Source organism: Megalobrama amblycephala, linkage group LG14, assembly GCF_018812025.1.
Source record: "Megalobrama amblycephala isolate DHTTF-2021 linkage group LG14, ASM1881202v1, whole genome shotgun sequence".
Classification (NCBI taxonomy): Eukaryota; Metazoa; Chordata; class Actinopteri; order Cypriniformes; family Xenocyprididae; genus Megalobrama; species Megalobrama amblycephala.
In genome coordinates this window covers 35698478-35842656 of record NC_063057.1, presented here as the reverse complement: position 1 = coordinate 35842656, position 144179 = coordinate 35698478, and the positions used below count along the sequence as shown (strand labels likewise).

At 39.2% G+C, this 144179-nt stretch overlaps 3 protein-coding genes and 1 long non-coding RNA gene across 7 annotated transcripts; all 4 read left to right on the top strand.

The window, feature by feature from the left end:
• Window positions 1–5556: 5556 nt before the first annotated feature.
• LOC125245015 (heavy metal-binding protein HIP-like) lies at window positions 5557–19146 on the top strand. Of its 2 annotated transcripts, none has more exons than XM_048155439.1 (4): window positions 5557–6033; window positions 6208–6258; window positions 6352–6483; window positions 18851–19146. In XM_048155439.1, the coding sequence occupies exons 1-4, from the start codon at window positions 5619–5621 to the stop codon at window positions 19129–19131; spliced, it is 879 nt and encodes a 292-aa protein (XP_048011396.1). In that variant the 5' UTR covers window positions 5557–5618; the 3' UTR covers window positions 19132–19146. The 2 variants fall into 2 exon arrangements, with proteins under 2 accessions (XP_048011396.1, XP_048011395.1); XM_048155438.1 differs by lacking the exon at window positions 18851–19146 and adding an exon at window positions 6663–7198.
• A 27690-nt stretch (window positions 19147–46836) lies between these two features.
• Window positions 46837–62756, top strand: LOC125245022 (tripartite motif-containing protein 16-like protein). Its single transcript, XM_048155452.1, has 4 exons — window positions 46837–46892; window positions 60544–60703; window positions 60857–60904; window positions 61079–62756. Exons 2-4 carry the CDS (start codon window positions 60592–60594, stop codon window positions 61609–61611), a joined length of 693 nt encoding a protein of 230 aa, XP_048011409.1. The 5' UTR covers window positions 46837–46892; window positions 60544–60591; the 3' UTR covers window positions 61612–62756.
• Window positions 62757–73430: 10674 nt separating this feature from the next.
• On the top strand, window positions 73431–117013 carry LOC125244986 (B-cell receptor CD22-like). 3 transcript variants are annotated; one of them, XM_048155392.1, is made up of 12 exons: window positions 73431–74118; window positions 81944–82006; window positions 82156–82452; window positions 83955–84005; window positions 86134–86385; window positions 92865–93122; window positions 93211–93468; window positions 93560–93814; window positions 93905–94162; window positions 94253–94516; window positions 94595–94673; window positions 101733–101862. In XM_048155392.1, exons 1-12 carry the CDS (start codon window positions 74106–74108, stop codon window positions 101812–101814), a joined length of 2130 nt encoding a protein of 709 aa, XP_048011349.1. In that variant the 5' UTR covers window positions 73431–74105; the 3' UTR covers window positions 101815–101862. The 3 variants fall into 3 exon arrangements, with proteins under 3 accessions (XP_048011349.1, XP_048011351.1, XP_048011350.1); XM_048155394.1 differs by lacking the exon at window positions 101733–101862 and adding an exon at window positions 116444–117013 and having other exon boundaries at window positions 73432–74118; XM_048155393.1 differs by having other exon boundaries at window positions 73432–74118; window positions 81930–82006.
• A 13077-nt stretch (window positions 117014–130090) lies between these two features.
• On the top strand, window positions 130091–131567 carry LOC125245037. The gene is made up of 3 exons (XR_007179428.1): window positions 130091–130170; window positions 130834–130967; window positions 131079–131567. It is a non-coding gene; the product is annotated as an uncharacterized LOC125245037 (long non-coding RNA).
• The last annotated feature ends 12612 nt before the right edge of the window (window positions 131568–144179 follow it).

Genomic DNA, 144179 nt, shown 5'->3' with positions numbered 1-144179 from the left:
CAATTCATCAGACACTACTGACGTACGTCAAACGTGACCGACTTAAAGGGAAGCCAAGGCCTCTGGAAAGAGTTTTGGTCAAGGGATATTTACGTTCCACGTGGTTGAGACGTCTTCCACTGGTTGTGCTGGGTGACGATGCAGAGGGAGAGGAGCCGGAATCTGTTTCAACAGCCTTGAACATGAAGTGGGATGCTGATCTCCTGGGGCACAAAGGGACCTATAATCTGGAACACGTAGATGAGGCCCTGACGTAGGTGCTGGAGGTCCTTAACAATCTGGAACACGCAGACGAAGATACCTTGAAGAGAAGGTTTGCTCTCCTGAGTTTAACCTTGTTGCAAATATCTCTGTGTGTCTTCTGTCTCTCTGGGCCAGACACTCGGTCAGTCCACTCTTGTCTCTCTGTAATTGTTACACCTTCGCAGGCCTGAGTCTCAGAACGGTGAATGTATCTGTTAATGTCTCACTCTTGAACCGAGGACTCAGAACAAGGATGTATATCAATGTCTATCCCCTTACAGGACAGACTCAGAACGATGTTGTATCTGTTAGTGTCTCAGCTTTGCAAGCTGGCACTCAGAATGGTTAGTGTCCATTGAAAGGGTACCTTTACCGCTTTCCGATAAGGCACTTCTCCATTCCAGTGTTGTGATTGGCTGCTGGCATCAGAGGACACACACAGTTAGAAGTCTTTTAAAATGTCTTTAAGTTTACCAGTGCATTTCTCACTTTCCAAACCACCACCAAGATACCCCTGGCAATATTCTAAACAATTAGAGACTAAACATGATGGGAAAAGATTGAACAGTAATGCATTCATTCATTCATTTGTACATTCACAGCTGAATTTGACTAAGATGTTGCATTACAAATAATGTTTTATTAATAAAATTTGGGAGGAGCAGCGTTCAAATAATCTGACTAATCATCATGTCATTTCAGCCAGCTGTTAGCAATCAGTAATCAACATATCTACCCAATCTGCATGAGTAAAGTATATATATATATATATATATATATATATATATATATAGACACAGTCGACTCACCCGTATCCCTTGTTAGTTTTACAGCATTCCTCTACCACCCCATCTCCTCACACTTGTCTGGTTACTTCCTAACCAGAAATATGGGGGGAGTACTCTGGGTTTGGGCCAAATACCAAGCTCGGAGCCCTCTCCTCAGACAGCACGCCAAATACGCATAATATTACTATCAGATTATTTGTAAGTGTGAACTCCTGAAATGGCTGTCACTGAGAATATTTCTCTGAATAAGTATGAAATGGATGTGTGTATGCAGGGCCGCTGCTGGGCACCGGTGTTGCAATGGAGTTCTATTGAGTGGCGCTTCTTGTTATTGTATATTCTTTGTAGAAACGAAGCAGAGACCCCTAAGTGTGCGGTGGGTTTAGTGGGGGGTAATTGAGAATGCGGGAAAGTCACTAGAGAGGAGGCAGTGCCTCAATTGCACTATGATTGGATATGATCGGTTACAATTAGACATGATTGGTTTGTGCGATAAATCCCGCCTCTTCTTTTCGTGCGCGTTCTCGTCGAATCGATCTGAATGAAGACAGTGATGGAGTTAATGGAAGACTAATTAAAAAGTAAGTAAACAACTGTCACTTAGATCACTGCTTTATTTCATGTCAAAACAAACTCGAAATGGCCTGAAAACATGATGACTGGGGTTTTGTTTTTAGTAAGCAATCAGCGTGGTGAAATTAAAAGGTACATCTTCATGTGACCACTGACCAGTGTGTACAAGATTGATGACTGCTGAAAATAAATCGACTATTAAAAAGAAAAGCTGAATATTACTTTATAAACCATAATGGTAGCACTTTATTTTACAGTACGTGTACTTTCCTGGTACATATATAGTAATTATGTTGTACATACAGGTAAAAGAGTGGTAACACAAGGTACTTACCTGACATGTATGTACATGGGAACTAATAAGAAACACTGCTGTACTTTCCAATGGTACATACATGGTAACTACTTTGTACCTATAGACAATTGTCGGGTAATAACAGGTGCTTACTTATAGTGTCCGTATATGGTAACTAACAGACACATTACTGTACTTACTAATGGTATGTACATGGTAAATATTTTGTACTTACAGACAAGTGTGGGTAATAACAGGCACTTATGTGTGATAACTAGTAAGACACATTACTGTACTTACTAGTGGTATATACATGGTAACTATGTTGTACTTATGGACAATTGTCGGTAATAACAGGCACTTACTAGTGGTATATACATGGTAACTATGTTGTACTCACGGACAAGTGTGGACACAAATAACAGACACTTACTTAACTACTGTGAAACAAATGTGCTTACCAAAGTGATACACTGCAGTAACTATACAGCACTTCATAGTGTTAATACTTATCAAGTAGTCCTTTTAAGCAAGGCTTTTGACACATGACTGAGTATACCAAGTACAGTAGTGTTACTGATCTGTATGTATGTCATCAAAATACCCCTATTAAGTGAATTATTGTCCTGTAAAGATTAGGCAAGTTGAACCGCAAAAGTATATCATCCAGTACTCAAGAAGTATCTTGTACCATGCTTATACCTCACCCTAAGCAATGTGTAATTTACGCATTAACTAACTGGTATATTCACTAGTACGTTCATAATAAGTACATGGAAATAGGACTGTAAAATAAAGTGAACCCTTGTACATAAACATTACATAGGAATTACCAGCTCTTACCAGGTGTAACTTACACATTAACTAACTGGTATAGTCACTAGTACATTCAGAGTAAGTACATGGAAATAGGACTGTAAAATAAAGTGAACCCTTGTACATAAACATTACATAGGAATTACCAGCTCTTACCAGGTGTAACTTATGCATTAACTAACTGGTATAGTCATTAGTACGTTCATAATAAGTACATGGAAATAGGACTGTAAAATAAAGTGAACCCTTGTACATAAACATTACATAGGAATTACCGTGATCTCATGAGAATACGTGTGTATTTTTACATAAAATGTGGTTTAACCACACGTACGTTTTCATACACACAAAAACATACAACACTGACGTATTTAGAGGACTAAAACGTAAAAATACTTACATATTAAAGCAGAACTCAGTAAGATTTGCGAAGCTCCCCCTACAGTTTCCTTCAGTGAATCACACTATCGTAAATACTCCAAGTGCAGCTCTGGACTACAACGACTACAACGCTCCCCAGCGCAGTAGTTTTGCAAATACAGTACAAGAAATCTTGATGGAGGTGGGTAATTTTCGAAATTGTCTTATAAAGTCATAATATATACATTGTTTTTGAATTACCGTAAAGCATTTTGTCACTCTCGCGTGAACGTGAACATGAGGCGAGATTGTTTCGGGTCGGTGCAGCTCAACTTGCAAGTGCTGTATTCTGGCGTAGACGTGCCAGAGGGGGTTAGTGCACGCCTCAAACACACCACAAGTCAATTAACCATCGTAAGGACTTAGAAAACTATCTATGAAGGTAAAAAAAGTTACTTAGTTCTGCTTTAACAGCAATAATAAATCATGTAAGGTAAAGTTTGAATGTAAATGAATTCCCCTGTAATAAAATCATGGGATTAATGTTTTAAATCTGTTGTATGTATTCAATTGTCATATCAATACATGTTTTCAGTCACGTTTTTTGAATACAGTTTACTCATCTACTTAATATGAAATAACATTTCTGTTCGTGACTTGTAATATTTAGTTTGTTTGCTGTGAGACACAAAAGATGTTTTCTCCTATGCAGCGACTGACAATACAACCATAAGATACATCAAATCACAACATACATTCACAAATCACACCCATTTTATTTGTTTGCTGTACTCCATATCTTTAGAATCCATATGTTTGTAAGGAACAGATCCAAATTCAGCCCTTTATCCATCAATCTTAATCTTCATTCTCAGCAGCAGCGACCGTCACAGTCAAAGCTCGTGCTCGTTATAATTTAAATTTGAAAGTAGCGCCACCCTCGAGAAGCGTTACGACATACGGCACTGATATCGAACGCTCATTGGCTCTCACCTGCTTCGTCACAGATTGCGACATGCCGTGTTTCAGTGGATTGACATTTGAATGAGTGCGCGCCTTCACGTAGAGAAGCCGGATTCATCATATTCTGCTCTGTAAAAAACTATTATTTACCGCCAGAGAGGACTGCGAGTGCAACTCATCATCATTTGAACTACTTTTGGTACGACATTTTCGCAATAAATAAATTGTTGTGATTACGCTTGTTTGTCTGTCATTCTTTTATTTAAAACAGTACAGAGTTTTAATAAATGTTTATGGGTTACTTAGGTTTAAAGGTAGGTGTAGGATTAGCAGCTCAAAATATCGTTTTGATGTTATATTTTTAATAAAATTATCATTTTCATTTACAAAAATGTAAGTTTTCTGTCTTTGAAAGTTACGTATGCTCTTACCAGGTGTAACTTGCACATTATTAACTGGTATACTGGTAATTAACTAGTACGTTCAGAGTAAGTACATGGAAATAGGACTGTAAAATAAAGTGAACCCTTGTACATAAACATTACATAGGAATTACCAGCTCTTACCAGGTGTAACTTAGACATTAACTAACTGGTATATTCACTAGTACGTTCATACTAAGTACATGGAAATAGGACTGTAAAATAAAGTGCATCCTTGTACATAAACATTACATAGGAATTACCAGCTCTTTAACCTTTGCAATAATAAGCTTAAGCATTTTAGACAATTAGTAAGTACAGTAATGTGTCTTACAAGTTACCATAAATAAGTGCCTGTTATTACCCACACTTGTCTGTAAGAACAAAATATTTACCATGCACGTACTATTAGTAAGTACAGTAATGTGTCTGTTAGTTACCATATACGGACACTATAAGTAATAAAACAAAGTAGTTACCATGTATGTACCATTGGAAAGTACAACAGTGTTTCTTATTAGTTCCCATGTACATACATGTCAGGTAAGTACCTTGTGTTACCACTCTTTTACCTGTATGTACAACATAATTACTATATATGTACCAGGAAAGTACACGTACTGTAAAATAAAGTGCTACCATAATATATATTGTTTAAATTGTTACTGCCTTTAGTCATTATTTTGGAATAAATGTAAAAATGAGTAAAAACACTAACTTGATGAAATTTATACTTGGTTTTAGTAAATAGAACATTACATAGTGTAAAAACAACAAAATTGAATGTATTTGGTCTCTCTTTTTATGTAATGTTAACTTAAAATTGTGTAACAGGGACATAAATGAGGACTTTGCCTTCTCATTTTAAAACACCACCACACACCACTGATATATAAACTAAAAAAAAACAAAAAAAACAACCTGAGAGTCATAGTTATTTTCTTTTGAGATCAACATAGTGCCACAAATGTTGTAAATAGAGATAAACATCTACTAAGCCCGGAACACCCCACTAATTATGATTAATAATTAACTTGAACTACTTATTTATCTGAAGCAGAAATCAAGTACAAAAGACAGTGAATCAGGACACTATAAAAGAACATGAGTCGATGTGAGGATGACAGAGAAAGAGCTGGAAACAAACATCAGTGAAGAATGAAGGCTTTAGTATGTATACTGCTGCTGTTGGAAACCTTTGTGTTTGTCGTCCAGCAGCAGGTAGATGGAGGACTCAATGAGAATGAGATCAGTCAACAGATCAGCTCTGAGGACGGAAGACAGAATCCACCTAAAACAGACACTTTGAGAGCTGAAGCTTCAACTGACAGACAACAATACTGTGATCTGGGCATCCCTGACATCCATGCAGCACTGAGAGAACTGACCGCCACCGTTACAGAGCAGAAAGAAAACATCAGAGAACTGACCACCACCGTTACAGAGCAGAAAGGAAACATCAGAGAACTGACCGCCACCGTTACAGAGCAGAAAGAAAACATCAGAGCTTTAGAGACGCAACTGAGGGAACAACAGATGTTTATCCTGGAAGAGATGAACAAGAAAGATGAAGGTACTTCACCAAAACATTCACTCTTTTATCAATGATCCTCAAAGTAAAACACCAATGCAATACATTGTATAGTGTAAATGTTAGTGTAAAGTTGAGTGTATACTGTGTAAATTGTGTTATCTATTACAGTAATCAGTGTAAATGTCATTTAACAGAATCTTTATTCCTTCACAGAAATTTCAAATCTTACTCTGAGTCAAGTGGAGTTGAGAAAGGAAAATAGAGGTGAAAGTGTGCTTGAATGATGTTAAATTCAGTGTATACATTCTCAGTGTAATACAGTAATATATCACAATATTGCTTGTTTTTCAATAACAGACAGAGAAATAGCTTTTTCAGCTTCACTTATGGAATCTGGCAGTGGATATATTGGTCCTTTTACCACTGAAATCACACTAACCTACAGGAACGTCTTCACAAACATAGGGAACGCCTACAACCCAATTACAGGTAATTATCAATGAAATGGAGTCATAAAACTCAGTTTATAGTAATGAAAACCTGCTCCATTCAGACCTCTCTGCAGTTGTGTAATGTGTATAAGAGAATTAAACAATCTGCCGTCTTTCAAAACTATTACAGTGTGTAAATGAAACAGCTGATTCTGTATCTCTTGTTATTTGATTTAGGTATTTTCACAGCCCCACTGAAAGGAGCGTACATGTTCAGAGTCTCTGTATATGGTCATGCCGGAACTGCAGCAAGTGTATACATTATTAAGAATGGAGAGAAGGTTGTTTCAGCACATGATCATCAGGCTCAGAATCCGGATGCATTAAACTCCTCAAATGGAGTTGTGTTGATCCTGGAGGTCGGAGATGTTGTATATGTGAGACTTTGGTCTGGCAGGAGGATATATGAAAACCAGAATATACACAACACTTTCAGTGGTTTCCTATTGTTCCCCTTAAGAGAACAGGAGCTTTGCAGAATGTGATTCCAATAATTCTGAATCTTCTATGTAAAATCAGTAAACCTGAAATGTTAAATAATACCTTTTTAAGTGTATCTTGTCGCTGATCCTTGATCTGTATCTCTTTATCCTACATACATAAGAGAAAAAAAAGACATTGTGGCATTTTCTTTTACTCACATTTTCATAAATATTCCCCGAACAATGCTTGCTTTGAAGCCCTCATGATATCATATTTTTCAGTCCCACCTGGATTTTGCCAAAAAAAAAAAAAAAGTGTTTGTTTTGTTTTGTCTGTGTGTGTGATTTTTTTTTTTTTTTTTTTTTTTTTGCTTTCAAAATGATTGATTTTGTGGTGGCAATTTCCAGAAATGTATGAAATTGTAAATTGTAAAATGAAATTGTAATATAAATTACTTTGGATTAAATCATCTGTCAAAATGTGAAATTTTTTGCACTCTCAGACAGAACCTATGAGTAAGTAATAATTAACAAATGTAAAAACACAGTTCATATTATGGTACTGTAAAACAAGTCAATGTCAACGTTATCATGGTGGATAACCACTTACCCATAATCTAGGGCATTCTTGCTTGTGAAAAGTTGTAAATCAGGTTAATAATTACATTACATTATACCCCACAAGAGCTGCAATTACAGAAAATAACATTTAAAGGAATTTTTAAACTCCATCAGCATCAGCTCTTGCCAGCAGCCATATCACCCTGTAGCCCAAGACCGGTTCCTCACTGAAGCTAAGCAGGGTTGAGCCTGGTCAGTACCTGGATGGGAATGTCCTGGAAAAACTAGGGCATGGTTTCATAAACGGGTTAGAATAAGCCAGGATTAGGCCTTAGTTCAATTAGGAGATTCAAGTAGCATCTATATTGCCTTAGAAAAAAAAAACATTATCTTGAGACAAAACAATGGCACGGACATATTTTAAGATATATCAGTACAAGTTGCTTTCAGTTAAAACAGCTCAAACATGCATTTTAGTCTAGGACTAGCCTAAGCCTTTTCTGCGAAACCGGGCCTAGGTTGTTTCTGGAAGGGGTGTAAGTGAGACAAGCAGGTGCTCACCCTGTGGTCCGTGTGGGTCATAACACCCCAGTATAATGATGGGGACACTATGCTGTCAAAAAGCACCACCTTTCAGATGAGACGTTGAACCGAAGTCCTGTGGTCATTAAAAATCCCAGGATGGCCTTTGAAAAAAAGAGTACGGGTTTAACCCCAGCATCCTGGCCAAATTTGCCCATTGGCTTTTGTCCATCATCATGGGCTCCTAATCATCCCCATATATTGTTAGTCGGTGTGACCATTTATAGTACACCTTTTAATCCTAGATTATTCAGGTAGGGTAAGGAAAGTCAAATCTAGTCTAAACCATAAGATACTCACCCGCCGGCAGGTTGAAGTCCTTCAGGAATGATGCAGAAGACTACCTTGTGGTTGTTCTTTATCAAGGCTCAGTTTGTAGTTATAAGTAAAGTCTCATTTACTGTTGAATTTTATTGGTTACAATACGAAGCAGTTAATGCAAAATAAAACTTAAATCAACTTAATCTAAAAAGCTCTATATCCTAGCTTTATCCAGCATTATTGGAGATGCTGTTAAGCGCCCCTCGTTAGGGTATCAGGTGTCCTTCTACGCTTAATGCAGGCAGCATCTGTGGAGGCCTTTTACTCCTCAGACTTTTATACTAATTTTTGGGACATTCTATGTATCTCTTGTTCTTTGAAACCACACTAATGGGGAAGACTGCTGACTTGGCAATGGTCCAGGAGACAATCATTGACACCCTCCACAAAGAGAGTAAGTCACAGAAGGTCATTACTGAATGTGGTGGCTGTTTACAGAGTGATGTATCAAAGCATATTAAATGCAAAGTTGACTAGAAGGAAGAAATTGGGTAGGCAAAGGTGCACAAGCAACAGGGATGACCACAAGCTTGAGAATACTGTCAAGTAAAGCCGATTCAGACACTTGGGAGAGCTTCACAATGAGTCAAATGAAGCCGGAGTCAGCGCATCAAGAGTCACCACACTCAGACATCTTCAGGAAAAGGACTACCAAGCCACTTTTGAAACAGAAACAACGTCAGAAGCATCTTACCTGGGCTAAGGAGAAAAAGAACTGGACAGTGAACAGTGGTCGAAAGTCCTCTTTTCAGATAAAAGTAAATTTTGCATTTCATGTTGAAATCATGGTCCCAGAGTCTGAAGGAAGACTGGAGAGGCACAGAATCCAAGCTGCTTGAAGTTAGTAATGATTTGGGGGGTTGTGACATCTGCTGGTGTTGGTCCATTGTGTTTTATCAAGTGCAAAGTCAATGCAGCCATCTTCCAGGAGATTTTGGAGCACTTTATGCTTCCATCTGCTGACAAGCTTTATGGAGATGCTGATTTCCATTTCCAGCAGGACTTTAGCAACTGCCCACAGTGCAAAAACCACTTCCAAGTGGTTTGCTGACCATGATATTACTGTGTTTTATTGGCCAGCCAACATGCCTGACCCCTGAATCTATGGGATATTTTCAAGAGAAAGATGAGAAACAGTCGATCCAACAATATACAGATGAAGGCTCAATAGTGCCTCAGCAGTGCCACAGGCTAATCACTTCCATGCCACACTTCACTGATGCTGTAATTTGTGCTAGAGCAAGTCATTTGCTGTAATATGTGCTGCCGACCAAGTATTGAGTGTACAAATGAACATACTTTAAAGAACTTGAACTTTTCTGTTTTGAAAATCCATTTTTTGATTGATCTTAGGAAATATTCTAATATTTTGAGATACTGGATTTTGGACTTTCATGAGCTGTACGCTCTAACCATCAAAATTTAAAAAACAAAAAACAACTTTTGAAATGTTTTACTTTACATGTAGGGAATCTAGAATATATGAAAGTTTAATTTTTAAAAATAATTTACAATAAAAAAATGAACTTTTTTATGATATTCTAATTATATGACCAGCACCTGTATCCTGATTGGTTTCATCACTCTGTCTCCTCTCCACCAAAAAGCTGGTGTGTGGTGGGCGTCCTTGTACAATATGGCTGCCGTCGCATTATCCAAGTGGATGTTGCACATCGAGGGTGGTTGAGGAGATTCCCCCTTCCATGTGCAGTCTTTAGAGTGCTGAGAATAGCTGCAATATGTGTATTATAGCTATATAATAGCTATAAATGTAACATTATTATTATCTACTATTTTTTGTGGCATGATCAGTCACATGGTCAGTCACAACAGAAATAAATGTTAAATTGTTCAAAAAAAATGTCAGGCACTTACAATCGATGTAAAAGGGCCAAGCAGTAAAGATTAAAATACACACTGTTTCAAAAGTATAGCCACAAGACTTAGGCCCCGTTTACACGTACATGGTTATTTTGAAAGACGGAAACATTTCCCTTCGTTTGCGCCGTTCGTTTACACGCAAACGTAGAATTCGCCTCTGAAAACGAGTCTTTCTAAAAACTCCGGCCAGAGTGGAGATTTTGAAAATCTTCGTTTGCGCGTTTGTATGTAAACTGAGAAAAACGAGTGTTTAGGCACCCAACGTCACAGTATGCGCCAGAGCTCGCACCTACGTCAAAAGTGCGACCTATGTTTACATTTGATCATGGAAGCGTTCAGAGTAACATTCGCATTTATGTTGGTGCAAACCCTTCTCCTGTGTTTGCATTTGCAAATACAGCTGATTCATTATATCGAGGAGCAGAGACGAATGAGTGCTCGGAGGTCAGCAATTTCGCAACAACTTCTCCCTCCAACACAAAGAACCAGTCCGCGTCACCGCCAGCGCCGCCGGTTTTGGGTCCGACCTGGGCGAACTGCTGTCTGGTGGGAGAACTTCGAAAATGAAGTGGTTGTCCCGGATGAGTGGCGTGAAAATTTTAGGATGTCAAGGTCATCGCTGCTGTCACTCTCCGAATTGCTACGTCCCTACATCGAGGCTGAGACGACCGTCATGCGGTCCCCTGTCGGTGTCATAAAAAAAGTTGCCTGCACCTTATATTACCTGTCCGACGAGGGTAGACTGCGCAAGACAGCCAACGCTTTCGGTCTTTCTCGATCGACCGTGTCAATAATAGTAAGGCAAGTGTGTAAGGCAATAGCTGTCCACTTAGGTCCTATGTACATACAACTGCCCACATCCGAAAATTCTGTGCAGAAACTAGTGCAGAAATTTGAAGAGGTGCATGGCCTCCCTCAATGCATAGGTGCTGTGGATGGCACACATGTGGAAATAAAGCAGCCATCTGTAAATTCCACAGACTATGTCAATAGAAAAGAGAGGTTCAGTTTGAACGTGCAGGCTACCTGCGACTATAAATATTGTTTCATTGATGTGGTAGTTAAATGGCCTGGGAGTGTTCACGACGCCCGCATTTTTGCAAATTCCACACTCAACGGCCATCTGAAAGATGGAAAGATCCCACCATGTCCCAAGAAAATACTTGAGGATGAAGAGGCCATACCAGTGTACTTACTTGGAGATCCTGCATATCCTCTGCTCCCATATCTAATGAAAGAGTATGCGAATGGGGGGACCAGTGCTCAGGAGCAGTACTTTGGACTGTCTTTGTGCCGTGCACGGATGGTTATCGAGTGCGCGTTTGGGAGGCTGAAAGGCCGGTTTGGAGCCCTGAGAAGAGCAATGGACATTAACCTTAATGACCTTCCCTTCGTCGTATATGCATGCTTCGTCCTGCATAATTACTGCGAGGCTGCTATGGACACTCTGGATGACACCAGGGTTACAGAGGCTATTCAATATGACCGGGACAACCAACCTGATAATCCACCAACTGTCAGAGAGGGAATGTCAGCTGAAGGGAAGAGGGTCAGGAGAGTCCTGACACAGTTTCTTGACCCATAAATGGGCCTCAAGCTTGTTTGTTAAACTGGTTTAACACATGTTGAAGTAGCCTACTCTGTTTAAATTTATACATTTTAGTACAGGCTAATATTTGTGTTTAAGCATTTTTCTTTACAATTTTGTTCTTTGTATTTGATACTCAAGTTTTGTGGGACAGGTTTACAGTAACAAATGGTTAGTGTTTTTATAGTTGCCCCAGCATACTTCACTCTGTGCATCTTACACAATTACAGACACAAGTCTGAATGCTTTGCAACCAGTTTAATTCTGATCAGACACAAGAATGGTTTGTCATTACGGCATTAAAGAGAACAAACACTGTACAAATAAAATGCCTCTGTACTGCTTACTGCTTATAACAAACATACATTACAAAACATTAAATGGAACCGCATTAAAGTGACATTTCCAAGAGGCTTCAAGAAGTGTGTTTGAGCTTATTTTTATTTGGTTAGGACAATGCACATTACATAAATGCGCTAGTGTTAGCCAGTTGGCTTGCAACTCTAGTTCTAGTTACCTAGCACATTACAATAAACAAATTGTATAACTGTTCAAAAATAGGGCATACGAACAGGGTTCAAATGAACTCAATTCAATTGACCTCAATGGTAAAACAAAACATTCCAAAGGTACATTTAACATTAATCAATCCAAAAAGTGCAATTTTTGTAAACTCTTATTGCAGCTAACAAAGACATCGGATAAGGTACATTTAACACTAAACAACCAAAAAGTGCAATTTCTGTAAACTTATTGCAGCTGCCAAGACAAACAAGCCTTTATACTTTCCTTTAAAAGTGCAATTTGTGTAAAGTATTATTGCATCTGCTGAAACATTAGACAAGCTATTATACTTGCCTTTTTACAATCAAAAAGTAGCCGTAACCAGCAGAAACAATCGAAACAATTTTCATTCTTTCTTGAAAAGTGCATGGGTGTACGAGAACTGCCCTGAGCCCTCAACAGGTATGAAGGACAAATCTGCAGTGTTAATAGTAATAGGCATTACATTGTGTGTGTGTGTTCTATTGCCTGAGGAGTTTTGTGGGAATACCTGATGTATTTGATTTGGCAGATATGAGTGTTGTGATGGCATATGACCTTGCTGGGCTATTGTTGTGGGGTAGTGTGGGGGTGGCGCCTGTGCTAGTGGTGGTGTATGGAGTGTTTCCCGCAGGAAAGAAAACCCATCAACAATTGAGGTTGTAAGCCTATCCAGTGTATTGGAAACTTTAGAAAAGTTGTCAGCAGCTCTTTTTTCTGAGGCCTCAGTGATGTTAAGGAGTTGTCTTTTAATACGCTGGTCTTCTTCAACAGCATGTTGTTGCAGAGCCTCTGCTGAAAGCCGTTTATTCAGACGTGTCTGGCGGTGTCCTCTTAGTTTGGCCTTTACAAAGTAGATCAGAACAAAATTAATTACAACAGCATAATTTGCAGTAAAAAAATCCAGTGTTACAAACATTACTTTCTAGTATTCACTTAAAAAAAAAAAAGTGTCAGCAATTGCCATAAGAGTAGCAGCTTAGTAATATAACTAGGAGCTGTAGAATTTCTCTAGAATGTTTTGTATGGTGCCATGGCAATGGTAGAGTTCTAAATTCTAGCTTTCATTGACATTTACCTTTGTCTAGGGGCAAGCCAAGATAGGCTACAAGATGTCTCTATCTCACTCAGTCTCTCTCTCTCTTACATACACACACACACACACACACATTTCAATAATGGTTACTAGGTTTGTAGGTTTGCATAATCAACCATGTTCTAACAATAAAACATCAACAAACCTTTACAATAAATTAATGTAGAAATAAGTGTATGCCACAATTACACAAACTTGTCACACCACATCACAAACGTATCCGTCTGATGAGGTCAGACATAACTTTACAGGTAACTAGGCTACTAACGACAATTGTATACATACGTTTAGAAGATCTCTCCTCTCCTTCACTGGTTGTGCTGATGGTGCCACGCTGCCGTCATCAGGAAGTCCATCAACTTCTACACTGGAATCAATGACATCTAATGTTGACGAGCCTTGAGGCGAGGGCTCCAGGTCATTTGTTTCGACACCGGTGGGCAAAGTGGTGGTGGCCGGCGAACCACCCCATACCTGCTCGCACTTTTCAAAATACAGGAGGACTACTCTTCCATGCCCAGACCTACGGCCTGTGTCCACAGCACCTCTGTATTTCATCCGAACTGCCTTAAGCTTGGTTGTGAGGACGGCGCGAGTAATGTCCTCCTTTTGATGAGGAAAATCATCGGTAGATGCGTTGGGGTAGTGCTCTAAAAAGAGGGTCAGTATGTCGGCATATTTACTTTGGCACGTCTCCCAGTCGATGTTCTCCTGTAATTTTGTGGTTTTGTAATCTAAAGTTACATTTAACAGGAGCTCTACCTCCTGGTCAGTCCACACGAATGATGATCCTGGTGCCATCCTTGTTCCAAAGAGGAAGAGGAAGTGATTCGTTGCTATTTTCGGGATTCTGATTGGCTTACATGGGCTTCAGCTTCTCGTTACACCACCACCTACAGGTTTGGCATGCTCTTGACTGCATATATACACGGGCATGTGTAAACACTTTTCTGAAAACTCACATGTGTGCACGATGTTATTTTTGAAACCGGAGAGGTTGAAATGTCCGTTTATGAAAATAGCCGCCCACGTGTAAACTAGGGGTGTAACGGTTCACAAAATTCACGGTTCGGTTCGATACGATACACTGGTGTCACGGTTCGGTTCGGTACGGTTCGGTACGTTTTAGATACAGCAAAAAGAAAAAATTGGCAGATAAATTTCCTTGATTTTTTAAAAATGTTTTATTTATTAAAACTAACAAAGTATGATTTTTTTTTTTACATTGAACAATGATGGAGCTATACTTTACCCATCTTCTATGGTGTTTTTGTAGCAGCATACTGTATAACCCTTTGAGCGGTACGGTCCCACATATGGGATTTTTATTTCTGTGCCCCTGGGCGTACGGTCCCCACATAAGGGATTTCGAACGTTCAGCGACTTCTCATAACTGCCAGATTCAAACTGTGCTTTCGCGCTCTGGCTGCGAGACGGACGAGCGCAGCTCTTGTCATATATCACAGCTATGCAGTGTTTTTAGGCACATAACGTTTCTTTTAAGATTTCAGACATTTATATACGTATAAGCACCATTAAAACAATATATTTAGAGTTTATAAAATGCACACTGATGTCAGACATCAGTGGAAGGAGCAATAACAATCCATTCATATACAATTTGCCGATATTTATTCATATCAGACACACATAATGGGCCCAAGTAACTGCAAAGTTTACTCTATTATTCTTCCAGTTCACCAGCCACTTACTTGCATATATTTCGGGAGAAAATGATGAATTCACCTGCTGTAAATCCGACTGACAGGACTCTGTGAACTGCGGGGCAAACTAAGATGGCGGCGCCCATCTCGCGTTATAGATCATGATAAAGATCATTTATAAAGGCTTTTAAACGACAAAACACACTCACTTACACATATTTGAGGATCGGAATATCAGATAGTTGATAACATGGTAAGCAAGTTTGTGAATATTTTAAATAAACAAGGAAAAACAAAATAATAGCGATCCATCTGTCATACAGTGTTATTGTTGCTGCGCTCAGCGCTAGTGACACGCAAGACGCGTCGCTATGGAAACATTAAAGGCAAACGTTCTAAAATAACGGTTGCATTAAAAAAAAAAACTCACTCTGGGGGGGAGAGTTAGAATATTTTAAACTCACGCTCGAAAGGGATAAAACAAAAACAGCTCCTTATAAAAAAAATGAAAATGTTATATAGCTTACAGGGAATCCAAAGTGCACCCAAACACCAGACCTGTTGGTTATTGGACGATCTTCTATTTCTGGTCTGTTAAACGCATTAGCCATTTTGCAAAGAGCCTTCAGCGCATACTGAGTGAGTGAGCGCCTGCCTGAGTTGCCACATGTAAATCAGACGCCCCATACGCGTTCGGTGTGAACGCAGCATAACATAAACATATAAAATTGGTGTTTTTTTTTTCTTCGGGGGTGTCAGGGGCGTTGCCTGTTACGTCGTTTGGGTTATTGGGCTACCTTGTTGAACGCATAACATTATATTTCACAAACTTTTATTTTCCAAATGTAATTAATTAGTCCAACGAACCATTCGGTACATAATGCGTACCGCGTACCGAACCGAAAGCCGCACGAAGTACCATCTCCATTAACCTTTGAAAATTTGCTGGAGCTTTTGTCAGACCCATGGGCATAACTTTAAAATAGTACAGCCCACTACCTGTGGTGAAAGCAGTTTTCTTACGATCCTCTTTTGCCAACTCCACTTGCCAATAGCCATGCTGCAGGTCTATTGTGGAGAACTAAGCAGATCCTGATAATGCATCTAATGCATCATCGACTCTTGGAAGGGGATGAGAGTCTTTTATTGTTACAGCATTGAGTTTTCTGTAATCCAGGCAGAATCGCCATGTGTCATCCCGCTTATGCACTAAAACTATGGGCGCTGCCCAGGGACTATAACTCTCTTCAATGACATCTGCTTTTAAGAATTTTGTCACTTGCTGCTGTATTTCTTGTCTTTGTTCAGGTGTCACACTATAGGGCCTTTGTTTGATTAGCATGGCCTCACCTGAGTTCGATGTCTTCTTCTGTGGTGTTCAGAACTTGTACTACAGTCAGGCCATTTTGAACCTCACTGAGGGTGTGCGCAATGGCCACATTTCTAGCTCGGTTGGGCTCCAGGACACCTATGCGGTCAGTTGGCACAGGAGATACAGCCGTCGCTCCTGCCACACATGAAGTGATAATCGTTTCACTCCATGCCAGTAATTTGGTAGATGTAAGCACAGAAACATTACAACAGGCTGCAGCTTTATGTCCTGTTGGGTGCAGAGGGAGCTCAACATTCCATAAGGACAATTTCTGATTTACTACATCAAGGACAGCATGGTGTTTTGTAGGAAGTCCCACCCAAAGATGATTAGATGGTGTGCACCTCTAACCACCCGGAAATCATAAATCATGATGCAGCAATTCTTTCCAAGTCTCATACCTAGAACTAAGACACCTAAGGTGTCCAGACATTGCCCAGTGACAGAACGTGCAAGTACCATTGAAGTTTTCATAGGCCGCTTTTTAACATTGGTTGAGAATGTCGAAAATCTTCCCCCACAATGGAGATAGTAGAGCCCGTGTCCACCAGAGCAGAAACTTCCACTCCTTCCACAATTGCCAAAACATTTGCTGACACCTTGTTAGGGGGTTGTGTGTGCTCCTCATTTGTATTAAATACTGTAAAATCAGTGTGGGGGCCGGGAGGCTGAAGCTGATGTTTGCCCCTCAACATCAGCTAATGGAAGTTTCCCTGTTGTTTGAATGACTGTTGGCTGTCAGGGGGACCTAAAGAATACACTGCGTCGGCTCTGAGGGCTGTTGTCTCTACTTCACTGCCGGACAGGACTAGGGCTGAGGGGCTGTCTGTAGTCATCAGTATGATACCTACGGTCTTGAGAGTGGAGGATAGTAGGGCCCAGCTCTGTCACCTCCCTGTGTGTTATTGCTGTCACGTGGCATTGTGCGCTGCCAGTCATGCAACACTGTAACATCCTTGTGCCGTCTGTTAGGTATATGGGTACAGTCAGGCTGATATTGTGAACTGTGGTATGTTGGAGAAGAGCTATATGCCATCCTGGTCTGCTCTTTAACTAAAGAATTTCTGTTCCTTTCCCAGAACTCCAAACATTCTGTAAGATGAGCATTTTTGTCTTGTAGCTGGCGGACATCATTTTTCAGCTCGTTCACAGTCGACATTAACCGCTCCACTGCCTGAAGTAATTTCTCATCAGTGTGATCAGAATGCACCATAGCCACTTGATTTTGGGTTTGGTGCACTTCAGTTGAACCCCCGTGAAGTTGCATAGCTGCACGGGCCCTTTCACACAACAATAAGAGTGTAATGTCCAAATGGCGCCACTATCGCGTGCCGAAAAAGTTCATAAAACTCTACAAAAAGCGCCACAAATGCAAAATAATGACCCAGCTGCCACCAAATGTAAAGTAGGGTTCGTAAACTTTGCGTGACACACACTCAAAATAATAAAATAAATCACAGAAGAGAAGCAGCTCGTGAACAGTCATCTGTTTACTCACTCACATGCTCAGCGCTGAGAAACACAACACCAACTTGCAATCCAGCCAATCAGGATACACAACGATGAACACTGAAGTAAATCAAGTTTATAAACAAGAACACAGATTCCAGACTTTAACCCACTATCTCCCATTTATATAATTATATGTATATTTAACCTTACAACAGGACAACAGCGTTTTGGGGACCTGAAAATGCAAACTTTTGAAAAAGCTAATTTACAAAAACTTTCAAAGTGCAAGTTTTTGGTGGCAATACTGTTATTAGCATCCTCTCAGCCTCGACTGCAAACATACTACTGTTCTCAACTAATGCAGCATCTAGTCAACAAACTAATTACATTAATATGTAAATATCCATGGATTAGGTTTTTTTGATATGTTATAAGGAACACTTTTGAGCCCAACCTTTAGTGTAATCGTTTGTTTTACTCGCGTTTTCACAGTTTCCCCTATTAAATCCAGTCATGCAGCAGCTTCTTTTACCACTCAGTCCACTTTCCCGGCATTCTGGCGGGAAAGTGACGTTGATGCATACCCTCTATAGGTGTGTAGTGTTTCTTTAAAAAGTGACATCGCCAACTACTGGCCTGGCAGCAGAATACAGTGTTTTTAAGTTGTTTCCACGGATCTGTGTGAACGGGGATCAATTTGACAAGATTGTTGTCTTTACGCGAAAAACGCAAAGAAAAAAACATGTCTGTTTTAGGAAATTGTTGTCGTGTAAATGTAGCCTGAAATAATCTGCCATCATTCAAAACTATAACACAGTGTGTTTGGTAATTAAGCAATCATAAATTAATCAGCTGATTCTGTATCTCTTGTTATTTGATTTAGGTATTTTCACAGCCCCACTGAAAGGAGCGTACATGTTCAGAATCTCTGTATTTAGTCATGCCCCAACTGCATCAGGTGCCACCATTTATAAGAATGGAGAGAAGGTGGTTATAGCATATGATAATCGGCCTCAGAGTGAGTTAAACTCCTCGAATGGAGTTGTGTTGATCCTGGAGGTTGGAGATGTTGTCTATGTGAGACTTTACCCAAACTCGAGGATACATGATAGCTATAATAACCACAGCACTTTCAGTGGTTTCCTACTGTTTCCCTTAAAATAACAGGAGCTTTGAAGAATGTGATTCCAATAATTCTGAACCTTCAGCGTATGATTTAAGATGAAAATAATTAAGAATTAACAAATAAATCTGTTTTAATGAGGACTAATGTGTGTTTGAAATTTGCAATAGATTACTGTATAAAAGTCTGAGCTGTACATGTAACATTGTATGAAGAGTTTCAGCATAGAGACAGACAGGACATGAATATCAGGTGATTCAAAAGTAGGGCTATCATGATTCCTCTATTAAATAGAAAAATCCTCTATTTAAAAAAAAAAAAAATCCTCAATCACTGTTCTTTTCACACTGCACCACTATCTGGGACAGCATTCAGTCACTGCTGTGTGCACATTGCTCAATGGATCGGCGACAGGGGGTTACATATTGCATGACTTTACAATAGGAAGAATTGCCGACAACTCTGTCCAGTCCTCAAACTATGCTTCACATCCAAACACACACGAGCAGTGATAAGGTAACAACACAAGGACACGTGTAAGAATGGAATTGTTATTAAAAATGTTAGCCCGCAAGAAGCTTGTGATCCAAATTGTCTCCAAATATTTTTATTATTTATAAAAAAATAATTAGATTTTTTTTTAAATGAAAGAAAAAAAGATTATGGAGGAGGAAATGTTTGGCAAGACATAGGGCTGTGACCGTATGGGTTTTTTTCTTATCGCGGTGATAAGCAACAAATCCCGCGGTTTGGCGGTAAAACAACTAATTTCAGCAAGAGATCGCCTCTTATTTAACACAGACCAACAAATTTCTTATCGAATTAAGATGTTTCTTTCTTTAGGTACATCCGTGTGTGTGCTGCAAAAAGTGGTAGGGTCATGGGGACATGTCCCACCCCAACAAATTATGTAAATCATGTGTATATACTATAGTACTTTGAGGGATCTATTAAAAATATTCCACAGAATGAATAGTATTGTTTTATTTTTTATATGTCATTTGTAAGATTTTTTTGAAAAGATTGAAAAAAATAGAAAGATTGCATACATTGGTCAGAAGAGAGAAATATGCCAAATTTACTGTCACTCCCTCACAGCATTATCATTCGCAACATGTCAGTCAGGAGAAATTGTCCAGCTCTTTAGTTTCATACAGATTATATTGCAGGAAAATATTTGTTTTAAATGTGAATTGTTTTATTTAAAAGTAGACATTTCTTTAGATGTAAGTTTCATGTTTGTGTGATAATTATTCTTAGAAGTTTGTTCATTTTTGAGACGTTTCAGAAAGATTCAGAGACAGATGAAAGCGCATTCTGCTTTTTTTATTTTACAAAAGCAGAAGGTTTTGTTTTTATTGTGAGTGTACACAAATAAAAGTAGATCATTTGTAGTTTGTAATGATGTCTTGCAAATAATCTGTATCACCAAAAATGGCGGAGTAGGCCTATTTTAAGTTGTTTCAGCTGTCATGAGGAAAAATCCATCAGAACGCGCCGGCGCCTTTGTCGTAGCCTAATTAGTTTCATATTTTTGTTTAAATATTACACTATAGCCTAATATTAGTTTTTAAATTTCATTTATGTTGATTATGAAAAGTGAACAGCATGACTAAGAGATGCGCAATATGTCGGGTCAGACATGATTTTGACCACTTCATTAAGTTTTGTTTTGTAGAAACCCTTTCTTTAAAGTGAATTTCGTTTTGTAAAAATTGTATCTTAATTAGGCCCCAAGCGAAAATTCGCGCAGCGCCCTCTTGTTCTTCTAAGGATTTTTTTTTTTTTTTTTTTCCCGTCTTCCGGGGCTTTTTGGGGGCCTTAACATGCTCAAAAACTCTTGAAAATTGGCACACACATTGGAATCCGTGGCCATTAGGACGCCGGAGAGGCTGGTACCCGGGCGTGGCAGGGGGGCTCGACAGCGCCCCCTTGAAAAAAATCTGAAAATTTGGTCCATATATTAAACACGCTTGCACGTATTAGTATGAAACTCAGTACACATATAGACCTCATCGGGCCGAACAACTTTCGTGCTCTAAGTTAAACGCCACCCCAACAGGAAGTCAGCTATTAAGGGTTGTTTGAAAAACGCATGCTCTGGAATTTGATATACTCCTCCTAGACGATTAATCCGATCGCCACCAAACTCGGTCAGCATGAAGTCAAGACACTGATGATGAAAAATTGCCAGGGGATTTTTGATATCTCGAACGGTTTGGCCGTGGCGAGGCAACGAATTTATGGCGAGAAAAAGGAAACAGGAAATGTGTTATAACGTCTGCATACATATATTGATCTTTATGAAACTTCACGAGTGTGTTCGTTATAGGAGTCTGATCACATGGATGTGACTATTGTGAGTCAAAGTTATAGCGCCACCAACTGGCAGCAGGAAGTGTATCACTTTTTGAAATGTTTTGAGATCACCCTCTTATTTTTACCTGATTTGCTTCAAACTTCATCAGTGTAATGTCAATACACAGCAGATGTAGACCTATGACAGGATTTTTGATATTTGAAATATTGTTGCCATGGCAACAGGTCAAACTGTAATAATATTCTTGAGTGTTTTTGAGGCTCTTAACATGCTTCAAATTGCATGAAACTCGACACACACATCAATATTGTCAACCAGTAGACATGGACAAAGCCATAGAAATGGGCGTGGTGGAGGGGCTCAGTAGCGCCACCTTTTGACAAAAGTGGGGGGGTTAGTTTTTCCTACAGTCACCAAACTCGGTACACATATTGTTCTCATCAAGCCGGACAATTTTCTAATTTACATTCATTAGCTCCGACCAACAGGAAGTCAGCTATTTTGGTTTGAATGTTAATTTTTTGAAAAAACAGGCTATGAATTTTATACTACTACTCCTACAGGGTTTATCCAATTTACACCAAGCTTTTTTTAACTTGTTGCTAACACATTGAAGTTGTTTAATTGCAAACGGATTTTGGATATCTCAAACGGTTTGGCCGTGGCGAGGCAACGAATTTATGGCAAGAAAAGGGAAACAAAGTGTTTTAACTCCTGCATACATTAATTGATTTTGATGAAACTTCGGCTTAGTCTTCGTTGTACAAGGCTGATCACATGGATGTGACTATTGTGATTCAAAGTCATAGCGCCACCAACTGGAAGCAGAAAATGTGTCACTTTCAGCATACATTGAGATCACCCTCTTATTTTTACCTGATTTGCTTCAAAATTCATCAGAATAATGTTAAAACTTGGCACATGTAATCCTTTGAAAATGGGCAGGGAGGAGGGGCTCTATAGTGGCACCTTGTAGTGCAGTAAATGTGGAGTGAATTTGACATAGTCCTTTGATGTTTAACCGTTTTAAGTGCCTATTGCCCGCTGTGCACAGTTGCCCTGAAGCCACCGGGGTGGCGGTGCCACCGGGCTTGGGCCCGCCATCGCTGCTCGCAGCTATATTTTTAATTAATGTTTTATCAACCAATAGCCTGGATTTTATAAATAGGAAGAAAACCAAGAACGTTGGGTGTGAACATCATAATTAATTAATATTGATATTTAATTACATAAATAAAAGATATTGTTGGTTCAACAGTATATTTTAGTTGAACATTATCTGTAGAAATCACAAGCAGGAACCTAGCAGTTAATTAATTATAATCAGACACAAGCACAAAATAAATCCTGCATATATTTGGACTGTCCCTCCCCCTGCGCGAAGCTGTTTTTTTGTTCTCCAGAAGCACTTGAAAGTAGGACAGAAGACAGGGAATTATGATAAACAATGATTATTGTGTTTATAGTTCATATCACACACCATATGGACTCCTGTAACTTTTACCAGCATAAATAAATAAAATACAAAACAAAGTGCAGTGATGACGGTGATTACCTCAGCACCGCGGTAGGCACCTCATTACTGCGGTGACGCGGTTATTGTCACAGCCCTAGCAAGGGTCTATAACTCCTCCCCGAACTTCCTGCTGCCCTGTATCTTGCTCTCTCATTGGCTGTAGGTCATCGCTGATGTCATTTTCAGTAAGAACTCATTTCACACAGCAGGATTTTGAATCGCAGAAAGGTCCAGATATTTAACATGCCAAATATCTCACGACCGTCAGCAATGCATTGTCGATTCTCTTAGATCGCGTCTTTGATAATTCACACTGCGTTACTGTCACACACATGAACAAGCACCGATTTACCTCTATTTTTGCTAAATCTGTTGAAGATTTGTCTGTCAAGGGAAATGGGGCCTAAAATCGTTAGCATTCCACAGATGAGAATCCATGAACCACATTATTAGACTGTTTTCTAAGGCTGTCTCAGATCTCTCTAGATTATTTGTTCACAATGTACACGTTTATTGTGATTTTAACTGTGTAATAGAGACGCGGCTGCATGCCTTGCCAGTTAATTTTTTTTATATACGGATTTATGAGATTTATATGTAGCGCATTAATGCGTTGTGTCAAATTCTCTTGGTTCACATAAACAGGTTTTGTCTTAAATGAATGAATCTGGGAAAGAAATTGTGTATGTTAATCAGTATATTGGATCCATGCATTACTGTAGTTCTTAAAGTGACAGCCTAATAAAACAAGTCAGTTTAGTATATGAAGTTTTATTTTTTCATTTGATTATTCAATTTCTTACTCGCTGTACATGAAAAATTTTAAAGCAGGTTATTTCATTTGCATCTTTCTTTGTTTTTTTCTATGCTGATGTTATCATGCCTTCTGTAATAAAAACCATGATTCAAGGAAAACAATTCAAAATAAATGTTATTTACAAAGATGGATGTGTGATATAGTGCAAGAATACGGATGTAATATTGCAACAAAATTTATATTTTTGTGCAAAAGAAACAACTTACACTTATTCAAGAGCATTTGTAGCAATGTTGTTTTACAAAATAATAATAATCTTTTACAAACAAATTTCTTGATTATTAAGGCACATACAATGTAAGTGAATGGGATCAAATGTTGAAGGCCATAGGGTCAGTCATCAAACACTGAACTGGACTAGATCCAAAAAGCAACAGTATGAACACAAAGAGGTCTGAGACCACATTCCTACTTAACTCATTCACTCACTCTTCACTGTGTGGCCAATATGTAGGTATGATTTAGACATCAGTGTATGTGTTTAAATGTCCTGAAAAGTGATGAAATTAATATTTGTCCTCAAATGTATGTAAAAAATTAGGTTGTGCAAAAATATGCTTTAAATGAAAATCTCAACAGATGACTGTCATAACAAGGCCATTGGCAACCTAAAACTGTTTTCAGCTTGGCTGTAGCAGCTTTAGAAAGGCATGTCCCCATATGTGACATATTTTTCATACGTACAAAAACGTGTTTGTGTGTGTGTGTGATAGTGCGTGAAACTGTGAATGAGTGTTGGCGCGAGACTGCGTGCGGCGTCGGGGCACACTGACCAATTTGGCGTGACTGGAGAGTTTAGTGGGACTTCGTCAGGCTCCAGGATGGATGGTAACAGGCCTTGAACTCCTCTCGTGAACAGCTCACCAAGAGTAGCCGCCTTAGAAGTGCGTCGATATAGAATCGCCAGACTCCGCGTCACAGAGAAAGCATTAGATGAACGTCTTTCCCCTTCACACAGTAACCAAATCCTTCACTCTCCAACTTTCTTATAAACCAAGCCAACATACATTGATGACGTGTCCTCTTTTTGCCTCACAGGTGAAATAGTCCTCGCCCCTATTTCCATTTCCGCTGTTAATTGATTCACACCACCCTTTGCAACACAGAATAAAGTTTTTACAATATGATGAAAAAGATGACATTCAAATATAATTAAAGTCTTCCACAAATTCTCATTTTGTGTTCTATGGAAATAAATTCAAACAATTTTGAAACCACATTAGGTGAGTAAATGATTACAGAATTGTCATTTCAGATTTTACTGAAACTTATAAAATGTCACTGTATATTTACATTTTTATACGTTTAATGGCAGTTCCATTGTTACAATGTCAATGTATTTAAACTTTACAACAACTGACACCATAAATGTTATACAATTAAATTATCAACAATACTCATGAAATTGACTGGATGTAGTCCTAGTAGATTAAAAAAAAAGTGTTATCTTCTTGTGTTCTAATATAGTTTTTTTTAACGTATATTGAAAAAGCTGATCTTCTGCAGTCGAATCACAGTGTTGCTGTAATCAATAATGTAAATCTAACTCAGAGATTGGGCTCTAAATGAGTTTAGTGATTCAGGTCAAATAATAATGTTAAAACATAACCAACACCACCTGATCATCTTTTCTCTTTGCTTATTTGGCTGTTACAACTCAGTTACAACAGCCAAACAAAATGAACTAAAGCAAAACCCGATCTCCATAATGGTGACTTAAAATGTTCTTCTTGATTCCTTGATGATTCTCCTTATTAACATCAGGTGTCTTCAATAACGGTCAATCATCACTCAATTAATCACTTAATTAACTCATTAACTTTAACACTGCTTCAGTGTTCATTTAACACTCTTATTTTAACATTTTAATTCTCCTGTGAGTATATGTGAGACCATACTCCAGAGTGTTCATTTAACACTGTTTTTTTTGCTGTGTACCTCCTGGTTGGAAAACTGTGCTAATTAGCAAATCCAGGAGACTGGAACAAATTACAGAGGAGGACTTTCACTTTCTGAACCTGGACTTTACACCTCTGACATTAGTACCTTTTTGGAGTAAAAAAAGTTACAAAAATGTCCCTTTAAAGGTACTCCCCCTGCGACAAGCTGTTGTACCACTAAAGGTACAATTTTAAACCCTTTTTTTCTGTGTGTAGGGAAATAGTGGAGCTCTGCAGCCATCTACTGGATAAAGTGATTTTTTTTACTTATAAAACTTTTACTTATAAAAGATGGGCAAAAATCTTAAACTAAACCAAGTCAGATTATCCATGTTATCCCCATGAATGAAAGTTAGAAATGTGGGTCTTTTATAAAGTGATTTTTACATAAATATATATATTAAAATTATTTATATAAATTAAAAAAAAATTAACAAAACTGCACAAATGTGGAGTAAAAACATTGATAAACTGTGTAAAATTACATTTGTAAAATTATATATATATATATATATATATATATATATATATATATATATATATATATAGTTACATTACATTTTGTTGCCCAAACGAACAGCGCCAAAGAGTTAACCATTCGCTGGGCAAAACCAGCACGAGTCAGGGGCAGCGTTCGGGACAGTGTCCAACTGTGGAACAAGACATGGCCAGGTTTCAGTTTGCAGACATGACAAAAACAATGATACTTCCTGTTTGCAATACAAGTTTTTCACATTTATGTCTTTAACAGATACTTTAATCCAAAGTGACTTACAATAGAGTTGCTTAAGCACTCTGTCACAGTAATAGTCAGAGAAAATTATGAGGTTTACAGAGTTTCTGATAAATACTGCAATGTCTTTCCCAGGAGTTTTTATTTTTTTATTGTTTTTTTTATTGTTTTTTTTGTATGTGTCCAAAAGATGTGTATTAAACCAGCAAAGTTCATCAATGTATCATCATCTTTTTGTATCCTGCATATTAAACAGATGGGTAGAGGTTATGGCAGTGTGGAGGGAGAATAAGAGGTCAAGACATTGCGTTCTCTCAACAGCTTACTGCTCCATTTGGGTTGAAATAGCTGCAGTACTCTTCTCTCACTTGTTTTGCTTGTAAAGATGAATTTCTTTCTGCGGGAGTTAAAGATTCTTCTGTTGTTATCCAATTGTGTCCTTGGGTATGGTCTCATCATCCATGGCTTCATCTGCCACGACAACATAAGGGACAGGGGTTTGACGTCCAGGCAGGTCTTCCGGTGGTGGTATGTTCAGTGTGCTGTCCTCCATTGTCCGGCTCAGCCCGCACTTGGCCCAAACTCCCCCGTCGCTATCTTTGTCATTTGTCCCTACATCGATGTAAATAAATTTCAGGTCCACATCTACTAGAGCCATGAGAACTATTGAATTGAAACCTTTGTAGTTATAGAAATGGGACCCTGAATTTGGTGGAGGATAGATGTTGACATGCTTTCCATCGAAGGCACTGATGTAATGTGGGAAGTTCCACCTCTCCTCGAATCTACTGGAGATGTGCTTCCACTTCTCTTCAGTGGATGGAGGTAATGCTGTTGTAATGCCTTGTATAAAGCATCGCTAGCCTCCACTACAATCCTAGAAATGCTGTGCCTACTAACCCGGAATGTGTAGAGAGAAGAAGGTCTCTCCCGTGGCCAAGTACCTCAATGTTATTGCCAGTCTCTCCCCAACAGGTAATGCCTTCCTCATCACTGGGTCTTTCCTTCTTAATGATGGTTCCACCAGATGATGTGTTAAATGTGTTTTGCCCCATTCTAAACCAGTTTCTGTAGCCAGGAGGATCTTCATCAGCCAGCTCCCTCAGTAGTTGGCTGTAACACCCCCTCTTCCTCCTCAGCAGCCATTTTCTGGTCTGTCCTTTTGCTGAGATTAATTAAATAAAACGGTTACCTGATTATTTTGATAACATGTTATGGCACAGTTACATGCATAAATGCATATCATTTTTTTATTTTAGATATGTCGCTTTCAGAATGCTTATAGAATGCACATTGAAACAATTGTTCTCGTACAACACCGAGCTCTCCGCATAACATGCAGAAAAATATAGTGTCCATGAATTGAGAAATTGTTGATCATATTTGTTAACAAAGGGGTTCACAACTTAATACTAAATCGCCGTTTAGTGTTCAAATGTACGATACTTGCAAATGCCTTAGCGTTTGAAGACCGTCCAGATATGCAGTCTCAGGAGAAATTCTTGATTCGGTCCAAGCTCAACACACTCTCATGACATTTCACACTCCCGGGAGAATGGAGACTCCATCCCCAGGAGGTCCAGTGGATCTGGAGTCAGTTTGGGGATGCACAGACCTCCCACTGCCAGCTCTTTTACTAACAAAGTCTTCATTCGTCTTTTTTTTTAAATATCGCAATAGATATTGTACCGTGGATTTTTTTTACCGAGGTATTATCATATTGTGATATTATGATATCGTTACATCCCTAATAACGAGTGTGTCATATTTAAGTGCGGCGTTTCGTTTTTCACAAGATGTATATTACGTTATTTATGTATATATGCAATCTATTTGCAGTTTATGCCATTAAATTAACATGAATGAATAGTTAGGTGATGATACACGAAGCAACTTTTTGAGCAATGTTGCTTGGGCATTTTCCCTTTGAGAATGGACAACAGATTTCTTTCTGTATACTTCATCAAAATTTGTTGCCCATTCTCAATGGGAAAGTGCCCAAGCAACATCGCTCGGCAACATTGCTGTTACCCCATTATCACCTTTAGGGTGGTACAATTCACGGTTGTCTGTGCAACTCAAGTTTGCGCAAACGCTTATGTAATATGATATATGCGTTTGAGTAGTGATTTAACAGACATGGTGGATTGTAAGATTCATTTGAAAACTTTTATCGGAAAGTTTGTTAATGATTTTACTGAATTTAAAAATGTGTTTAGATAGGCTTATCATTCTTTCATTTCCAGTTAATGCGGCTTTGATGAACCCCGTGTTTGTTTGTTTGTTTGTTTATGCATGCATGCCTGAGTGAGTGATCAGTGTTGTGGACAAAATTTACCATAACTATCCATTATATTGCCTGGATCCAGCAACATTTGTTCAGATGTTGCTGAAAGTTTTCTGGAAGCCATGGTCCGATTGAATTGGTCCCTCACACCTTTGCGATTGTAACTCCAGGTGACCCACAGCCAGTGACGGTTTTTGTCGGTATCTTCTCCAAATAAAGCAATGGAGCAAATTGGTGATGCAACATTTTAATATTTCAGCTTTTAGCAGTTCTTGCACTATACGCTCTTCTTTTCCCCCTGCCTGTGCCCAGACATCTTTCATTGCCTGTTTATGTCCCTTTTTAAACCTACCCATGATGATATGTGAATGTTTCTTCAGTCTGTGCACTCTTTTATAAGGTTTGTAAACTAACACACCTGTCTTACCAATTCATGAGGACATTGGTAGAATCAGGAACTTGTCATGCTAGATTAATTAATGTTAATGTGAAAGTTTCCAAAATGAGAAAATCACTAATTCTACCCAGGTGCAGATTGTAGAAATGGTTTAGGATAAACCATGCTCTTACATTGACAAATGTCTTTCAGGCACTTGAACTATATTAAATAGCCTACACATTCTATATTGTTAATTTGACCAAATAATATAAATATTCACACACAAATTCATAATGCACTTAAAAGGTGTAGTCTAAATTGTGTAAATTACTGAAAAATAAGGCATGTCTTTTAACATCTTAAAATCCAACACCGCACTTTTCGCTGTAGCATATTCAGTTAGCTTAAAGAAAGTAATTGTAAACTATTTTAAAATAACATGTACCATGTAAGATTTATTGATCACAACAAAACCAGCAGCAGTTGTGGCGCGGAGGGGTCAAAAATAAACAAAAAACTATGAAACTGGAACTATGTATCAACTTTATTTTGCCAACACATTTCGGCACACAGGCCTTCGTCAGGGCTAAAAGGTTTCAGGTGTGTGTAGGTTCCTTTGAGTACAAACAGAAACAGAATTCAAACTTACAATCAACCAATGAAAAAATTGCATAAAATAACATCCACCAATCACAAAGCTTATAATAGTCGTGTATCAACCAATGATCATCAAAGAGAAAGATAAAAAGGGAGAAAAAAAAATTACTACAAGTAAAAAAAAACAAAAAAAAACGATAAATTAATTAAATTCACATATTGAGATTTGCTGCCACCTACTGATGGATTAAGTAATTTCATGTATATAATTGTACAATTTAATTGACCCCAAATATTTCTTTATTTAAAATGTTATTTGTGATGCGATCTGGGAAAACTCGTCGGATGTCGCGATGAAACGTTTTCAGTAAAATAAAAAAATAGGTCATCAAATTATCATTCTTGTCTATCATTTCTGAAAATATCTTGGCAAAATTCACCTGTTAAATGCAATAAAATAGCGATTTATAGTGGCAAGGATGTCTCTCTCTAACGTTAGCCTAGGCTACTGTTTAACCCTCTATGGCATGGTGTTGCCCTCAGGCAACAAACTACCTTTTTGGACCTCACACTGCCCCTTTAATTTTTTTTAATTAAAAAAAAATGTATAATATCACCTGACATGTCTGTCCAATCAAATAAGGGACTAAAGTGGTTGTAGCCTTTTGTTTGGGGGTGGGGCAGTCCTTTCCGGAAGCAAAGTCGCATGGGACACAGTGCCACCAATTGGTAAGTTCAATTTCACTTTTTAACATGTTTAAAATTAAATAACTTTATATAAAAAAAATATATGTATGTGCATCAGTATGTAAAGAAGTATGTTTGATTGTTTAAAGACACATTTTGATTTTATTTATATACTAAAACTGTGTTTTTTTGTTTGTTGCCTCAGGGCAACACTGTGCAGTTAGACCACTTTTTTTTTGGGCAATATGCTAAATTGGGGAGATGTGATCGGATGCAAAATTAGGACCACATGGTGCATTCAAGTCCTCCTGGGAAGCTCTGTGAATGCATCATATATGTGCAATTTGTTATTATTATTATTATTATGTTGCCACAGAGATGATGGTGCCTATCATCTCATAATCTGGCTAAATGAGTAGTGTTTTCTGGCAAACTTTATCTCTCTTCTTTATTAACAGTACACATACAGGTCCTTCTCAAAAAATTAGCATATTGTGATAAAGTTCATTATTTTCCATAATGTAATGATAAAAATTAAACTTTCATATATTTTAGATTCATTGCACACCAACTGAAATATTTCAGGTCTTTTATTGTTTTAATACTGATGATTTTGGCATACAGCTCATGAAAACCTCAAAAAATTAGCATATTTCATCCGACCAATAAAAGAAAAGTGTTTTTAATACAAAAAAAGTCAACCTTCAAATAATTATGTTCAGTTATGCACTCAATACTTGGTCGGGAATCCTTTTGCAGAAATGACTGCTTCAATGCGGCGTGGCATGGAGGCAATCAGCCTGTGGCACTGCTGAGGTGTTATGGAGGCCCAGGATGCTTCGATAGCGGCCTTAAGCTCATCCAGAGTGTTGGGTCTTGCGTCTCTCAACTTTCTCTTCACAATATCCCACAGATTCTCTATGGGGTTCAGGTCAGGAGAGTTGGCAGGCCAATTGAGCACAGTAATACCATGGTCAGTAAACCATTTACCAGTGGTTTTGGCACTGTGAGCAGGTGCCAGGTCGTGCTGAAAAACGAAATCTTCATCTCCATAAAGCTTTTCAGCAGATGGAAGCATGAAGTGCTCCAAAATCTCCTGATAGCTAGCTGCATTGACCCTGCCCTTGATAAAACACAGTGGACCAACACCAGCAGCTGACATGGCACCCCAGACCATCACTGACTGTGGGTACTTGACACTGGACTTCAGGCATTTTGGCATTTCCTTCTCCCCAGTCTTCCTCCAGACTCTGGCACCTTGATTTCCGAATGACATGCAAAACTGAGCAACAGTCCAGTGCTGCTTCTCTGTAGCCCAGGTCAGGCGCTTCTGCCGCTGTTTCTGGTTCAAAAGTGGCTTGACCTGGGGAATGCGGCACCTGTAGCCCATTTCCTGCACACGCCTGTGCACGGTGGCTCTGGATGTTTCTACTCCAGACTCAGTCCACTGCTTCCGCAGGTCCCCCAAGGTCTGGAATCGGTCCTTCTCCACAATCTTCCTCAGGGTCCGGTCACCTCTTCTCGTTGTGCAGCGTTTTTTGCCACACTTTTTCCTTCCCACTGAGGTGCCTTGATACAGCACTCTGGGAACAGCCTATTCGTTCAGAAATTTCTTTCTGTGTCTTACCCTCTCGCTTGAGGGTGTCAATGATGGCCTTCTGGTCGGCAGTCTTACCCATGATTGCGGTTTTGAGTAATGAACCAGGCTGGGAGTTTTTAAAAGCCTCAGGAATCTTTTGCAGGTGTTTAGAGTTAATTAGTTGATTCAGATGATTAGGTTAATAGCTCATTTAGAGAACCTTTTCATGATATGCTAATTTTTTGAGATAGGAATTTTGGGTTTTCATGAGCTGTATGCCAAAATCAAAAGTATTAAAACAATAAAAGACCTGAATATTTCAGTTGGTGTGCAATGAATCTAAAATATATGAAAGTTTAATTTTTATCATTACATTATGGAAAATAATGAACTTTTATCACAATATGCTAATTTTTTGAGAAGGACCTGTAATGTGTACAAATTACATTGAACAGTCAGCATTAAGATATGCATTTTTCATGATCAATGTTTTTACTTTCTACTGATACTTACAGGAAATGGACACAAGACAATTTTTCGGGCGGAAGGAACATGATCGAGCAGTTAGGGTCATTCCTTCTGACAGTGAGGACAGTGAGCTTGAGGAGAGTCATGAAGACTGGATCCCTGAATCAGGTTTGAGAGACAGTTTGGAGGTCAGGGGTCAGTTAGGGGTCAGTCAGCAAAGTATCATGTGTGTGTGTGCGTACGTGTGTGTGTTTGTTTGCATGCATGTCATTGTATGATGAAGGGTATATGACAAACATGCTTCCTACTGTCTTTTTTAGGAGAATGCCTAAAGTATGCTTTGTCAAAAAGAGAAGCTCTGATTCAAACAATATCCAAAAAACCACACAAACACACATTCACACACACATACACACAGTCATTCGGATGTTGGTTAATATATAAGTGTTACAATATGTTTATATGAAATGTCAGAAACATTTGGTGTTGTAATTAGTAGTAGTTTGTTTATTTGATTGTTCATTGTTTTTTTTTTATTGGTTGGAACCATTTGTTACTGATGTTTGTCAAAATAAAACATGTTCTAATGAATATATTACATGTTTTCCTTATTCCACTTATATAGAAAACCTTGCTGTTTTAGTACCCTCGTAGCACATTGTTGCCCTGAGGCAACGAACCAATATTTTGTTCAGGGGTGGGGGGGGGGGACACATTTTATGATGGATATATTATCAGGGACCCCCAAGCTCCCAAAAAATGGGGTAACATATTTTTTCCCCCCCAAAATAAAAAGTCATGCCATAGAGGGTTAAGAACACACCCAGCGGAGGAAAAACGCCATAGCTTTCCCTCTCTTAACACTACAAAGACAGTTCACCTATCAAAATAAGTCATATAACATATAAAATGAAGGTGTATTAATGCACATTTCCCGCCAGTCCTGTATAAACTACGGCACGCAAAGATTTTTTTTTTTTCTAATACAACGTTATTGTGAGAACAAGAGAACAACGGAGCTATAATGAACACACGTTCTAATTATGAATTGAATTCTAATCAAATACTGCCAAACTGCCCATACTACTTCTGAGTAGGATGTCTACTTCATAAAATGTATGAAAATATAGAAATCTATGGTTCAGGTCACTCAAACCATAAATGGAGGCACCCTTAAATGGTCAGATATGGAGCTTGGGTGTCATCTAGTGAAAAAGTTTGGTACTGCGCCCAAACAAAATCTTACTGAAATCTCATTTTTTAAATATTTCAACCTACAATGTGGAATGTTGACATTTTTGGCTTTTATTTTCTTGCAGTTTAAGAGTAAAACATGCTTTGTGATATTATCAAATATAAACAATTAAACTTCTATAACTTTTTTTTTTCACTTTCATAATTTATTTCACCTCGACAATAATCTGACAAGTGTCTTCTTTAAAACAAGACCAACCGTAGGTCTATTCCAAAGCATTCTTGAATTACAACCATTAAAGTTTGGATAGTGCATTTTCATGTCTATGCGAAAAAGCGGTGACAGTTATTTAAACCAAAAAATTCCATTCCTGAAAATCAGAGTGATCAGCCGAATTCAGATAACCATAACGTTTGTTACCGACAAGCTATGAAAGACGTAAGATTTGGAAAAGATCTCGAATCCAGCTTTCATATGGTATTGAAACCTGCGATAGGTAAAATTTCACCATGTGATGGGTTTTTGCAAATCACATCACATATTTAGAACAATAATAACATTATTTTGCTATTTTAATTGTTTTCAGAAAGCCCTATGAAATAGCATGATCAAACAAAAGAGGGCAGGATGTGCTATGAATAGTAAAGCTGCTATGTGTGAGATATTTAATTATGTAAATTATGTTTGGTGCAAATTAATTTATATATATATATATATATATATATATATATATATATATATATATATATATTAGATAGATAGATAGATACAAAATAAGTTTAAAAGGTTCTATCTATCTGTCTAAACTCAAAACAGCAGTTCAAGATCAGTGATTTTCTTTGACTCAGCAATGATGGACAAGGACAAATGTGTGTTTGTCTTTTTTATTTTTGTCTTAACTTCTTTTGTAAAGTTTCTGTGTCGTGTGAAATACAGATATTCAGTTCTGAATCCTGAAACATCATGCCATGCAGATGTATGATGAATTCGATAAAACATCCTATCATGTAATTTGTAGACTGTCCCTTGGAAATCGCTGACGTCGTCGCCACCCATAGAAAGCAATGTTTTTTTTTCCGCATTTGAAAGACATCGACTCTATAAAAAAACACAAACACACAGAATATATGATAGTTACACATGGAGGTAATATTAATAATAATAATAATAATCTCATATTTTTGCGCACGCCGTAAGGAAGTTATTGAGGGCATGAAGACCAGCGTTACTGCAGTCAGAAGGAGCGGATAGAACTTTTCTACACACAAGTAAGCTTACATAATCTAAACTTACTATTTTATTTGTTCATTAGCAGCATAGGCTTCGTTTTGAGTGAAAACATGGCAAAACAAGGGAAATATTATGAATTATATGAATGCTTCTCTGAAGGGAACTGACTGCCTTGAGAAAAGTTTTGATGGCATTTTCACACTTCCCTCTGCGTAATGCCTTATAAACAACATTATAATATGGTTATTTTTAAGATAATACAACATAAACACAGTTACAATACAATTATAATACTTATTTGTGGTTATAACTTGCATTATAACATCAGGTGAAGTCTGCATAAATTTATAACGCATTATTTCTAAATGCGTTATAATACACGTCTTATAAACAACATTATAATATGATTATTTTTAAGATAATACAACATAACAACAGTTACAATACAATTATAATACCTATTTGTGGTTATAACTTGATAACATATTATTTCTAAATGCGTTATACACGCATAATGTCTTAAACAACATTATAATGTGTTGTATCATCTCATTAAATGACAGAAACTTTAAAAAAAAACTTTATGATGTTTTTCATTATATTTATAAGTGTTTTTTTGTCTGCTTTAAGTAAAATAACAAAAGTTCTTTTAAACAGCTATAAGATATCATGAAGTGATTATAAGACATTTGATTTAAACATTTTTATTGCAATAGCCTACTTAGAAAATAAAATGTGTTCCATATGTGCAAATCAACTTAAACAATATTGTATTGTTTCAAACGTAAAAGAGTTTTTGAGTTTTAAGGGATAGTTCACCCAAATATGCAAATTCTGTCATCATTTACTCACCCTCAAGTTGATCCAAACCTGTATGAATTTCTTTCTTCTACTGAACACAGAATAAGACATTTTAAAGAATGTTGGTAACCAAACAGTTAACGGTAGCCATTGACTTCCATAGTATATTTTTGTCTTACTATAGGTGTTTGATTATCAGCTTTCAATAAAATATCTTCTTCTGTGTTAAACAGAATAAAGAAACTATTTTGGCCTCATAGGAAACACTTAAATATGAACAAAATAACAGTGAACCATTGAAAGTTATTTTTTCGTTTTACACATGACATGATTTGTATTGTGAATATATTGTTCCTTTGTACTTTTCTTCACAACTTTGATTTTACTTTAAGGGAAATGTCATATAAACACTTCATGATATCTTATGGATGTTTAAAAGAAGAGTTAACTTACTTAAAGCAGACAAAGACCACATAAATATTATGACCACATTATAACGTTTTTTAGAGGTTTAAAATACTTTGTTTTCATCACTTTACTTTACATAATTAAAGACCACTCATAAGTAGTAAGATATTGCGATTTTTTTTTTTTTTTAAATCATTCAAATTTGGCTGGGTGGTTAATAACACATTTTTCTGCAGTGTGACAAACTCAGAACACATACTTTAAAATGACTTTACATGGACTTTAATATAATCTTAATATTACTGATTCATCCCGTCAAAGAAAGGGGCAGCAGAATCCCAAATATTGTATCTTTTCTGTAGTAACTTTAAAAGGAATCGAATTATGTGTGGCAGCTGTATTGATTGGCATTAGCTCACTTTTTTAGCCAGATATTTTACCAAATCTTTCCAATATATATTTAATGATTTAAGGAGAACTGGATCTCATAAATACAGTAACAAATCGTCTGCATAAAGCGAGCCTTCACACTCTATTGAATTTTGATCTAAAATTATGGTCAAACCCAAATTTTCCTTGAGTGTAAAAAAGTTAGTCCCACTTCATCCAATCAAAGGCCTTTTCAGTAGCGAGCGATATTAAAATCTCTGGTGTGTTGGGTGGGGAGGGACTAGAAAGAATATTTAAAAGGCATCTATCATCTAGGGCTGGGCGATATGGCAAAAAAATAAAATCTCGATTTTTCAGAACGATTGACCGATTCACGATTTCGATTTCGATTTTTTTTTTTTTTTTTCTCGGTTTAACTAGTCATCTTAAAACAGTCACCTACAATATGATTTAAGTAACATTCTCTTTATTAACAATCTGGTTAAAAAAAGTTCAGTTCCAAGTGCACCACCCAGGTGAAAAAAAAGTACATTTCTATAATATACTTAATGTGCTCTATTTTCGTGCACTAATTTTGTACTTAATATACTAAAATGTACTTAATCTTCATCTTTAGTACTTCTTAAGATCATCTTAAGAACATCTAAGTGTACTCAACTGTGCTATTTTGAGAGAGCATGACATATGAACTAAAATGTGCTTTTAAAGGTGCCCTCGAATGAAAAATTGAATTTATCTTGGCATAGTCAAATAACAAGAGTTCAGTACATGGAAATGACATACAGTGAGTCTCAAACTCCATTGTTTCCTCCTTCTTATATAAATCTCATTTGTTTAAAAGACCTCCGAAGAATCTCAACATAACACCGACTGTTGCGTAACAGTCTGGATCATTAATATGTACGCCCCCAATATTTGCATATGCCAGCCCATGTTCCCAACATTATGAAAGGCATTAGACAAGGGCAGCCAGTAACGTCTGGATCTGCACAGGTGAATCAACAGACTAGGTAAGCAAGCAAGAACAACAGCGAAAAATGGCAGATGGAGCAATAATAACTGACATGATCCATGATATCATGATATTTGTAAATTGTCTTTCTAAATGTTTCTTTAGCATGTTGCTAATGTACTGTTAAATGTGGTTAAAAGTTACCATCCTTTCTTACTGTATTCACGGAGACAAGAGCCGTCGTTATTTTCATTATTAAACACTTGCAGTCTGTATAATTCATAAACACAACTTCATTCTTTATAAATCTCTCCAACAGTGTAGCATTAGCCTGTTAGCCACGGAGCACAGCCTCAAATTCATTCAGAATCAAATGTAAACAATATAACAGTAAACAATACTCACATAATCCGACGCATGCATGACGAACACTTTGTAAAGATCCATTTGAGGGTTATATTAGCTGTGTAAACTTTGTTTATGCACTGTTTAAGGCAAGCGTGAGCTCCGTGGGCGTGGAGCACGAGAATTAAAGGACCAGTAGCCCTGAATCGGCTCATTTATAATGATGCCCCAAAATAGGCAGTTAAAAAAATTAATTAAAAAAAAATCTATGGGGTATTTTGAGTTGAAACGTCACAGACACATTCAGGGGACACCTTAGACTTATATTACATCTTTTAAAAAAAGTTCTAGGGCACCTTTAATATACTATCTCTGCATTTAAAAAAAATATATTTAGCTACCACTTGTAGCATGCTATGAGTTCAAATGTACTATAAGTGGTATCTAAATACATTTTTTAAATACAGAGATAGTATATTATTAGTATATTTTAGTTCATATTTCAAAGTAGCAATCAATGTCTCAACATAGCACAGTTGAGTACACTTAGATGTTCTTAAGATTATCTTAAGAAGTACTAAATTAGAATTCTTAGTATATTAAGTACAAAATTAGTGCATGAAAATAGAGCACTTTAAGTACATTATAGAAATATACTCTTTCTTTTCACCTGGGACATGAAGTGATTAAAATGGTGTAAATGTAAAACAATTTGTTAAATATCTTTGCAGAAATATGCTGAAATATGAAGACAAATGTTGTACAAACTTATCTTAAACACATCCTACTCAGAAATAATATAAGAAAACGCTAAATATTTCTTAGCCAAAAATAGAAATAAATAACACCAGTAATAGGCTATTATTAACAGCACATGCTTTGTAAAACAGAAAACAACAGCAGCTTTCAACCTGTCACCATCATGCAAACACGAAATATCAAACAGGTTTACAAGTTTTTGCATTTCATTGCGCTATTTGTCCTATTGTTTTTATGTTTGGCGGACATGTTTAGGTGTTGCACTTGTCTCTTGTCTTTTGCAGCGTCTCATGTCATGAAACGGCATAAACACGGCGGTCAGGTAAAAAAAAAAAAAAATCAACTTGCGTTTAATAACTTTGCCTTTTTCCACTGCCTGCGTCTCATTTTTATAACGCAATAACGGATTTCTGAATGAACAGTGATGTGTACAGTCTATGGTTTTACATTCATAGCGTCGCATGAGAGCGGTTAATCAGGCGCGCCGGCGCCATCATGAGGTCGGATCATTTTCTTCTCCTAATGCGGTTATCATTGCTGTATTGTCAACATGTCTAATTGAACGCTTGCTAACATTTTTATTCAAAATCGCGATTTCTCGATTCCAAAAAATAAAATCGAGGCAAAACAAAAATTCGAATTAATCGAAAAAATCGGAAAAAACGCCCAGCCCTACTAACATCTAAAAAAGATTACCAATTCTTCATGGAGCCTAGCTGGTCTGATGAAATTAAGGAGAGTATGAGCACATCAAGATCTCAAAACGTTTTGCCAAAATCTTAAAGGTGCTAAAGAGGATCTTTTCGTCGACTGAGAAACCAAAGACTATTTTTTTAAATGAGCGCATGCGTAAGAATTTCGAGGGAACGCCTCCCAAAACTCGTGCACGAGTATTGGAAAACGAGTGTTTACCACCGGCATTGGCTGTGTTGTGTTAGTGGATTCATTATGTCGGACTCACCGCAGGTAACTCATAATCTGCAGTTGTTACTCCTGTCTCCTGACAAAAACATTGCATGCGGCGCCTGTATAGTGTGGAAACTTACTTGAGCGCGCAGCCGCGCTTCTCTCACAAGGAACGTCATGGCAGTGATTGACAAGATTGGCTGATGTTTTTAAGGCCCTACCTCGTGCACAGATGATGTATATTAATATTATTCCTTTCAGTGCACATAATAAATAGTCTTTTATCAGTTAGTAAAGATAGTTTCAAGTAATATTGCAAAAATGTATAAAACAAAACATCCTCTTTAGCACCTTTAACATCTGTGTTTAGGAGAGAGACTAGTTGATATGAGCTGCACTGTGAGGGACTCTTATCTTTCTTCAAAATAAGAGAGATGGTCACTTCACTAGGGTTGCAAAGGGGCGGAAAGTTTCTGGTAAATTTCCGGAAACTTTCCGCGGGAACTTAACCTGGGGAGTTTTGGAAAATTCCAATTTGGAAACTTGACAGGAATTTATGGGTATTTACAGGAATTAACTGGAAATTTTGGGAAATTTATACAGATTTATAATATTTATATAAAATGTATCATATAAAAACAAATATAAACATTTTGTTTGGTCATAACATGAAATAACAGTTATTTGTTTTTCGCATTCAATTAATTCTAATTTAGTAAATATGTAAATTAAAAATATTTTTATTGCAGCAATTATGTATTTATTTCAGTATCACATGATCCTTCAGAAATCAGTCTAATTTTGCTGATTTGATACTTATTTGTTATTATCATTGTTGGAAACAGTTGTGTTAGCATGTTAGAATGATATCTGAAGAATCATGTGACACTGAAGACTGGAGAAATGATGCTGAAAATTCAGCTTTGATCACAGGAATAAATTATATTTTTATGTATATCAATTATTATACCATTATTTTAAATTGTAGTTATGTTTCACAATATTGCAGTTTTTTCTGTATTTTTGATCAAATGTGCATGTTATGGACTGGGGGAATGCACAGTGCATGCAGGGGTTGTGGCCTCAAAGTAGTGTGCTGAGTGAGGAATGTGCAGGGTAAAAATTAAAGGTGCCATCGAATGTTTTTTTTTACAACGTGAATGTGAGCAACTGAAGATACAACTGAATGTGTCTGTGAAGTTTCAGCTCAAAATACCCCATAGATTTTTTTAAATTAATTTTTTTAACTGCCTATTTTGGGGCATAATTAGAAATGCACCGATTCAGGGCTGCTGGCCCTTTAATTGCTCGTGCTCTCGGCCCACAGAGCTTGCGCTTGCCTTTAACAGTGCATAAACAAAGTTTACACAGCTAATATAACCCTCAAAATGGATCTTTACAAAGTGTTCGTCATGCATACTGCATGCATATGTCGGATTATGTGAGTATAGTATTTATTTGGATGTTTACATTTGATTCTGAATGAATTTGAGGCTGTGATCTGTGGCTAACGGCTAATGCTACACTGTTGGAGAGATTTATAAAGAATGAAGTTGTGTTTATGAATTATACAGACAGCAAGTGTTTAATAATGAAAATAGCGACGGCTCTTGTCTCTGTGAATAAAGTAATAAAGGATGGTAACTTTAACCACATTTAACAGTACATTAGCAACATGCTAACGAAACATTTAGAAAGACAGTTTACAAATATCACTAAAAATATCATGTAATCATGGATCATGTCAGTTATTATTGCTCCATCTGCCATTTTTCACTGTTGTTCTTGCTTGGGGGCGTAACAGTCGGTGTTATGTTGAGATTCGTCTTTTAAACAAATGAGATTTATATAAGAAGGAGGAAACAATGGAGTTTGAGACTCACTGTATGTCATTTCCATGTACTGAACTCTTGTTATTCAACTATGCTGACGTAAATTCAATTTTTGAATCTAGGGCACCTTTAAACTAAAATTGCATTAAATATGGTTGTTTTAACCAAAATTATGTTGCAAGATGTTTTTTTCAACTACATTTAAGTACCCTGTTATAGGCTAACCTGCAATTTTGCAAATTCCCTGTTTATTCCCATTAATTCCCATATATTCCAGTTAATTCCCATGGAAAGTTTCCAGCTTTGAAAATTTTTGCAACCCTACATTTCATGCATAGTTGAGGAAAGAGAATTTGAGGAAAGTGATTCTTTGAATACAGTGAGGAGCAAAGATACAAGAATATCTCAATTATTATTATTATTATTATTATTTTTTAAATAACTTTGATGGAAAGCCATCTGGCCCTGGTGACTTGCCACATTTCATACTTATACTTGCTTCTCTTCTCTTCTAACTAAATATTCTCTAGTTAGGCAGCCAGTTCTGGGTCTAACCTGGAGATATCCAAACTATGAAAAAAATAATCTAGGACAGATTTATTATCTAGTGGCTCTGAGGTGTAAAGGGCAGCATAGTATCGATGAAAGCATGAATTTATTTCCATATGATCTGTGTGTTTTAGACCTTGCTCATCACTAACCTTCAAAATGTACTGATTGGCAGCCATCTGAAGCAACTGATGTGCTAAAAAATTTTCCAGCCCTCTCCCCGTATTCCTAAGAGATGTGTCTAGATTTTAGTATAAGCTTTTCTACTTGATGTGTCAAGAGAAGATCAAACCCCATTTTATAATAGAATGAGAGTGGCTGTATCTAATATCTCATTTCATAATATCATCTGTCAGACTTACAAACCTATTTTGCATTCAGACAGAAGCAGGAAACTTCTCAGTGAAACTGAAACTAAGTATAATTGAGCTGTTTGTGTCTCTTTCTGTTTTTGTGCAGTAAAATGGCAGAAGCCAGAATTTATCAGGATGAGTTGAGGTGTTCAGTGTGTATGGATCTCCTGAAGGATCCAGTGACCATTCCCTGTGGACACAGTTACTGTAAGAGCTGTATTACAGTCTGCTGGGATGAGGAGGATCAGAAAAGAGTCTACAGCTGCCCTCAGTGCAGACAGACCTTCAGTCCAAGACCTGCTTTAGCTAAAAACACCATTCTGGATGAAATGGTGGAGAAACTGAAGAAGATTAAACTTCCTGCTGACTGTTACGCTGGAACTGGAGATGTGCAGTGTGATGTCTGTACTGGAAGAAAACACAAAGCCATCAAGTCCTGTCTGGTGTGTCTGAACTCTTACTGTCAAACTCATTTTGACCATCATGAGGAATTTCACTCACGTAAGCCACATAAAGTGACTGAAGCCACTGGACGACTGCAGGAGATGATCTGCCCGAAACACGACAAGATCCTTGAGGTTTTCTGCCGCACTGATCAGAAGTGTATATGTGTGCTGTGTATGGATGAACATAAAAACCACGACACTGTATCAGCTGCAGCACAGAGGACAGAGAATCAGGTATGAACTTTACTACAGAGGATTTTTGTGCTTAAAATGAAAGAAATTCCATTATTGTGTAGGAATGTTAATTTATTGTCATTTCTGATTGGTTGTTCATGAAAACATGTGAACACTCCAGTTTTCTTTATTGTGTCCTGTTTTTGTGATAGACAGGGTTGCTGCACATTTTTTAAAGTCAAATTTAAGGCTTTTTAAGACCTGAAGAAATAAAAATTAATACTATACATTAGGGTTATGCAATACTGACAAAAAATTTTATCTCTATTTTTAAAGTCATTTCAAAAGCAATATTTGCCACCTTAAACCGATTTCCAGGGGCATTTTTACCTACATAATGGCATTTTTTAAAACTCATTAGATGTATGCATCACCTTTTAGTAGGGCTGGGCGATATATCGCATGCAATTGTCACGCGCATTTCGTCAGTAAAGCCGGCTCCCTGATTACCGCTAAATCGCCATCACCTGCTTTCAAATGGAGCGGCATTTAATAGCCAGAGCCGTAGATCACTGACAAGCTACGCAATATCGCGTTCATTATCGAAGGCGATTCATCTGCGATAATGAACGCGATATTGCGTAGCTTATCAGTGATCTACGGCTCTGTCTATTAAATGCCGCTCCATTTGAAAGCAGGTGATGGCCTTCCCATGCCACTTCTCCATCTTTGGAGAAGTGGCATGGGAAGTGGCAGGTATTTACATACCTGCCAACTTTTCAAAAAACCTTGGAGTGAGATAATTTAATTTACTCACCCCCATGTCATCCAAGATGTTCATGTCTTTCTTTCTTCAGTCGAAAAGAAATAAAGGTTTTTGATGAAAACATTCCGGAATATTTCTTCATATAGTGGACTTCAATGGAGTCCAAACAGTTGAAGGTCAAAATTACAGTTTACAGCGATCCCAGATGAGAAAAAAGGGTCTTATCTAGAGAAACCATCACTCATTTTCTAAAAAAAAATAAAATAAAAAATTGTGTATGTTTTAACCATAAATGCTCATCTTGAACTAGCTCTCTTCTTCTCTATTTGAATTCCAGCAGTGTAGACGCTGTTAAGTGTATTACTGCCCTCCACAGGTCAAAGTTTGAAATAATTGTCATACACAATATTCTAGTGCAAGTGTATATAACAATTAGTTAAAACTTTGACCATGTACTGAACTCTTGCTATTCAACTATGCCAAGGTAAATTCAATTTTTGATTCTAGGGCACCTTTAAATTCTGTGGAATACCTCTTACCTGTTTGAAGTACTGTTTGGTCCTACAGAAAAAGTCTTCATCCACAGTGAGTCCTTTTCTTTGGCCTGTTAATAAAAAGATAAATGCCATGTGAGTAAATAAACAATGCTATGAGCTGATGTTTTGAGCATGCAGTATACCACCAAGTTAAAAAGGTGCTCTTCTGCTGCTTGTTATGACAGCTGAGTTTACATTCACCACACTAAATCATGTTCACAGGCACGCGCACAAACACAAACAAATAAAAAATTCTTTCAAGATTTAAAGTTTAAGAGAGTGAATATTCAATTGGATGACATTTCATTGTTACATACCTAGTCTCAGCTCAGATTCTCATCATCAGACTTCTCGAGGTGGTAGTTTCTCTCGTTGTCTTTCGCACCGCGGTATCTCTTTTTCTGTCACTAACATCGGGGTGCAGCCAGCCATAGACGCCATCAGCGCCATCTACCGTCGAGAAGTTTGAAAAGGAACGAACGAGTCTCGGCCCAAGATCAGATTTTTTTTGCGCGTGTAATTTGATGTGTGGCGTGAGTGCGTGTGAAAACAGGCAAAACCGTGCGTCACGGCGAAAGTGTGAGAGTTGGCAGCTCTGTATTTACACAGCATTTACAACGTGTACATAAATTTTATTCAATATTTAAATATTTAAACTTTTTAAAGGAACACTCCACTTTTTTTGAAAATAGGCTCATTTTCCAACTTCCCTAGAGTTAAACAGTTGAGTTTTACCGTTTTTGAATCCATTCAGCCGATCTCCGTAGGCGCAATGATATTACGCAGAGGCTGTGACCCCGTTTGCACAGGGAGCGTGCCTTGCAACCATGGAGACATTTGTGAGAGGCGCTGCGTTATATCATTGCACCTGCTGCACTCATGGTACGGCAGAAAAGTTCCTTGATTATTACGCCGGAATGAGATTATAGTTCCTAGGCATATCGGCCTAGAAAATCGAAACTTTTCATTTTCTGTCGGTCTTAGTACACAATGTAACTACAGAAGAGTCAAGTTTTAAATAGGAAAAATATGGTAATTTTTGAGCAAGATGCTAGCGGTCTCATCAGATTCAATGATCTATGCTCAGCTATGCTAAAAGTGGTACCGCCAGACCGGAGATCTGCTGAATGGATTCGAAAACGGTAAAACTTAACTGTTTAACTCTAGGGGAGTTGGAAAATGAGCCTATTTTCAAAAAAGTGGAGTGTTCCTTTAAAGGGTTAATTCACCCAAAAATGAAAATTCTGTCATTTATTACTTACCCTCATGTCGTTTCACACCCGTAAGACCTTTGTTAATCTTTGGAACACAAATTAAGATATTTTAGTTGAAATCCGATGGCTCTGTTAGGCCTTCATAGGGAGCAATGACATTTCCTCTCTCAAGATCCATTAATGTACTAAAAACATATTTAAATCGGTTCATGTGAGTACAGTGGCTCAATATTAATATTATAAAGTGACGAGAATATTTTTGGTGCGCCAAAAATAACAAAATAACGACTTATAAAGTGATGGCCGATTTCAAAACACTGCTTCAGGAAGCATTGGAGCATAATGAATCAGTGTGTTGAATCTGCTGTTTGGAGCACCAAAGTCACGTGATTTCAGCCGTTGGCAGTTTGACACGCGATCTGAATCACGATTCGATACACTGATTCAAAACGCTCCGAAGCTTCATGTGTTTAAATAAATAAAAGTAAATGATCTCAGTTCATTGAAAAGTAAAGGGTATCATCTAGAATGTAAACGGCTATACATAAAGTGAAAATCAATAAATATCAGTGCCAAAGGCAATAATTTGTATTATATACATATGTAATAAATATAGTGGGACATTATACACTGTGTTGTGATGGGTTACTATGTCAATCACACTATGATTTTTGACAGTTTTATGTGAGATTTACTGTTATTCATTTGTTCTCTAGAAAGGGTTAAAGGCTACGCAAAGGATGCTTCAGCAGAGAGAGAAAGATCTTCAGCAGCTGAGAGAGGCTTTGGAGTCTCATAAGGTGAGTTTCAGGAGTCTCACACTGTAGACTGTGAGGGACCAGTAAGAGCTGTAGCTCCCCTCAGTAATTTCACGAGCACGAAGACTGTCTGATGACTGTCAGTTTATTGAATGGTTCACCATCAGGATAACCATCCAACTTAAAATGCAGTGAGAACTAAATACAAAGAATATAAACAAACAAATAAGAATAAATATTGTTTTTGTAACTTATCAAATAATTTTCACAGAGTTAAATTCACTTTAACAGCAAAACTAGTCTTCAGATATTGCTCCTTTCCACACAATAGAATCCATATCATTCACATCTGAAACAAATGCAAAAACTTACTTCATTGGCTAATTATTAATAAAGGAGAACTTAATTTTGTAATATCTTCTGTAACTGCAGATGAGTAGATTAACTTCAATAATCATCAGAAATGTAGAACACTCTTTAACTCCAAATGTGGTGCAGACATCTTCCTTGCGAGTCGCACTGTTTTCTTTTCATAATAAAAGAAGCAGCTCTTTTAATAAGTTTCTTATTAAAGGTATTTAATGACTTCTATGTCAGTTACAAGAGCTGCTTTTGATGTGTGTCCTAACAGAGCTCCGCGCAGACAGCAGTGGAGGACAGTGAGAGGATCTTCACTGAGCTCATCCGCTCCATTGAGAGAAGCCACTCTGAGGCCACACAGCGGATCAGAGATCAGGAAAAGACTGCAGTGAGTCGAGCTGAAGGACGACTGGAGCGACTGGAGCAGGAGATCAATGATCTGAGGAGGAGAGATGCTGAGCTGGAGCAGCTTTCACACACACAGGATCACACCCATTTATTGCAGGTAACTGTAATATAGAAGAACAGTATAGTGGACTTGAGCAAGATCCTCACTGTAAAAAATAATTTTCTGGATTTACTTAAAAAAATATTGTGTATTATTTTTTTGTGAGCCACTTCTTAAGCATATTTCATGTGGAATTTTAAGCAATGTCAACTAAGAAACATTACCTGGCTATACCCAATGTCTGAGGTTCACCGGCAACACATAGCATTTACCCTGAAGGCTGTCAAGGTGAAGGAATTTCCCTTGCAGTAATTTTGAGTGTCTCAATAGCACGATATGCATATCATGTTATTGAGCCACTCAAAATTACTGCAAGGGAAATTATATTTCCCTTTCAAGGGAACTCGCGCTGCATAGTCGCTATGGGAATGCCTCTGCGTGATGTCGTCATGAAGCACGTATGAAATCTGTCCAATCAGGGGACGGTATGTCACAGGCGGGTGACGTCACTGACCAGGAACTATAAAGCCGGCCCAAACACACTCGCATTCAGATTCTGTGTCTTCAGCAAGCGCTACGTGTGATCTTGTCTGTCCTATTTATTGTTGTTTGTCTACCATCTTTCATTTTTGAGAGTTATTATGGCGAGTGAACAGCAGCAGCAGCAGTTTAGGAAGTGTGTGCATCCCTTCCCTCGCTTCATTTCGAGCAGGGACACACATGACCTTTGTGTTGTCTGTTTGGGAGTGCAGCATGCCCAGGCAGCTCTCGAGGGGGCTGCCTGTGTGCATTGTGATCAGTTCCCGCTGAGGAAGCTGCGCTCCCGCTGAGCCCTCTTCGAGGAGGGCGGCTCGGTTCGCACGCCTCAGGGCTTGGGCCCTGCTTCTGCCGAGGCAGGGCGGCGTCTTATGTCCTGGGGCTCGCAGATGGATGTAGCAGAGGGGTTAGAGTCGGGCCCAGCCTTATCTCTGCCCTCACCTGCTGCATCTGTTGTGTCAATTCAGAGGCAGGAAGCATGCTTTGCAGTTTCTTCCGCTCCGGTTGACACTGTCACATTAATGGCGTCTAGTTCTGAGGAATTAGACGTTGTTAGTGTGACAACGGGAGAGACTGAATACACGCCACTTCCCTCTCCCACGAGCGAGGAGCTCATGGAGGTGCTTACTCGCGCTGTTTACCAAATTAAACATCGACTGGCCAGCCGAGAAGCAAGAGCAGCAGACCCGCAGTAAGCTTGATGAACGCTTCCTACCATCAAGGTCTGCTCAGCCTCCACGTTGCCTGGCCCAGCCTTATCTTTGCCCTCACCTGCTGCATCCGTTGTGTCAATTCGTAGGCAGGAAGCACGCGTTGCAGTTTCTTCCGCTCCGGTTGACACTGTCACATTAATGGCATCTAGTTCTGAGGAATTAGATGTTTTTAGTGTGACATCGGGAGAGACTGAAGACTCGCCACTTCCCTCTCCCACGAGCGAGGAGCTCATGGAGGTGCTTACTCGCGCTGTTGCCAAACTAAACATCGACTGGCTAGCCGAGAAGCAAGAGCAGCAGACCCGCAGTAAGCTTGATGAATGCTTCCTACCAATCAAGGTCTGCTCAGCCTCCACGTCGGGCGCTACCGTTTTTTTGTGGAAGAGACCGGTATCTTCCCGTGTTTTCACTCCTCAAACCTCCACATTCAGTAACGTGATTGGCCATCTCTCTCCGCAGGCGGCGTCGTCCCTTAAAGCCCCGACGTTGTCCGCTAGTGGGCAAAGCGTACTCAGCAGGTCAGGCTGCGGCATGCTTACATACGATGGCCATCATACAAGCATACCAAGCCGACCTGCTGAAAGACTTGGGCAACAGTGATGAGGTGGGGGCGGAGTTCATCCAAGAGCTCCGTCAGTCAGCAGATTTAACTCTCCATGCCACTAAGGAGACGGCCAAATCCATCTGCCGCTCTATGGCAGCCCTAGTGGCCACGGAGCGTCATCTGTGGCTAAATCTGTCTGACATCAAGGACAGAGATAAGTCCTTTCTGTTGGATGCCCCACTAAATCCGTCTGGCCTTTTCGGTGACGCCATCAACACCGTCACTGAGAGGTTTCAGGAGGCGAGGAAGCAGGCTGCTGCTATGCAGAAGTTTCTTCCTCACCATGCCCAAGTCCCTTGGGTGGGAGCAGCCGAAGCCAAGTACGAGCTCCTCGCCCCAACACAGGCCACAGCAGAAGCAGAGCGTTGCTACCCGTACTCCCCCTCCGAGGAGCTGGGAGGCGGAGCAACGCTCTCAGCCGAAGCTCCCTAAGGGCAAGACAGACCTGAGGGCTGTCATTGCAGCTAAGAGGACTTTGACAAAGAAATCCAAGAGCGTCAGGATCCTGAGGGTGGTCCCCTACGGAGACAAACGGTGTTCACCTCTTCCATCGGTGCCCATGAATCTCCAGTGCCCTCAGGGAGGCGCTCTGCTAACCCCGCTGTCAAACCGGGGCGCAGTAGTTCCCTTTCTCTGCAGTCAGCTCAGTTGTTCCCTGCTGGGGTTGTGCTTCAGGGCACTGTGCTGGCTGCCCATATTCCACCAGAGGCCAGCCTCTCGAGGCTGGTTCCCTTGGTAGATTTTTTGTCAGAGTGGAAAAATCTGTCAAAAATATCTCAGTGGGTTCTGCACACGATAGAAAGAGGGTATGCGATTCAGTTTCGAACACGCCCACCTCAGTTCAATGGGGTCCTACCCACAGTGGTGAACTCAGAGCAGGCTCTGGTGATGGCACAAGAAGTAGAGACACTCTTGCGAAAGGAGGCTATAGAAAGGGTTCCTCCTCCCAGCAGGGAGTCAGGATTTTACAGCCGCTAGTTCATTGTGCCAAAGAAAGATGGAGGGTTGCATCCAATTTTAGATTTTTGTCAGCTGAATAAGACAGTAGCAAAACTCAAGTTCAAAATGCTGACAGTCAAACACATTGTGTCACAAATCAGATCCGAGGACTGGTTTGTCACGATAGATCTAAAGGATGCATACTTTCATGTATCAATCCTTCTGCAACACAGGAAGTTCCTAAGGTTTGCTTTTGGGGGCGAAGCTTACCAATACAGGGTTCTTCCCTTTGGCCTAGCACTGTCACCTCGAACCTTCACAAAATGTGTAGATGCGGCTCTGGCGCCCTTGCGTATGCAGGGCATCCGCATACTAAACTACATAGACGATTGGTTGATTCTGGCTCAATCGGAACAGATGGCGGTTCAACATCGAGATGTTGTTCTCGCTCATATGAGGAGGTTGGGGTTGAGACTAAACGCGAAGAAAAGTGCGCTTTCTCCAGCTCAGAGAACCACCTATCTAGGTGTGGTATGGGATTCGGTGATTATGCGGGCCCATCTATCTCCGGCGCGCATGATATCAATCCTATCGACTGTCTCACACATAAAGCTAGGCCAGTCACTCAGTGTCAGGTCCAGAGACTGTTATGTCTTATGGCAGCAGCGTCCAACGTAATACCTTTTGGCCTGCTGAACATGAGACCACTACAGTGGTGGCTTAAAACCAAGGGGTTCTCACCAAGGGGGAATCTATTTCGTATGATCAGAGTCACGCGGCGATGCTTACGTGCTCTAGACATAAGAAATCAACCTTGGTTTCTGTCCCAGGGACCTGTGTTGGGGGCTATCAGTCATCAAGTCACTCTGACGACAGATGCATCCCTCACGGGCTGGCGATCATGAGTGGTCTCTCGACTCAGGGTCTGTGGCAGGACCATCATCTTTCATGGCACATAAATTGCTTGGAGATGATGGCGGTATTTCTGGCCTTGAAATACTTCCTCCCAGACCTCAGAGATCGACATGTTAGTTTGATCAGACAACATAGGAGTGATCTCATATATAAATCATCAAGGGAGTCTGAGATCACACCCACTTTACAAGTTGGCGAATCAGATCCTCCTGTGGTCCCAAGGTAAACTGCTCTCACTCAGAGCAGTTTACATCCCAGGTACCTGAATGTGGGAGCAGACATCCTGTCGAGGCAGGGGCCGAGGCCCAGGGAATGGAGACTTCATCCCGAGGTGGTGAAGCTCTTATGGGAGTACTACGGCAAAGCCCAAGTGGATCTGTTTGCGTCTCGAGAGACGACTCACTGTCCACTGTGGTTCTCAATGACATGCCCAGCACCTCTTGAGCTGGATGCTATGGTACAGCCGTGGCCAAGGCTACCGCTGTACGCATTTCCCCCGATTGCGCTGCTCCTGGGAGTTCTGGAGAGAGTACGCCGGGACGGGGCCCGTCTGTTATTAATAGCCCCGTTCTGGCTGGCCCGAGTGTGGTTCTTGGACCTGATATCCCTTCTCGACGGGTCTCCAATGGAGATTCCGATCAGGAGGGACCTTCTCTCTCAGGCAGGTGGTCTGATTCTGCACCCCCACCCGGAGTCATGGATGCTGTGGGCATGGCCTCTGAGGGGACACAGCTCATAGATTCCGGTCTCTCAACTGAGGTTGTTGAGACCATACTCCAGTCCAGAGCTCCCTCCACGAGGAAACTGTACGCCTTGAAGTGGAAATTATTCACTTCTTGGTGTGAGAATCTGTTAACTGCCAAGTCAGCGCAGTTCTGGACTTCCTGCAGGAAAGATTCTCTTCAGGGTTATCCCCCTCCACACTAAAGGTGTATGTGGTGGCCTTAGCTGCTTACCACGCTCCTTTCAGTGGAGTCTCTCTGGGGAGACACCCACATATAACTCGTTTCCTTCATGGCACTTTGAGGCTCAGACCTGCAGTATGCACGAGAGTACCGGCTTGGGATTTGGCCGTTGTGTTACAAGGCCTGTCTATGGCACCCTTCAAGCCCCTCGAAGAGGTGCCAGAAAAGTTTCTAACACTTAAAACAGTGTTTCTTTTAACTATTTCGTCTCTCAAGAGAATTGGAGACATTCAAGCCCTGTTGGTTTCTCCATCGGGCTTAGAATTTGTGCCTGGGAATGTAAAAGCATTTTTACATCCCAGGATAGGGTATATCTCTAAGGCCCTCTCTAATCCTGTGAGACCTATTGTGCTGCAGGCATTCTGTCTGCCTCCGTTTACATCACCGGACCAGGAAAAACTTAATCTGCTGTGCCCAGTTCGTGCACTGGATGCTTATGTCCACAGAGCTGCCATGTAGAGAAAATGTGATCAACTATTTGTGTGTTTTGGAGCACCAAGGAAAGGGCTCCCTGCGTCCAAGCAGAGATTGAGCAAGTGGGTGATTGAGGCCATCTCACTTGTCTATGAGTCAACTGGACAGCCTTCACGATTGGCTATTAGGGCTCACTCTACGAGGAGTATGGCTGCCTCTAATGCCTCGTTTCCACTGAGCGGTATGGTTTGGTTCAGTACAGTTCGGTACGGTTCAGAATGGTACACCCTGATCAGGCTTGCATTTTCCCCGCCAACAGTACCCTTACTTGATAGGCGTAGTGTAGCCGGAAAATAGTGATCGACGTCATTCTCGCGCGAAGAAGAAAACGATATAGTAAACTGGCTGTCTGAGCTTTGCTTGCTGCACGCCAACATTTGGCATTTCAGAATACCAAATACGCAAAGTTCAGACGTCCATGCAGCACCTACCAGCAAGCGGAGGAGAAAACCTGCATAATTTAAAAACTATTTTATTGTGTCATGAAATGTAGTTTTAAAAGTTTTTCAGACGAGAATGCAGTTGTTTAAAGCTCAAATCTGTGGTTTATTTATAAAGATAGCACCTATTTGAAAATTTGATCTGATGTTGTCGGAGTTGTGAGATCCAGGCGATCACCGGGCGCTCAGTGCTAATGTACCCAGCCAAGAGCAGCTGTACCTTGGCTAACCCTTCTGACATACGCCGCTGGCTCAGATGTCTCTGTAGTGGTTAAAAACAAGATATCATTCATCTTGTGTATAACGGGCAATCTTTGGTTGCATGAATTTATAATTTGTTCCCGGGCAAATGAGGGCAAAGTGAAGTTTTATAACTTTATATATTTATTTAACTTTACCGTTGTAGTGCGCTGTACGTTTGACTGAATTGTTTGCTTGTCTTTATTTCTTATTGCATAGCTTCTCATATTTTATACTTATACTTTTATAATGGTTATTATTGATAATTAAAACTGACTTTTAACAAAAAGAGAAGGTTGTTTTGCCTCATTTCATTTTATTATAAGCCACATACAGTGAAGATAATCATGGTACATATGCACATATTGCCTGAACCACACATTAATAGGTTTCATATTTTTTAAATTAAAACGAAAAGAGGCAGGGTTGTGTTTTATATTTTGTTTTGTTATATAGCCTACATGAATGCACGCGTTGCCTGGACCACATTTGTGTGGCGTCTCCTGTGTTGTCATTCCCCTTGTAGCACGTGCAAGTGACGATTCTCTGTCAACCAATCAACGTTCTACAGAGTGTAGCTCCACCCTTTTGGTACGGTACTGTTGTGCTTGGTACCCCAAAGAAAGGGTCCCAAAAAAGTGGTACGGTACGGTTCGGAATTAGGGTACCATTCACAACTTTTGACAATGGAAACGGCAAAAATTGCCGAACCGAACCGTACCGCTCAGTGGAAACGAGCCATAAGGCTTTTATCTCTGGGGTTTCCCTATCTGACATTTGTGATGCAGCAGGATGGTCATCACCACGTTCATGAGGTTCTATGAACTAGACCTCGGCTCCACTCCAGGGGCGCAGGTGCTTCTGTGATGTGTGCGCCTCGGCTTCACACGTACGGTCACTTGCTCATATGGCGAAGTTTGTATTGTCGTTCCCTTAGCAACTACGCAGCGTGAGTTCCCGTCTTGGTTATGTATATAACCTTAGTTCCCTGAATAGGGAACGAGACGCTGCGTTGCCATGCCATACTCCCATCATGCCCGTAAGCGACTTGCTTCAGTATTTCAGAAGCTGAATGTGAGTGTGTTTGGGCCGGCTTTATAGTTCCTGGTCAGTGACGTCACCCGCCTGTGAAGTACCGTCCCCTGATTGGACAGATTTCATACGTGCTTCATGACGACATCACGCAGAGGCGTTCCCATAGCGACTACGCAGTGCGAGTTCCCTTGAAAGGGAACTAAGGTTATATACATAACCGAGATTATATGTGATGTGATTTGCAAAATCCCATCACATGGTGAAATTTTTACCCATCACAAGTTTCAATACCATATGAAAGCTGGATTCGAGATCTTTTCCAAATTTGTTTTTACTTCTTTCATAACTTGTCGGTAACAAACGTTATGGTTATCTGAATTCGGCTGATCGCTCTGATTTTCAGGAATGGAATTTTGAGAAAAACAGGTTTAAATAACTGTCACCGCTTTTTCGCATAGACATGAAAATGCACTATCCAAACATAAATGGTTGTAATTCAAGAATGCTTTGGAATATAGACCCTACGGTTGGTCTTGTTTTAAAGAAGACACTTGTCAGATTATTGTGAAAGTGAAATAAAAAAAAGTTATAGAAGTTTAATTGTTTATATTTTATAATAATATATCACAAAGCATGTTTTACTCCTAAACTGCAAGAAAATAAAAGCCAAAAATCTCAACATTCCAAATTTTAGGTTTAAAGGGGTGGTTCAATGCGATTTCACTTTTTTAACTTTAGTTAGTGTGTCAATGGCAATTTATTGCCTACAAGTTGTTTACACCGAACGCGAGCGGCGCGACGCGACGCATCAAAAGATATATAACCCATTATAATCTATGATATTTTCTACACTGGATGTGGCGCTGTAGCTTCCAGAATCTACACGAGTTCAATGCTGGATTTGCACAAAGGCTTTTACTGAAAGATGAAGCAGTTCCCACTTTAAAAGCAGAAGCTGCTGTTTATTGGCTTCACACTGTAAGTACGTTTTATTGTTTGTCTTTTAAACGTAATGTTATAGTTCTGTTGCTATTTTTAATGCATCAAGGACATATACAAAGAGCAACTCGTTTTTGCTAGCCAGTTAGCTAAGTTCTAGTGCAACAAACACCAACAAACGTCTATGTTCATAGACAAACAGTTGTTCATGCTATAAATTAAACGCTACCTTTACAAAAATGCAACTACTCAGTCATGTATTCAGCTACAGTAAAGCTTTAATCAGGATAAAAATGTATATTGAAAGCTAACAAACAGCAGTGACAGCATCTAAACTCTTTGACACAAATACTAAATGAAATACCATGCATAAACTTCCCTTAAAAGACGCGATTGCAGAGGTTCTGCTTTTTCCTCTTCATCTGGGTCTGATTCGGGCTCAATTTGATACAGCAATATAGGCGCTATTATTTACATTTCGACCTAAGCGCGTAACAATGGATGGTAAGGGCCGTGGCATTTCCGGATGCTTCAGCGAATCACGATAGACTGGATCAGCTACAACCTGCTAACCAATCTGAGCACACTGTATTTTGGAGGGAGCGGCTTCATAGAAGCAGGAAGTCAAACAAGCCGTTCATATGACAGTGGAAACAGAGGTGTAGAATAAAGATAAAATATATGAAAAATACAGCGTTTTCAAAAAAACGAAGCATTAAGACATGTTAAACTGTGCCCCCAAAACACAATCAAGCCTAGAAAAAAAACACTGAACCACCCCTTTAAATATTTCAAAAATGAGCTTTCAGTAAGATTTTGTTTGGGCGCAGTACCAAACTTTTTCACTAGATGACACCCAAGCTCCATGTCTGACCATTTAAGGGCGCCTCCATTTATTTTTTGAGTGACCTAAACCATAGATTTCTATATTGTCATAAATTGTATGAAGTAGACATCCTATTCAGAAGTAGTATGGGCAGTTTGGCAGTATCTGATTTGAATTCAACCTCTCATAATCACATAATTAGAACATGTGTGTTCATTTTAGCTCCGTTGTTATTACGATAACGTATTAGAAAAAAAAAATCTTTGCATGCCGTAGTTTATACAGGACTGGTGGGAAATTTGCATTAATACACCTTCATTCTACGTTATGTGGTTTGTTTTGAAAGGTGAACTATCTTTGTAGTGTTAAGAGAGGGAATGCTATGGCCAAGTATTTTATTTCGCTGGGTATGTTCTTAAACAGTAACGTTAGAGAAAGACAGTCTTTTCAGCTTGCCACTATAAATCACTATTTTTCTGCACTTAACAGGCAAATTTTGCCAAGATATTTTCAGAGATAATAGACAAGATGTTATAAAATAATTTAATGAAAACCTAATTTTGTTAAAAAAAATAATAATTCAACCTATTTTTTGAAATGTTCCATTGCGACATCCGACGGGTTTTCCCAGATCGCATCACATACATACACTGCCCTCCAAAAGTTTGGAAACGCCCTAGAAAAGTGGGGTTTTGGACAATATTGGCATGAATCCTTTTTTAATTTGTGATAATTTTGCACTGATATGGGACAACACAAACTACGGAAACATATTTTATTACATAAACAGTTTATACATTGAAAAAAATAATAATTTTAGATTTATTAAAATATCTACCATTAGCAGCTATTACAGCTCTGCATAATCTGGGCTTCCAAGCTATCAGTTTATTCAAACATTGACTTGATATATTACTCCAAGCCTCCTGAAGTCTCCAAAAATCTTTTACAAACCTGGGCCAAGTTTAACACTCTGAGGTCTAAAAACGCGCCGGCGCGTTTTGCAGGTTTTTTTTCACATTGCAGCAAAACAGACTTAAAATACTCTGTCATTTTTTGTCATAGAGACATAAGTAATACATCAATTGAAACTATAGAATATCTCCTTTTATTTGTATACACTCAGAGTAAAAACAAAATGTTGTGCTTTTTGTAAAATAAAGAAAACTAACATGATGCGTGATCTCTCATCTCCCTCTGAACGAAGTCCAATCTGATAGTTCTCAGAAAATGAAGTGTAACTTAGTGAATACTAATCACAAAAAATTCATACTTATGTCTAACAAAACGTTGAAATGTCAGGTTTTAAATCGTGCAAGTCAAATCGAAAACAAACATTCTGTGTTTATGTAATCTGTATGAAAAGAGAGCCATGTCAGAAGTCCGTGATTCAGCTCATTACCCACTAATGCGGCCACACCCACGGAGCCAGCGCTATTCAGACGCAAATTCAGAGACAACACATGCATTCATCATCTCAATCGTGTATTTATTGCCTTGAAAATTGTTTATCTGGATGAAAAAGCCATGGTTAGCGATCTCTGGAAGACATGCAGTAAATTCCTGTTTGTTTTCTTCTATTGATAAGTTTTAAGTGAGTTTTTGTTTCTTTAGCGCCCTCCGGCTGTAGTATGAATTGGTAAACACCATTCATGGAATATCGTCTTCTTAGGCGAATTTGTGGACTAAAATGCACAGAGCGCCCTCCGGCTGCAGTATGAATTGCAAACACCAGCGCTCATAGAGATAACAATGAATATTAAATAAAAAATAACTCATAGACATAAACATATGAGAATCCTATATTTCTCCAAATGTGCATGCTTTTAAACTAAAAGCCTATATTCAGACTCTTTGCATCACAGAAATACATTATATTTTAAAGTATAATATAAACCATTATTTTATATTGTAATAAAATTTTTCTGTATGTTTCATATACCATGATGAGCTTGAGACATCACAGAAGTTTTTTTTCACAGCCTACCTGACTGAAATGCCTCATTAATATGCAAGTCTTTTCAGGTCATTACTATTCAATTCTTTTGTCTTCTCAGGTGAGAATGAGCCATTATTCATGGAGATTCACGCCTCCTCGCATACTGTGTTTCTTGGCAAAAAGTGTCTTACAAAAACTAAATCAGTATATTGTTATAAATGAAAGAGTACTCAGCATAATTTTTACATAATTTTGAAGCAAAAACTCTAGTCTACAACCTTCAATACCCAAAAGTCTTGTGAACACAGATTTAATATACTTTTATTGGCCTTATATCAGTGACTTAAGTTTTTTGTTTTTTCAGTAACCACGCATAAACGTTATTCCTTCAAAAACACAAACATGTACACACATGTTCCTCACATATTATTGTAGCCTAGTTTGTGCTGAATACAGTGTAATGACATTTGTGTCATTAATATGTTTATGAACAACTGAAAAAAGCACAAATGTCAGGGCATGTCAAAACTTCTCCAGGCCCCAAATCAGCCTCAGACTCCAGAGGGTTAAACCAGTAACCAGGCATCACAGCTGGCAAAGTGGCATGTCTGATGTATATATTGCCATTATTATGTAATCAAAATGAAAATTATTATTGTTGGTCTTCAATGATAATGTCAAGTTACTGTAATGTATTTGCACCAAAAAATTATAAGGGATTTATGCTGATATCGTCCAAAACCAAACTTTGCCAGGGGTGTTTCCAAACTTTTGGAGGGCAGTGTATATCCCTCAAAGATCCCTAAAGCATCACTTCAAAGCATCATCAGCTGCGCTCAAGGTATCTGCCCTTATGTTGTTAAAGTTTGGTTATTTAAGAAAATCACAATAAATATTAATAATGCAAAATGGCCCATTGAAATACATGAGATGTAAAGTTTATTTAAACTGCAAAAGTAAAGAATACATTTAAATTATTGTGACATATATCAATGGGGAGGACAATGTATACATGCGTCAAGTTTTTCAACGAGAAAGACTTTCGCAAAGGATACACCTGTGGATCCTCGCTCATAGCTCATCTGAAAGCTTCCTTACTCCTCGTTCCTTGCCTCCTTGTGGTGCAATTAGAGAATTGAGATGTCCTTCAAGATGGCTGAGTTCGGTTGGTTTCCGGGTCACAGGCTGGAGGATGTAGGGGCAAGGACACGAGGAAGCTTCGATTTTTGAGTATTGAGAAGCACCCCTAGTCATTACCATCAAAACGAGTGTGCCAATTTTTCTTCATTTTCCTATGGTCTGTTCATATGTCTGCTATAGATTCCCGATCTTTGGACTGAGCCACGCAGAAATGTCTGAACAGAAAATTCATCATTGTTCAAAAGTTATGATGACACAAAGTTAAAAAAGGTCCAAAGGATGGAAGAAGTTTGGAACCACCAGGACTCTTCCTAGAGCAGGTCGTCCAGCCAAACTGAGCTATCAGGGGAAAAGGGCCTTAGTAAAGGAGGTGACCAAAAACCCGATGGTCACTCTGACAGAGCTCCAGCATTTCTCTGTGGAGAGAGGAGAACCTTCCAGAAGAACAACCATCTCTGCAGCACTCCACCAATCAGGCCTGTATGGTAGAGTGGCCAGACGGAAGCCACTCATGAGTAAAAGGCACATGAAGGACTCTCAGACCATGAGAAACAAAATTCTCTGGTCTGATGAAACAAAGATAGAACTCTTTGGCCTGAATAGCCAGCGTCATGTCTGGAGGAAACAAGGCACCTCTCATCACCTGACCAATCCCATCCCTACAGTGAAGCATGGTGGTGGCAGCATCATCCTGTGGGGATGTTTTTTCAGAAGCAGGAACTGGGAAATTAGTCTGGATCGAGGGAAAGAAGAATGCAGCAAAGTACAGAGATATCCTTGATGAAAACCTGCTCCAGAGCGCTCTGGACTACAAAATGTGGCGAAGGATCATCTTCCAACAGGACAACGACCCTAACCACACAGCCAAGATAACAAAGGAGTGGCTACGGGACAACTCTGTGAATGTCCTCGAGTGGCCCAGCCAGAGCCCAGACTTGAACCTGATTGAATATCTCTGGAGAGATCTGAAAATGGCTGTGCACTGACACTCCCCATCCAACCTGATGGAGCTTGAGAGGTCTTGCAAAGAAGAATGGGAGAAACTGCCCAAAAATAGGTGTGCTCAACCTATCCTGTAGCATCATACTAAAAAAGACTTGAGGCTGTAATTGGTGCCAAAGGTGCTTTAACAAAGTATTGAGCAAAGGCTGTGATTTTTTTTATTTTTTTATTTCGTTTGTTATTTTTAATAAATTTGCAAAGACTTCAAACAAACTTCTTTCACATTGTCATTATGGGGTATTGTTTGTAGAATTTTGAGGAAAATAATGAATTTAATCCCTTTTGGAATAAAACTGTAACAAAGCAAAATGTGGAAAAAAGTGAGCCGCTGTGTACACTTTCCAGATGCACTGTACATGTACTCAACAATTTGTAAATAAAACACTTGCTTGCAGTTCAGTTCAGCCTTGTATATCTGCTTTTTTGCCTCAAGTAGGGTGTTATTGTGTTGTGAACACACATTTGCAGACACATAACATGCTAGGTAGATGTAGTTAAAAATTATTATAATATTAATAAGTTGCATAGGTATCAACATATAACATAAATGATCATTCAGATAATTAAAAAAGAAATTCATAGATACCAAAACATGGTATATGTGCGATCTTGATTAGGTAATACTAAAACATTAATTCAGAGCGTTTAGATTAATACATAGACAAGACACTAAAAAAAGACATTAGAATGATAGGAAAAGGGTACATTTGTTTGTTTTTGTGAATTAAACCAGTCTTACTGTGATGATTTGTCTTCATTACCCTGGTAACCAGAGTCCTGTTCTGCCCTTTTTGGGGGGTTGTCACAGACATCTTGGCACCTATTTGGTTGTTACGTGGGAGGTTGAGTTTGCTGGATTATTCATTAAATATAATGAATAACTGTGTGTCAGACTGGTCCAGAGGCTACAAAAATGAATTAATTTTACAGAATTTTTCACAACTTTATGACAAAATGTCAATGTTCAAAGGGGTTACACTACTGTTTTTTTTTTCTGTAGAGTTTCCAGTCTCTCACAGCATTTCCTGAATGCACATCCATACCAAACATGCCCTTCGGTTCTCTCTGCTCTTTTGCTGTTGTGAGAGAATCTGTCCTTCAGCTGAGAGACAAACTGGATGATTTCTGCAAAGAGGAGCTGAAGAAGATCTCTGACAGAGGTGAAGTCCTGGAGATTCATCTGCTCTCAGAAATGATCCTCCATCATCTCATATCATGTAGAAGATCATATTAGAAATGTCTTAGGAACGGATGCAGGGATCATTTTCTCTTGACATGATAATCACACTCTTCATGTCTGTTGATTTCCACAGTCACTTCCACCAACATTGTTCCCAAGACCAGGAACGACTTCCTAAAACGTAAGTCACTAATCAATCAACCAACAAAGAACATTTTAGAAACATGATAAAAGAGATTTATAATTGATCATGTGACACTGAACACAAAGACATGAAGAGTTCAGCAACATTAAAAGAGCAAACAGATTCATAATTCATGATTTCATAATTCCTGACGTGTTTTATCTCCATCAGATTCCCATCGGCTCACTCTGGATCTGAACACAGTGAATAAACGCCTCCGTCTGTCTGAGAGGAACAGAGTGATTACTAACGATAACATAGTCCAGCCGTATCCTGATCATCCAGACAGATTTGATTATTGGCTTCAGGTGTTGTGTAGAGAGAGTGTGTGTGATCAACGCTGTTACTGGGAGATTGAGTGGAGTGGGCTCCTTGGTCTGTATATATCAGTGTCATATAAGAGCATCGGCAGGAAGAGTGAGGGTTATGAGGGTTGGTTTGGACATAATGATCAGTCCTGGAGCTTGTTCTGCTGTCCCTTCAGATTCTCATTCATTCACAATAAGATAGAGAGTGATCTCCCTATAGTGCCCAGCAGTAGAATAGGAGTGTATGTGGATCACAGTGCAGGAATTTTGTCCTTCTACAGCATCTCTGGAGACACAATGAGCCTCATCCACACAGTCCAGACCACATTCACTCAACCGCTCTATCCTGGGTTTTGGGTTTATCATCATGGATCAAGAGTGAAACTGTGTCAGTGAATCAGAGTCGATTGAAGAGAGATTCTACACATAATATTTAAAATAACATTCATTTACATAGCCTTGAGAAAGTCCTGTTTTGTTGCATTACAACTTATAAATAAAAAAAAAATAACTGGATTTTAGGTAATGGACTTTAGTGCTAGTGGTTCAAATTGTTGATGAAGAATGGGATAATATGAATTATAAAACAAAAATAAAAACTGAAAAGTTATGAGTGCATGTGTATTCACAGCATATCAATGCTATAAAATCCCTAAAAGGGTAACATTTTTAATTGGTTCAACCAAATTATGCTGCCTTCACATGCACAGTTTCCACGGTATAAATTGCACATAAATGCCCTCCTATTTCGAAACTTGAGTGCAATGACCTCATAATCGCGACTTCAGGAGTGGGACCTATCACATTTCTGATAGCATCTAATAGCATTAACCCTTAATTGTACTACGTTTTAGTCCTTTGGGGTCAGATAGATCCCAAACATTTACAGAGCGATTGCATAAGGAAATATGCATTTTTTATATGATAAACTATATATCATTTTTTTTATTTACTTCTCAACTATGCATTTATGCTGTTTTTGTGGAAATTTTGAAGTTTTTTTTTTTTAACCTATTTACTGCACAATTATTTAACCACACCACAAATTGGCTTTTTAATGAAAAAATCACTTTAATGATGAACTTAATTAAATCTGAATTGTATTTGGACATTGCTCTATGTGTTAGGGATAGAATACTGCCATCTACAGGTTTGTGGAAAAACTACAGTTAAAGAAAGAATGTGCAATGACCACATATATCTAATAGAGGTCAATAGGGACTCATTTTCACTTCATTTTTATTGATGCTTCAACTTATGATATATATTTTATGATATATATTTTGTAAACATGCTTGTTCCATGTTGCCTTTGTGCTCTAGTATCAGTACTCCTTTTATGTATGGACATTTTTCAGATTTATGCCAGTTTTGATGATTTTATTTGCCAATTTCTACAAAAATGTCCTCTGTTTCAGTCACACATGTGTGTTCCACTTTGTGTTTATGGTCTAGGACCAGACCTTTATTTAAATGTAGAAATGTTCAGATTTAGGCCAGTTTTGATTTTATTTGCAAATTTCTATAAAAAGGTCCCCAACAGTGTTTTTTTTTTTTTTAACACACCTTTAGAACAACCAAATCAAGCCCAGATTTTTTGTGCATGTTTAGATAGATTATTTAGGAAAAGTCACAGAGTCTCATGCCCCTGAGATGAAGGAATCTTTCAATGGGTTCAGCTGGACCCCAAGGACTGATTAAGGGTTAAGGTGCATTCACGTCATATCGTAATTACTGTAACTACGAGATTCTGGCTTGTAAAAAGAGTTCACGTCCTTGTAAATCTCGTAATTACAGCTTGTAAGCTGGGAGTTTTCTGAAAGCTCCCACATGTACCACCTGACCGCTGTAGATTCACTTAGGCGTTGATAGAACAGCCCCAAATAGAACATTACGTGTTGTCATCTCAAGATTCCGGTAAATACGAGGTGCTGTGAATGCAGCATTACTTCAGAAGTCACATAATTAGTTAATTAATGTTCACCTGTGTGCAATCAAAGTGTTGCATGATCTGTCACATTGTATCAGTATTATGCTGTTCACGCCACCTCGTATTAACCGAAATCTTGAGATGACAACACGTGACGTTGTATTCGGAGCTGTTCACGTCCTTTGACTGGGAATTATGCGTTTCTATGGCACCACTATCAATGCCTAATGAATCTACAGCGGTCAGGTATAGCAGCCATGTGGTACATCTGGGAGCTTTCAGAAAACTCCCAGCTTACAAGCTGTAATTACGAGCTCTACGAGGACGTGAACGCTTTTTACAAGCAGGAATCTCGTAACTACAACAATTACGAGGCCGCGTGAACGCACCTTTAGTATACCTGTCACATGTGCTCTATGTCTGTGCTTTATGTTGTAGTTCTTTGTAGTTTTTCATGTTGATTTGTCTCCCAAGGTGTTTCTTGTTTCCTTGTTAAGCCTGTTTGCCCTTGTGTATATATAGCCCTTGTGTTTCCTTGTTTTTGGCTAGGCGTTCTGTAATGATCATTGAGAGACGAAGCAGAGAGAGAATCCAATAGGTTGTTTGCAATCATGTGGTTCTGGTGATGCTCAATTCCCGTAGAGGGCAAGCAGTGAAAATTAGAATGGAAGAGATGGAGAAAAGTCCTTTCTGTGCTGATTTAGAGAGGTATAAACAGAAAATCACAACATATGTTGGACGTGATCTTTATGTTATGAAGATGAGCGACTTTTCCACTGAATTGAAAGACTTGATTGCCATCGAGGAGGAAAATATAGAGGATGTGAAGCTGCCGTCACGCCATGTTCAGTTCTAGTCTGGTTTGTTTGTTTATTGCGCTGCCTTATAGTGAAGTTAGGGCAGAATTTTTGATTTGTCGCGATTGAAAAAAATGTCACCATTGTAGGTAATTTATGCTGAATCGAGAATTGCAACAGGAGCTCACATGATCGTTCAAAGAAAAAACTGGACTGTGTAATACAATTGTTGCCTTTTATACGTGTAAAAACACACTAAGGGAAGCGGGTTGAGGAGGTGACAGGAAGACATTGTATATCAAATCTAATAATGTCACTGATTTAATCCACTCCCTATTACTCAATAAAATAATCACATTGCTGAGTGTTTTTGAAAGTGTTGTCTTTGTTGTTGAATCGACTTCTGTCAGCTTGTTAAACATTTATTTATTCAGACATTTTGTACCATATGATGGCTGAAGTAGCAGCGCGTGACACTGTTCTCATGGTAACCAGATCAACATTGTGAACGGAATACTACAAAACTGAAGTGAAAACACCAAATTATCATTCAGTGGGATAAAATAGCTTCTCTTCCCTGCAAACGATACCATGAAGAATGTGGATATTTAACCAAGTCAAAAACAAGGTAAGCGGGTATCCATATTCATTTAAGTATCAGCAGACGCAAAACTCTATAAAAGGTGACAACTTTTAAAGTTAAAAAAATGTTATCAAAAATGGTATAAGTTTTGTAAACGATATAAACACCTTCTGGGTTCTCGATTTTATCGATGTGAGCAACCATAAATGACGCAAAACATACGAATTTTGAGTTTTTGTTAGGATTCCTATATAGAAAAATCACTCCCTACACTTTTAATAACAAAACTCCACACGAATAGACTGGAACCTTAGACCCAAGACATGAACACGATCCGTCACAACACATAAAACAATGACTAGCAAAAAACAAGGAAACACAAGGGCAAATGGGCTTAACAAGATAACAAGGACACAAGAAACACATGGGGAGACAAATCAACATGAAAAACTACAAAGAACTACAACATAAAGCACAGGAAACACTTCAACTTAAAAGTCCAAGGACAGACACAGATCATGTGACAATACAGAGTTCAAAACCACTAATCATGTAGACCAAGGAACTCTCCACACACATCAGAGACAAAAATTTGGAGGAGTGTAGATCAGGTTTGATTAAAAAAAAAAAAAAAAATCACCATTAACGAGAAGGTCGGCAATCAAAACTCATAAACAGAGCAATGAGGGCATTAATAAGAGATTCAACAAAGATATCAAAGATAATACTGAAGGAGCTAGAAAGATCCACTTTAGAAATGAAAACATCTGTCCATAGGACCACTTTAAGTCGAACAAAGAGGGGTTTATGGAAGAGTGGGTAGAAAGAAGCCATTGCTTAAAGAAATAAGAAAACATGTTTGAAGTTTACCAAACAGCATGTGGAAGACTCCTCAACCACATGGGAAAAGGTTCTCTGGTCAGATGAGACAGAAATGTAAAGGCCTTTGCACACTGAGTCCGAATTTTTCGTATTCGTGATCCTAAAAATTTGTCACGCACAGAGATCTTGCACACTAAGTCCGATGCGTATTAATGAATCCGTTGCGAAAAAATACACAAAACAATACAAAATCAGTGAGCATAATTTAGTTGTCCCCTCTCTTCTTAAAAAGACAAAAAAGAAAGAGGAAATATTGGGTAGCCTACATCCAATCGCGAAATTGCGTAGAAAGGAAGGAGAGTTCCGCCTCATCAAGGAGCTGCGTGATTATCCCGAGCGTTTTAAAGTTTACTTCAGGATGTCAGTGCCTCGGTTTGATGCTTTGCTAGGCATACTGACACACTCTATCTTTATATTCTGTCTCTCTCCGCACTTTGTTTGTCATACAGTGCCACTCCTTTGTGCTGTAGAAGACGTGGATCAACTCGTCAGATGGCATTAGGGATTTTGGCGTTTGCTATGGTAGCTCTGAACTGTCAAAACGTCTCTCAAAATGTGTGGCATGGATGCGAAAAACGGATGAAAGTTATGACGGATGAAAGTTTCGGAGACAGTGTGAAAACGTGTTTGACACAACGTGAAGTCGTATTTATTTTTTAACGTGCAAACATTTTGGACGCGAATTTCGGACTCAGTGTGCAAAGGCCTTAACTTTTTGGCCATCGTGGTATAAGGTGGTTTAGTTTCCTGATAGGATACAATAGGCTTGTTTGAAATGCTTCGGTGCTGCGCAGACTGATCAGCATATGACATCAAAGACTACAAGGGTGATTCAAAAGCACAAGGAGTCATTTGTAACACTTTAGAATAATGGTACACCATTACTAAGTAACTATGCATGATTAATGAGTAGCTACTTCTATTAACTAATATGGAAACAAGCTTAACTAATCAGTAAGTAATATCGAATTTAGGACCAAGATAGTTCCTTATTAGGTAATCAATAATTACTGAATGAGATAGGCATCATTAAAAACTAATAGGCAATTATGACAAATTATAAATAATTACTAATGAATTATTAATCACAACATTAATGTGTCTGAGATGTGAGCAAATGTCTTTTTTTACTTAGAACATGGTCGTAAAAAATGCATCACTATTTACTCAAGTGTTACCAAAGCCTCGTTCAGACTGTCAGTCCAAATCCGATTTTTGTGCATATCTGATTGAAATCCGATCAGGTTTAGCAAGTCTGAATGGCCAAAAATCAGATGAAATCCCTCAAACTCCACTATTAGGTACATACATTTATTTTGTTAATTTTTTTATTTTATTTTATTTTTTGAAAAGCTTCAAGCCAGAAACACATATTGTTTATTAAATTTGTTGTAAACGTGTTTATGAATTTTCAACTATGTAACAAAATGCACATTTATAGAACTACTCCATATGTAAAAGAGGAAATGAGACAAAAGAACTGTAAAATAAATATTTTGCTCTCTATTTTCTAAAACTTTAAGAAATAGACTGTTTTTGAGATGTTGTCAACTAAATGAATGCCAGATTATGTTAGGAGATAGTCAAAAAACTATTCCTAGCGGTTGAAGGTACTGTAAGCTACATAAATCTCACTGAATGAAATGATGTTCTGCAGTTTAGCAACTTTACTGTCAATGCACACATGACTGTTTTTGCCTGGTCCAGTTTGAGAGTGTATTATTTTTTATTTATTTATATTTTTGCAGCTTTGCATTTAAGAGAATCTTGTTACTATTTGACTCAGTGGGCATGTTGGTTTCCTCAGTCTTTTCAGTTTGTTCAGGTGATTCTTGTACCTGAAAGTGCTAAAGTTGTAAAGGACACCATCATCTGCATCATCTGCAAGATGTACAAGGCAGTGTGCATTATAGGACAAGAATTGTGCCCCGTACAGTTGACAAAGAGAGTGACAAATAGAGCCAGTATGTCATTGGTGTAATCATTGTAATCTTCTATCAAACTGTTGATGTACAGGATGAAAATTGCCACAAAAAGCAGCATAATTTCTTTATTTTACACCTCCGTGCTGAGGAGATCTTTTATCATGACAGGTCCGGGATACAATAAAAACTGCCTGAACTCTGTTGCCTTCCACCTGTCAATTTCCCTCAGTTCCCTTGGTTTCCTTGCAAACTCCATGGGCACACTTCTCTGAGCATTCAGAGAAAAGCGTCAAAGCTTTCTGTCAATGTCTGGACTTGAAATCCTGACAGCCTGCAAGTGAGAGGACCCATCTTCAGCCACAAGTGGAGAAGCCTTCTCATGATTCCAAAGCACACAAGGTGCATCTAATCGAGGGGGAAGCCAGAGACCATATCCAGGGAAGTTTCTTTAAGGGGTGAGGTACCATGATGATGATCAGAGTCTTTCTTGTTTTTGAAGCTCTTATTCATTTTCAGAGGAATGTAATTTCTGTTTTCCTGGTACACTCCATCCTGTGTGCATTGTTCACATCCATGATAGCCTGTGTGACCTTTAACATTTTTCAGAAATGCACGTGCAGGTGCATCGCAAACCCTCAAAGACCACTCCTTCAAATTCAAATCTATTAGCCAATTCATTAACTTCAGGAATGAAGTCTTCAAGATATCCAGTTAGTGAGGTAGGTTTATAAGTGCTACAAAATCCAATGTTGACCATTGGATGTTGCTCAGAATGTAGATGTTCTGATGTAGCACCTCTGTAATTGACTTCAGCACACTGAAATGGTAATACTGGCCACCAGCCTTGTCTTGTATTTCTGTGTTGAAGCGCACGGTTCCTTAACAATGTCCTTGAGTCTTTTGGATGATTTAAACTGTTGATGTAGTACGTTGAGCAGTGAATTCAATGCCACATATGTGATTTTGTGTTTAGTAGCTCAGGTTGCCAAATCGTCTTCCAGAGAAGTTGGATCAGATTCTGATTCACTGTCATCAAAAACACTTTCCTTATTGACACCTTCAGACTTATCAATATGAGACACAGTCTATAAACGCGTCATCATCGTCAATAGGCGTTACTTTTGTCACTGTGCAAACTCTCTCCCTGAAACTGTTACTGTATTGACTGCAGTTGTTGATCCACCTCGTCTTTTGCTTTTCTTCTCAGTGTCCAATAAGAGTTCATTGCAAGCCATACTATTAAGACTTTTTTCTTTTTCTTTTGGATTTCGACTTGTGTGCATTCTATGATTATGTATATGTATGATTAAAATCAAATTAAAATCAATCTATGACACTGAGGGTGCGTTCACACTTGTAGTTCGGTTCGTTTAGTTCATTTGGTCTGGACCAAAGAAGAAAAAAAAACATTTAGTCCTGGTCCGATTAGCGTTCAGATTGGCAATTTTATCACCGAACCAAAAGATACCGAACCTTAAGGCATAGGGATACATTCACAACGGATTTTCGGATTTTATGACGTATTGCCTATTTTGAGATGGAACTTACCAAACATCTAAAACAATGCTGTTTTCTGAGGTAAATGCGCTCGTTGTGTGTGCGTAGCGCTGCGTAGCCTGCATGTGATGGTATTTTGGCCAGCTGGGAACTCGTGAAGAGCTTATAAAATGTGTAAAGTAGTCAAAACAGCGGAGGGAATCCATCCGTCACACACACAAATGATCTGCTGCATGGAGACACGCGTCTGATGCCTGTGATGGGCAAACTCGCGACTATGACAAGAAAAGCCGACATGCATGAGGATTCTGTCCTTTTTAGGGTCTCGTCTTCCTGTTTTTGGTTCGTTTACATGTCTTTGGTCCGTGTTGCGTTCATATATCATTCGAACCGCACCAGAGTTTGTTTGGAAGCGGACAGAGACCCATCTTTCCAGCGGTCTCGGTCCGCTTGTTTGGTGCGCACCAGGGTTCGGATGGCAGCATTCACATATGTTCACATGAACCACACTAACCGAACAATCGCACCAGGGTTCGTTTTAATCGAACCAAACATGACAAGTGTGAACGCACCCTGAATCTTCCATAATACAGATTTAATATGATAGATAAGAGGACCCTCCTCTCTTATTTTGTCACATCCTACGTTACTCTTGTGTATTTCATTCTTGGTCACTCAAGCGCCACTTAAAAGCATCCTCAGTTGCGCTCAAAGGATCTGCTCTGTTGTAGTTAAAAATGTTAAAAGTATGACAAATGTTGAAGTATTGACAAAATTATCAACAAATAATGCATTTTTTCACTCAAAAACTTAGGTACATAAGCTCAGATAAATAAGGCCTATGATCGATCAGATCAAAAAAGAAATGGTAAAACTGTCCCAATTGAATGTTTAGATTCTGCTGACAGTAATTATGTGAAAAGTTCGAGGCTCATACGGTCTATTTTAGTGTTGTGAAAAGTAGTTGGCTACAATGATCAGCACTTCAAAAACATGGACATCGTTGATGCTTTTCGCAGAGCACTTACACAGTGCTTATACTCACCGGAGCGTTTGAAAGCAAGCGTCTATCAGCGGATCCCTAATATATCGAATATATGTAACATCCCTAATGTATAGCCTGCTTTCAAACACTCCCATGTATCTGTATAAGCACTCAGTGAAGAGCATCAACAATGTCTATTTACACGTTTTTGAAGCGTTGATTATTATAGTGTGTCACAGACATATCTGATGAGCATGTGAACACAATGACTGATCAGAGGTGTTTATGAATCTGTTCAACAGTGCTCAAAATGCTAGAAGGAAATTTGGTACCGAAATCAGTACTTTTGACAAGACTACTCTTATTTATAGTATAATTAGAGCAGAGCTGGTAGCATAGGTGTTGTGGCGGAGTTCACTCTAAGGTACGTTTGGTATCTGAACTATATTTCTTGATCGCTTGCGGTATGGGCACCATTGCAGTAAGGGCACCATTTTCTCTAGTACATTAGATACTGTTGCACCCATCAAATTAAAAAAGGTTAGAGAAAAATACTGCACCATGGTACAACAGTATTACTCATGCTATCAAGAGAGAAACTCGTAATCTAGAGCGCAAATGGAGACAAACTCATTTAGAGGTCTTTAGAATCGCGTGGAAACACAGCATTTCCCATAATAAAAAGGCTCAAAAAGCAGCCATGGCCAAGCTTCTCTCCCGGTTTGTTACCTACCTGACGACTCCTTACCTGCTGTTTCTCTCCTCACCCAAGTCTCTGTTCTCCTCATCGCAATAACCTTTCTGCTGTGTTCAATAAAGCTTGACTTTAACGTTACTTACCACTAAAAAGTTGCTAGGTAAGAGAAGGAGACAGTGGAGAAGACAGCAAGGGAGACAATAGGGGAGAAAGTAGAAGAGACCATAGAGGAGACAACTGAAGAGACCATAGAGGAGACAGTGGTTGAGTCAGTGGACAAGACAGGAAATAAAGAATTAAGTGGAGCAGCCACCTATCAGTTTACTTTTAAAAGTGAGTGGTCAACCAAATGGCCATTAATCACCATAGGCACCACCAGCTCCTACTACTATGCCCTGTTTGCAGACAGGAGAACTCATGTGCCCATCAAGCTGTGGCCGACATTAACAGGCACATAAAAAGTAAAGGGCATCAGGCCAAAGAACAGGCACCTCAGTCAACATGCGGCATTGCACAGTTTTATGCTTCAGCTTCTGTTGGTGGCATGACAGCACAAGAGGCCAAGGTACATGGTACATAGGAAAACCAAAAGACTTGTGGTAATGTTAGCTGAATTTTCTTAACATTGTATGTAATATTAATAATAACAATAAAAATCCACATTTTCCAGCACCCATTTCTTTACAGAACACACACTCAACTTCAGCCTGATGTGTAGCTTTAATTATGTAAAACATGCACATTATCATTGCAGGACAAGAGAAGATGAACCCAATTACTGTGTGGATATATGACAGTGACACTAGCAAAGTTGTCCATAGATTTTTGGATATGTGCACCACCAATAGCCATAGCTGTGGCACAGATGAAGTGATCTATCAAAAAATGAATGAGGTCTTGCAGAAAAATGCCATACCGTGGGAAACTGCACAAGTCTGTCGATTGATAATGCACCTGCCAATACAGGAACAAAAAATTCTATTGCGTCAAGAATTCTGAATGAAAATGAAAACATTTACATCCATTGGTGCTCCTGCCACATCATCCACAACACAGCCAAACAGGCTGGTCAGAGGTTTTATTTAAGTAAGTTTTAACATGTATTTCATCTTGATAAACAAGCTGTAGATTGGCATCATGACCTTTTTGGAGAGTATCATGGGTAAGACAGAAACCTAAGATCACAAAGATGAACGATCCGCACATGAGAATATAGTCAAAAAAAATCCAAATTTGAATTACATTCAAATTTCAAATTATAATGTCAGCACGCAGACAGACCAAGTACCTAAGGGTTTTTAATTACTGCATGTAATAGCAGACGTTCATAAAGCCACCTTCTATTTTCTTCTGTTGGACCAGGAAGATCCCAAGACAAACAAAGTTCCAGGACTTTACTAGACTGGTCTTCATTCAATGGAGACTGTTCACTGAGCTAAATAAAAAAAATTAAAAAATTATATGCATATACGCAATACACACCAACTATATACTGTCAAACCAAAATTAATTCAGACACCGTGACCATTCCATTCATTAATACAATGTCATAAAAAAATTATGTCAGATAACACTTACATGGTCAGGTCGAAGTGTCTGAATAATTTTTGGTTCCAAATTTTTATTTTACTGGTAGTCCACTGTATGAAGAATTTTTGGATGTAAGTCACAGTTTACTTTATTTTGCTATCCTCATTTACACAAATGAACTATTGTAACAAGTCAGAAGTGTATAGATCCAAATGCAGTTTATTGGGAATGATGGCAGTACAGAATACACAATCCAGTAAACAGGCAGAGAGTCAAGGCAGGCAGCAAGCAGCATAAACTATACCAGGCAAAGGGTCGAGGCAGGCGGCAGACAGGGATAAACAGTAAACAGGGAAGGGGTAAACAGTGGCAAACAGGTACAGCAAGGCAGAATTGTGGTCGAGGAACAGGCAGTAGATCAGGGCAGGCAGATATCAATCACAAGTCCAAGACAGAGCAAATAAACCAAAGGGCAGGCAGCAGAGAATCATACACGGGAAACAGACAGGATCAGTAACAGGTAAACAAACAGAATGATGAACGCTCAGAATTGCAACCGTGGTAAACAAGACCACGCAATTAGTGCGAGAATAAGAGTGGCTTAAATAGTCCAGGTAATGTGCTGCAGCTGGGTGTGGTGATTACTGATTGGTGGAGTGTGTGCAGGTGATTGCCAGGGAGGATTCTGGGAAATGTAGTCCAGGAATGACTGGAACTGTGAGAACTATAGTGTCCTGCACCCACTAGTAAAAATATATAAAAATATACTAAAATGTAATTTTTGGTTTGACTCATATATATATATATATATATATATATATATATATATAATATATATATATATATATATACACAATGGCAACAACAATAAATTCCAAATCTTCAAAAACTACACAGAGTCTCTACCAAGTCGATGGTCTCGTATATGTCAACATCTGGGCAGCCTCTTGAGAACCTTGAAGCAGAACATGAACAAAAGCAATAGCATTCTCTCCGCTACTAGGAAGAGATCGTTTTCAATGAGGAATTGTGACGATGAGGGCACCAAGTGGTCAGGCTCTCCCTCAAAGAGGCAAGTAACTCCTGTGTTTCCTGTTAGTTTAATTTGGATTTACCAAATGCTGTTTGAAATGTAAATTTTGCAGTGCAACTAATAGACTGCATACCCAAGTTCAAACTGAAACCATACTTCAGTTTTTTGAGGACTGTAGAAAAAAAGTGCCTGGTGACATTATCACCAACTGTATATCAAGGTATGAGTAAGGTATGTGTTTATTACATGTAAACAATAACATATACATTTTAGTTATATATATATATATATATATAAAATTTTAGATTTCCTAATAATACACTAAAGCAGATTTCTCTGATGAAATATCTAATGTTCATAACACTTCAGCATAGTACTGTTCTCTCTCTGTGTCATTAATAACTATATATTTAAAAAATCTATATCAAATTTTAAACCAGTATACCATATAAACAGGTATACTGCCATCACTACAACAGAGTATCCAAAACAGGATGGTAGAGGTGTTGGGCCCATTTCAACTTTTCTTTCTAAAAGCAACCAGAAGCAGCAGACGGAAGTGATTTGAGTTATCGCTAGTCTCAATTCCATGGCCAGGTGAAGGCTTAGCACATGCTCCGCCTATGCCGCATGCTCCTGGAGGGGATGAAAACTCATGAGAAGAGGGTTCGGAGCCCATGGCTGTTCTGTAGCGAGTATCAATGTTAACTCTTGGGTTCAATAAAGACCAGTTGTGCTGCTGCTGCATTCTGGATCATTTATAGAGGTTTGATTGCACATGTTGGAAGTCTAGCCAGAAGGAGAGCATTGTAATAGTCCAGGAAATAACAAGTTGTGCACCCTGTTGAGTTAGGAAGGGCCTGATCTTCCTGAGGAAGTGCCTGATCTTCCTGAATCAAATAAACTGCCATCTATATATTAATATGTACAGAATATTTTCCAAATAAGCCAATTCATACTCATACACTAGGGATCTACTTAAGTTTTTCTCAGCTCATCCATCATCAAACCAAGTTTATCATTGACACACTGATGCAACAGCACGGTAAGACCTATAGTATACTTTTATTAGACATTTCTAAAATATTTGTAGAATAGCCTGGGGAATATGAACGAAAGCATGCCTTTAGACTCACTTCAGCTGAATTTCCTCATGTACAATGAAAATAAACTTCTCATTTGATTTACACAGTATTTAATATTTTCTTTTGATAAATGTTTATTTTCTCATGACAAAAGTTTGTTGTTGTTGATGTTGTTTTTGGAAAAACAGACCAGTTGGAGGCATGTCACTATTACACAGAAGAGCATTAGACCTTGAATGAAATCAGTGATTCAGGCCACTACACAGTGATTATATCATCATCAATAAACAGCCAACATCACCTGATCATATTTTCATTTGGCTTTTCTTGCCATAACAAACGTGCTTCATTAACATAGTTACAACAGACAGAGCAAAAACTAGGGCTAAAAAGTCAAGGGCTCAACTAAAGCAAACACTGATCAAATGAAACTATTATTTTCATTAAGACAGAAATAAAGTCAGTCTGGTCACTTAATTATCTCACTACAACACTGCTTCATTGATACTTTAATTCTGTAGTGTGCACACTATTATTGTGTTAATTTTACATTTTACATTTTGCTGTGTACTATTACATAAATCTTACCCTTTTGTTTATGTATGACTAACAAATATGAATCATGTTCATATTATTCATTTGTTCGAACATGTTAGATGTTAGAACTACACTGTAAAACCTTGCTGTAAAAAAAAAAAAAAAAATGGACAAACTCTTATGTTAACATAACATTTCCACTAAAACAGTAATATACGTAGAAAACAATGCTTTCTGGGTAATATTTGTTGTTTTTGAGAAAGTAGACTCGGGGTCGACACTTAAGGTGTACTCACACTAGGCACGGTTGAACAGAGGTGGGTAGAGTATCCAAAAACTGTACTCAAATAAAAGTACAAGTACTTATAGAAAGATTTACTCAAAGTAAAAGTGAAAGTAATAATCTTAATAGTTACTTGAGTAAGAGTTAAAAAGTATCCAATGAAAGTAGCTAGTTACTAGTTACATTGTAATATATATATATATATATATATATATATATATATATATATATATATATATATATATATTAATAACAATTAGGGATGGGCATATCGATATGAAGTATCGATATATCAATACTGACGTTAAATATCGAAAGTATCGATACTACATAGTTTTTGCAATTACATTTATTTAAATTGAACATTAAAAGTTTGTTTTGAAGTATTTGTAGATTTCCATGGTTACCACTACAAATAAACATTTTAACCATGTGTAAACAAAAATATAATCTAATAAATTGCAATTAAGGCATATTGAATTTTAAAATACCTTTCAAATAAAACTAATAAAAATCTTCATCGCTGGAAAACAATAGGATGCATTTGCAGATTTGCTTTTGATTGACTGTAGGTCCACTGCCACTTCATCCAACGCTCCGAGTGAAAAAAACGCTTCAGACGATTCAGCGCGAGCAAGAACTGAACAAATCATTCAAACTGATTCGCGAACCAACTTAGTCAGTTTTGCCTACTTGTTTGATCAAGTCTTTGAACAGAATCGACTCAAAAGAGTGATTCATTTGTGAATAGGGCATCGTTCATGAAAAAAGAGAATTGTGCGCTTGGAATAAAATACGCATTTCTTAATATGTACAGTATTGCATTAAAATAAAGTAACGAGAGGAACGTCGCCAAACATAATGAAGTAAAACCCTAAGGGGGCTTTCACACTGGGCCTGTTTGCCACGGCCCCTAGCCCGGGCGCTTTTGTTCCTGGTGCCCCCCGAAGCGCTGGTCTGGTTTCACACTCAAATTGATTCTATCGAACCCTAGTGCGTTTGTGTTCATCTTACGTCATCACAGACGTGCACGGCGCATGATAGAAAACCGAACGTGGGTCAGTAAATTGTGTTTTTTATTAAGGGTAGGGAAACCCCGCCCATAATTGGTGACGATCTGCTCTGTTAGCATAGACACACCCCTGAGTGAGAAGCACAGAGTCCGCCATTTCTGTTTACTGTCACTGAGGACACTGTGGTTGAAGTTATTACTCAAGGATGGATCAGTACAAACTGTACATGATCCTCTCCGGAGCGATACTGGTCATGGCAGAAAGGGAGAGCGAGCATTTTATTATGCAGTTGTTTTACAGATATAAAGTTTACCAATTTATTAAGCACCCCCGAAAAGGCATACGGTCTGTATATATTTGTTTACTGTTAGTTATAATGAATGTTTTTGTGTAATTCACTGCATATGTATGATAATATAAGGGTGAGAGACTTTATAGATAAAAGACTTTAATGAGCACTTCTTGTACTGTGTTTCATTCAGCTTATGGTGATTTTCATATGCGTCGTATTTTGTGTGATGTACAATAAACTTCATAAACTCATCAGTAAAGATTTGGCCATCATTCGGACAGGTTCGCTACAACAGTCTTGTACTAATAGTGGATAAAAAAAAAGATGACAGCATAGGTTATAAATGCAATTAAACTGAACTAAACCTGTTCTATCTCCATGCAGCATATCTTCACTGGCTCTGTAGGGATCATTTTCAGACTCTGATTCGAACTAAACACAGCCATGTTGAGTTTCTGACATTATTAGTGTGTGAGATGACACCGGAGCTCTGTCACCGGAGCAACAGCTCATTTGCATTTAAAGGGACACACACTAAATCCCCAAAAAGTGGCTAAAACGTTTGTGTTCTTGTTGTTTCTCTTTCCTTTAGTGATTCTGCTTGTTAACAGCAGGTGTTCATCACTAATGATCAATCATCACTTAATTAAAGTCGGTGTTCATATGGGAACCACCCGCAGGGTGTTAAAAGTAACACTGAAACAGTGTTAGAGTTAATTAGAAACTTAAGTGATGATTGTTCAATTATTGAAGACACCTGATGATAATGAGCAGAATCACCGAAGGAAAGAGAAACACAAGAACTACAGCTGACTTCAGTCACAGCCTTAGATGAAATCAAAAATGTATCTTATTACAAACCACACTGACTTTATTTTCATCATTCATCTACAGTACTTTTTGAGAATTAACAGGTTTAAATGTTGATTGAAAATGTTCATAACACTTTACAATAAGGTTCATTAGTTAAACATTAATGTATTAACAAAAATGAACTAACCATGAGCAATAATTTTGTTTCTGTATTTACTCATCTTTGTTAATATTAATGAAAATACAGTTGTTCGTTGTTTGTTCATGTTAGTTCACAGTGCATTAACTAATGTTAACAAGATTTTAATAATGTATTAGTAAATGTTGAAATTAACAATTAGCTGTAGAAGTGCAGTTCATTATTAGTTCATGTTAACTAATGTAGTTAACTAATGTCAACTAATGAACGTTTTTGTAAAGTGTTACTAAAATGTTTGATCACCATTATTGTGATTAGTGTTTCTTTTAGTTGGGTGGTTTTTATGTTACATTTGTGGTCTTTGTAACAATGCTTACAAAAGCACATCATTTGTTACAAAGAAGACTATAAACAAAAGCAGTCAGGTGATGTGATTTACACCATCAAAAAGAAAACTTCAATTTACTATGCTTCAAATTTACTTCAGACCTGCCAATCTTGAACATCTTGTGTGATGGGACGGGACACAGGGTTTGAGGGGAGGTTGGGTTTGAATTTTAATTTAACCCAATTCAAAAATTTGTCTTAAACTGCACTGGGCTATGTTATAATATACAGTGAAAGTCAAAAATTTCAATACACCGGCTCAAAACCTTTTTTTATTCATGATTAATATTGTATTGCATAATGTGTGCTTATACAAAACTGACAACCACAAGTGAATCGCATTGAATTATTTAATATAAATTAAAAAAGAAATTATTTGCAGTTTCAAGTATTTACATTAGGGATGTGTGCTACGACTAACCTGACAATCATTTAAACAGAGGTTAACTAATCTAAAATCAAGAAACCCTTAGAAAACATTAAAAACATTGTGTGCAATATCCAAATATGATACTAAATCCCACAGAAAAAGGAGTTTATATTTTTGACGTGCTGTCTTTGATCATTGCACATTATAAACAAAACAGACAAGCATTAGCTGAATAAATGTTAGACAGGACCAATAAGAGCGAAACAAATCGATTATTCAAGAATATCAAGTATAAGTTAGCCGAGTCTGACAACGTGGGATTGTGTTAACGGTAAAGCATCCATCATTTAACAAATTTTAAAAACCGGGATGGATAATACAAAATGCTTTCTGACAGAAAAGAAAACACAAGCAAGAACAAATTTTAAACCTAGCGCATCAATTTTCATTTTACAATGATCTTCCCTCTCTGTGTGCGCACGTGTTTGTGTGAGAGAGCTCACGCAACACTGAGACAACAGTACTTTTAGATTCATAAGTAACTAAAGCCGCACACACACTTAACGATTGTAAGGCCGATTATGAATGTAAATTGATACTTATGACTGATCGCGCTCAAACACGTCCAGTCAGAGCCAGTTGCGTTCAGTCTGCGATTACGGTCGGTGTGTAAGTATTTAAATCTGCTTCAGTCGCAGGAAACAATCGCTGAGCAGTCTTAGAATGTTTCAGCTAATCGTTAAATGTGTGCCCGGCTTAACGCGCTAGTTTTCATACAAGATAAATATGTAACTTAATTAGGTACTTTATTATTAACACAACACAACAAATGTAGGCTATGTTTCTCAACACTGAGAATGAATGAATAATTGCCTATTTCTCCAGACTCACACTAGGCAGTCATCCACAAACCACAGCACTTTCATAATTACTAAGCCATACAGGCTAGCTATTTCAATTTTATTAGATTTATTGTTCAGCATTACTTGAGCATTTTATACCCGTTTACCTTAAGGAGATAGAAGTTCTGTGAATACTGTACTGTCTTCACTTGAGAAATCAGTCAGACGGCGAGAGTGGAAGGGAGATCAAGTGGGCAGGATTTTGTATTGGGGTCAATCTGCAGTCTCTTTCTAATATATATAAGCCTTACGCATTTGTCAATCATCCCACTTGCTATTTGGGGAATGAACCCAGCCTAATAACTGGTCAAACTCTTCTTCTTTTGCTGTTGCTTGATTTGAGTACTGCGCATACACAGAGGAGTCACCAGGTTTTTACGTAGTTTAGAGTGACAAATCATACCAGCGTACTTTGAGGTAAAAATGCGTACCTGCTACGCAAAATGCGCACATGTTGGCAGGTCTGTTACTCTGTGCACACAAAAACGAGGATTTTGCTGTGTAAGATGAGGGTGAGAAAACAAAATGAAATGTAATTTAACAGTAATAAACTGTAGTATATCAGCACTTTACTGGCAACTCTGCTGCCAGTAGATTACAGTAAAATCAAGGAAAAACAGTGATAAACTAAATTAATTCACAACAACAAACTGTAGCAAAAACTGTAATTTACTGCCAACCCTGCTGCCAGTAGATTACTGTAAAATCAATTTCACATTCAAATTTTTTTACATTTCAAAAATCCAACTTTTTGGCCAATCATCACTCACTTAATTATCTTATTATTATTATAATTATCTTAACTAATGTTAAAGGAATAGTTCACCCAAAAATGAAAATTCTGTCATCATTTACTCCCCCTCAAGTTGTTCTAAACCTGTATGAGTTTCTTTGTTCTGCTGAATACAAAGGAAGATATTTGGAAGAATGTCAGGAAACAAAGAGATCTCGTAAGAAAAATAAATACTACTGTAGTCAGTAGGGGGGCGAGATCAGTTTGGTTCCTGACATTCTTCCAAATATCTTCCTTTGTGTACAGAAGAACAATGTAAGGAACCAAACTGATTTCGCCCCCTATTGACTACCGTAGTATTTATTTTTCTTACGAGATCTCTTTGGTTCCTGACATTCTTCCAAATATCTTCCTTTGTATTCACCAGAACAAAGAAATTCATACAGGTTTAGAACAACTTGAGGGGAAGTAAATGATGACAGAATTTTCATTTTTGGGTGAACTATACCTTTAACTTATGGACCTTATTGTAAAGTGTTCCCAAATGTCCTTTTAACGGTACTACCCCAGCCACAAGTGACAGTGACTGCCCCTAAAAGATACAATTTTAAACCCTTTTTTTCTGTGTGCATGTATATTTGTGAACATGAACATGATGAACACACTCCTGAACACTAATTTCTCAGATTTTCAATTTTCTGATTTTCAACTCAGATCAATCAGTTCCAAAAAGAAATGTTCTAATTGAGAAAAAAAAAAAAAAAGTAAACAAAATGATTGAATCCATAATTTGGTGATGTAGCATAATGAGAGATTTATAAGCAATGTTTTTGTAGGTCGGTCATTTTTGACTGGGAACATCACAAGAGTTCCAATGTGGAAAAAAACCCACAAAACATTTCAAAAAGTATCAAAACATTTTGGGGGAAGTTGTTAAAGGAGTACTTCACCCCTGGAAAGATGAATGTGTATTTAAAATTGGTCATTTATGTAGTAGAAATGTGAAATTATTTTTGAATTTGGAGCTTTCTAGACTGAGAAAAGGCAGAAAATGTATTTTTGACTAATGTGGATGAAAGACAACAACTCCCAGAATGCACTTCTTTCGCTGCCCTTGCGAGGCCACGCCCAAACCACGCCTATCGGTCACAATCGTGAGTTAGTTCATACATTTACAGCGAAATTGTGCTAAATTGACACACGGCCTAAGGCTGAAACAAATTCCTGCAAAATCATTTACAAGTAAACAGTGCCATGGATATTCCGTATCATAGCAACAAAGCGTCTCAACGGAAAAAAAACGCTGCGCTGCAGAAGCGCTCTCACGGCTCACAGCGCGCTTACAGACGGACGTTTTAAGCAGAGCGCCTAAAACCATCTAAAAACGCTCTGGTGGACACACGGCCTAAGCGTATTCGCCTAGAGGTAAGACTCGCTGATACTAGACTCTTATTTCTGATAACACAGTAGCCTATATGTAGTGTTGTAGGTAGCAGTGAAACTGCAAACTTAGCAAAGTAACGTTAGATAGACAATTACATATACGTTGCAAGTTGACTGTTATCAAAGTAAAGCCACTGTTCTGTAAAACTGAGTTAGTCTATTTATCTGTTTATGCTAACTTACCACAAAAGCCTGTTGCTGTATTGGTTGAGATGACTGCAGAGACCGATGAATTTGCGAGATGAACCTCAAACGCGCATATGTTATGGGCGTGGCGAAAAAATGCCGAACTACTTGCTATTACTGGCTGTAGTTTTAAGCCTCTGGCCAAAAAAGCCTCCGATGACGCAAAATGACGATTTTTGCGTCATCGGAGGCTTTTTTACAGAATAAAAATGCATAAATCTCTCATCTCGGGCTGATATGAAGGGGGAAAGCACGGTAATTCGAAAATACTGGTGGTATTCTACTAATACAAAGCTTAATGCTAAATCCTGAAGTAACCCTTTAACATGGGTGAATAAAGTCAGTAAATTTTAGTCCAATGCAGTAACATTAACTAGCATTTTCAGGTATGGGAAAATCCTCTCCAGGTTAAAATGACCTGAACACAACATAAGGGTTAAGCAGAAGAAAAAAGGAGTTTGGAAAGAACCCAAATGTACGCACATTGGGAGAAACTGCATAAGAATGAGAGTGAGATTGTCAGATGTTCTGCAGGCATCTCGGCTTTATTTGTTTTCATCAAAAAAGTCTTAGTTTTGGCATCTGGAACTTCTTGACTTAAGAGATTTTTTGCAAAGAGAATAAGACTTTTGTGATCATTATAATTCATATATTATAATGTCATATTTGTCAGTTTTATGATTGCAGAAGTCACTATGGAGTCGTCTCTCATAAAGTCTCTCCCTCTGATCGTAGTAATCATAACTGCAGGTGAGTCTTCAGTTTCACTCACTATACAGATATTTGAACAAAAGATGATTGAACTCTTTACACTTAAAAGCTGACATGAGTGTTTTGCTGTCAGCTAACATAATAATGACACCTTAAAATCCTCTCCATTTCTCATTTCTGTGTTTCAGCGGTTGATGGTCTGTGGGGTTGGGGAGTGAATTACAGCCCTTCATATGTTTGTGCATTAAAGGGATCAACAGTGAAAATGTCCTGTACTTTAAAATATCCTTGTGGTCATGTGATCAGAACAGCCTTCTGGACCAAACATGTTGTAATTGATGGAGAACCATCCGATCTGTGTTCAGATCCAGAGAACAGAGGAGAGATTCAGTGTCTGATGGAAGATAAAGACACTTATAGCATCACTTTGAAGGCTGTAACAGAAGCTGATAAACACATCTACTACTGCAGATTTACTACAGACATTAACCCTCAGGGGTCTGAGGCTGATTTGGGGCCCTGGAGAAGTTTTGACATGCCCTGACATTTGTGCTTTGTTCAGTTGCTTATAAACATATTAATGGCAAAAGTCTCATTACACTGTATTCAGCACAAACTAGGCTACCATAATATGTGAGGAACATGTATGTACATGTTTGTATTTCTGAGAGAATTACGAATATGTGTGGTTTTTGAAAAAACAAAAAAAATAAGTCACTGAAAGAAGGCCTCAAAACACATACTAAACATTTTCACACAAGACTTTTGGGAACTGTATATTTTAGGCTAGAGTTTTTACTTCACAATGATGTAAAAAACATTCTGCCTACTCTGAAAAATAAACGTATTGATTTTAAATTTCTAAAGACACTTTTTGTTTGGGGAGGCTTGAATCTTAATGAATAATGCTGTGATTCACAACTGAGGAGATTAAGACCCTGCCCATAATGAGCTGAATAATGAGCCATTCAATGAGGAATGTGACTGAGTCAACTAAGAAAGAATGCAATGAAATATATATATTATATAAATATATATATTGTTTGTAGTTTATTAAGAATATTGTTAACTACATAAATCAGAGTCAAAGACACATTTTAAGTGAGTTCACAGTTATACCTGGAAATAAATCCTGAACATCCCACACCTTGCATTTAGTGTTTCTGCAATGGAGAAAGAAAAAACAAACAAACAAACAAAAAAACACTTTCCTGCGTCCAGTCAGTGATCTCAGTATCATATGCATGCAGTCCAATGTGGACCAAAATCTGGTCACTATAATTCTAAAAAAATAAATAAAAAAAACCTCTGAGAGCATGCTGACAACAGGATCATATCAGCTATTGTATTAATGTTAATATAATGTCCACTCTTAACAGAAAACATGATTTTTGTGATTCTTCCAGAATTATTCCTCACTGATTAATGTCCTCACGGTACATTAATCTGACTTATCTTGATGCATTTCTCCAGGCTGATGTGGGCGTTAATTTGTTGCTCTAATTGCCTCAGAATTTGTGTTTGAAAGCTCCGCGCTCTCCGTGGGCATGGCCGCATTAACGGATAATGAGCTGACTCACAAACGACTGACATCTCTCTCTTTTCAAACAGATTACATAAACAGAGAATGTTTGTTTTCGTTGTGATTTACATGATTTAAAACCTGACATTTCTTTAGATATATTTCTCATTTTTGTGTGATTAGTATTCACTAAGTTACAGTTCATTTTCTGAGGACTATCAGAATGGTCTTCATTCAGAGAGAGACTGTAGCTTGTGCATCATGTTAGTTTTCTTTATTTTTCAAAAAGAACAACATTTGTTTTTACTGTAAGTGTACACAAATAAAAGAAGATATTCTGTAGTTTCAGTTGGTGTATTACTTTTGTCTGTATGACAAAAAATGACGGAGTACTTTAAGTTGATTTTGCTGCTATGTGAAAAAAATTCAGCAAAATGCGCCGGCGCGTGTCCCGACCCCTGAGTGTTAAGGGTGGAAATTGGACAGGGATTCCTGGAATTCAGCTTGACGTCACAGGTAAAACACAACTCTCAGAAATAGACCACAGAAACACACACATCAAGCACTTTCTTAATCTGCTGAATGACCATTATTTGTTGGAACACAACAGGAGACATTTTATCAAATATCCTGCACACAGAAAAAAAGGGTTTAAAATTGTCGCTTGTCGCTGGGGCAGTACCAGTACCTTTAGAAAGACTTTTTTTGTCCAAAAAAGTACATATTAGTCAGAGGTGTAAAGCCCAGGGGTCAGAAAGTAAAAGGCTTGCCATATGTTTATTCCACCTACACAGCAAAAACTCCAGAGAGTATATGTGAGACCACACTCAAGAGGGTTAAAGTGCTAAAATAATAGCAGTGTTAAAGTTAATCAGATAATTAAGTGATTAATTGAGTGATGATAGACCATTATTGAAGATACCTGATGTAACAAACAGAATCAGCAAAGGGGAAAAAAACACAATTCCCAAAGGATTTCTAAAAAGTTGCTCTAATTAAAAAAAAAAAAAAAAATCTTTCTTTTAGGCACACACAGACATCAAGCATCAGCATATGAATCTCAACAACGGTGACAAGCAACATATTCTAATAAACAAATCAACTCTGAACATTAGAAAACCAACAACTAAAAAGCCACAAACTCAGCCAAAAATAATATAGTGAGAATAAAGTGTTAGGTACGGTGGCCCAGTAGTGCACAACACAACGAAATTAAAAAAGCAAACAAGTTCACAACACAACGAAATATCGAGCCACAACGCAACGGAATAAAGCCACAACACAACAGAATCGAGCCACAACACAATGGAATCGAGCCACAACACAACAGAATAAAGCCACAACACAACGGAGTCAAGCTTTTAACATTTTTATTAACATTTTTTTAACATACTTTTAACATTTAAAAATAGACATATTCAAATTCCAAAGCTTGCCAACAGGAACTAACAACCTTTGGAATTTGAACATGTCTGTTTTTAAATGTTAAAAGTAATTTTAATGAATACAAATTATACGTTTTAACCACTTGGTGGAATTGTCAGACGTTCCCTTTATCATGCGCCGTGGTATCGCGTCAAATCATTCACAAGTATAAATATGAAACTATTGTGAACGTAGTTGATTTTTAACTAATATTTCATGTCGATATACAATGCTTACATACTTAAAACTGATCATGGTATTGATATCTTTGTAAAACTGTCGACTTTATAGAACAGTGGCAAGGAATAGTAATATTACCGAGCTCTGAGAGCCCCCTAGTGGTCGGGAGCATTTCCGTTGTGTTGTGGCTTGATTCCGTTGTGTTGTGGCTTGTTTCCGTTGTGTTGTGGCTTTATTTCGTTGTGCTGTGCACTACTGGGCCACCGTAGTTAGGGCTGAATCTAACTCAGAGATTGGGCTCTAAATGAGTTTGGTGATTCAGGTCAAATAACAATTATGCCAATAAATAACACGACCTGGGGCCCTTTTAAACAAATATTTATATTTATATTTATATAAACAATATTTATTGTTCACAAGTTTTATTAGGTAACTCAACTACTTAGTAACACAACTACTCTAACAGACATATACAAACACAATCACACGCACATAGGTAAAATGAAAAATGATAGAATGGAACCGGAAATGGGAACAGAGAATGAAGCTATGGATATACAAATGCTAAGTTGTCTAAAGGTATTAACGTGTGTTTTACTGCCTATGTTTTCCTCTCCATGGCAAAGTTTTGTTTGTTTGTTTGTTTTTTAAATCTTGTACGGAGGCTCCATGAATGTCTATTTAAGACATTTAGAAGGAGTCCGAAAAATATATAAAAACATTAATTCTGGCTCCTCAGTAGAAGTCTTTTCAGCGTACGACTTTATGACAAAAGATTTTGAAAAGACGTCTTCTGGACATCACTTTGCTTAGTGGTTTTGTATCATTGAAACATTCATTGGCTGTAAAGCTGCTTTGAAACAATTTGCACAAAAGCGCTATACATGCAAGCATTATAAAACATGAACTTAACTGGACAACCACAAACAGGATGTTTATTTATTTGTTTGTTTTGTTTGTTAATGACTGAATTTTTATTATTGAGTAAACTATCACTCAGCTAACAGTGAATCGGTTGTTCTTGTTGTTGGTCTGTCAGACCTGCAGGTGGAGACACAGCAAAGTGTGAAAGAGAATGATTCAGTCAATCTGACATGTAAAAGCAGCTGCTCTCTGCCTGAACAAACAACATTCGTCTGGTACAGAAACACACGGATATTAACTGAAGGAATTGAGAATGTGAATCAGATTCAGCTGCAGCCAGTCAACCTTTCTGATGTAGGAAACTATCAATGTGCTGTAAGAGGAAGTGACCATAAGATCTCTCCACCTGTTTATCTTAATGTTGAATGTGAGTATTAACTGATTCATTAATATTGATCCATTCATACACTGTAAAATCCAACAGTGATTCTAACTAACATTTTTTATTTAACTTTACTTAATGTCGTAATTGTAAAAATCAAGTAATCTGTACTATTCACATACTATGCCCTTTTTACTCAAAACCCAAGTAATGATTAATTGGTTTGAGTACCGTTTTGTCAAGCAAAAGGTTTTTGAGGCGGGGCAATTCTTAACTCACCATTATGGTGATATGTGTTCCCATTTGTAATATTTATTACTTCCTTTTATTTGAAATCAAATAACTGAAATTTCTTGTTGCATCAATGTTATATATATATATAATTATTTGAGTAAACTATATATACACACAGATCAGGCATGACATTATGACCACCTTCTTAATATTGTGTTGGTCCCCTTTTCCTGCCAAAACAGTCCTGACCCGTTGAGGCATGGACTCCACTAGACCCATGAAGGTGTGCTGTGGTATCTGCACCAAGATGTTAGCAGCAGATCCTTTAAGTCCTGTAAGTTGCGTGGAGAAGCCTCCATGTATCGGACTAGTATTGTTCAGCACATCCCACAGATGCTTGATTGGATTGAGATCTGGGGAATTTGGAGGCCAAGTCAACACCTCAAACTCGTTGTTGTGCTCCTCAAACCATTCCTGAACCATTTTTGCTTTGTGGCAGGAGCATTATCCTGCTGAAAGAGGCCACAGCCACCAGGGAATACCATTTCCATGCAAGGGTGTACATGGTCTCCAACAATGCTTAGGTAGGTGGTACGTGTCAAAGTAACATCCACATGGATGGCAGGAACCAAGGTTTCCCAGCAGAACATTGCCCAAATCATCCCACTGCCTCCGTCGGCTTGCCTTCTTCCCATAGTGCAGGGCTATTCAATTGGCGGCCCGCGGGCCATATGCGGCCCCGAAGCAACCTCCAAGTGGCCCAGCCTGTGGTCCCGCCAAAAACGTGCATTCATACGTAAATTCATACCACGTAGTCTAGCAACACACAAACAATGCAGAGCGTGCCGGTAGTAGCCTAGATTACTATCAATATGACTTTCTCAATAGTGAAACGTAAAATTGTCAATGAAATCCAGTGAAGGAGGGATAGGCGGAATTGCGCTGAACGACACACAACAGAAGCGTTCTCTCTCTGTCGCGCGCGCGATCAGTTCTCCTCGCGCCTGAATAGTCAAATACACGTGCACACAGATGTCCAAATATCCATCGTATGGAGTATCTCACGTGAATACAGTCGGTTATTTCTTAAGTGGACGTAAACAGGTGGGTAAGAACTGGATATGCGTCAGTTACGTCCATGCATTCAGCAGCTCAATTAAATACCTGTCTGTCATTAATGTTAATCAAACAACAGAAAATGCTAAATAAATGTAGGCTATATGTTAAATAAACCTACTGTATCTGAAAAAAAAAAAATATTTTGAATTTACTACTGTTTTTGTAATTTGCTTTTTTTTTTTTCTTTTATATAGCCTAACACAATACATTTCTCATATTAGCCCATGCTCATATTGTCCACCTCTTGCCCACCTGTACATACCAGCTGATATACAATGTAGTCTTGATTTGGGTGGTCAATCTGCATTTAAAAGTTTGAAAGTTTTAAATCTTCTAAATCAAGTAAAATGACTCAAAATAAAGTAATTTAAGTATAACAAAGTCAACTTTAATCATATAAAATGTAATTTACCAACATCAAAATTGTGGCCAGTGAAAATGCTGAGTGGCTAGTAACTTTGGAAAACCACTAGCCACTGTGGCTGGTGAGCAAAAAAGTTAATGTCACGCCCTGATTGCATCTTACAACCCGAGCTGTGCAAACTGATCAAAGTTAAAAGAGAAACAATGAATAAACCTTATGTTTTTCAATAAATTTGTTTGTGTTGGTTTTAAAATTTGTTGTTACGAGCTGCTTCGTCGCTGAAATGACTGGCCCAGCTAACCTTCTTGGTTTGAAAATCTGGCCCAACTGAATTTGTAATTGAATAGCCCTGCCATAGTGCATTCTGTTGCCATGTGTTCCCCATGTTAAAAGAAACGTGATTCATAAAGCCAGCTTCTTCCACTGCTCCATGGTCCAGCTCTGATGCTCATATGTCCACTGTTGGCACTTTCGGCAGTGGAACAGGGGTCAGCATGGGCACTTTTCTATCAGAACTAGCATTAACTTCTTGAGCAGTATGAGCTACAGTAGCTCATCTGTTGGATCAGACCACACAGGCCAGCCTTGGCTCCCCACGTGCATCAATGAGCCTCGGTCGCCCATGATCCTGTCGCCGTTCACCACTGTTCCTTCCTTGGACCACTTTTGATAGATACTGACCACTGCAGACCAGGACCCACACCCCACAAGAGCTGCAGTTTTGGAGATGCTCTGACCCAGTCATCCAGCCATCACAATTTGGTCCTTGTCAAACTCGCTCAAATTTTTACGCTTGCCCATTTTTACTGCTTCAAACTAGGGGTGTGTCCAAAGCCTAAATCTGTATTTGGAAAGGCACGAAAAAAATGCAGTCTATGGAGCCCTGAAAGGGACATAGTTAGTCGTTTGCCTGCAGGAGTCTGTTACTTTGTAGTACAACAGATTTCACTTACCACATAAAGGGAGTAAGGAGAGATGGCTGATAGGACAAAGGTGAATGTTTTGCAGTTCCCGAGCATCACTGACAAATGTCTAATCTTGTGAAATGTGTAATAGGTACTGACGCTCCCCTAGTATACACACAGCACGTGTGATTGCGAATCTCGTAAGGGAAAGTAAAAACGAAAACATTCAAAAGCGATTTCAATACTCCGCATATTAACAGCAGCTTCCTGAAGCTGGCAAATTATTTACATTATAATTACCCAACTATATAATTGCGTGAGAAAGCACTGAAATATATTTTTTCCTCCCATCTCATGTGTATTCCTTTTAGGGTCTCCATAAAACACGTCATTTCCTTTCCGAATATGGTATTCGGCTTTGGGCATGCCCACTTTTAACACATCAACTTTGAGGAAAAAATTTTCACTTGCTGCCTAACATATCCAACCGACTAACAGGTGCTGTGATGAAGAGATAATCAGGTTATTCACTTCACCTGTCAGTGCTCATATTGTTATGCCTGATCGGTATATATATATATATTACAGTCACATGGACTTTCAGTTTGTTTGTTGTCATCTGTCACGTGTTCCTTTGTTCTAGTTTCTCGCCACAATCTGTTACCATGGACTCTAATCACATTTATCACAGCTGTTCGTCATTTTTGAGTTAATTAATCAGTGTATTTAAGTTTCTGTTTGTCTTCAGTATGTTGTCGGTTATCGTTAATTCTACACTGGTGTATGTTCCTGTCTGTTCCTGTATTCTGCTGTTGGATTTTCAAGTAAAGACTACTTTATTCTTATCTCCTCTTTTGTGTGCTTTATACACCAGTGGAATTGTAACAGAATTCCCAACCAAGACAGTAAGCGACTTGTTTGTTTGTAGGATTTTCTTTTTGTTTTTCATGTTCAGTGTTTTTTGTTTCCGTTTTCCCTCCTGCTTGCACAATGTACCCAGCTGTTACACTTATGTGCCTTGAGCAGGGAGAAAGCTCCCTCGAGAGACATTTAGAACAATTTTTGGATCTCGCACATCAGACCACCTTCCCGGACTACTGCCTGTGCACGTTCCTGTACATTGGACTAAACAACACCACACGTGCACAGCTGTCCGTGGGAGGGTCCTCGAGGGAGCTTCATGTCCTATGTGGAGTGGGTGCTGGGATCCTGCGGATCACCATTCACCATTCTCGTTGAAGTTGCCACCAGCCCCACTCCCCAGCCAGAACCACCCAGCTGCAGAGGATTTATGATCTGACGCCTGTTTCACACATAATCCGTCTGCAGCGTGTGTGCGGTCCGTATGCAGTGCGTATGTGTTGCTGAAGCAGGAAGCGGCCATTGTGCTTTCACACAGCACACGTTTGCAGTGCGTAATGTTATATTCATTACGCTTATATATTGACAGCTGCTGGAGTAGTTTAGTACACGTATAACATGACACAAAGATTTGAAAACTTACTGTCGACACCAACAGCCGACGAAACTGCTTCCCATGCCTTTTCCTTCGCATTCAAATCTTTGTACAATACATTCTGCGGGTCATACAGAATTTTATGTTTTTCCACCTCAACGATGAGACGAGTGTCATCCATGTCACCTTGTTTTTGAATAGGTTGGTTTAGGTCCGCCTGTCACGTTTACACAAGTAAACACTGTTCATTTTTTTAAAATAAAATAATTGTTTTGAAATGATACAACTGAACTGTGAAATTGAAATGTTTCCTTTTGGCATGAATATAGCTTTTTGCTGGCATGGCGTTAAATCATTAAAAAAAAAAAAAAATCTTTATGTAATGTACTAAATGTACAAAGTAGTTTAAATGTGCAAATCTATTTTTTTTATTTTATTTTATTTATTTTTTTTACAATTTCAGGTCAATCCATGTTCATTTTGCCCACACACAATCTAGATGAAAATAGACTCGGTACGTAAACGATCGCTGCACTGCTGCAGACGCACCGCTCCTGGAACGCAATGACGGACCGCAACCGTGTGCAGTGTGAACGCTCTAATCCGTTAACATGGGTGCGTAAAAAAATACGCAACGCACACGCACTGCAGACGGATTATGTGTGAAACAGGCGTGAGCCCACCGCAGGTAGTATGACGGAGACCGCCACGATTGAGACGCTCACGCACACAAGAGTGATCAGAGGTCACATCACCATGGAGCCCGAGCAGCGCGTACCTGACCAGGTGTGTGAGCTGGCCGAACCATCCATTACTGAGGGAGTGTTGGTGGACGTCGAGGGTCCAGAAGTGAGTTTTTTGCTGAAATACTGCTGGACTTAAGGTGTACTGTCTCCTGTCCATCTGGTCCCGTCCAGCGTGCCTCTCCCACCTTATCACTAACCTTCCTGTGACTCACCACTGCTCTTGGATTTTTGCATGAAACTCCAGCCTGTTTCCCAGTTTACAGCCATCAGTGCCACCCAGTCATCTCCGTCTCCCTTCATCCCCTCGGTACCACCTACTCTCAGTAGCGTGGCACCATCTCGGTTCTGCCGGGATCCGTCTCTTCCTGGGCACAAGGAGCCCGAAGCCCTGCCTCCAGCTTCGGATGGTCTTGAGCTGCCTCCATCCATCACCCTGACTTCTGCACTCCATCCACCCTCGACCTCGGAGTTGACCATCGGCCTTTCGACCACGCCGGACTCCACCTGGGTCAGACATAGCTTCGCCTTCGTTGCGGACCTGCGGACTGTCCGCTGCTCTCTGGTCCTCCACCCCTTTCACTACGGCCTACTCCGCCCTACCTCAGGCTCTGTCTCCGCCCTCGGTCGCTCCAACGTGTCTTCAGACCTCCGGATCCCCTCCTCGATCTCAGGAGGTCGTCACTGCGGCTCCGTCCCGGCCGCTTGGATCATCACCATCTCTCCACCACTTCAGCTCATCGACTACGCGGTGGGCTCCATCCTCGCTGTCATTGACTGTGGTCTTCCCCATGGTGGTCGTCATCAAGACCCTTCCATGGATCCTCCCTCCATCAACGCCGCCGTGGGGCACTACCCTGGCTGGTGCCTGACACAACATCCTGCAGCCCCTTTTCAAGGCCATCTCCCGAACTTCACCACCTCCTGCACCACCTTGTACTCCGCCTCCTCCCGGTTAGCCGTCCGCCTCCTGAGTCGCCTCCTGCATCGTCATCAGCATCCTATCTTCATCTTCCCCTCACTCTACAACAGGAGGACGCACCTATCCGGGAGGTGGTGTAATGTTACAGTCACATGGACTTTCAGTTTGTTTGTTGTCATCTGTCACGTGTTCCTTTGTTCTAGTTTCCCACCACAATCTGTTACCATGGACTCTAATCACATTCATCACATCTGTTCATCATTTGAGTTAATTAATCAGTGTATTTAAGTTCCTGTTTATCTTTAGTATGTTACCGGGTATCGTTCATGTCTACACTGGTGTATGTTCCTGTCTGTTCCTGTATTCTCCTGTTGGATTTTCAAGTAAAGACTTACTTAATTCTTATCTCCTCGTTCGTGTGCTTTATACACCGGTGGAATTGTAATTATAATATATATATATATATATATATATATATATATATATATATATATATATATATATATATATATATATATATATATATCATGTATTAACATGCAAAATGAATGTACAGCATGCATCTGTGTTTAGTGATCTTTTTTTATGAATCTCGGGTTTATAAATCTGTAAATGTAATATTCTTTTATGGACCTTTCAACAGGTCAGATGTTGATTTTCTCCTTTCTCATCACTATTTTGATTTGTACTTACAGATACACTTCATTAATAGTTCCAAATGATAATGGACATTCATGGCATAAACAAAATAATTTTCATGTTTTATATATATTTCATTTAGATCCACCAAAGAGTGTCTCAGTGTCCATCAGTTCGTCTGGTGAAATAACATCAGGAGGTTCAGTGACTCTGAGCTGCAGCAGTGATTCAAACCCTCCTGCTCTGAACTTCACATGGTTTAAAGGAGAAACATTACTAGGATCTGGCGACACCTACAGCATCACTAATATTAAGTCTGAGGCCAGTGGAAACTACTATTGCACTGCTAGAAATAAACATGGATCTCAGTCCTCTGCTGCTGTGAACGTGAATGTCATGTGTAAGTCTGCCTTTATTTTTGATCAGTTCTGGTTGATAATTGTTTAATTATTGGTCTTACTCAATGTCATTTACATTTTATTCTTTAGATCCACCAAAGAGTGTTTCGGTGTCTGTCAGTCCATCTGGTGAAATAGTGTTAGGAGATTCAGTGACTCTGAGCTGCAGCAGTGATTCAAACCCTCCTGCTCTGAACTTCACATGGTTTAAAGGAGGAAAGTTTGTAGGATCTGGAAGAATCTTCAACATCTCAAAGATTAGCTCTGATCACAGTGGAGGATACAAGTGCAGATCCATCAATGAACATGGAGAGAAAGACTCTGATACTGTGATGCTGAATGTCATGTGTGAGTGAACACTGCTGCAGAAACTGACAACAGATCCTGAAGTTTCAGTGAGATTTGTGGTTGTGGATGAGACATTTTTGTTTTATTTCAGATCCACCAAAGAGTGTCTCAGTGTCCATCAGTCCATCTGGTGAAATAGTGTCAGGAGATTCAGTGACTCTGATCTGCAGCAGTGATTCAAACCCTCCTGCAGAAATCAGCTGGTTTAAAGGAGGAAAGTTTGTAGGATCTGGAAGAATCTTCAACATCTCCAAGATCAGCTCTGATCACAGTGGAGGATACATGTGCAGATCCAGAAATAAACATGGAGAGAAAGACTCTGATACTGTGACTTTAAATGTCATGTGTGAGTGAACACTGCTGCAGAAACTGACGAAAATCCTCTAGTTTCAGAGAGATTTGTCATTATTGATGAGACATTTTTGTTCTATTTCAGATCCTCCAAAGAGAGTCTCAGTGTCTGTCAGTCCGTCTGGTGAAATAACATCAGGAGATTCAGTGACTCTGAGCTGCAGCAGTGATTCAAACCCTCCTGCTCTGAACTTCAGCTGGTTTAAGGAGGGAAAGTCTGTAGGATCTGGACAGAGTTTTAGCATCTCAAAGATCAGCTCTGATCACAGTGGAGGATACATGTGCAGATCCAGAAATAAACATGGAGAGAAAGACTCTGATACTGTGACTTTAAATGTCATGTGTGAGTGAACACTGATGCAGAAAGTGACAAAAATCCTCTAGTTTCAGAGAGATTTGTCATTATTGATGAGACATTTTTGTTCTATTTCAGATCCTCCAAAGAGCGTCTCAGTGTCTGTCAGTCCGTCTGGTGAAATAACATCAGGAGATTCAGTGACTCTGAACTGCAGCAGTGATTCAAACCCTCCTGCTCTGAACTTCAGCTGGTTTAAGGAGAATGAAAGCTCAGCTGTTGGATCTGGACAGAGTTTCAGCATCTCCAGCTTTAACTCCAGTTTCAGTGGACGCTTCTACTGTGAGGCTCAGAATAAATATGGATCTCAGAGATCAGCGTCTGTTTCACTCACTGTTAAAGGTATTTTCCATAAACAGACACTCTTTCAGTTTCATTTGTCTCACATGTGAAATGATCTTCATGATCATCTTGTTTCAGTTGCTCAGCATACAGGTTACTGGATCATGATAGTATTGATCTTCATCATCATCATCATCATCATCGTTGTATTCATAAAGTGAGTGAAGTATATCTGCACACTCAATCTCAATCAAAAACTCAAGTCAATCCACTAAAATTTTCCAAAAATCAATCTCACATCTAATGTAAATGGATGAATTTCAAGCCTTTTCTTTTTTAATATATGTGACCAGTCACGGAAAGTAGGGACACAAGTCGGTTCTGGGGCATTTTGAGTTATTCACAGATTCTGAAAGTGTAGTCTCCAAGCTTTCCAACGATGTGTAACACATGGAAATCTGATAATATTTGGAGAAGTTGTGGCCATTTGAAGGTAGGCACTCAAAAAAAGCTCAAAGGGCAGAAAATGACCTCTAATTTTGCAGTTCTCGCCTGTTCTCACCTGCTGGGAGTGACAATAGGGCTCATTTACATCTCATTTAGATAAGCCATACCCCCTGTAAAGCTGCATGGTTGCATAGCAACGACAGACAACGGGAAAAATCGGACCGCATACTATTAATAATAAAGGATAATGTGCATTGTAAATGTCAGTACTTTATCTTTTTTGACATTAGAACTTTTTGAACAGGATTCTGTGATAACCGTATAGTCCTGGTTTAGACCTCAGTTAGTGGTTAGACCTGGTTTGAGTCAAAGGATTAAAAAAATCCTGTACATTAAACTCTTTAATAAATACTTTTAAGTTTGACTTATAACGCACATTTTACGGCTACGGATACTTTATACTTTTACTTACGTAGGAATTTAATCTGATACATTTACTATTACATTAGTAAATCCTTGTTAAGAATATTAAGTAGTAACTGGCTAAAATTATTAGCGTCACATTCAATTCAAGAATAGTAAGGTTTACATGAGCTAAGTCATTCAGACCAGTCAATTCAAGCAGTTGAAGCGTTATTCAAATTAATAGCAGATGCTAACATTACCATCTAAAAGCCCATTATAGTAATGGGGGTTTTTGGCAAGTGATACGATGCTAACGATTACAATTAAAACGAAACTCCTGAGCTAGCTAATAGCAAAAGACACATGAGATAACGTGTAGCCTACGTGTTCTTAGAATGAACACAAAACGACAAACTTTGATGTTTATGGAAACTCACCCCAAAAGAAACAGAAAAGATCTCGTTGCCTCCAATGAAATAAGTTGTTCGGGCACACTTTCTCTTTGTCGGGGTCTTCTTTGTGTATGTAACCATCTCCGAAGTTTGCACTATGCGTCTGTTTGCCTCTAAATGTCCAATAATTCGCATGTCCTGCCACTCTTTTTTTCCGCAGCTAAAGAATCCAGCCGTATGTTGTACTTCAAAATCATTTTCGGTGTAACAGCCACGGTTCAGCTCGTCTGCAATATTCTTTGTGGCGTCCATCTTCATTAAATTTTGATATCAGCTAGAGCCGGCCAGAGTGCTGCATAAATAAGTAGCCACGCTTCCCTTGGAGGGCGGCTGCAATAACAAAAGAAACAATAGCCGGCGTATCCGATTCCAGTATGGAAATACAAACAGACAATGACACGCGGTCCGTGTACGTTTTGATAGTTTGTTTTCCAATTTGAAATGAAATACGCAGAAACGAGAAAACGGTCGTTTCCCGTTTTTTCGTTTGTTAAAAAAAAACGGAAAAACGAGATTTTGACTCGATTTTCGTTTTTTCGGGTCACGGATAGAAAACGGAAACACGACTTCAAAACTCGTTTTCCACATGTGGGCGGTCATTACACGCCCCTTTCAGCCGATTGGTCAATCAAATCTGAGCCAGTGACGTCATCTTCAGTTCGTTCAACAAAATAACAGTCCTCTGCCGCTATATCAGTAGATGTCATAAATCGGCTTTCTTCTGTGCAACCTAACGTATTTCACAGAAAAAAAAAGAAAAAAAAACTACAGTTTTTATTTTATTCTATTTTGAATAAATAGAATAAATCACAATAAATAAGTAGTGTAAGCAATTTTGAAAAACGAACAATAGCTCATCTCTCTTTATTTATTTATTTTATACATTGCCTGCTGAATATAGGCTAATGTTAATAACCCTTTGGTTAAAAGATTGAGGGAATATGTAAAGATCAAACATTAAAGATCAAAATTACAGCTACATAGCTATTTTAGTTATGACAAAAATAATATATAAATGTTAAGCCAAAACGAATTAATTTAAAGCTGAATTGAAACAGAATCTGGCGTTATAACTACCTCTCTAATTTGACACAAATCCAAATGTTTCAATATTCACGATTCACTATATTTATTATTTAAACGCTTTTATTGTAGCCTACACAGACTACTTAAAATGAGCAGTATAACTTTTTATACATTTGGTTGAATGTATGTTATTTTGACAGTTAACAGGCTGTGATGTCAAGTTACTAAAACTGATGTTGCGCATGAGGCGCCGACGCGTTCACTTGAATTTTCTTATCCTAAAAGCGGAAACAACTTAAAATACTCAGACATTTATGGTCAAATATATGTAACACCATTCGAATCTGTGAAGGGTTAAATAGGCCTATTATTTTTGTACACTCACAATAAAAAAAAAAAAAACATTGCTCGTAAAATAAACAAAGAAATGTTCTGCCGTCTCGGTTTCCTTTCTATGAACTTCTCAAAAATGAACCTCATATTGTCGCATTTTTTCCCCTTTCATTTTGGTAATATGTTAATTACTTAAGTGAAATAAATTTCGCGCATAGACATAGGCTATTTATTCCTTTTATATAATTGAATCCTTTGTTGTCCGTTCACAGAAGCGCAGCAGGTGCGTGATGATGATGAATCCTCATGTTCTGTTGTTTATTCTGCTATTTGTTCATGTAGGCTAAAACTAACACCTGGGATTTTTTAATGATTCACAGACATTTATCAAATTTCGTTTAATTCTAATTTAATATAATCTTGTCGGTTAATGAAACGATGATCGCATCAGTTGAAAGTCAGGGGGGGAAACAGAAATTATACTGACAAGGCAACAATAATTTTCGTTTAGTTTAAGTTTTTCAAAACATCCACAGAACTGCATACATTTTCCCGCTGTTTAAGCCACGAATATTTACAAAATAAAATAATTACAAAGATGATAAAAGATAATAAAATAATTACAAAGATAATAAAAGTTCTATGTTTAATATACGAGAGTTTTTGTTTTGCTGTTGTCCACTAAAGCAATTGACGCAGAATCGCCAATAGCCGTTAAATCGAAATTGAAAGTAAAATGTTCAGGGCCATTTATAGCTAATTCATTCAAAAGCGAAGGAAAGACAGAAAAAGTGAGGATAGCAAGTAAACCGTGACATATAATAATGTTCACTGTGTTCATAAAAGTGTTTAATTTAAGAGATAAAATCTGTATGGTATGGCCATTTATAAGCTAAGGAAAACTAAAAAGCCCCCCGATGGTGATAACGTTATTAGGTGTTGCCACCTAGTGCCTATTTTCTAATATGACTGCATAGTCTACTGCAAGGAATGCGTCTGCTAAATGATTGAATTTAAATGTATAAAATGTAAACAAAACATTAAAATAAGAAAAATGAGTGCAGTAGCCACTGATCTATAATAGAGAATAGTCTATCATTATGTATAGCCTATTGATCGGTGGTAGTAGCCCAAAGGATGTCATGCGCTTGGTAACAGATGTAGAGGCATTTACATTTTACATTTTAAAAGCACAATGACAGCTTAAAAACAGACTCAATTAAATTTACTGTAGGTTTTTTAAACTTTTTTTTTATCTGTGCAAACATATTTCTGTGAAATACACGTTAGGTTGCACAGAAGAAAGCCGATTTATGACATCTACTGAGGACTATTATTTTGTTGAACGAACTGAAGATGACGTCATTGGCTCAGATTTGATAGACCAATCGGCTGAAAGGGGCGTGTAATGACCGCCCACATGTGGAAAACGAGTTTTGAAGTCGTGTTTCCGTTTTCTATCCGTGACCCGAAAAAAAAGAAAATCGAGTCAAAATCTCGTTTTTCCGTTTTTTTTAACAAACGAAAAAACGGGAAACGACCGTTTTCTCGTTTCTGCGTATTTCATTTCAAATTGGAAAACAAACTATCAAAACGTACACGGACCACACGCCCCAACTGTGAGATAGAATCCCAGAAAAACAAGCCGATTTCAACCTCAAAATGTACGCTTTTAAATAAACCAATACTGCTACCTAAAACACGGAGATGGGTCCGTGTACGTTTTGATAGTTTGTTTTCCAATTTGAAATGAAATACACAGAAACAAGAAAACGGTCGTTTCCCGTTTTTTCCTTTGTTAAAAAAAACGGAAAAACGAGATTTTGACTCGATTTTCGTTTTTTCGGGTCACGGATAGAAAACGGAAACATGACTTCAAAACTCGTTTTCCACATGTGGGCGGTCATTACACGCCCCTTTCAGCTGATTGGTCAATCAAATCTGAGCCAGTGACGTCATCTTCAGTTCGTTCAACAAAATAACAGTCCTCTGCCGCTATATCAGTAGATGTCATAAATCGGCTTTCTTCTGTGCAACCTAACGCGTATTTCACATAAATATTTATTTCAGAATATTTATTTTAGAAATGTTAACATAATCAGCACACAGACTGTTGTAATGCTGTTTGTAGTTTAATATGCATGGTGAAACTGCGCTACCCACACAGAGGAGCGGATGAAAAGCACAGATTTAAAAAAAACAAAAACAAAAAACAAAAACAAAAAACAAAAAAAAAACTAGTTTTTATTTTATTCTATTTTGAATAAATTGAATAAATCACAATAAATAAGTAGTGTAAGCAGTTTTGAAAAACGAACAATAGCTCATCTCTCTATTTATTTTATATAGCCTAACATTGCCTGCTGAATATAGGCTAATATTAATAACCCTTTGGTTAAAAGATTGAGGGAATATGTAAAGATCAAACATTAAAGATCAAAATTACAGCTACATAGCTATTTTAGTTATGACAAAAATAATATATAAATGTTAAGCCAAAACGAATTAATTTAAAGCTGAACTGAAACAGAAACCGGCGTTATAACTAGGCTTCCTCTCTAATTTGACACAAATCCAAATGTTTCAATATTCACGATTTGGAGGCTAAACTATAGCTATTTATTATTTGGACGCTTTTATTGTAGCCTATACACAGACTTAAAATGAGCAGTATAGCTTTTTATATTTGGTTGAATGTAGGCTATGTTATTTTGACAGTTTGTGATGTCAAGTTACTAAAACTGATGTGTGTGCGCGTGAGGCGCCGACGCGTTCACTTGAATTTTCTTATAAAAGCGGAAACAACTTAAAATACTCAGACATTTATGGTCAAACATATGTAACACCATTCGAATCTGTGAAGGGTTAAATAGGCCTATTATTTTTGTACACTCACAATAAAAACAAAACATTGCTCGTAAAATAAACAAATAAATTTTCTGCCGTCTCGTTTTCCTTTCTGTGAACTTCTCAAAAATGAACCGACACTCATATTGTCGCATTTTTTCCCCTTTCATTTTGGTAATATGTTAATTACTTAAGTGAAATAATTTTCGCGCATAGACATAGGCTATTTATTCCTTTTGTATAATTGAATCCTTTTTTCTCCGTACACAGAAGCGCGGCAGGTGCGTGATGATGATGAATCCTCATGTTCTGTTGTTTATTCATTATTTGTTCATGTAGGCTAAAACTAAACACCTGGGATTTTTTAATGATTCACAGACATTTATCAAATTTCGTTTAATTCTAATTTAATATAATCTTGTCGGTTAATGAAACGATGATCGCGTCAGTTGAAAGTCAGGGGGAAAAACAGAAATTATATTGACAAGGCAACAATAATTTTCGTTTAGTTTAAGTTTTTTAAAACATCCACAGAACTGCATACAGTAAATTTTCCCGCTGTTTAAGCCACGAATATTTACAAAATAAAATAATTACAAAGATAATAAAAGTTCTATGTTCAATATACGAGAGTTTTTGTTTTGCTGTTGTCCACTGAAGCAATTGACGCAGAATCGCCAATTGCCGTTAAATCGAAATTGAAAGTAAAATGTTCAGGGCCATTTATAGCTAATTCATTCAAAAGCGAAGGAAAGACAGAAAAAGTGAGGATAGCAAGTAAACTGTGACATATAATAATGTTCACTGTGTTCATAAAAGTGTTTAATTTAAGAGATAAAATCTGCATGGCCATTTATAAGTAAGGAAAACTAAAAAGCCCCCCGATGGTGATATACCGTTATTAGGTGTTGCCACCTAGTGGATAGCCTATTTTCTAATATGACTGCATAGCCTACTGCAAGGAATACGTCTGCTAAATGATTGAATTTAAATGTATAAAACAAAACATTAAAATAAGAAAAAAAAAAAAAATGAGTGCAGTAGCCACTGATCTATAATAGAGAATAGTCTATCATTATGTATAGCCTATGATCGGTGGTAGTATCCCAAAGGATGTCATGCGCTTGGTAACAGATGTAGAGAATTTACATTTTACATTTTAAAAACACAATGACAGCTTAAAAACAGACTTAATTAAATTTACTGTAGGTTTTTTAAAACTTTTTTTATCTGTGCAAACATATTTCTGTGAAATACGCGTTAGGTTGCACAGAAGAAAGCCGATTTATGACATCTACTGATATAGCGGCAGAGGACTACTATTTTGTTGAACGAACTGAAGATGACGTCACTGGCTCAGATTTGATTGACCAATCGGCTGAAAGGGGCATGTAATGACCGCCCACATGTGGAAAACGAGTTTTGAAGTCATGTTTCCATTTTCTATCCGTGACCCGAAAAAAACGAAAATCGAGTCAAAATCTCGTTTTTCCGTTTTTTTTAACAAACGAAAAAACGGGAAACGACCGTTTTCTCGTTTCTGCGTATTTCATTTCAAATTGGAAAACAAACTATCAAAACGTACACGGACCGAGATGCTTCTTCGTGATCTCAACTAACAGATTCTGCAAAAAAACGAAAATCACCAATTTTGAAAAAAAACGCTGCTTTCTCAGTTTGCTCAATAGTTGTGCTGCCGACTTGTGTCCCTGGTTTCCGTGACGGGTCACATATACATTTTTAATAGTTCTCTCTGTTTTCCGTAGGAGGAAGAAGATCAGAGGTAAACACACTTCCATCTACAACTGCAAAACAGTGTTTAATGAGTTTGTTTGCCTAATACCTTAATCTTTAACTTATTTGATAAGGGGCTGAATGAAACAGTTTCAACTCGAGGGTCCATGTACGTTTTGATAGTTTGTTTTCCAATTTGAAATGAAATACGCAGAAACGAGAAAACGGTCGTTTCCCGTTTTTTTCAATTGTTAAAAAAAACCCGGAAAAACAAGATTTTGACTTGATTTTCGTTTTTTTCGGGTCACAGATAGAAGAAGGAAACACGACTTCAAAACTCGTTTTCCACATGTGGGCGGTCATTACATGCCCCTTTCAGGCGATTGGTCTATCAAATCTGAGCCAGTGACGTCATCTTCAGTTCCTTCAACAAAATAATAGTCCTCTGCCGCTATATCAGTAAATGTCATAAATCGGCTTTCTTCTGTGCAACCTAACGCGTATTTCACAGAAATATGTTTGCATAGATAAAAAAAAAGTTTTAAAAAACCTACAGTAAATTTAATTAAGTCTGTTTTTAAGCTGTCATTGTGTTTTTAAAATGTAAAATGTAAATGCCTCTACATCTGTTACCAAGCACATCCTTTGGGCTGCTACCACCGATCAATAGGCTATACATAATGATAAGCTATTCTCTGTTATAGATCAGTGGCTACTGCACTATTTTTTTTTCTTATTTTAATGTTTTGTTTACATTTTATACATTTAAATTCAGTCATTTAGCAGACGCATTCCTTACAGTAGACTATGTAGTCATATCCACTAGGTGGCAACACCTAATAACGGTATCACCATCGGGGGGCTTTTTAGTTTTCCTTATAAATGGCGATGCATATTTTATCTCTTAAATTAAACACTTTTATGAACACAGTGAACATTATTATATGTCACAGTTTACTTGCTATCCTCACTTTTTTCTGTCTTTCCTTCGCTTTTGAATGAATTAGCTATAAATGGTAAAGCTATAAACATTTTACTTTCAATTTCGATTTAATGGCGTCAATTGCTTCAATGGACAACAGCAAAACAAAAACTCTCGTATATTAAACATAGAACTTTTATTATCTTTGTAATTATTTTATTATCTTTTATTATCTTTGTAATTATCTTATTTTGTAAATATTCGTGGCTTAAACAGTGGGAAAATTTACTGTATGCAGTTCTGTGAATGTTTTAAAAAACTTCAACTAAACGAAAATTATTGTTGCCTTGTCAGTATAATTTCTGTTTTTTCCCCCCTGACTTTCAACTGACGTGATCATCGTTTCATTAACAGACAACATTATATTAAATTAGAATTAAAAGAAATTTGATAAATGTCTGTGAATCATTAAAAAAATCCCAGGGATTTAGTTTTAGCCTACATGAACAAATAGCAGAATAAACACAGAACATGAGGATTCATCATCATCACGCACCTGCCGCGCTTCTGTGAACGGAGAAAAAAGGATTAAATTATATAAAAGGAATAAATAACCTATGTCTATGCGCGAAATTTATTTCACTTAAGTAATTAAAATATTACCAAAATGAAAGGGGAAAAAATGCGACAATATGAGTGTCGGTTCATTTTTGAGAAGTTCACAGAAAGGAAACCGAGACGGCAGAAAATTTTGTTTATTTTACGAGCAATGTTTTGTTTTTATTGTGAGTGTACAAAAATAATAGGCCTATGTAACCCTTCACAGATTCGAATGGTGTTGCATATATTTGACCATAAATGTCTGAGTATTTTAAGTTGTTTCCGCTTTTATGAGAAAATTCAAGTGAACGCGTCGGCGCCTCACGCATGCACACACAACATCAGTTTTAGTAACTTGACATCACAGCCTGTTAACTGTCAAAATAACATACATTCAACCAAATATAAAAAAAGTTATACTGCTCATTTTAAGTAGTCTGTGTACAATAAAAGCGTTTAAATAAATATATAGTTTAGCCTCCAAATCGTGAATATTGAAACATTTGGATTTGTGTCAAATTAGAGCCTAGTTATAACGCTGGTTTCTGTTTTAATTCAGCTTTAAATTAATTAGTTTTGGCTTAACATTTATATATTATTTTTGTCATAACTAAAATAGCTATGTAGCTGTAATTTTGATCTTTAATGTTTGATCTTTACATATTCCCTCAATCTTTTAACCAAAGGGTTATTAACATTAGCCTATATTCAGCAGGCAATGTTAGGCTATGTAAAATAAATAAAGAGAGATGAGATATTGTTCGTTTTTCAAAATTGCTTACACTACTTATTTATTGTGATTTATTTATTCAAAATAGAATAAAATAAAAACTATTTTTTTTTATTTATTTTTTTTTATCTGTGCTTATCCGCTCCTCTGTGTGGGTAGCGCAGTTTCACCATGCATATTAAACTACAACCAGCATTACAACAGTCTGTGTGCTGATTAACATTTCTGAAATAAATATTTCTGTGAAATACGTGTTAGGTTGCACAGAAGAAAGCCGTTTTATCAGACATTTACTGATATAGCGGCAGAGGACTGTTATTTTGTTGAACGAACTGAAGATGACGTCACTGGCTCAGATTTGATTGACAAATCGGCTGAAAGGGGCGTGTAATGACCGCCCACATGTGGAAAACGAGTTTTGAAGTTGTGTTTCCGTTTTCTATCCGTGACCCGGAAAAACGAAAATCGAGTCAAAATCTCGTTTTTCCGTTTTTTTTTAACAAACGAAAAAATGGGAAACGACCGTTTTCTCGTTTCTGTGTATTTCATTTCAAATTGGAAAACAAACTATCAAAACGTACACGGACCCTCGAGCTCTGATATACCCCGACAGTGAATAAATATGATATGATTACACACTGTAAAAAAAAAATTAAGTTTCTTTTACTTTTTGAGTTATCTTTTACATTGACTCAATTAAGTTGTATTTACTTTTTTAAAAATTCAACTTGATAAATGTAGTTTTCAAATGACTTCACAAAAGTAAAGTGAACTTACTTAAGTTCTCAATACCACAGCTCATGTTTACTTAACCTAATTTGACTTATTTTCTTAGTTAAACCAAATAAATTATTTAATTTCAGTTGTTATGTCAATTGTTAATAATTATTTTATTTCAAATGTTTCAGTTAGGTTTCATTTGGCAAGTTTTTCATTCAAATTCATTTCTACTGCAAATAATAATTGATCTGATGTCAGCCACTGAAACATCAACTGCAAACAATTAAATTAAATCTCTAAAGAGTCAAGATCTCAGCAGAAGATGATTAAACAACTCCAAAAACAGCTTTACGAGCTTCACTTACTTATTTATATTTGATAATAATATATATATTTTAAGTCACCATTTTGGTGAATAGCGTTTCTTTTAGTTGTGGTTTTGATCCTTGAATTTTCCAATTAAAGGGATAGTTCACCCAAAAATGAAAATTTGATGTTTATCTGCTTACCCCCAGGGCATCCAAGATGGAGGTTACTTTGTTTCTTCAGTAGAACACAAATGATTGCCGTCTGTCAGTCAAATAATGCATGTCAATGGGAACTTCTTTTATAAGAGTCAAATAAACATGCACAGACAAATCCAAATTAAACCCTGCGGCTCTTAAGACACATTGATGTCCTAAGACACGAAATGATCGGTTTGTGCGAGAAACCAAACAGTATTTATATCATTTTTTACCTCTAATACACCACTATGTCCAACTGCATTCTGCATCCGGTTAGTGAGGTCAGAATATGCGTTCTGACAACGGCAGTGATGTCTCGCGCTTATACTTCAATGAGTGCGAGACATCACTTCCTTTGTCAGAGCGCGATCAGACCTCACCAACCGGATGTTCAAGGCAGTTGGACATAGTGGTGTATTAGAGGTAAAAAATATAAAAAATTTCTCACACAAACCGATCATTTTTTGTGTCTTAGGGCATCAATGTGTCGTCACGAGCCGCAGGGTTTAATTTGGATTTGTCTGTACATGGTTTTTTTTTTTTTTACCTCATAGATGGTGTTACTGTTTTAATGCATAATATGACTGACAGACAGCAACAGTTGGAGTTAAAAATCATCATTTGTGTTCTACTGAAGAAACAAAGTCACCTACATCTTAGATGCCCTGGGGGTAAGCAGATGAATATCAAATTTTCATTTTTGGGTGAACTATCCCTTTAAGCTTGTTTGTTCCAAAGTATAGTAGTTTTGGTGTCTCACTTGTGGTTTGTCAGTTGTTGAATATAATCCTGTGTTCTTCTGGTGTTTCCCCTCGTGTTTGCTGATACCTGTGTTTGTCGATTTTATGGATTACTGGAATAAATTGTAAACTGCACGTGGATCCTCTTCTCTGCTTGCCCCCTTGTACCCCTGCAAATCATTACAGAATGCCTGACCACTATGAATCCAGAAGTTAGACACGTCACCCTACGCCAAGGAAATCGTACCTTTGAGGACCACATCTAGCATTATTTAGACATTGCAAATTTATCAGACCTGCCTTATTTGAGCTATTGCTTGTAGTTTAATTATTTGTTCTTTTTTATGAATGACTATTTACTTACTAAATAACTTACTTTACTTACTAAACTTACTTAATAATCTTTGAAATTTATAGTAGTTGTTTTAGCTGTGGACTCAAAAGGCTATACATGGGTCAAAAACGATATCTATTTTATTAATTTATTATTTTTTTGTGGTGGGGCCAGTGAAAATGTATTTAATTCATTGAATAAAAAAACAAAACAAAAACAAGAATCAAGACCTTGAAAATCGAATCAAATTGGGACATCTGAATCAATACCCAGCCCTACAATTGACATGAAAAAATTATTTAAATAAAATGATTATTTATTTGGTTGATTTAATAAAATAAGCCACATTAGGTTACATGAAAGTTAACTTTGATATTGAACTGTAAGTTCAAATAACTAAATACTCTTTGTCAAGCTGAAAATACGTAATATTCTAAGTAATTAAAACTTAAATAAGTCAGTGGAAATGAGCACTTCAAAGAGTTGAGTGAACAAAAACATTTTTTACAGGAAATGTTTATACTGAAAACTAAAAAAAAGTAAGTTCACCTTACTTTCATTAAAGTTAATCCAACTAAACTTTATAATATCAAACAACATTAAATTTGACAATTTGAACATACTTAATATTCTATGTAAATACATCTTAACTGAGTCAGTGCAAAAAGTTAAGTTGGATAATTTTTTTTTTTAAGTATGTGTACTGTTGCATTGAACTATGGAAGCCCGTTTCCGCCACTAAAAAAACGACAACAAAAAAAAAGGCAATAAAAAAAAGATGAATTGCGACTTTTTATCTCAGAATTCTGACTTTTTAACTCGCAATTGCGTGTTTATATCTCACAAATGCGAGTTATAAAGTCAGAATTCTGAGATATAAAGTCGCAATTGCGAGTTATAAAGACAGAATTCTGAGATATAAAGTCGCAATTGCGAGTTATAAAGACAGAATTCTGAGATATAAAGTCGCAATTGCGAGTTATAAAGACAGAATTCTGAGATATAAAGTCGCAATTGCGTGATAAAAAGCCAGAATTCTGACTTTTTCTCACTACTGTGAAACGTTATTTCTCACAGTTCTTACTTTGCTTGCGTTTCCTTTCATTGCGACTGACCATCAGGATTACTGCTTTGTTATTATTATACATTAAATAGACCATCAGGATTGCTGCTTTGTTATTATTATTATTATATATAAATAGAGGACTGTTACAACAGAGACATGGAGACTGAGATAAAAGCAATCCAGGTAAGTTTATTTCACAAGTAGTTGAGCACAGGGTGATTGCAAGCAGATATAGAGTTCTTGAGAGATGAAGGGAATGTAATACTGTCCTTTTAAACTTGCAGATGCTGGATGAGAGATGCAATGGAGGGAGACGATGGAGACACTCACACACACAGGTAGGTAGACACACGAGGAGACCAGGAGACGAAGGAGATGAGGGAGATCGCTTGGAGCAGGTAAGTAAGTCGTTTGGGAGTCCTTATGGTTGGCATACAAGTGCTGTAGTGCAAACGAGACCGGACAGTGAGTGTGTGTGAGTGTGGTGGCTTTATGGTGCTGGTGATTGCCGAGTTAATGACGTGCAGGTGGCGGTGATTAGTAGGCTGGTGATTGAGTGCGTGGGTACTGCAGTGAGGTGGAACCTGACGTGTCTGTGACAAGGACATCATAAAGGATTATTTTTAGCACCGATTTACCAATAAAGAAATATTGATTTTACTGGAGGAGACACATAAAGATTAGTCTCCGGACATATGCATTATGCAGGAATATGCATATAGAATGTTTCCACGGTAACCTTGTACACAGCGTTTCAAGGAGAAAAAACAGCTTTTACTGCCATCTAGTGGGCTTAATACTAAAACAACCAATACCTATCATGTTTCATTAACTTTGCAACTCAAGGGTAGAATCATGCAATTCTGCAAATTACAGTCGAGGTATTTGGGCAATAAAAGTTGTTTTTAACAGAATGGATGCACTAATGAATTTTACACAATAATAACAATATAATAATAATCATAAATATAGCTGCAAGCAGCAATTACGGGGCCAAGCAAAAAAGGGACAACAAGCCAGCCAACATGGCTGGGAGCATTAGGCCAACTGCAACAGTGATCAATTAAAGACCTATTACGATCATTTAAGGCAAAAGAGCTGGAAAATGATATATACAGTCAGTAATAAAGATTTACTGGTTTATCACTTTCGACCAATAGGTGGCGCTGTGACCAAATGAATATGGTTTGGTCAGAGTGAGGTGACAATGACACTCACTAAGGATATGACTCCCGAAAAAATAAGTCAACCAGATCAAAAGTTATAAGCATATGAAAAAAATACAGTAGGTGGCGCTGGTTTGGACTCTTTCAGGGCCTTGTGCTGATGACCCATACAGAGTTTCACAACAATACACTAATGTGTTCACAAAATACAGCATTTTAAAACAAGATTTAAAATGTCCGATGGCCAAAATGGCCGACATGGGAAAATGGATATCATTCGACTCGGCATGATGCCCCGAATTGAAAAAGACCAACTTTATCATTTTTGGACAAACCTATTTGAAGCTATAAGCAAAAAATAATGGCTATATTGGCTTTTTGTATCTCCAGACCAGTAGGTGGCGTTATGGCAAAACTCAACATGTAGGCTCTGGTCTTGCTTGGGATGATATGTATGAGGTTTCGTCTGAATATGATAAAGCATTGCAGAGATACAGCCATGAGTCCAAATTGGGTGCTCTGCGTTAAATTAATTTCCGTGTTATTTGAGAATGGTTTGATTTACTGAAAAGCTTTTGATAACTTTTTGCCAGAATGGACTGAAGATGATCTGATCTGATTTTCATGACAATCAAATGAAGCATCTAGGACAAGTTCGAAAAAGCAGGTTTTTCGCAAAATTCAACATGGCGGACAGACCATAAGTCGAAACCTAGCATGTTTGGTATCATTGGACTCAGCAGGGATTCAGGAGTCTAAGATCATGACTATTTTGAAAATAAGTCGACCACACTCATAGTGATAAGCATTTGAATATTTGATTTTACCACTAGGTGGCGCTGGTGCGAAACTTCTCAGGCTCGTTCAGGGCATCATACTGATGACCCATATCGAGTTTTGTGATGATATGCTAATGTGTTCGTAAAATACAGCATTTTTGCACAAAATTCAAAATGGCCGACGACCAAAATGGCTGATATGGTAATAATGGTTATCATTCGACTCGGCATGATTCCCCTAATCTAACAAGACCAAAGTTATGATTTTTGGACAAACCTATCTGAAGCTGCAAGCAAAAATAACCATTTTTTTGTATATCCAAACCAGTAGGTGGCGCTGCGCCAAAACTCAGCATGTAGGCTCTGGTCTTGCTTGGGATGATATGTATGAACTTTGGTCTGAATATGATAAAGCATTGCAGAGATACAGCCATGAGCCCAAATTGGGTGCTCTACGTTAAATTAATTTGCGTGTTATTTGAGAATGGTTTGATTTACCGAAAAGCCTTTGATAACTTTTTGCCAGAATGGACTGAAGATGATCTGGTTTGATTTTCATGACAATCAAATGAAGCGTCTAGGACGAGTTCGAAAAAAAAAGGTTTTTCGCAAAATTCAACATGGCGGACAAACCATATTTCGAAACCTAACATGTTTGGTATCATTGGACTCAGCAGGGATTCAGGAGTCTAAGGACATGACTCTTTTGAAAACAAGTCGACCACAGTCAAAGTGATAAGCATTTGAATATTTGATTTTACCACTAGGTGGCGCTGGTGCGAAACTTCTCAGGCTGGTTCAGGGCATCATGCTGATGACCCATACCGAGTTTTGTGACGATACGCTGATGCGTTCATAAAATACAGCATTTTAGCACAAAATTCAAAATGGCCGATGGCCAAAATGGCTGATATGGTAATAATGGTTATCATTCGACTCGGCATGATACCCTGAATCTGACGTGACCACATTTATGATTTCTGGACAAACCATTCAGAAGTTATTAGCCAAAATAGCCATTTTTCGTATCTCCGGACCAGTAGGTGGCACTGCACTGAAACACAGCATGTTGGCTTAAGTCATGCTTGTGATGACATGTATGAAGTTTGGTCAAAATACGATAAATCATTTTGGAGATATAGCCTTAAGTGTGATTTTGCGAGCTTTCGGTCGAATTCATTTGTGCCCTATTCGAGAACGGATGGATCTATCGAAAAGCTTTTGATAACTTTTTGCAGTCATGGTCTGAAGATGATCTGGTCCAATTTTTGTGAAAATCGGAGTAACGCCCTAGGAGGAGTTCGAAAAAGTAGATTTTTCAGAAAATTCAAAATGGCGGGAAAATTTTCATGACGGAAAATGACGTCATATAGTGCAATCGATTCGCCTTGACCCAAGGAATCAGAGGAAAAAAGAATTTTGTTTCTAGCCCATACGGTTCAAAAGTTATTAGCATAAACAGAAGTGCAACTTTGGACAGCTGGTGGCGCTAGAGGGATTGAGTTAGAGACTCCAAATTGGCTATGGACACAGTTCAGACTGTCCTCTAACTGTGTGCCAAATTTCACAACTTTTTACCATACGGTTCTATGGGCTGCCATAGACTCCAAGAGCGGAAGAATAATAATAAATATAGCTGCAAGCAGCAATTACGGGGCCAAGCAAAAAAGGGACAACAAGCCAGCCAACATGGCTGGGAGCATTAGGCCAACTGCAACAGTGAGCAATTAAAGACCTATTACGATCATTTAAGGCAAAAGAGTTGGAAAATGATATATACAGTCAGTAATAAAGATTTACTGGTTTATCACTTTCGACCAATAGGTGGCGCTGTGACCAAATGAATGTGGTTTGGTCAGAGTGAGGTGACAATGACACTCACTAAGGATATGACTCCCGAAAAAATAAGTCAACCAGATCAAAAGTTATAAGCATATGAAAAAATACAGTAGGTGGCGCTGATTTGGACTCTTTCAGGGCCTTGTGCTGATGACCCATACAGAGTTTCGCAACAATACACTAATGCATTCACAAAATACAGCATTTTAAAACAAAATTTAAAATGTCCAATGGCCAAAATGGCCGACAAGGGAAAATTGGATATCGTTCGACTCGGCATGATGCCCCGAATTGAAAAAGACCAACTTTATCATTTTTTGACAAACCTGTCTGAAGCTATAAGCAAAAATAATGGCTATATTGGCTTTTTTGTATCTCCAGACCAGTAGGTGGCATTATGGCAAAACTCAGCATGTAGGCTCTGGTCTTGCTTGGGATGATATGTATGAGGTTTCGTCTGAATATGATAAAGCATTGCAGAGATACAGCCATGAGTCCAAATTGGGTGCTATGCGTTAAATTAATTTGCGTGTTATTTGAGAATAGTTTGATTTACTGAAAAGCTTTTGATAACTTTTTGCCAGAATGGACTGAAGATGATCTGATCTGATTTTCATGACAATCAAATGAAGCGTCTAGGACGAGTTCGAAAAAGTAGGTTTTTTCGCAAAATTCAACATGGCGGACAGACCATAAGTCGAAACCTAGCATGTTTGGTATCGTTGGATTCAGCAGGGATTCAGGAGTCTAAGATCATGACTATTTTGAAAATAAGTCGACCACACTCATAGTGATAAGCATTTGAATATTTGATTTTACCACTAGGTGGCGCTGGTGCGAAACTTCTCAGGCTCGTTCAGGGCATGGTACTGATGACCCATATCGAGTTTTGTGATGATATGCTAATGTGTTCGTAAAATACAGCATTTTTGCACAAAATTAAAAATGGCCGACGACCAAAATGGCTGATATGGTAATAATGGTTATCATTCGACTCGGCATGATGCCCCTAATCTAACAAGACCAAAGTTATGATTTTTGGACAAACCTATCTGAAGCTGCAAGCAAAAATAACCATTTTTTGTATATCCAAACCAGTAGGTGGCGCTGCACCAAAACTCAGCATGTAGGCTCTGGTCTTGCTTGGGATGATATGTATGAACTTTGGTCTGAATATGATAAAGCATTGCAGAGATACAGCCATGAGTCCAAATTGGGTGCTCTACGTTAAATTAATTTGCGTGTTATTTGAGAATGGTTTGATTTACCGAAAAGCTTTTGATAACTTTTTGCCAGAATGGACTGAAGATGATCTGGTTTGATTTTCATGACAATCAAATGAAGCGTCTAGGACGAGTTCGAAAAAGTAGGTTTTTCGCAAAATTCAACATGGCGGACAAACCATATTTCGAAACCTAACATGTTTGGTATCGTTGGACTCAGCAGTGATTCAGGAGTCTAAGGACATGACTCTTTTGAAAACAAGTCGACCACAGTCAAAGTGATAAGCATTTGAATATTTGATTTTACCACTAGGTGGCGCTGGTGCGAAACTTCTCAGGCTGGTTCAGGGCATCATGCTGATGACCCATACCGAGTTTTGTGACGATACGCTGATGCGTTCATAAAATACAGCATTTTAGCACAAAATTCAAAATGGCCGACGGCCATTTTTGTGAAAATCGGAGTAACGCCCTAGGAGGAGTTCGAAAAAGTAGGTTTTTCAGAAAAATCAAAATGGCGGAAAAATTTTCATGACGGAAAATGACGTCATATAGTGCAATCGATTCGCCTTGACCCAAGGAATCAGAGGAAAAAATAATTTTGTTTCTAGCCCATACGGTTCAAAAGTTATTAGCATAAACAGAAGTGCAACTTTGGACAGCTGGTGGCGCTAGAGGGATTGAGTTAGAGACTCCAAATTGGCTATGGACACAGTTCAGACTGTCCTCTAACTGTGTGCCAAATTTCACAACTTTTTACCATACGGTTCTATGGGCTGCCATAGACTCCAAGAGCGGAAGAATAATAATAATAAGAAAACTAACAATAACAATAGGTGCCTAAGCACCTTCGGTGCTTGGCCCCTAATAAGAAAACTAACAATAACAATAGGTGCCTAAGCACCTTCGGTGCTTGGCCCCTAATAATAAGAAAACTAACAATAACAATAGGTGCCTAAGCACCTTCGGTGCTTGGCCCCTAATAAGAAGAAGAATCAACTGTGGCGGAGGCGCAATAAATCAGACAAAGCTGAAGTGGCACATTTTATACACCAACAGCTTCAGACTTCACGGCAGCACGGCTATCGTTGGATGCACTGTTACAGACAGAGATACTGACCATCAGTTAATTGCGAGAAAAAAAGTCAGAATTCTGACTTTATATCACGCAATTGCGACTTTATATCTCAGAATTCTGACTTTTTATCACGCAATTGCGACTTTATATCTCAGAATTCTGACTTTATATCACGCAATTGCGACTTTATATCTCAGAATTCTGACTTTATATCACGCAGTTGCGACTTTATATCTCAGAATTCTGACTTTATCACGCAGTTGCGACTTTATATCTCAGAATTCTGACTTTATATCACGCAATTGCGACTTTATATCTCAGAATTCTGACTTTTTATCACGCAGTTGCGACTTTATATCTCAGAATTCTGTCTTTTTATCACGCAATTGCGACTTTATATCTCAGAATTCTGACTTTTTATCACACAGTTGCGACTTTATATCTCAGAATTCTGACTTTATATCACGCAATTGCGACTTTATATCTCAGAATTCTGACTTTATATCACGCAATTGCGACTTTATATCTCAGAATTCTGACTTTATATCACGCAATTGCGACTTTATATCTCAGAATTCTGACTTTTTATCACGCAGTTGCGACTTTATATCTCAGAATTCTGACTTTTTATCACGCAGTTGCGACTTTATATCTCAGAATTCTGACTTTTTATCACGCAGTTGCGACTTTATATCTCAGAATTCTGACTTTTTATCACGCAGTTGCGACTTTATATCTCAGAATTCTGACTTTTTATCACGCAGTTGCGACTTTATATCTCAGAATTCTGACTTTATATCACGCAATTGCGACTTTATATCTCAGAATTCTGACTTTTTATCACGCAGTTGCGACTTTATATCTCAGAATTCTGACTTTTTATCACGCAGTTGCGACTTTATATCTCAGAATTCTGACTTTTTATCACGCAGTTGCGACTTTATATCTCAGAATTCTGACTTTTTATCACGCAGTTGCGACTTTATATCTCAGAATTCTGACTTTATATCACGCAATTGCGACTTTATATCTCAGAATTCTGACTTTATATCACGCAGTTGCGACTTTATATCTCAGAATTCTGACTTTATATCACGCAATTGCGACTTTATATCTCAGAATTCTGACTTTTTATCACGCAGTTGCGACTTTATATCTCAGAATTCTGACTTTTTATCACGCAATTGCGACTTTATATCTCAGAATTCTGACTTTATATCACGCAATTGCGACTTTATATCTCAGAATTCTGACTTTTTATCACGCAATTGCGACTTTATATCTCAGAATTCTGACTTTTTATCACGCAGTTGCGACTTTATATCTCAGAATTCTGACTTTATATCACGCAATTGCGACTTTATATCTCAGAATTCTGACTTTTTATCACGCAGTTGCGACTTTATATCTCAGAATTCTGACTTTTTATCACGCAATTGCGACTTTATATCTCAGAATTCTGACTTTTTATCACGCAGTTGCGACTTTATATCTCAGAATTCTGACTTTATAACTTTTTATGAAGTTTTTTTTATAGAGGTTTTTTTTTTTTAGTGGCGGAAACGGGCTTCCATATTGAACTATGAGTAGTGTATATGAAGCAATTCAAGTGTAGAAATCTTTAGATGGCTGACGTGAGTGATCATACATACACAGCTTTGGATGCAGCGTACAGAACATCTACTGACATTTACAGGACAATCAGCAAAATCCCAGCGTTAAAGGTGGTAGAGAGGATTTTTTCGCCAACTGAGAATCCAAAGATTGTTACTGATTTTTGAAATGAGCGCATGCGTAAGAACAACCCCCCTCCTTCACAACATATTTCAAAGGAACGCCTCCCAAAACTCGCAAACACTCGTATTGGAACACGAGTGTTTACCACCGGCATTCGCTGTGCTGTGTTAGTGGATTCATTATGTTGGACTCACCGCAGGTAACTCATAATCTGCAGTTGTTACTCCTGTCTCCTGACAAAAACATTGCATGCGGCGCCTGTGGAGTGTGGAAAGTTACTGGAGAGCGCAGCCGCACACGTCTCTCACAAGGAACGTCACGGCAGTGATTGTCAAGCCAGAGGGCCAATCGTTTACGCGATCATTGGCTGATGTTTTTAAGGCCCTACCTCGTGCACAGATGATGTATATTAATATTATTCCTTTCAGTGCACCTAATAAATAGTCTTTTATCAGTTAGTAAAGACAGTTTCAAGTAATATTGCAAAAATGTATAAAACAAAACATCCTCTTTAGCACCTTTAAATTAACACTGCTCTGTGTTTATATGGGAACCACCAAGTAACACTGAAGCGATTGAACATTATTTTAGACACCATTACACCATCAATGCACCATTGAGCATTATTTAAGATAAGCAGAATCACTGAAGAAAAGAGAAACACAAGGACTTTGTTTGAAATTTGCCCCTATTCTCTCATTCACTATTCCCTAGATTTGACGGGGAATGCGGGGAGGGATGGCATCCCCCTTGTTGTAAAGCCACCTTACCATCCCCTTTACATTAACAGTGTAATGTATTATGTAAAACTTAATTTTTTCTGTGTGATAATTAAACTACTAAATAGTTTAAATAATTAAATGCCCCTGGACCCCACTAGACAGACCAAGTTTTTTTCCAGGAAGAACCTGTGCTGATAATGGTTAAACCCCTTAGTGCCCTCCAAAAACACCATTTTAGGTATATAATTGTGTGTGTGTGTGTGTGTGGATCCCGTAGATCCAGGGTTGAGGACCCCCGCATGAAAGCCACACTGGACCAGTGGTTTAGAAACAGGATGGATGGATGATTCAGCTGCAGACGCCATTTTCTGGCGAGATGTAGAAATTAACATAATTATCTAATTAACTCCAACACTGCTTCAGTGTTACTTTAAACACTTTACTGGTGGTATAAACACTAAGCGGTGTTAATTTAACTGGGGATTTTGTTGTGCACAGTCAGTAAATGTCTCAAACACTTTTTACAGTGAGATTCAACAGATCCACACATAAACACATGTTTGTTCATCGGTCTCTCACAGACTCTTCAGATGAAGATCATTCCAGCTCTGATGACGCCTCCTGTCCAGCTTCTGGTGACACGGCTTGAAACATTTGAAATTGAGCTTACAAGAGTTTGCAAAATGTATTTTTTGTATTGGTCTTGCAAATATATATTTTAGCCTGCTTGCCACATTTTATGTTTGTGCTGCATATGCAAATGCATTTTAGGAGAAAACTTCTAGGTCAATTAAAGTAGTTAAAGTAACGTTGCAGTGACGTAGTCAATACTTTCGTGTATGATTCATTGGAGTATTAAAATGTCATGTATGCATGTTAATTGCACAGCTAATCAGTACTTTCATGTTAAACTCAGTATAACTAACTGTATGGAAGTTTATTAATGCCAAAAGTGTTTGAAATAAAAGAAGCCTGTTGAATTGCACTAATCGAAAAAATGTGCATTGCATTAACCGTGTTTGCATTTTAATGCAATGTATTTTTAGGGCTTGCATTTTTGTGGGCTGAAATTCAACATGATCGTAAAAAAAAAAAAGGGAGGGGAGGGGCTCTAGAAAGGCATACCTAAAGTGGTTTACCATGTCTTTAAAGGTCCCGTTCTTCGTGATTCCATGTTTCAAACTTTAGTTAGTGTATAATGTTGTTATTAGAGTATAAATAAAATCTGTAAAATGTTAAAGCTCAAAGTTCAATGCCAAGCGAGATATTTTATTTAACAGAAGTCGCCTACATCGAACGGCCAGTTTGGACTACATCCCTCTACTTCCTTCTTTAATGACGTCACTAAAACAGTTTTTTGACTAACCTCCGCCCACAGGAATACACAAGAGTTGCGTTTGTAGAGTGTGTTTGTCGCCATGTCGTCGAAACGCTGTTATTTTCATCCCGCAGTCCAATCACCGGGTCTGATTCCGGCTCAAATTGATAGGGTAAAATTAAAGACATGTTTACAATAACACTGAGTGCGTGCATCTCCACGTTATGGTAAGAGGCGTGACCTTTCCGGGCAAGGAGCGCTAAGCTGCTGTCGAATCACAACACAGGAACCGTTGGCACAATCAGAACTCGTTACGTATTTCTGAAGGAGGGACTTCATTGAACAAGGAAGTCATCAGCCCGTTTTTATGACAGTGGAAACAGCGGTATACAGATAAGTAAATTATGTGGAAAATACTGTGTTTTTTTACACGCGAAACATGAACACATGTTATATTGCACACTATAAACACAATCAAAGCTTCAAAAAAACCACGAAAAACGGGACCTTTAATATGTTTCAGCACATTACAATCATTATATGGCTTGAGTTAAGACAGCATATTCCCAATGAATTAAACAGTTTCAATCATTACAGATTGAAAGCGTGAATGGTCTCTCTCCTCTCTCTTGTTTGTGTGCGTGCGTACGGGGGGGGTGCGATTTCGAATATAATAATAATTCCAGCGATTTTCGATATTTTTTTCTTGAATGCATCCTTATTAAAGTAATTAATTGTTATTCTGGTTTTATAAGTGTGACAATACCGAATGGAGAAAGATGTTAGTCACTGTTTAGATTTTATCCGACTACGCCACCCTGGTGGGAGGCCAGGGAAATAACTCCCAATACAAGACACACAGGTAAGTTTTACCAACTGAAGGCAAGGAATTAAGGGAGACGTGGGTAACCATACAAAATAGACTTTATTATAAAATCACATTAATTAAAACTCTCTCGCAAACACACCCACAATAACAGAAATATAATATCCAGGGCCAGGATTTGTGGGAACCAGGCAGGCCGGCTGCAACTCAAGAGGTCATCCAAAACCCACCTCAATCCACACCAAGCAAACACCACACACACACCATCCAAAGAGAAATTGTATCAGCACACAGCACACTGTGAAACACCGCAGAATGGAGCAGCTAGCCTCCCCAGTTCCACACACACACGACTTCACTGGCCCTGGAGAGAAAGAAAAAAAAAAAAAAAAAAAAAAGCATTAAAGAAAAACAACCAACAATTAAGACAAATAACAATTAAATGAAAAATAAGCCAAACACCAAAATAATAAAGTTACTGCAACAGTTCTAATGCTCAGGCCTCCAGAAAACACCACATAGGCCTACAAACGAATAGCCAACATCAGAATGGCACTGGTGCAAGGCATCAAAAATAAGTAAATAAACAACCCAATACATACAAACAAGAAATGTATAAAGAAAATACAATAATGAAATAAAAAGAAAAAAAGCCAAAATAAACAGAAAACGAAACAAACAAAATCAATCAAATTAAACAAGAAAAATTAAATCCAAAAGCTTAACTGATAGGCAGCCTTGCGGACGCGTATCCGAAGCCCGCTTTAACAGCCCCGGCGACGTGCAAGGCAGCAAAACAGTATACAGTCCAATGACACGATCGAAACCAAAATATATCCGTAAGCAAAACAGCAGCTGCGTCACGTGAAATCACTAGCCGAGAACTGAACTCAATGTTCCCCTTTCCCTTTAACCTAGGAGTATGACAATTAGTCAAAAAAAGAAATAATTAAACAGAACAAATATGAAAGACAAAAGCGGCATACTTACAATTGATGTTGAATACTGGACGCAACGCTGTATGGTTACTCACTACCGGTGCCGCAGCTCAGTCCAGCGATCAGCCTTCACACACATACGCACCTGCCCTTGCTGCTATTACTAAAAGCAACACGCTATAAATAATACAACTTAAATGGTCGCAAGTTAAGTATCAAAACATACCTGCAAGTGAACTCCGCCACAACTTGCCGCAATGCCAAATGCCACCAGCTCCGCTCTAAATTAAACTATAAATAGCGCATATTAGCCTCACAATATGCGCATCACTACACCACCAACAAAAACTCTACATACCTGAATGGAAAATGGAACGGAAACGGAAATGCCAGGGAGAGAGAGAGAGAAGCACCCCAAGTCAGAAAACATACCTACCCGTCAAAATAAGGGTCCTTAAATAGGGCAGCTATTATCACTCAATTGGTTTACCAACGACACTCCAACCAACCAATAAGATGACGTAACTCATCCTGCCACATTTTGCCCCATTTTTTTTTAAATCGACGTCCCGACGATGACCCAACGATACATACTCATAAACTAATTCTGTCCTACGTCCCACGGCCTAAACCAAACAGAGATTCCATTAGATATAGGGCCTGGTGCAGTGGCAGCTCTTGTGCCGCCTTCAATGGCCCGTGGTAAACGGTGCAAATTCGAGTGATAGCCCGCAGTAGTTCGCCCAGTTCTCCTCAAAGGGACACCAGCCCTACCAGACTGATCTTCCGGCAAACTAGGTGCTACACCAGATGCAAAATTGGGTACCTCATGGCCCCTGCCAACTGGAGTCTCCCCATCCGACCCCACCGGCCTACTCTGTGGGGTAGCAGCGCCCAGAGAAACCAGCACCTGAGGGACTGGTCCCTGACTTACCTGAGAGGTTGCTGGCACCAACATAAGCAAGTCAACATCTTCTGATGAGACTTCTGCTGGGGGCACCTCATCCTCCACAACAGGGGGAGGTATCAAGGCTAAACCTGGACCATCCCTCTGGATCTGGGCCTTCAAAGCAGAGCGATGAACGACTCTAATCTTTCCCAAATCATCCACTGGTGCAATGGTGTATACTGCCCCACCCTCCTTGGGTGCCTTTACGACCTGATACACCACCGGGCTCCACAGGTCCTGAATTTTATGGCGACCCCTTATGCCATACTCACGCAAGTAAACTAGTTGGCCCTCCCCCAGTGGTGCATCACGGACGTGGGAATCATAATTTACCTTACGCCGACCAGCAGCAGCTTCCAGTCGTCCCCGTGCTCCCTCAAACGCCACCTGAAGCCTTAGCTGATGTTCCCTTACCCACTCATGCACACTACCAACCCCAACATCCTGGACTCTACCCAAAAGAAAATCTACCGGGAGTCTTGGCTCTTGCCCAAACATTAAAAAATATGGGGTTTCGCCAGTCGTCTGATGAGGAGTGGTATTGTAGCAAAACAGCACTTGTGGGAGACATGAGGCCCAGTCCATTTTCCTGGACACAGGCAGGGTACGCAAAAGGTTGTGCAATGTCCTATTAAAGCGCTCGCACTGCCCATTCCCTGCCGGGTGATAAGGGGTAGTGCGAGACTTTTCCACCTTATACAGCACACACAATTGCTGTACTAAGGAGGACTCAAAATTACGGCCCTGGTCAGAATGGACTCGACTGGGGACACCGAACTTATAAAACCATTCTACCACCAAAACTTGGGCCACCGTTTCTGCCCGTTGATCTCGTGTAGGCACAGCCATGGTGTACTTGGTAAAGACATCCGTCATAACCAACACGTTCTCCAGCCCTGAACGAGTTGGTTCCAAAACAGTGAAGTCTATGGCCAATATTTCGTTTGGCCTAGAAGCTAAAAGATGGCCCATGAAACTGCTAGGATGGAGTTGAGTATCTTTGGCAGCCTGGCACCGTTCACACTCGCTGCACCACTGCGCCACATCCGCTGTCAGGCCCGGCCAGTAGCAGCGCTGCTGCACCAACTCAGTGGTACGTTCCACCCCTTGGTGCCCATGTTCTTGGTGTAGCAGTGTCAGCACTTTGTGATGTAATACTAATGGCAAAACAACCTGAAGTACCTCTTCTCCCCCATCAGAGCGGAATACACGGCGAAATAACACCCCATCCTGCTCACACAAACGGCTCCATTGCCGTAGCAAATTTACCACGGCCCTGGGCAACTGCCGACGTTCCTCTGGGCTAGGAGGTACCCCACGCCACCAAAACTGCAGTGCCTCACCTATAACCGGGTCCTCCCTCTGTAGAGACTGCATGTCCACAGTCAAGTTTGGAAACACCGTGACTGCTGCTTGAGAACCCACCCCCGTTGTTACACCAGCCTGCCTTACCATGGCTGGGAGCGCTATACCGGGCAGTAATTGTTCCAACTCACCCTGACTAGAGGGGCCCTGCCGGGAGAGAGCATCTGCATTTCGGTTGCTTCGTCCAGAGCGATACCTCAACTCAAAATCAAAGGCAGCCAATTGCGCAGCCCACCGCTGTTCTGCGGCCCCAAGTTTAGCAGTATTCAGGTGGCTGAGGGGGTTGTTATCAGTGAAGACGACACACCTCTGCCCCAAAAGATATTCTCTAAACTTCTCAGTCATGGCCCACTTGAGCGCAAGAAATTCCAACTTCATAGAGCTGTAGTTTGACATATTGCGCTCAGTGGGCCTAAGACTGCGGCTAGCATAAGCTATGGGCCGCACCTTTCCTCCCTGTTCCTGGGACAGAACTGCTCCCAATCCACCATGGCTAGCATCTACCTCCAGGATGAAAGGAAGAGAGAAGTCTGCATACGCCAATATAGGGGCAGAGGTGAGCCTACTCTTCAACTCCTCAAAACTCGCCTGACACTGCTCTGTCCACGCTGCCCCAAAACTAGACTCTGCTCGAGCCCTAGGCTTACGACCCGCAAACTCAGCTACCAGTCGGTGCAGAGGGGCTGCCAACTTGGCAAACCCCTCTACAAACCTCCTATAATAACTGGCAAACCCCAGGAATGAGCGGAGCTCTGCCACTCCCGTTGGCCGTCGCCACTGCCTCACTGCCTCTACCTTACTGGGGTCTGTCGACACCCCTTTGGCCGAAATTACATGTCCCAGATAACTTACCTCTTGCTGGAAAAACTTACATTTAGTTAACTTGGCCTTCAACCCCTCTCGCTCCAGCCGACTCAGAACCACCTCTAACCGTTCTAGATGTTGTGGCACAGAGGAGGAAAACACTACGATGTCGTCCAAATACAAAAGGAGGGACTGACACTGCTGGTCCCCAAACAACCTCTCCATCAACCTCTGGAAGGTGCTGGGGGCATTGCAGAGCCCAAAGGGCATTCGATTCCATTCAAAAAGACCAAAGGGTGTGCAGAAAGCGGTCTTGTGTTTATCCCCCTCTGTAACAGGAACCTGATTGTACCCACTGGCGAGGTCCATAGTGGAAAACCACTGGGCCCCCGTCAGTGAGTCCAAGGTTTCCTCTATACGCGGCAGGGGGAAAGCATCTTTTCGAGTTTTTGCGTTCAGCTGGCGGTAATCTACACACATACGCAACGTACCATCTTTCTTTTTAACCAACACGATGGGGGAGGCGTAAGGACTACAGCTCTCTCTAACAATGTCTGCCTCCAGCAACTGATTTATGTGTGTCTTTACCACATCGTACTCAGACGGAGGTATCCGTCGGTACCGTTGTCGAACTGGGACAGAGTCGGTCAAAGGGATGTCGTGAGAAAGGAGTTGAGTGCATCCCAAATCACCTTCATGTGCCGAAAACACTGTATGAAACTTTAACAACAGAGACCTTACCTGCTCCCGTTCAATCTCTGTCAACATTGACAAATCAAGACTCGCAATTTGTTCCTGCACTGGAGAAAGTACGGACGGAATCTGAAGGTTTATGGATGCAGAAACAGATTTAAACTCTGAGACACCACGGGGCAAACTCACGATAAACACACTATTCAAAGTGCCCAAAACAGCGTTCCGAAAGAGCATTACATCAGTCTTACCTACATTTATAACAGGAACATAAACAGTACCTCGAACCACTCGCATTAGTGCAGGTGATGCTAAAAGACCTGCAGGCAACCCAGTTTCTGGTGGTTCAAAAAGTACAGTTTCCCCAGCAAAGTGGCCAGAACAAGTAGCGGCCACAACTTTCATTGTGCCGCCAGGAACACGACACGCACTACGACCCCGCAATCGCACCTTGCCTACCCGGCTATCTGTAGGGACAGTACTTACCTGACGACAGTGTTGTAATGCTTGAAACACTGGCTTAGAGGCCGCTAGCACAGGAGGTACGTCAAAAAGGGCGGTACCGTGCTGGCCAAAAAGCTCCTGATAACACCGCCTCAACACATTCATCCCCAAAATGCCAGGGACTTGGGCACCGGTGCCACCAGGAGGATCCCTAACAACCAGCACGCCACATCCTGGAATTATCTGACCGCAAAGCTCAACGTCCAATTCAATATATCCCACGTACGGTATCAATGACCCGTTGGCTGCACGGAGCTGCAACCACTGACATGCCTGGAGACGATCCTGGCCCCATGGTGCAAACTGCCTCAAAAAACAACTTTCTGTAATGGTAGACACCATGGAGCCAGTATCTATCAAACAGGGCACCTGTATCCCTCCCATACAAACCATGAGGTGCGGACAGGATGCCATTAAGTGAGGCAAGGAACCTACCGTCGAGTCATGGTGTTTCCCTACCGAACTGTGACTCTGCAGTTCGGCGGGACCTAGTTTTCCGTCGGCTGGGAAAAAGGCTGTTGAGCCCTCACTGTAGAAGGTAACTCACGCCGAGCCAGAGAGGAAGGAGGAATAACGCGTTCTCCATCGCATTCGCGAGCAAAATGGCCCGGTTTTTGACACCGTCGACAAATTAAAACCTCGGTACGCGAGGGCCGACGAACACTATGAGGAAACCGCATGCCAGCAACACTCTGAGTCAGTTGATCCAACTGTTGCTGCTGTAATTTTAACATCTCCCGCAACTCTTTCAACTCCGACTGAGAATGCCCTTGCACCCCATACTGGATGCCATAAGCCATTGGAACTGACTGACTCCTCCCCCTCGCGCCCCCTGGCATTCCCTCCCGCTCCCACCTAATTGCTTCCCCTCGTATTTCTAAAAGGGTAGAGACGGGCTGACGGCGAACCAATTGCTTTAGTTCCCGGCGGAGGGCACTATCAGCAACGTACTCGACAAACTGATCGCGCAATACAATTTCAGCATTAGGAATAGCATTAGGTGATTGCTGTTTAACCCTCTCCAGGAGAGTCATCAAGGCCAGGGAAAATTCCAACAGAGATTCCCCATCTTGCTGCCTCCTGGAGAAAAAGGCTTCCTGGAGTGCTACATACGATTGAGAGCAACCATACAACTCACGTAAAATCGCAATAATTTTATCTGGATCACCCTGTTCCCCACTAGGACGGTGTCTAATTTCTTCGCGCGCTTCACCTTCCAAATGGTCAAAAAGAAAAAATGCTTTATCGACTTTGGACAAATAACGTGCCCGCATACATGCCTCAGCCTCCTCCACCCACTCATCAATACTTATGCCAGATTTGCCACTAAATTTTGGACAACGTCTGTCCCTAGGTACAAAAACAAACCGGTCTGGCACAACAGTATCAATCTCAGCTGGCTGGGGAGGGTCAGGCATTGCTGCAGAGGCGACAGCAGGAGAAATACTAGGACCAGGTAACTCACCTGGCACCTGCTCACGACGCAACCGATCATTGTCGGCCCTCAACTGTGCCACTAATTCTCGCAACTCCTGCATCTCTTCCTCCATACTTGTCATAACTACTCACCCCAGAAATAGAAAAGGGCCACTAATAGAGAAATACAACTTGTCCAAAGGGTCAAACACGCACACTGCTGTTTTGCTCTGTGGAGAAAAAAAACAAAATCACAACCAATATCAAAACACAATTTTACCCACGTCTCACAAAACAAAACAAAAACAAAAAAAAAAAAATCCTTGCCTTACCGGTAAACCCTGCCGACTACGCCAAAATGTGACAATACCGAATGGAGAAAGATGTTAGTCACTGTTTAGATTTTATCCGACTACGCCACCCTGGTGGGAGGCCAGGGAAATAACTCCCAATACAAGACACACAGGTAAGTTTTACCAACTGAAGGCAAGGAATTAAGGGAGACGTGGGTAACCATACAAAATAGACTTTATTATAAAATCACATTAATTAAAACTCTCTCGCAAACACACCCACAATAACAGAAATATAATATCCAGGGCCAGGATTTGTGGGAACCAGGCAGGCCGGCTGCAACTCAAGAGGTCATCCAAAACCCACCTCAATCCACACCAAGCAAACACCACACACACACCATCCAAAGAGAAATTGTATCAGCACACAGCACACTGTGAAACACCGCAGAATGGAGCAGCTAGCCTCCCCAGTTCCACACACACACGACTTCACTGGCCCTGGAGAGAAAGAAAAAAAAAAAAAAAAAAAAAAAGCATTAAAGAAAAACAACCAACAATTAAGACAAATAACAATTAAATGAAAAATAAGCCAAACACCAAAATAATAAAGTTACTGCAACAGTTCTAATGCTCAGGCCTCCAGAAAACACCACATAGGCCTACAAACGAATAGCCAACATCAGAATGGCACTGGTGCAAGGCATCAAAAATAAGTAAATAAACAACCCAATACATACAAACAAGAAATGTATAAAGAAAATACAATAATGAAATAAAAAGAAAAAAAAGCCAAAATAAACAGAAAACGAAACAAACAAAATCAATCAAATTAAACAAGAAAAATTAAATCCAAAAGCTTAACTGATAGGCAGCCTTGCGGACGCGTATCCGAAGCCCGCTTTAACAGCCCCGGCGACGTGCAAGGCAGCAAAACAGTATACAGTCCAATGACACGATCGAAACCAAAATATATCCGTAAGCAAAACAGCAGCTGCGTCACGTGAAATCACTAGCCGAGAACTGAACTCAATGTTCCCCTTTCCCTTTAACCTAGGAGTATGACAATTAGTCAAAAAAAGAAATAATTAAACAGAACAAATATGAAAGACAAAAGCGGCATACTTACAATTGATGTTGAATACTGGACGCAACGCTGTATGGTTACTCACTACCGGTGCCGCAGCTCAGTCCAGCGATCAGCCTTCACACACATACGCACCTGCCCTTGCTGCTATTACTAAAAGCAACACGCTATAAATAATACAACTTAAATGGTCGCAAGTTAAGTATCAAAACATACCTGCAAGTGAACTCCGCCACAACTTGCCGCAATGCCAAATGCCACCAGCTCCGCTCTAAATTAAACTATAAATAGCGCATATTAGCCTCACAATATGCGCATCACTACACCACCAACAAAAACTCTACATACCTGAATGGAAAATGGAACGGAAACGGAAATGCCAGGGAGAGAGAGAGAGAAGCACCCCAAGTCAGAAAACATACCTACCCGTCAAAATAAGGGTCCTTAAATAGGGCAGCTATTATCACTCAATTGGTTTACCAACGACACTCCAACCAACCAATAAGATGACGTAACTCATCCTGCCACACAATTTTTTTGTTGTTGTTTTTTCCTTCTTTTTTTCTCTTGATGTTTTCTGCATCTCTTTGAAATTGAACGATTTTGGAGTTCTGAGTTGACTTTCTGAACGAGTTCAACAGAACTCAATTTATAGTGGCAACATTACAGTTCTTCGAAGGTAGGATCACACATATTCTGTGAACAAGAACTTTTTTTCCTTTTTTTCCATTTTTTTTCATCTTGGAGTTGCGTATCTGTGTTCTTTAACTGAACACTGAAACAGGACACTGAACTGAGCTAAGTCCTGTTTAATTTGCTTGAATAATTTCCAGCAAAGACAATTCATTGAAAAGGACTCTGATTCGGTGTCATCTGACATTTTTCTTGAACATTGTCCCATTTGCTGTTATTTTTGTTTTCATTTCTCTTTATTTGAAATTTTTTCTGAAAAGAAAACGCAAAGGATATTGAATTGGTTACCATTTTATATGGGAGAAAAAGAAAGGGTGTCAGGGTATCCGTGGGGTCTTGAAAAGTATTAAAAGGTGATAAATCAATTTTGGGAAAATTAAGACCCTTAAAAAGTATTAAAAAGTCTTATCACGGCTTTATAAAGTCTTAAATTTTTGAATTTAGTCATTTTTATTAAAAAAACGAACAGGTACATAAACTAGGCTATTGTGGGTGCGTTCGTAAATTGCCTCTGAGAGAGCACCAGAGCGGGCAGGCGGGCGGAAGTTCAAAACCACAAAGTACGCTCTGGCGTTCCCAGTGAGTATTACAACGCACCGAAATGTTTTAGGTTGGTGAACGCATTAACAGAATGGGGAAGTGCAAATTTGCAGCGTCCTGGCTGGAAATGCCGGACTTTAAAGAGTGGCTGCAGCCAGTCGAGGGGAATGTCAAGGAGGCATATTGTACATTATGCAAGAAAAAAATAAGTATTGTGTCAATGGGCATTAACGCTGTTAAAGTCCCACATGTGTTGTGCTAGCCACAAAAGCCGCTGCTAGCCGCAAGAGAGCGGCAGCTCTCCATCGCTAGCTTCTGTGGTAATCGCGTTGCACCACCACAACCTAGTGCCAACGGCAGTCGCACCTGAAGCTACAGCTACGACCCGGGCTATCTCTGCTTCCTCATCTTCTGCAGCCGACATCAGAGTGGCTCTGGGCGGCACAGCAACACTGCGTGCTGAGGTGTTGTGGTGTCTCCACACAGCGGAGAAACACCATTCACTGAACTCAAACGAAAACGTGGCTGAAGTTTTCAAGGCTATGTTTTCCAGATTCGGATATAGCAAAATCGTTTACTTGTGGCAAGGACAAAACCAGATACATAATACGATTCGGGTGAGCACCACACTTCAAGCAGGAGCTCATCAACACCATCAACAAGGCTGGCCAGTTTGTTTTAATGTTTGACGAGTCGCTCAACCAGTCAACAAAAACGAAACAGCTTGATGTCCACATTCGATTCTGGGAAGATGACCATGTCCAATCTAGGTACCTCCTGCTTAGTACTATATATTATATATACTCTATATACTATATTTTTATTTATTTCATTTTCAAACTGTTATGTGTTTTGAGGAGTGTCATATTAATAAAGATATGTTCTGGCTAGGTACCTTGGCTCTCAATTCTTGGGACACGGAAAAGCTGTCGACCTGTTGCATCATCAAAGTAAGTTAACTTACTAGCATTTCAACTTTAATTTTTGATACTTAGGCCTATGGACAATCGTGTGGCTAAAGTGTAGATTAATAGATGAGACTGGGATGTGGCAAGTGACTAAAAACAGGTTGATGGGGTTGGGGAGAAGGAGCCATGGATGATAAAGAGGTTGGTTGTCTGTCAGAAAGTATAAACATGTATAAATGTGACACACACAGTGGTGTGATAAAGGTTACTGTTGTGTAGATCTGAGATTTGTGTGTGTTTGCGTGCTTGCATGGACGTGTGTGTGTGTGTGTATGTGTGTGTGTGTGTGTGTGTGTGTGTACATGCGCTTGCGTACATGTATTTGATTATGCGAGTGTGTGGTTGCTGTGGGTTATTTGACTAGCAAATTGTCTGAAGTTGGTTCAGAGTGAAGAGTGAAGTTGGTTGACCAGACTAGCAGTTCAGTTTAGCTTGAATGGCTTGGAAGTAATTGGAGCACATTACCTGGATGTACAGTGAAGAACATTCACTCATGTTTGTTAGTACCACTTGTTTGTTTCACTTACAAAAACATGTTGGTGTGCTAATATTGTATTTTTTGCTCCAGGAATTTGCACACCCAAAACATTGTTTCTTATAACCATTTTACATATAATATGAGTGAAAATCAGGCTAATACCTTACTGAATGCCAGTGTATTAAAAAAAAAAAACATAAAAGGAATATTGCCATTAATATACTTGTGTTTATTCTCAGGAATGTGTTGCAAAACTGAACACAAGGCAGCTTCTCTCCATCAGTATGGATGGCCCAAATGTCAACTTGAAGCTTGCAGACCTCCTCCAGACTGAGCATGCTGAGCTGTATGGTGCTCATCTGGTTAATGTTGGAAGCTGTGGGCTTCACACCCTCCACAATGCACTGAAGGCAGGCTTTACCATGTGGCAGATGGACAAGCTCCTTCGAGCACTCTACTACCTCTTTCATAATGTTCCAGCTAGGAGGGAAGATTTTACTGCCTTGACTGGGTCCTACACCTTTCCGCTACCATTCTGTGGCCACAGGTGGGTTGAGAGTTGTTTGCCATACACATTGCAAAAGGATTTGGCCCAAAATGTCTGTGCTTTTATTTTGCAACAATAAAGTGAAATGAAATTGGAGTGAGCAGACATTGTTCATTTTTGCATAGGTGGATTGAAAATGTCCCCGTGGCAGAGAGGGCAGTTCAAGTGTGGCCAATGGTCATGATGTACGTAGATGCCGTTAAGCAGAAGAAGCTTCCAAACCCCAGTACTGCCTCTTACGACACCATTGAGGCAGCACAAGCGGATCCCCTCATGATTGCCAAGCTCCAGTTCTTCCTGGCAATATCCAGGACCTTTAGCCTCTTCCTGACCAACTATCAAACTGATGAGCCAGTTCTGCCCTTCTTTGCCAAAGATTTAAGTGAGCTGCTGAAGGTAATCATTACAATACGGCCTAATTCAACTATCTACCTGTGGATGTGTGGTGGTCCACAACTCTGTAAAATCAATGCAATGTGTGCAGTTTTACATAGATTGTTACATAGAACTCACTTGAGATAAAACCTGGATGCCAACAAACACATACACACACACCAATTACTTCCTTTCATTTTATTTGTTCCTCTTGTTCACAATAATACAATATAAAATTAATACATAAATTCATAACACACATTTTAAACCAACATTTTTCATGATTAGAAAGAAGCAGTAAGAAGAATGATCTGTTTAATGGTAGGCTAGTAGGATGGTTCTGTCACTGATTACTTATATCCTTTTAAGAGTCTCCTGCGGCGGTTTGTAAAGCAAGAGTTCCTGCAAGATGCCACTTCCCTGAGGCTGACCAAAATTTGACGTTGCTGATGAAGTGAATAGGGTATCCTACAAGAATGTTGACATAGGACTGGGTGCTGAATCTGCCATCAAGGTAATTTTGATGGGATGGATTTTTGTTCTCTGTACAATGCAACTAGTAAAATTTTTAAATTTTATTCTGCTGTTTATATTATTATTATTATTATTATTATTATTATTATTATTGCCGGCATGGAGAAACTTATTTTTAGACGATTAAGTTTACCTTCTTCATCATTTACATTGCTATAGTCTATGTTGCTTATTTGTCAGGCACTTCAGAGCAAGCCAGGAAGCAGGGGAGGTGAGCTTTTAGTTCTAACCTTCAGGAAAGAGTGCATGCAGGGCCTGGTTAAGATTGTTCAGAAAGTGCAGGTGAAAAGTCCCCTGAAAATTCCAGTGGTCAGGGCCATTGGATGTCTGGACCCCAGAAGCATGCACAGCGATGCAGAAGGATCCCTCACAAAGATTAAGACTGTAGTACAAACAATGCTGCAGGACAAGAAGTTGGCAGGAGGCATCTCTGCTGGTAGGAAAAACTTAGGGAGAGAAGAAGTTACTGTTGTGTTAGTGTGAAAGTGTCTAAGATTTTTTTCAACACAGAAGATATCTACAGTACACTGCTTACCTTTTTATGTGTACAGACGCTGTGCTGTGTATTTGTCCAATGAAAGATTAATAAAATGACTTGAATTATATTTTACCTTATTTTTATTTTTATTTTTTCTTATTCCAGGTGATGTAATCATACAACAGTTCCAGAGCTTTCTCTCTCTTGAGGCGAGAGATGAGAGATTCTCCTCCTTCCAGCCACTGAAGGAGCAACTTGATGTCTTCCTGCATTCAGCCCTCAGCAAGTCTTATCCAGGGGTGAGTTTCCCGAAAGCATCGTTGGTGAACCATGGTCGTAAGTCCCATTGAACTCTATTGGTAACGACGGAACTTGCGACCATAGTTCGCTTTGGGAAACGCACCCCAGAGCTATATAAGTTTTCTCAGAGCCTTCTACTTCTGTCCCACGGACAAGCCACGGTTTAGAAAGAGGGTTTTCCATCAACAAGGAGGTTGAAACATGCAACATCCTTGAAAAGTCGATGGAAGCTTTGAGGCTGATATGTGACAAGATCAGTGTCTGTGGGGGTGTTTTGAAGGTACCTCTCACAAAGGAGCTCATGGCTTCAGTAGCCTGTGCAAGGTCAAGGTACAGGAGTTACCTGGAAGATGAACGGAAGAAGAAACAGAGTTCCACACAGGACCTCAAAAGAAAAGCAGTGCAAGAGGAGATAGAAGACCTGAAACGGAAACGAACGGTTCTGACAGAGGTGTGCGACTCCCTCCAAACAGATGCTGATAATCTGGGACATTAATGGCACAACTGATCACGAAGTCCAACATCCTCAGAAAACGTAGTAAAGAAAAACGGAACGAATTGGCCCAAACTGAGAAGCTGCTGGGAACAAAATCAGAAGAACTGAGGCACATGTCAGGCATGAATTGTTGTTGAGGGTGGAGCAAAGTTTTGTTTTGTTTTTTAATAAACTTTGCTTTGATTTACTATCCCAGCCTATTTGATTTTTTGTATCAGAGTGGTCTATAGTCTTTATCACAAACTAAAACTGTTAAGTTAAAAGTATCACTGATGTAAATGGTTACAGCTTGAAGTGGCGGTGAGGTATTAAAAAATATTGAGAAGGTCTTGGAAAAAAGTCTTGAAAAGGTATTAAAATTAACTTCAAGATTCCTGCATATACCCTGTACATAGCTATAAACCAAACCGATTTAGAAATTAAACTGAGTAAATTAAGAATACTAAAGCTTATCAAACATCTTTTTATTAAAGCATATAATTTGACATACAATTCACTTGTACATTCTGAAAGCCTTTTTTATAACTAATTAAAAAAAAAAAAATAAAAAAAAATAAAATAATAAGACATAAGAAGGAAAAAAAATAAAAAAATAAATAGTAATAATAAGAATAAGAATACTAAAGCTAATTAAAGAATAACAGACTAATTAAATAACTAAATAACTACTATAATATTTATTTATTATTTATTTATTTAATATGGACATAGCAATAACATTGGACAAACCAGATGCATTGTTTAAAGTGTTATACAACATGTGCTAATTTTCAACACCTGTCCATAGGGACTTTTATAACAGAAAAAAAACAAAACACATTATTAAACAAAACACGGCACAATTTACACATGGGAACAACTTTGGCCCGATTTAAGCCACTTTTTGAGCTCTCTGGTGAAGATGTTAATATTGTTCTGTAATTTGAATCCTGTGGGGAGAGAGTTCCATAGTGTAGCCCCTCTGAAGGAGAAGCTAGACTGTCCAAAAGATGTTCTAAACTTCGGGAGCACACAATCCCCACTAACTGAGGCTCTGGTGGAAGGTCTAAAAGAGCCCCGACGCCTCTCCATGAGGCCAGAGAACAGTGGTGACACACAGTTGTTCAAACATTTAAAAGTCAATTTCAAAATACTAAAATTTACAAAATTTTCAAAAGTGAAAAGCTTATGCTTTTGTATGATATCACAATGATGCCATCTCATTGTTTTTTTGTCAAATATCTTAATTGCCTGTTTATATAAAGAAATAACTGGTTTCAATGTGGACACTGATGTTTGTGACCATGCTGTTATACAGTATGACAAATGTGAAAAAACCATTGCATGCATAAACAATACAGCCGTGTGATGTGACAACTCTCCTCTAATAAAACGAAAACAGTTCAGATTTGATTTAACTTTCCTGCAAACATGATTTACTTGACTTTGAAACTTCAGGTGTTTATCCAAGATTATGCCCAAGTATTTCGTTTCATGAACCTCATGAATGGGTTCATGGTCTAAATGAACCTCAAAGATGCTGTCAGGGGACCTCTGGTTGACAGAAAAACACATTGAGAAAGTTTTCTAAGTTAAATGGGACAGCTGAAGCCATCTTGAGACGTTATGTAAAGCCTGTGTTAACTGCTGCCCAGCCAGTGCAGTTGTTTTGCTGACACATAGATAACTGTGTCATCAGCATAAAGCTGGCAATTTACACCCTGACAGCAATCTGGGAGATCATTTATATACAGTGAAAACAATAATGGTCCTAGAACTGACCCTTGAGGCACTCCCAAGTCATTAGGACTTAGGTTGGATTTAACAGTTCCTACTTTCACACATTGTTCTCTACCCTCCAGGTAGGACTTAAACCATAACAGAGCTTCAGCTGAAAATTGAAATTGCTGTAATTTCTGCAATAAGATACAATGGTCCACTGTGTCGAAAGCCTTCTTCAGATCTAAAAACACAGCGCCTACGACATTCCCTTTATCCAGTGAACCTTTGATCTGTTCCAACAAGAAACAGTTGGCGGTTTCTGTGCTGTGCTTTTGTCTGAACCCAAACTGCTGGGGGTGCAACAATTGGTTATTTTCAAGATGTTCTATTAATTGCTCCGCCACAATTTTTTCCAACACTTTGGAAACGACAGGGAGAATGGAAATAGGCCTGTAATTGCAGGCTTGGTCTTTGTCGCCTGACTAAATTGGAGTGATTACAGCAATCTTCCAGCTCTGTGGGAAAGTATTTGTTTGTATTGACAAGTTTACAAGGTAAGTAATGGGGTCGAGTAAACTGCTTAGATGTTTTTTTAATTAGATCTACATTAAGATTATGTATGTCTCTTGATGTAGAATTTTTCATATTGACAATAATTTTCCTTACTTTGTCGTGCGAAACTTCTCTGATTTTTAAAAGATCTGTACTGCTAAGCTGAACTTTGTTTTCAAAAGGTAATTTGCCCTTGAAAGGTTTAGCTAGATCGTAAACTGATTCAACAAAAAATTTGTTGAACTCGTTAGCAATTAACTGGTTGTCATTAACATAATTATTATCAATTTTAAGGCAATCTGTCATTTGATGGTTTATCCTATTAGAACTTGTCAATTTGTTTATATGTTGCCATAGATTGGAGCTGCTTCCATTTGCTTCTTCTATCATTTTTATAAAATATTTTGTTTTTGCTTTGCGCAGCTCACTTGTGACTTTGTTCCTAAGACCAGTGAAAATTAGATGGTCAGTATTATTCCTAGATTTTAAGAACTTTTTAAGTGAAAGGTCACGATTTTTAGCCATTAGCCAAATGTCTTTGTTGAACCATGGAAGAGAATACTTTCTTGGTTTTCTTATCCAGGTTTTTGTATACTTATTTATTACATCATTTAGTTTAGTGACAAATTTGGATGCACTCAAATTTAAATCAGTCTCAGCAGTAATACTATTCCAATTAATTTGGTTTAATTCATTTTCAAAGGAGTTTATTTTTGCTTTAGGAATTCCTATTGTTTTCATTTTGTTCTCTGCTTTATTATGATTAATGAAACGCTTTTTAGTTGACTTTCTGACAATTAATGTCATGTTATGATCGGTAAGCCCTGTGATCAGGTTATAAGTTTTAGTTATTCTTTCTGGTCTATTTACAAAAATCAAATCAATCAATGTTTCGCTATGTCTGGTAATTCTAGTAGGTTTGTAAATTATTTGCTTATATTTGAACTTATCCATCAAAGATTTCAACTTTATTCTGCTGTTGTTTTTCTCCTGCCAGTTTATATTGAAATCACCCATAATTATACATTCAGTGCAATTGTCAATATTCAATAGAAGACTCTTAAAATCATCATCGAAATTTGCTCCATGTGAAGGTGAATTGTAAATGACGATTAATTTGAATTTCATTGTTGGAAACAAAATTACATTTAGCCCCAAGCATTCCAGTTTCATATCAATGTTAACTTTCTCACACTTAAATGTTTCTTTAATGTATAATAGCACACCCCCACCCCTTCCTTGGACCCTATCTCTCCTGTAACACTTAAAACCAGGTATGTTGATTAGGTCTGTAGGAGTGGATGGATTTAGCCAACTTTCAGTCACACACAAGTAATCCAGGTTAGAGTCAGTTAACAGTCTATTAATTTGATCTATTTTTGGTAAAATACTCCTTATATTAATATGTCCTCCCAAAATCCCCTTTGGTTTTGTTTGGGGATTCCAAATAATCTGGGCATGATTTACAGTTTGGAAGATCTTCATCTCTTTCTGCTTGAGCGCTGCCCGATTTGGATTTTTGGACCTTATGAGTTGCCGTCGTTGTTTCCATTCGGCATCTATTGTAATGCGTGCGCCGTGTAGATCAAAACTCACCGCACTGTCCGAATCCTGGCCACAGACACCGGTGCTCTGAGACCCCGCCGCCAGACCCGGACGGCACTCCCCAACGCTCCGGTCCCCACCGCAACCAAGGCCCCACGTCCGCTGCAGCCCCAGCAAGGCAGCGCCAGCAACTGCCCCATCCATCCCGCCGACGGACGCACCCAGATGTCCAGATGCCCCAACGGACTCAGCAACAGGAAAAAGCACGTTAACTGCAGCCTCCACTTGTGAGACATGATGACCCATCTCACCCACATTTTTTTTAGTCAGAGAGAGTACATTTGTTACAATAACTTCCGGAAGTAAATCGTTAGCTTGGTACTGCTGTTCAAGGATGTGTTGGGGTACATCAAATTTACGTTGAGGCCCGGGATTTAGGTGTACATCTCCTGACAAAAGTAGCAACAACATTAGAGTTTTAATTACTCTTGGAGGAGCATGCTTCTGTTTGCTCATGCAGTTGCGTTGGTTCAGTCTTTTGGATGCCTGTGCTTCATTGGCAGCAAAGGTGTGGGAGAAGATGGTAGCATAGCCAAAACCAAAAAAATATAGTTTGGCTTTCTCACCCCGATTGCCAAATGGATCTTGATCAGCAGCAGCACGGTTAGTATTTTCGCCCGCTTTTGTTGGTACATCACATATGAACAGTACAGACATGAGCGCCAGAACGCAACAGGTAGCTAAGACTGCAATATGGTAGTTATCGTACTCATGTTTGCAGTTTCTCTTTTGTTTGAGAAAGAATTGTAGATATCATATAAAGCGTTATGCTTTATATTTTATAATATTATAAAATAAACTAATAATATATTATATAAATATAAAATCAACTACAGAATTAAATAATACACAAAGAGTCATAGGAGTATTAAAAGCTTTATTTCAAGAGTTCAACAAAAAGGTTTCTTTTGTGAATTGTATTATTGCTGTTTTTTTCTGTTTTTTATTTTTTGCTGTCATTTTGGGGTGGTTGTTTTTTTTTTTCGCCCAACGAAACAATTTGATACAAGAAATACAAAAGAGAAATTACTTGCCTTTTCAATTATAAATCTGTCTCCTGTCATCATTTCCCTTGTCTTGCTGCAACGGCTCAAGAGCGAACATAGTCTTCTGATCTGGTCCAAACTATTAGAAAGTGGTTTATGCATATTGTAGGTTACGTGTGCTACACCTGTTGCACCTCTAGAAGAAATGAGTGTAACGTATTATTAACCTTTATATTAATCTTTTCAAATCATTTGCACACTTCACGATGAATGCGGCTAAAGTTTACACCACAAATGTATTTAGTTACCTCTTGTAGTACATTTGAACCCATCTTTCATACACTTTTAAATAATCAGACATAGAAAAGACTTGTGTATTTCAAATATAAAGTATACAAAATGTATTTATAATTTATTGCCTACAACATTGAATACATTTTGTATACAGGTGCTGGTCATATAATTAGAATATCATCAAAAAGTTGATTTATTTCACTAATTCCTTTCAAAAAGTGAAACTTGTATATTATATTCATTCATTACACACACACACACTGATATATTTCAAATGTTTATTTCTTTTAATTTTAATGATTATAACTCACAACTAAGGAAAATCCCAAATTCAGTATCTCAGAAAATTGTATTGGTCTTAAGTAATATTCCACAGAAAGGATTTTTAGAAATCTTGGCCAACTGAAAAGTATGAACATGAAAAGTATGAGCATGTACAGCACTCAATACTTAGTTGGGACTCCTTTTGCCTGAATTACTGCAGCAATGCGGCGTGGCATGGAGTCGATCAGTCTGTGGCACTGCTCAGGTGTTATGAGAGCTCAGGTTGCTCTGATAGTGGCCTTCAGCTCTTCTGCATTGTTGGGTCTGGCATATCACATCTTCCTCTTCACAATACCCCATAGATTTTCTATGGGGTTAAGGTCAGGTGAGTTTGCTGGCCAATTAAGAACAGGGATACCATGGTCCTTAAACCAGGTACTGGTAGCTTTGACACTGTGTGCAGGTGCCAAGTCCTGTTGGAAAATGAAATCTGCATCTCCATAAAGTTGGTCAGCAGCAGGAAGCATGAAGTGCTCTAAAACTTCCTGGTATATGGCTGCGTTGGCCTTGGACCTCAGAAAATTTTACACTGGACCTCAAGCAACGTGGATTGTGTGCCTCTCCTCTCTTACTCCAGACTCTGGGACCCTGATTTCCAAAGGAAATGCAAAATTTACTTTCATCAGAGAACATGACGTTTGTCACGAATGTGGCTCCCTCGGTTCCTCCTCCGGACCATCGGAGGGAGCCATCTCCGGAATACTGAACAGTTACTATTCGGACTACATTTCCCATGGGCCCTCATTCCTGGGACTGATTACGCACACACCTGCAACACATCACATCCACACTATTTAAGACACACACACACACACATACACCGCGAAGTCTTGATTTGCCGAGGTGATCATTACTGAGCGTTTTTCTGTGGACTGCTATCTGTTATCGTCTGGACTGTTTATCTCTTGTGACCCATCGCCGCCTGCCCTGATTCCTGCCTGTTTCCTGGACTGTGTTTGTATTGCCGCCTGCCCTGATCTCTGCCTGTCCCTTGACTCTGCTTGTCTGCCGCCTGCCACGACCATTGCCTGTTCCTGTTTCTGCCTCTGCCTTTGCCCTGTTCTGCTTTGTTGATTTTTCTAAATAAACGCTGCAAATGGATCCACACTCTGCCGACTCATCATTACAGAAGACTTCGCCGCACAGCGATCCAGCAGCTCTCCAGCAGATATCATCTGAACTATCTGCCCAGGCCAACCAGCTGGCGGTGCATCAACACCAACTCACCCGCCTAACCTCCCTTACCGAAGAGCTGGTGAAGACGCTACAGGGCCTCCAATTCAGTCCCGCCGCGGCCGCCATGGCGCCGTCCTCTGCTGCCGCCACTCCAGCCTTCGCGGCCTCTCCGGCAGTCAACCCACGCCTCGCACTCCCGGAGAAATTCGACGGTAATCCTGCCAGATGCAAGGGATTCCTCCTACAATGCTCCTTGTTCATCAACCAGCAGCCGTCTCTGTATCCCACCGAGTCCAGTCGGATAGCGTTTGTCTGTTCCCTGCTTTCTGGGAAAGCCTTGGATTGGGCCACCGCGGTGTGGCAGGATGGCGGATCCACATTCCCCACGTTCCAGGATTTCCTACGGAGCTTTAAAGAAGTCTTCGAACACCCCGAAGGAGGCAAGAGTGCGGGCGATCAACTACTCGCCCTCAGCCAAGGTAAACAAACAGCCGCCGAGTATGCACTGAACTTCCGCACGTTAGCCGCACAAACTAACTGGGTTGAAGACACTTTAAAACTGCTTTTCCGAAGGGGTCTGACACTAGAGTTACAAGCCGAGCTCGCTTGCCGAGATGAAGGAAGCTCGCTCAACACGTTCATTGAACTCGCCATTCATATAGACAATCTGCTACGAACCCGACGCCCGAACCGCTTCTCTACCCCCGTCAGTCCCGCTCCAGAGCCCATGCAACTCGGTTACACTCCCCTGCAACCCGAGGAGAGAGAGAGGAGACGGCAGCTTCACCTCTGTCTCTACTGCGGCCAGGCCGGCCACATTAAGATTAACTGCCCTGTACGGCCCCAAGCCTCCGGTTCCAAAGCGGTGAGTTCCATGCATCAGTCCAACCATCCTGCTAGCTGTTTTAAAATTCCCATTCAAATTACTGTTAATGACAGACACATACTCACTGATGCCCTGCTAGATTCTGGAGCTGCTGGGAATTTTATATCAGAGTCATTCATTAAAGAACATGGTATCCCTCTAACGGACTGTAATTCCCTGTTGACAGTGGAGGCGCTAGATGGGAAGCCCATCGGCGGAGGAAGAGTGGTTCACATCTCCGCCGAAGTGTTGCTGCAAATAGGAGCCCTTCACCACGAACAAATCCGATTTTATGTCATCCACTCGCCCAGCAACCCTGTAATCCTTGGTTTACCCTGGCTCAGAATGCATAACCCTCATGTTTCCTGGAAGGATTGTCAAATTCTACAGTGGGACGCAAACTGTCAAAAAAACTGTCTCAAACCAGTAACCCCGCTACCCATTCAAATTACTTCACTCCACGGCACAGACACTGAGAAACCCAACATTCCCGAGGAGTACGCCGATCTGGCCGTGGTTTTTAGTAAGAACAAATCCACTGAGCTACCTCCACATCGCCCTAGTGACTGCGCTATAGACCTGCTGCCTGGCACCACGCCCCCCAAGGGCAGGATCTTTCCCCTATCACAACCCGAATCAGCAGCTATGAAAGCTTACATCGAGGAGGAGCTGGAGAAAGGATTTATCCGGCCATCCACCTCACCAGCCGCCTCAGGGTTCTTCTTTGTCAAAAAAAAGGATGGTGGTTTAAGACCCTGTATCGATTACCGAGGATTAAATGATATCACAGTCAAGTTCCGGTACCCTCTGCCTCTGGTTCCTCCAGCCCTTGAACAACTTCGTCAGGCGGCTTACTTCACCAAACTGGACCTTCGCTGCGCCTATAACCTGATTCGTATTCGTGAAGGAGACGAATGGAAAACCGCATTCTCCACCGCCACTGGTCACTATGAGACTCTTGTCATGCCGTTCGGGCTGTCCAACAGTCCCTCCGTCTTCCAGTCATTCATGAACGACATCTTCCGAGATATGCTCAACCGCTGGGTCATCATCTACATAGACGATATCCTGATTTATTCCAATTCCTACGAGGAACATGTCCAACACGTGCGGGTGGTCCTCCAAAGGTTAATCCAGCATCAACTTTACGCCAAGGCAGAGAAATGCGAATTTCATCGAACCTCCACAACCTTCCTGGGCTACGTGATCAGCCGAGAGGGCGTGGCGATGGATGACAACAAAGTTAAAGCGGTTCTGGAATGGCCGCAGCCTCGCACATTGAAGGAGCTACAACGGTTCTTGGGGTTCGCCAACTTCTACAGGCGGTTCATACGAAACTTCAGCAGCGTTGCAGCCCCACTTACGTCTATGACCAAACGACAGTCCTCCCGCCTAGCCTGGTCCCCCGAGGCAGTACAGGCCTTCCAAGAATTAAAAGAACGGTTCACCTCAGCTCCCATTCTCCACCATCCTGACCCCGAACTCCCTTTCATCGTAGAAGTGGATGCATCCAGCACGGGCATAGGGGCCGTGCTCTCCCAACGGCAAGGTGACCCCGGGAAAACATACCCCTGTGCATTCTTCTCACGGAAAATGTCGGCAGCTGAACGTAATTACGACGTGGGCAACCGAGAACTGCTAGCCATGAAGGCGGCTCTGGAGGAGTGGCGACATTGGCTGGAGGGGGCTAAACATCCATTTACCATTCTCACGGACCACAAGAATCTGGAATACCTACGCTCCGCCAAACGTCTCAACCCACGACAAGCTAGGTGGGCTTTGTTCTTTACGCGGTTCCAATTCGTGGTGACATACAGACCAGGCTCAAAAAACACCAAGGCGGACGCGTTGTCTCGGCAACATGAGGAGGTGGAACGGACAGAGTGCGCAGACAACATTATTCCTCACACCTTACTTGTCGCTCCAGTTCAGTGGGATATCATTACAGAGATTAATCAGGCCAACGAACAGACCGCACCCCCTTCGACATGCCCGCCAGACCGCACATATGTCCCCGACCAGTTTCGCGACAGGCTGATTCATCATGTACATGACTTCCCTAGTTCCGGCCATCCGGGCATTACAGCCACTTTCAAGCTCCTGCAAAACCGGTTCTGGTGGGATTCCATGCTGGCCGACACCACTCACTTCATCTCCAATTGCTCCCCCTGTCAGACTACCAAAGCCTCGCACCAAGCACCAGCGGGTTTGCTACAACCGTTGCCCATTCCTCAACGCCCATGGTCTCACATAGCCGTTGATTTCGTCACCGATCTCCCAGCGTCTCAGGGCCACACTACCATCCTCACAGTCATTGACCGCTTTTCTAAAGCATGCAGACTCATTCCTCTGGCCAAGTTACCCACAGCACTTGAAACAGCTGAGATGCTTTGCAATTATGTGTTTCGATTCTATGGACTACCCGAGGATATTGTGTCAGACAGGGGACCCCAGTTTACTTCTCGTGTGTGGTCTTCTTTCTTCAAGAACCTCAATGTCAACGTGAGCCTCACCTCTGGGTACCATCCAGAATCCAATGGCCAAACTGAGCGCATGAACCAAGAATTAACTAGATTCCTACGCACTTACTGTCATCGCAACCAGAGTGACTGGAGCCGTTACCTGCTCTGGGCGGAGTACGCCCAAAACTCTCTGCAAAAACCTGCCACTGGCATCACACCCTTTCAATGTATCTTGGGCTTTCAACCTCCGTTATTCCCCTGGTCAGGAGAACCATCCAGCCTACCGTCTGTCAATGAGTGGATGCAAAGAAGCGAGGAGACCTGGGACCAAGCTCACCATCACCTCCAGCGTGCTGTAAGAAGACAGGAGATACAGGCTAACCGACGACGTCGTCCCAATCCTCAATACACTGTGGGACAATGGGTATGGCTGTCCACTAGAGACCTCCGGCTAAGACTTCCATGCAGAAAACTCAGTCCCAGGTTTGTCGGGCCCTTTCAAATTATTAAACAAATAACTCCAGTGTCATATCGTTTAGATTTGCCTACTAATTACCGTGTGTCTCCTACTTTTCATGTTTCGCTGTTGAAACCCTCCGGGGGCCCGGGGGAGGAGCCAGGGGGAGCCGAAGCCCGCAACCCCCCACCCTTGATGGTCGAGGGCGAGGAAGCTTATCGCGTACGAGAGCTGATCGATTCCAGGCGCCGGGGTAGGAGACTGCAGTACCTGGTCGATTGGGAGGGGTTTGGCCCGGAAGAGCGATCCTGGGTCAATACGGATGATATCCTGGACCCGTCACTCATAGAGGAGTTTCATAGGACGCACCCGGAGAGACCGGCCCCGCGACCACGCGGTAGACCCCGGCGCCCGCGCCCTCGCGTCTGGAGCCGCTCACAGGGGGGGGGCTCTGTCACGAATGTGGCTCCCTCGGTTCCTCCTCCGGACCATCGGAGGGAGCCATCTCCGGAATACTGAACAGTTACTATTCGGACTACATTTCCCATGGGCCCTCATTCCTGGGACTGATTACGCACACACCTGCAACACATCACATCCACACTATTTAAGACACACACACACACACATACACCGCGAAGTCTTGATTTGCCGAGGTGATCATTACTGAGCGTTTTTCTGTGGACTGCTATCTGTTATCGTCTGGACTGTTTATCTCTTGTGACCCATCGCCGCCTGCCCTGATTCCTGCCTGTTTCCTGGACTGTGTTTGTATTGCCGCCTGCCCTGATCTCTGCCTGTCCCTTGACTCTGCTTGTCTGCCGCCTGCCACGACCATTGCCTGTTCCTGTTTCTGCCTCTGCCTTTGCCCTGTTCTGCTTTGTTGATTTTTCTAAATAAACGCTGCAAATGGATCCACACTCTGCCGACTCATCATTACAATTAACTAGCACAGTCCAGCTATGTCTGACGCTTTGTGTTTATGGCTTGAAAGGAATACAGCTGAAACCAGAACTTGCTCAAACATGACTCCCGGTTCTTTTAACCCCCACATGAACGGTTTTTTCAGTTCTAGGGTGCTTATCCCTATTGCTCGTTCACTTTTTTTTCTACCACATCTTTTCCTTCCCTTCGCCTCTCTATTAATGTGCTTGGACACAGAGCTCTGAACAGCCAGCCTCTTTTGCAATGACCTTTTGTTTATTTTGTTTATTTAGATCCCCATTAGCTACTACATTAAGCAGTAGCTATTCTTCCTGGGGTCTTAACATTTTTATCAAAAATATTAACATCAAGGCAGTACAATGAGGACAAAATACAGAAGTGCACACAACATGTTCTCAATCGTATAACAACACACACACACACACATAACTCAACATAACACATATACACTAAACATAACGACATAATAACATAAGCTCTTCCAAATCCGAAATATTACCACTTTCATAATATAATATAGTATACAAATCACATCTCAATTGCCATAGCTCATTATACAGTCATTATTAATTACATAATTACAATTAGTCCAAAGTAAATAAATACAGTCTCAGTCTTTTGGAAAAGCTAACATTGTGACACTCAGAAACCAAAAACACTGGGAGCGAATTCCATGCCACCATTGCTCTAAAACACGATGTTCTTTGCAGTTGACTTGTTCTACAAACAGGTAACAAGAAACGCATTTCACTTGATTGACGAGTGGAATGAGTATGAACGTCACTGAAGAAAGTCAGTCTATTATAAATAATTTCAGGAGCTTTTATAATAATTATATTTTTTAAGAATTTAATAAGAGAATAATTAATTCTACTTCTTACCTGAAGCCATGCTAACTGATTGTGCATGTCCCTAATACTTGTTCTAAAAGAACAGTTTAGGACAAGCCGAGACACTTTATTTTGTGCAATCTGTAATCTGTTTAAATTATTCTCTGTAGTTGCAGCCCAAATGATGGAACAATAGTCCAGATGACACAAAACTACTGATTCCACCAAAGTTTTCCGTATGCAAATCGGTATGCATTTCCTACAGTGGCGAACAACAGCCATACTCCTGCCCATTTTATTCAATATTAATTTTATCTGAGCGTTCCAGGTCAACCTGCTGTCCACAATCACACCTTTTGTGTCTTGCCCTCCTTGTGCAAGGTGTCAATGGTCGTCTTTTGGACAACTGTCAAGTCAGCAGTCTTCCCCATGATTGTGTAGCCTACAGAACTAGACTGAGAGACCATTTAAAGGCCTTTGCAGGTGTTAATTAGCTGATTAGAGTGTGGCACCAGGTG

Coding starts and splice junctions, on each gene's coding strand:
- LOC125245015 (XM_048155438.1), top strand. CDS start 5,619: ATGAAGGCTTTAGTATGTATACTGCTGCTGTTGGAAACCTTTGTGTTT. Junction 6,259..6,351: donor GTTGAGAAAGGAAAATAGAG/GTGAAAGTGTGC, acceptor TTTCAATAACAG/ACAGAGAAATAGCTTTTTCA. Junction 6,484..6,662: donor CGCCTACAACCCAATTACAG/GTAATTATCAAT, acceptor TATTTGATTTAG/GTATTTTCACAGCCCCACTG.
- LOC125245022 (XM_048155452.1), top strand. CDS start 60,592: ATGCCCTTCGGTTCTCTCTGCTCTTTTGCTGTTGTGAGAGAATCTGTC. Junction 60,704..60,856: donor GAAGAAGATCTCTGACAGAG/GTGAAGTCCTGG, acceptor TGATTTCCACAG/TCACTTCCACCAACATTGTT. Junction 60,905..61,078: donor CAGGAACGACTTCCTAAAAC/GTAAGTCACTAA, acceptor TATCTCCATCAG/ATTCCCATCGGCTCACTCTG.
- LOC125244986 (XM_048155392.1), top strand. Junction 82,453..83,954: donor CTGCAGATTTACTACAGACA/TTAACCCTCAGG, acceptor GACCCCTGAGTG/TTAAGGGTGGAAATTGGACA. Junction 94,517..94,594: donor TGTTTCACTCACTGTTAAAG/GTATTTTCCATA, acceptor ATCTTGTTTCAG/TTGCTCAGCATACAGGTTAC.